The 144,179-nt window shown below is 38.8% G+C and overlaps 1 protein-coding gene across 2 annotated transcripts; it reads right to left on the reverse strand.

The window, feature by feature from the left end:
- Positions 1–27,848: 27,848 nt before the first annotated feature.
- adcy8 (adenylate cyclase 8 (brain)) lies at positions 27,849–118,087 on the reverse strand. 2 transcript variants are annotated; one of them, XM_066687438.1, is made up of 18 exons: positions 115,923–118,087; positions 99,018–99,167; positions 93,073–93,203; positions 91,500–91,611; positions 88,942–89,069; positions 86,755–86,913; positions 82,454–82,724; positions 64,749–64,946; positions 63,033–63,133; positions 62,316–62,517; positions 58,177–58,266; positions 57,078–57,250; positions 54,454–54,535; positions 43,449–43,607; positions 39,560–39,706; positions 29,776–29,868; positions 29,127–29,241; positions 27,849–28,468 (listed from the first exon to the last, which is right to left on the reverse strand). In XM_066687438.1, the coding sequence occupies exons 1-18, from the start codon at positions 116,793–116,795 to the stop codon at positions 27,981–27,983; spliced, it is 3,672 nt and encodes a 1,223-aa protein (XP_066543535.1). In that variant the 5' UTR covers positions 116,796–118,087; the 3' UTR covers positions 27,849–27,980. The 2 variants fall into 2 exon arrangements, with proteins under 2 accessions (XP_066543535.1, XP_066543543.1); XM_066687446.1 differs by lacking the exon at positions 64,749–64,946.
- Between the last annotated feature and the right edge of the window lie 26,092 nt (positions 118,088–144,179).

The raw sequence follows: 144,179 nt of genomic DNA on the forward strand, positions 1-144,179 counted from the left end.
GATAACATGGGTTATTGCATTGATAAATAAGATTTAAATACCAGCTTTATCCATGCCCTACAGTTTACATCAGGAAATGCATGTAATGTTGCCCTCTGGTGGTGAAGACCAAGGAAGAATACTGTAATACAAAGAGCATGCTAACATGTATCTGAATGTTGATTGTGGCATCACATTCCAAACTACTCTTTTACACAGCCACTTCCCTCAAGTATTGTTTCAGAATATTATAGATGGTTTAAAGAGTTGCTTAAATGGCTATTGCTTTGTCATAGACTAATAGCTCACAATTTCCCATTAGTCAAAGGAAGGTTACTAATCAATAACTAAATTAATCTGATTTAAAAGATGTGTGCTTTCAGGATCCTCTTCATACTGCTCTGTTTTACCAGTCCCTGATACTGATCAATTGGAAAAGGAAGACATATTTTAGAAGAAGATATTAAAAATCTCATTATGTAAATTTTGACCCAGTTACCGTAGTTTATTGTCACCAGCAATTTCCATCATTGCTGGCTGAATGTTGGTAAGAGGACGTGTTTCTCAAAGAAGCATTCATGCTGTCAACTGTAACAGGAAAGCTGGCCTAAATGAAAATAGCAAATGGACTGCCTCCTAACAGTGAGAAAATGACACTCCAGTTATATATAGATGAATGTGTTTATTCGCTTGGATTATGGCTCTTATATTTATAACTGCTTAAATGTTGGGGATTTCCCAACCTCCACAAACACACACACACCAATTGCAATTTTCAGAATACAACTGTGTTGTGTGTTACAAACAAAGCACTTTCTTAATGGGTATTAATGGGCATTACGATCGCAAGCTGTTAAAATGCTCAAAAAGAGTATTAGATCAATTAAGGTGCTATGACTTAATGAAGGAAATTAATAGTGCAGAATCGCATGATAGTTTGTTATGTAACACTACAGACAGAACATAGCAAATCTGAAATGGTGATAAATCATTCAGGAACTGGAATAATCAATTATTTATCTAAACTGGGATCTAGAGTGGTGAGGTACTGCTCCAAAAGCTCAAGGGTCCATATTCTTACTTTTTCTGAACAGGTATCAATACTCTTAACATCTACAATCATTGATCTTTATTGTCTCTATTCACCAGACATGGTGTTATGACACCATTGCACAGAAACTCAACAACTTGACACAGGTTTAAAACTGTAGACCACAGGTATTTTGTTTTAGAGAAGGTAAACATTCATACTTCCTTTACTCACCTATAAAGGTGTCAGTCAGGGATTGTCACAACACCAAAAAGCATTGCCCCCGAAAACATAACATTTTAAAAAGTGTACAATAATCAAGTGTACTGTCACTGAAGAATAACACCCTCAGTGTAAAGCCTGTCTACCTGCGTTTTTATTTAATTATTTTGTATTATTTACTGGAAATTATTTCCACGACACATTTTCAAAGCACAATTTTTCCAAATCAAGATTTAATGTACAACCCCTTACCCATAAACCAAATCGGTTAGATTTACAATCAAAGTAATATTTTCCTACATTGGCCTAGTCCAAATTAAAATATGAACCAACCCACAAATCTCATAGCACAAACTCATCAAACCCAATCACTGTTTTATCAATTGTCAGGAGCCACTTTCTTCTACTACTATATAAAAAGGGTGTTTGGTTTGGTTTAATCTAGGCCATTGTCTCTTGATGGATTTGTGCCTTAGTACATTTAATTACAGAACAACAGGAGCACTGAATCTGAATTTGGAAAGTGGCAGTACGGCAAGTTGAAGCAGACCTCTGCCACGCGCACTCTTGAGACAATGTGTAAATGTGCTAATGTCTGACGGACACAGGTGAGAGTTCAGCAGACTCTTCCCTAAATTCCCCAGCTCCACTCACCATGTTTATTGCAGACAGACTGATCTTAGCGTGTTGTGAACTTTCCAAAATTATTATTGTTATTTCTTCAGTTAAATTTGGCACTTGCCTTTATCCAAGGCTTCTTACAGGCTTACAGGAGTACAATATAAAAATATATACATACAAATGCTTATGTAAAGATACAGGAAAGTTGAGAAGAGAAGTGCAGAGCATAATGAATAAAGTGTAAACTGCCCATGAACAAAAATGATAGCCATGAAGGGAATGACATCAGTCTATATAGGCATAGGAGTGCAATATATATACAATTTAAAAAATATATAGACTGATCTTTTACTGTATTATGGTCATGGCTCCAACAGCTAAACCTGAACATAATATATATGTGTATGATACAATGTGCGCAATATAATAAAGCACAAGACATTAAGCACACACATAGGCTAAAAAATGTTTTTAGCCGGTTAATTGAAAAAAAAAAACTCTCACTCTCTCAATTCACGGTGTGAACGTAACAGTCCTCAGTCAGTAGGTCAGTGTGTGTCTGTTACAGTTTCACTGCAACAGGAATTAGTTGCAATATAAATATATGCCAGAAGGGCCAAGCTAGCCCTAACATGGTTTAATACTGCCACTGCTGCATGACATCATTCAAGACCTGGCTGTTTTAGGCAATGTATTAACTACATTTTCACAGAAATTGCTGTTTTGCACTTGCTTTGCCTTTTATTAGTTGATTTGACCACTTAATACCCCTTATTTTTTCTCTATTGGCCATTTAGGTTTAATGCTTTTAATTAAAATTTTACATTTTGATCATTCTTAGTTTATTATTTAGCATTTTACACTATTTTCTCTCAATTTGTTAATTTCTGGAAGAATACATAGTGCTGTGATGTGTTATGTGAAAAGGAATCATTCAAATAATCAAATACCAATGATTTGCCTTGCTTGATTACCAATGGGCAGTTCTATGGCCACAGATCTTTATGCATCAGTGTTACAGCTGCACAAACCACAAACCTGCACATTGATTCCCAGGTAGCCTTTCACAGACCCATCCCCGATGACCTGTTGGAGCTTCAGAGCTGGTTGCTTAGCAACAGGAGGCAACTGAAATAGCAGTGGTGCTTATATAAATTGAAGTACAGTAGAGAAATCTAGGACGCTGGTCTCTAGGGAAAAGAGATACAGATGCTGGCAGCTATAAGATTTTTCAATTGCAAATTTATCTCTAGGTTTCTTCAATAATATCAAAACCAAAAACACAATCACTCATACACATGCACACCTACGCACTCACACCCAGTTACATATGTGTGTTGCATATGTTTAGTGTGTTAATATAAATGTACATGTGTGTGTCTGCTGGAGGCTGTGTAGTAAATATATATGTCCTATATGTATGACATCTACACCATTCCATAGATGTATGACAAGGTAATAATAATCCGGGTTATACATTTTTCATCAGTTCAAGAGAGGATGATTTAAATGTAGACTTGTGAGTCTTGAATGTTGCACGCATTTTCAAAAACTCATCAAAATAACCAGCAGTTAAAAATAAACTCAAGGCGATTACAGTTTGCGGTATGCACCAACTAAAAATAAAAAAAGGTGATGCATTATGTTAGTTTAAAACCTTGGCTTTATCATTAGCCACATTCTTCTTTGCATACATTATATGGATTGTTAGTAGTACAATCTGGGATGCTTTGAAGTGGCGCATTTTCCAGTCTTTTAGATGCAAATGACACACACAAAAAACAGTAATCTCAAATGAAACACTCCACAGAGACAGTGGTAAATCCTGTGCTTGACTTTATGGTCAGTACTTGAGATGCTGCAAAATGTAATTAAACGAGTGTTGTTCCTGTCCTTTAAATTCTTCCTTGTCATTTACCTGCTTCAGATTAACCACTGAGATTATTAATTAACATGTTAATCTGAGATTTCAGTCAACAAAAAAAGGATAAAGAAAATGGAAAACTTAAAAAAAAAAAAAAAGCAAGTGTAATCAGGAAGCACATCAGTGTCAGGTTTCTTTAGTACATTTTGCTTTGCTGTATGTCTCTCATTTGCTTCCCTGTGTACAGTTCCTGGCAATACCTTTCTTTTTTTACATGTCAGTTTGCATGGGAAATAGAAAAGTAAGCAAGGCAACACCAAATTAATTAGGTAATGGGTAAGCCTATGTGATGAAGTTAAATAACAGGAAAATGTGCAAATATTCAGAGTAGATTACATTAAGATAACCCTGTATCAGGTTTTAAAACAATATGCTACTGAAACACTCTGAAATTCTTAAATGTATATTCTTAAACAGCCAAAAACTATTTCAGATTTCTTGAAATAAATGGTATACATAGTATAGCATAACTAAACAGAGAAAATTGGAATGTAAAATATTAACACATTTCAGCCTTTCCATGTTATAATGTTATGTCCTGTACAGGAAACAAAAAATGTTTCTGGAAAAGATTGCATATCCTACCTCCTTGCGCAGACAATCACACGTCATCAGCGCGGGAACCTTGACGCTGTGCAGAGCAAGCGCGAGAATGGAAGGCGAGCCGCAGCTACTATTTTTAAAAACATAATAACCGTAAATAAGTTGTTTGTTGCGATCTATTCCACCTTGTGGGCCTTGCTAAGCCCTCTGCCAAACACCAGACACTCCACGGGGGAACTTGCGGCAATAGATGGCTTCTTAGTGGAGGTCCTACGTCATGGCTTGTGTGCCACAAGCCGCTCCTTGGCCACACTGTTGGCGGCATGGTGCCAGGTCTGGCTATCCCAGGTCCAGACATGTCCTGAATGCAGATAGGACACGTTTCATCAATGCACCTCACTTGCCCAGGTACACCTTTAGCCAAGTGGTGGAGGCCATACATGATCATTCCATGCAGGCCAGGGAGCAATGTAGTCTACCCAGGCACTCACCCCTTGGCACCTCCCCTGACTCAAATGCCCCACGCCTGGGCATGGCAACTCCCGGGCAACCTGCACAACTGTTTGATGCCCCATACTTTCCCGCTCAGGGCAGCCCCACGCTTACGCCGGCACAACCATGGCCAGTCCGCTGCCAGGACATGTTGCAGATCAGGCCCACATTGTGCCATGTTTCACGCAGAAATGTCAGCCCTGCTCCTGGAGCAAAGTTCCCCCATTGCCACAGTATGAGGGTTTTTACTTTTCTTACTTCCTGGTGCTCAAGAAATCTGGTGCGGTTTCTGAACGAGACACCTGAACCACCACATTAAGGTGCTGCACTTCAAGATGCTCAACCAGCACACCATCTCCCAGGCCATTCGGCCCAGTGATCGGTACACTATGTTGAAAATGAAGGACACTTACTTTCACATCCACATCGCTCCATCGGAAGTTTCTCCTCTTTGCCTTCGAGGGCAAAGTGTTTGAGTATTGTGTTCTTCTTTACGGCCTGTCACTTGCCCCTCACACTTTCTCCAAGTGCATTGACATGGAGTCCTGTGTGGACCCCTGGGGGTCTGTGTCTTGATCTATCTAGATGATTGGATGGATTTGCACACAATCCAGGGAACAGATCATGGCCCATACAGACACCGTATAGGACACCTGGCCTCTGTTATTGTGTTTGTTGGTTAGCAGCGGGGCAGCACAGTGGCGTGGTGGTTAGCGCTGCTACCTCACAGCTCCAGGGGTCCCGAGTTCAATTCTTGGCTCAGGGTGTCGGTCTGTGTGGAGTTTGCATGTTCTCCCTGTGTCTGTGTGGGTTTCCTCTGGGCACTCTGGTTTCCTCCCACCATCCAAAGATATGCTGGTTAGATTAATTGGCCACACTAAATTGGTGTGTGTGTGTGTGTGTGTGAGTGCCCAGCAATGGACTGGTGTCCCATCCTGGGTGTATTCCTGCCTTGCACCCCACACTTGCTAGGATCAGCTCTGTTGTCCCCCACAACCCACATGGATAAGTGGTTTTGAAGATGGACAGTTACAATTGTACCAGTCTAAAAGCCTCTATTGTACCTCTAGGCTATTGACCTCAGATGTCATCATTGTGAACCACTCCCCCTGACCTGACTAAATTGTTTTTACATGCAGTTGAGTAAGGCTTTGCCCCGACTCCTGCTCTATTTGATTTGTGGTGTGTCAGTCCCTGTTGATTCCCTGCTGCCTCTATATATTTTTTCTTGACTTAGGCTGTGTTCTTATCCCTTAGTGGGCTGTGGCCTCAGGGCTGGCTTCCCTACCTGTACGCAGTTGGCCTCCCTCATGACAGCTTGGATATATACAGCTCTGGAAAAAATTAAGTGACCACTCCAAGTTCAGAAATCAATATTAAGTGGTCTCTTAATTTTTTCCAGTTGTAGTACCCCATCCCCCTTTGGGTAATATTCTTCGCTTGAAAGATATGGATAGATTGTGAATACAACAACGGTTCTCTGATAAAGAGAATACTAGGCAAAGACTGCAAATTCAATTTTGAGTCTTGGGTCCGGCAAAAATTTGCTGATTTTCGCTGTACTAAAAGAAGTCAGAGAGGGGGTCTGCCTGAGTGACAATGCACAGCAGCCTATAGGTGGCTTTGTTAGACAATGCGTTCATTAGTTTCCATAGTAATGACAATAGCCCATCCTTCTTTGGGTAGTATTCTCTTTCACAGATAACCGTGGTTGCATTCATAACCCTTCATTATATGTGCATTTAAGTGTACATATAACCAAACCATACACTACATAATGCATACCATTCAATTAAAAAAAAAATGCTCCCATGACTAAGATGGAAAAGCAAAAACAGCAATGTGAAAAAAATGGCTTTGTATAACAAGCAGTTACTCTACCTAGAATATTCATTTGTACACACAAATACATTTTGTTGTCTTTCCTGGTAAGTCAAGGACCCACAAGCTTACAGAGTTGCAACCATTATTGGGTGAGGGGAGGCCATAGGGGTTTTATATGGTCTAATGTGTGTATTGTGGTCTTGTGTTACATACTTTAGAAGACATTAGCAACAGTCCCTAATGATTCCTCACTGCTACACCTCAAGGTAGAGAGAAGGCCTTATCAAAATATTTGTTTTATTCCTCTTTTCCAAGCATTCTTTTTATAAAAAATAAAACTGCTCTAATTACAGTTGAAGTTCAGTTATATGTATGCTTTGTGTGTGTGTATATATATATATATATATATATATATATATATATATATATATATATATATATATATATATATATATATATGTGTGTGTGTGTGTGTGTGTGTTTTTTAGATTTAGATTATTTTGTTCCAAATCTAAAGCTCTCTAGTGACACTAAATCTTGTAGAGTTTACCTTTAGGCATATTTGTTCATGTCAGTTTGCTTCAGCAGACAGGCTTTTTAGCAGACATTACATATTATGCCATGGGGTTAAAACTCTCCCCATGTTAATAAGCTATATTTATGATTTCTGTTTCATAAAACAAAGGAAGGAATGAATACACATATTTATTATACATGTGAACCTGTGCTGTAGGGAAAGATCAGTCATTGTAATTTTTTTTCGTTTAATAGTTCCTTGGAGATCGTCTTACTTTGTCTTATGTGTATGTAATTATGTTAATCCAAGAGGAATAATGCTTCTATTATAATGTTTTACTTTTTACTTTTGTACAGAAAGGACCAAATGCATGGTTTTATTATTGTCATCAGTGCACTGGTAACATATTCCATGGAAACTGAACATTCTGATGGCATATGTGTGGGATCACATATATCTATATCTATCTATATCTATATCTATATATATATATATATATATATATATATATATATATATATATATATCTATATATATATATATATATATATATATATATATAGTCTATGATGCTTTCTAAACATATCATGATTTATACTGTGCTTTATCTCCTTTATCAATAGTGATGCATCATATGCACCTATAGAACAAAGTGACCGATTGAAACACATAGAATTACAGCCTGGAGTTGGGCTAGACAATACATATGCAAGTAAGCAATCACAGAGAGGGGTCTATTGGCTGACACAGTTGAGGTTTTAAGTAAGGGTTGTCTCCAAAGCAATGCGTCAGCTCCTGCACTTTCATTACTAATTGGACTTTTGTTAAACAATCAATTGGCATACAAGATGACTCACTTGACATTTTCTACTCCCTCCTTGGACGCCCCCCCCCTCCTTTTTTTTTATCCGAGACCTCCACACTTCACTCTGCATCCTGCACCCCCCACCCCTTCCTCATTTTGGACTGTTAGTCTCCTTGGCAACAGCCTCTTTTCCACAATGTGGCTTCCCAGTTGACCACAGTGAGCAACACCCCAAGTAAATGGAGACTGGCATTCAACTGTAAGGGAACACATGAAACAACATTGCCAATGGGTTGCTGTAATGTACAGAAGGGCTGACAGAACTACTTTAATAGTGCATTCAGCCCTGCACCTATCAGTGAATCAGTTCAGTGAGTCAGAGGTATTTTACAAGAAACAATGCTATTATTATTATTATTATTATTATTATTATTATTATTATTATTATTATTATTATTATTATTATTATTATGTATTATTCCTGGAGAAGCTCTTAAATTAACGATTAGTTGTCAACCTGAACGGTATTTTTGTCAAAATAACTTAATGCAGGATCACCCCCTCCCCCAACCCCCTTCGCCGTATATTTTTCATGATACTGTTTGCTAAATGAAACCCTCTAATAAAGCAGACTACTATTGGTTCATTACAAAAACAGCTGTATAGCGATTATACCGGCTCAAGTCATGGCCACGGAAAGAAGGAAATGCTAAACCCACCTTCAATAAACTGTATAGATCCCGCTGAAGGATTATTATTATTATTATTATTATTATTATTATTATTATTATTATTATTATTATTATTATTATTATGCAAATAATAATAATAATAATAATAATAATAATAATAATAATATACAAGTTCCAAAAGCTTCCTCACCCTCCATTAAATTCCCTCCAATTTCATATTTATAATAGTGATGTTTACAAAAACATTTAAATCAGCAGCAATATCAAAAATAAGATAAACGTTAAGATAAGGACACAGTCTTCACACTACATTTTAACCAAAGGCACGCACTTGTACCACGATTCTGCCTACAATGTCATTTTCACATTGGGTTGAATACATTTCTTCGTCTCTTTGGCATATTCACGTCCTCTTCTTGCTTAATTTTAGCCCTCAGTCGTTAGGAATGTGTCCCAGTGAAGAGACCCGTCCGTCTCTCCTCGTCCATCCTCTGACGCACACAGCAGCCATCCAGAAAGCGGGAGGGTGTTGCCATGGAAACACATGCTAGTTGCGAGGGAAACTAGCGGGCAATGTGGTCATACCTTCAATTCAACTATTACGATGCTGTTGAGTGATGCTTCGATATAAAATAATTAAAAATAATTAAGAAATGGTGATTATACAGCATCCACTGCATATCCAAAAATGAGGTGAGGCGTCACCACAAACTCCTCCCCCGCCCCAAAAAAAAATAGCTGCTCATTTTTATTATAGAATCTATCCATATAGAAAGAAATAATACAGGCCTATCCAATCGGCTTCAAAAAAACAGCTGATTTCACCAATAAATATTATCACACTTGATTTCATGTAGCCCATATGAAATCAAGTCAAACGACTTGATGGGGCTTGGAAATCACAGCATAATTACACTGTAGACCAACTAAAATCCCATCACCAACCCCAGCCACCAAATCGGTCCCGTTAATGACTTTTTTTCTTAGTGTAACTGTGTACTAATTGGAAACTTTGCAGAGCAGTGCTGGTCTGTAATGGGCAGACAACACTTCAAACTAAAATGAAACTTGCCAATTCAGAATTCTGTGTCAGTTCAGGACAGGCAGGGATAACACTTGCACCCATTCAACACAATGTGAAAAGAGGATGAATAAAGACATTGGCCCTCTGTTTTAATTGGCCCAAAATCAGATAGTATGGAGTGATTCTCTCTCTCTCTCTCTCTCTCTCTCTCTCTCTCTCTCTCTCTCTCTCTCTCTCTCTCTCTCTCTCTCTCTCTCTCTCTGTTTAATGGGATTTTGTCTGGCAAGATAGATTAAAAATGCTGAACATGGGGGTCTATGCAGCTCATCAATCAAAAATGGACCCTTCAAGACAGCTTCAAGCTCACAACACTAACCCTCCCGCAGGTCCCAGACAAGGCAACAGTAGTTGCTAACAGTTTGAACTGAAATATGTGCATTTTAGTCATTTAAACTTGGCTGAATTTTGTTTTAGTTTACCTTGACATGATCAGAATAGCAAGCTATTTGATATATCTGTGTTTGATGAGACTTTTGTGCATGATTCAGTTATTGTTGTGTTTATCTCATGTTCTATTATTTGAAACTTTTTTGACTCTTTTATTATCGGATATGATTACATAATGCAGACCAATAAGGGTCTTAAAAAGAAAAAAATACTTTTTAAATATATATTTTTTTTACATAGAATGTTTATAATGGTTTATTTCATTTTCATAGCAAGCACTATTTTTACCATACTAGTTATATTTCAGTTAAACTTGCTTTTTAAATTTGATGATAGTATTGGTTTTAATGTCTTGTTTTGTTTCATTTTATTAGGATACAAAAAGGTGTTAGCATTACACTTAGGTGGTATCCATAGAATAACTTAATAGCAAGTTCAGGTGTGCAAGAGTGTCAGTATTAGGTTTAATATGATTTACCATTTTGAGGGTTGGTAAAAGATTAGGTGTAACCAAGTCAAATGATGGCAACCCTAACCCCAACAGAAGTTCCTAGATAACACTAATTCTAAACAGACGAATCCAAAACTCTTCTGAACACTTTGTAATTGGAATACACCTTTGAATTGCCTTCTGAACAGTAGTTGTATTGATCAGAACACACAGTGCTCCTGAAATTCAATACCCAAGTAAAACGAAAAAAGCAAAACAAAAATAAAGATGCAGTCATGTGCAACCTAGAACGAGCCCATACTAAAGCAGCACATGCACATTTAGAGAAAGATTAAATGAAAGGTTTATTTTAAAAACTCAAGATTTGAGAGAACTTAAAGGAGTGCAACGTATGCAAAGGCAGACCCCATGCAAAGTGTAAGAAAATTTCACACATGCAATTGTTAAGAGTTCAGCATGCACAGACTTAAAAAGAGCAGAGCAAATGCAGTTTGAAAGATACAGAAATCGTGAGAACCTTAAACACTGCAGTCAGGGCATTGTAAACCATGGAATAGTGTACGAGACCCAGAGCTGGTTAGGTTGAATTGTGCAGACACAGCATACACTATACACATGGCTGTAGTCAAACGTACTCACACTCTTCATTAGAGACAATGTTATTCTGTCATTTAATCAGTCAAATGCATATTGTGCAGAACAATATACTGATCAATTATATTTTTTGAAATGAGTGTTCTTGAACACTGATTCAGCCCCAGAAAAAAAAAGTTGAACATTTAAGATGGGGATTGTAAATTAAAAATAAACAAACAAATACATTTAAGCAACAGCAGAAAGACAACAGTTCCTTTCTTAGATATTTAGTTAATGACCTAGGTACCCAAACTATATTGCATTCCATAGCACATTTATATAGGTAGATTTCACATATATAGTATTAGTGTAAAGATGTGAAGTCACATCTCCATTGACAAGCTCAGCTGGCTTTCTTCCTGTCAGAAATCTCACCAGGACTTGATGAGTTGGTTTCAGTATGTGCCGTGGAAGTTCATATGGAGTAACTAGAATGAAAGAATGATATATGGAGGGTTTTATTTTACAGCTAATACTAATTTTAGTGTATGTAACAGATTATATATATACCCATTTCCTTAACACCTTGACCTTGTTTGTTTTCTGTTAATCATTTAATTTATATCTTTATACCCTGTAGTTTAGTTGGCATGACCATAGAACTGGCTGTGAAGGGGCTAAACTGTACCTTCTTTGTTGTTCGCTTGGCCAATTATATTCCTGAACATGTGACATATAATTTATGGGTTAAATGGGTTAAATGATTCTAACATAAACAAGCATACCATAAAACATGTTAATTGCAGTTGCACTATGTTGCGCTTCTTTTTAACAAGCCTTAACTTGTTGCCATTCTTGTTTATGGTATAATCCATATTGGATTTAAACTGAAACAAGAAATCTTATTTATTTAAATTTGCCTTCTGCCTAGGTTTTGCTAGAGTAGATGACATTTATGTCAAATCTATCTGTGCTTATAACAACACACATCTGCACATCTCTGAGAATGATACAACATGTGCCTTCAGGTTTATATTCCACCCTTACACTAAATTGCTAAAGCTAATTAAACCATTTGATCGATTAGATCTTATTTAAATGTTTTCAATCACTTTTAAAATGTTGGCCAGGATTAACAATTAAAATTAACCCTGTCCTAAGTGCTGGCTGCTATAGTAAGTAGTATAGTAAGATGTAGGACCTGATATCTCCCTTGCCAGTTTAGTTTATCTAAATGTCACCACAGTTTTATGTCAGGAAAATCCTGGTTTCTAATGTTCTGAGGCTCTCTTGTACGATCCTAACAAACCCATAACCACAATCTAATATTAATTAAAATATATTCAAAACTATGACTAACAATACACAATAAAAACATGATTGTTCATTATATTCAGTATGATCATTTTATATACAAACTTATTTTGGAAGGGGTCTAATATCTTCCATAGCCATCTGGTTCATGTGTTATAATTGTATACATCTAGAAAACCACATAAATTCACTCCGATAAAGGCATTGGCTAAGTGAATAACTACACCACTTGATCTTGACCTACTGCAGTTACAGAACAAAAGATAAAAAACAAAGAAAGTAAGTTATGCTGCTTTGTGTTTTCCTTGCATTACATTTTTATCATACACAAATGTCAGTATGATCAGGGTTTTATATTTCTTTGTCAGCATCTGCTTTAGCTTGGCTGGTCAGAGAAGGAGCAGCCATCTACAGAACATGCCAATTTATCAGAACCAACTCACTTCAATTTCAAATTTAAACCGCTTGCTCTGTGTTATGGAAACAGGACCAGCTTTTTGTACACCTATATAGTCTTTTTATGGTCATGTTTCATTACAGTTTTAAATTGTATTATGGTCTGCATGCATCCTTCTGCTGTGGTACAGAATTAAAAAAAAAAAAAATCTCCTTGGGTAGAATTCTGAGGTTAGCTTACTATGCCATCTAGTGGCAACACATTATCTGGAGTATTACACATAAATACATGTTTAAATATCCAAGCAACCATCAATTAATAGCCATGTATTCATGAAAAACTTCTGATTTTGACTCTGAATCCCTACATGTTGTATTTGTATTTGTCAACACTCTTCTTGTTATTACCTTGCAGCCAACCACACAAAACAAAACTACTCTAGGAACCCCTTTTAATATCCTGCTATTTCTTCTGGGAATGCTAATTGACTGACTGTTCTACCAATGATTTACAAGTTGCCATAGACAGACACAGGACAGTATAGGTGAGAGGCAGCCATCTTGTTGTTTTCCTAATTTCAGACAGTCTTAGCATTCCTGATCTTGTTTTAACTGCCTTAATTGAAGTTAATCTTGTCTGTAGTTTGCCTTAATTCATGTCAATTCAGTACAGCTGCTGAGTTGGTGAAAGTAAATAGGTTCAAGGAAAGGTGATTTAGTCTAGGACTAGCAGGATTTCAGTTAAGTGTGTTGTGCCAGGTGGATCCAGTTAGAGACAGTTAGGTGTGAATTGGGGGCAGGTAGACAAAAGGGTATTTAAAGCTGCTGTTGAGGAAGCACTGCGTTCTTTGTCAGTGACCAAACAAAGTCAAGCAGTTGACCAGGGGACAGAAACCAAATGCCCTCCCCACCATAAACCGAAAAAACCTTCCAAAATTTAGAAGAATGTGGCCACTGCAGTGTCATGTTTGCAGAATGATTGCCTTCCTGGATTAACTCTTCCAAGAAGATCTCATTTGTGAATGTTGTCTGCATGTTGAAATCCTACAGATCAAGGTACATGATCTTGAGGCTCAGCTTGTTGATCTGCGCTGTATTAGTGATATGGAAGAATCTGTCAATCAGCCCATGAGAGAGATGGTGTGCATGCCAAAACCTAGGAGATTTGAGACCTCAGAGCAGGACAGTGTACAGAACTGCTGGGTTACAGTAGGTTGTAACCGCAGAAAAGGCTTGCACAACCCCTAGAGACATCCCAAGAGCTAGAAATGCCCAATAGGTTCCAACTGCTGGACACCGAGTTAGCTGGGGGGAATCCACTGGTCATGGTCCACATTGGAACCACTGACATGGGAAAGGAAGGGCAGGGCTTATAAAGGAGGAAGTGAAACATAAAGGGCAAAAATGGAAGTATCTTGGAAAATGAAGATGTGGCAAATGTTCTAAATGAGTATGTTACAGAGGTTTTTACAAAAGAAAAAATGGATAACATGCCACAGGTTAACAATCAGTCTAGTAAAACCCTAAGAGAGATCAGGATCAATGAGGAGGAGGTACTAAAGGGACTAGCAGAATTAAAAACAAACAAATCACTTGGGCCAGATGGTATATTTCCAACAGTACTTAAAGAAATTAGGGGAATTATTTATAGACTGCTAACTAAAATATTCCAAATGACACTTCGAACAGGGGATGTGCCAACTGACTAGAAGACAGCAAATGTCATACCTATCCACAAGAAAGGGGACAAAACTGAGCCATGAAATTACAGACCAATCAGTCTCACCTGCATCACTTGTAAAATGTTGGAAAAAAATGATTAGACAGAAAATAGAGGAGCATCCTCAGGTCCTTGTACTGAACTGTATTTTTGCACTTTGTATTGCGCTTATTTTTTGTAAGTCGGCACTGGATAAAGGCGTCTGCCAATTAATAATAATAATCATCATCATCATCATCATCTTAATGAAAATAATATTCTTGGTGATAGTCAACATGGGTTTAGTTGAGGCAGATCATGTCTTACTAATTTATTAGAATTTTTGTAACATGCAACTGCAGCTGTAGATCACGTGAAAGCAGGGGTGGATCTACACATTTTCACCTGGGGTGGCAAGGGGGTGGCAGGAGGTAGTTGTAGGGTAGAATGGAGGCGTGAAAAAAACCCCACACAAACCAAATAAAATTCACTTTGGTGGCTTCTGAATGGAGGTTAACCAAAAACAGATCAGCCAGCCTAAATGTAAATTAGTATACATACTGGAAAATAGATTTGCCACATATAGCTGGACTGGATTGATGCCTCATGCAGCTACAATATCTGCTGGAGGATGGGTGATGTGCACTAAAGGACACACAAGTATGTCTGATTGTGATTAAATAAGATTAAAAAAATACTACCTGGATGTTGTTCATTTGCCTATTTTTATTTTTTTGGAGAAAAAAACCCCGCAGTATAATACAGTTAATCTGAAATAGAACGATGTGTTGAATGCATGTAAAAGTAGCATACATTACCTTTTTAAACTCATTAAATCACAGAGATTTCATATACATGAAAATGTTTACATACAGGAGCCTGTTTTCTTCAAACATTAGATGAAGTAAGCCAATTAAGGTCTAATTACTAGTAAAGCAACACTTTGCTGTACATAAATCAGTCAACTAAGGCAGATATCTAACCCTAATGGCTATCTAGACCACAAACAACAAACATATCATGTGGTTCAACTGCACTTGGGGCAGGCATTTCAATCTCTCTCTGTCTCCCTTCACTTTCCACCTCTGGGTTCCTGTCTTTCTCTCTGGCGGTCTCACTTTCTTCATCCCTCTCTGTATCCCTGTCTTGATCACTGCCTGTCTCTGAATCTCTTTCTTCTCTGGGTCTGCTGACTCCATCTCCAAGTCTCTTCTCTTTATTTCTGTATCTCAGTTCACCATCTCTCTCCTGTCTCTTGCTCTGCTCTCCTTCTTTCTCCAACTCTCCCTCCTTCTGCCCCCTACACTTTGTTAGGGAAAGGAAAAACCTGAAAATGTCCCCACTTTTAAATTTCATTTTATTTTTTTCCCTACAGTATTCAAGATGCAAAAAATATATTTAGGTCAATCTATGTCATATATGTTTACAGCATGATTAATCATTAATATGTTGCTTTATTCTGAAATAATCATAAAAGAAAAATGTAGCTAGCAGTGTGAAAACTCCTTGATGAATAATATAGAAAAATGTATGAAAAAAAATACAATAACTAAAGGAAACATTATTGTCAAAATAATGGATTTAGTAATTCATTTTAAATACTTAACAAGTTACCATTTACAACCAAGAAAATTAAAAAGAACCACAGCTTGTATCTCCCATGGATGTATAATAAGAGCGCTGGTACTATTAGCTTAACTGGCACTAGCATACGAGTAGCATTATTAGACAGAAAATAGAGGAGCATCTTCATGAACACCATATTCTTGGTGATAATCAACATGGGTTTAGACGAGGCAGATCTTAAATTGTCTTAAAATTGGAAGCTGTAGGTATTCAGGGTAATGTAAATAGATGGATTATGAACTGGTTTGTGTATAGGAAACAGAGGGTGTTAGTGGAGTTCCACAGGGATCAGTACTAATGATCTGGACTCTGGGAAAGTTAGCAAACGTTTCAAATTTGCAGATGATACTAAAATAGGTGACTCAGCAGATACAATCTCAACAACACAGGTTATTCAAAGGGACTTAGATAATATTCAATTGGGGGCTGACACCTGGCAGATGAAATTCAATGTGGACAAGTGCAAGGTATTACATGCAGGTAACCAAAATGTCCACTATAATTACACTATGGGAGGAATAGAACTAGAGTCTATGTGGACTCCTCACTTTCTCCATCCAAACAATGTGGGGAAGCAATAAAAAAGGCAAACAGAATGTTAGGGTATATTGTCAAATGTGTAGGGAAGTAATGTTAGAGTAATGTTAAGACTGTACAATGCACTAGTTAGAGCTCATCTGGATACTGTGTACAGTTCTGGGCTCCACACTTCAAGAAAGATATCACTGCTCTAGAGGCAGTTCAGAGGAGAGCAGCCAGACTTATTCCAGGTCTGAAGGGAATGTCCTACTGAGAGACTGAGGAACTGAACCTTTTCACCCTGGAACAGAGGAGACTATGTGGAGACTTGATTCAAGTCTTCAACATCATGAAAGGCATAGATCACATCAAACCAGAGGAGCTTTTCCAGATCTGCAGGGACACACAGACCTGTGGACACAAATGGAAATTGGGCTTCAAGGCATTCAAGATGGAAAACAGGAGACACTTCTTCACACAGAGAGTTGTTACAATCTGGAACAAACTCCCCAGTGTTGTGGTTGATGCTGAACATTTTGGAACATTTAAAAATAGACTGGATAGGATCCTTGGATCACTTAGTTATACACATCAATATTCTTTATATAGTTGTTTGTAGCCTGAATTACATAACAAATAAATGCAATTCATAACAATGCATTACAACCAATCAAAACAAAACAAACTAGTAAAAATGTTAATAGCAAATTTCAAAAACAAATACACACAGACACACACATCCATCTATCTATCTATAATTACAAAATTAGTTACCATAATTAGATATATTTAGTTACATTTGCGGAGTGAAACAATCATGAAGATTTTCATTTAAATTAATTGATTTATTTATTACTTTTCATAACCTTGCTATTTTTAATACTTTTAAATTCCATTTAATGTTAATTACAATCAAACAAATACATAAATGCATAAAGCAAGTATTACTAAAAGTTTGTGAAGTTATGAAACTTTACAGACATTGTCACCTTGGTTACTTTGTGTGTTCATGCACCAGTCTTTTTTCATTCAATTTAATTAACAGTTTCTTGTTCTCTGATTGCTTGATTGATAAAGGAAAAAAAATTACATTAAGGAATATATTGATAAGAAGAATATTAAATAATAATAATAATGAAAAAAATGGATTGGATAACAAGCAGCTACAGAATAAAACACATACCAAAGCCCATAAACCAGTCTATTAGTGTTTCACCCATTCAGAGGCAAATATATTTCCATTTTGGGGGTGTTACAGAATTGAAAACATTCATTTTAACTGTGTCTAATGCAAAGATTCTCACCGGATTCTTAGCTCAATAAGCAGGCTGCGAACACAGCCACAGTCCTGGCCTGTAAATTATAGATAAGCATATTTCAGTACTCTCTCAGTAACACACTGACCCCACACCTCACTGCACTGGGGAGGAAGTTTATGAGGGCCAGACAGAGACCAGTTGACCGGGTGGTGAAGAAGATGACCAGGTGGCTCTGTGTCTGAGGATGGTGTGTGAGAGACACATTGCCTGCAGACTCTCAGTGTGTAATAGTCGAATAGTTTTGGTATTCTCAGACTCCTCTATATTGTAAATATAAATACGTACAAAAGATGGCAGCAGAGGCAAAAAAGCAAACAAATCAAACAGTGTCTTTGGAATGCTACACACATAGCATAAGAAAAACCCTTCATGGTTCATTTAATGGACACAAAAATAAAGACTATTTCAGCTGCATTTGGAATTACATTTCTGTAACAAAGTATACTGATATTGTTGGCAGTGGAATGCAGACACTCCATTTACCCAGTCTCTCTTGCTCACTGGCTGAGTCAGGCTATGCCCACAAAGTCATTTCTGCTTCTACAATTTAAAGAAAATGTGGAGATTGCAATGCACTGACCTTTATATTTATATCTTTAACTGGTGACTTAAACCCAACTATCAAAGGGCAATACTGAGGTTTATTTCCCCCAGGCATCTGTTCTGTAGAATGATTTACCTTCATGATGTGTTGCCACACAAACTATTATATCTAGGTGATCTATTGTTTCGGTTAAGTGAGTTTGTCTGTCTATCTGTCTGTCTGTCTGTTGCATTTTGCATGTGGGGAGTTGGGCAGATCATTTGGGGATCTGAATAAGAGAGTGGGAAATTGTGGGGGCTTGTATGGTCAAAGGTTTGGAGAGGGCATAACTGTGGTAAGGTGATAAGCTGGGGTGCCCTGGTGGCAGTGGGCAGATTCAACTCAGATTTGGAGCTGAATGTGAGAGAGTGACTGTTAGGAGTGCTGTTAGATCTACTTTTCCCTGCCAATAAAGCTGTTGCTTTAAACCCAACTCTTATTTCTTGTTTAAAAGCGAAATTGAATCTCTTAGCAAATAATTGAAAATGCTAATATATATATATATATATATATATATATATATATACACATACAGACAGGTGACAAATTAAAGGAAAAACCAACATAAAGTGTCTCATTAAGGTGTTGAGCCACCACGAGCCGCCAGAACAGCTTCAGTGCTCTTGGCACAGATTCTACGAGTCTCTGGACTCTACTGGAGTGATGGAACACCATTCTTCCAAAAAGATATTCCCTCATTTGGTGTTTTGATGATGGTGGTGAAGAGCGCTGTCTAACACGTCTGTCCAAAATCTACCATAGGTGTTCATTTGGGTTGAGATCTGGTGAATGCGAAGGCCATAGCATTCCAATCATTTTCATACTCATCAAACCATTCAGTGACCCCTCGTGCCCTGTGGATGGGGGCATTGTCATCCTGGAAGAGACAACTCCCATCAGGATAGAAATGTTTCATCATAGGATAAAGGTGATCACTCAGAATAATATATATATATATATATATATATATATATATATATATATATATATATACACTCACCTAAAGGATTATTAGGAACACCATACTAATACTGTGTTTGACCCCCTTTCGCCTTCAGAACTGCCTTAATTCTATGTGGCATTGATTCAACAAGGTGCTGAAAGCATTCTTTAGAAATGTTGGCCCATATTGATAGGATAGCATCTTGCAGTTGATGGAGATTTGTGGGATGCACATCCAGGGCACGAAGCTCCCGTTCCACCACATCCCAAAGATGCTCTATTGGGTTGAGATCTGGTGACTGTGGGGGCCAGTTTAGTACAGTGAACTCATTGTCATGTTCAAGAAACCAATTTGAAATGATTCGACCTTTGTGACATGGTGCATTATCCTGCTGGAAGTAGCCATCAGAGGATGGGTACATGGTGGTCATAAAGGGATGGACATGGTCAGAAACAATGCTCAGGTAGGCCGTGGCATTTAAACGATGCCCAATTGGCACTAAGGGGCCTAAAGTGTGCCAAGAAAACATCCCCCACACCATTACAGCACCACCACCAGCCTGCACAGTGGTAACAAGGCATGATGGATCCATGTTCTCATTCTCATCGCATTTTCACCCACAGGACTGCCGCATACTGGATGTTTTTCCCTTTTCACACCATTCTTTGTAAACCCTAGAAATGGTTGTGCGTGAAAATCCCAGTAACTGAGTAGATTGTGAAATACTCAGAGCGGCCCGTCTGGCACCAACAACCATGCCACGCTCAAAATTGCTTAAATCACCTTTCTTTCCCATTCAGACATTCAGTTTGGAGTTCAGGAGATTGTCTTGACCAGGACCACACCCCTAAATGCATTGAAGCAACTGCCTTGTGATTGGTTGGTTAGATAATTGCATTAATGAGAAATTGAACAGGTGTTCCTAATAATCCTTTAGGTCGTTTGATCGTTTGAGCGTGGCATGGTTGTTGGTGCCAGACGGGCCGGTCTGAGTATTTCACAATCTGCTCAGTTACTGGGATTTTCACGCACAACCATTTCTAGGGTTTACAAAGAATGGTGTGAAAAGGGAAAAACATCCAGTATGCGGCAGTCCTGTGGGCAAAAATGTCTTGTTGATGCTAGAGGTCAGAGGAGAATGGGCCGACTGATTCAAGTTGATAGAAGAGCAACTTTGACTGAAATAACCACTCGTTACAACCGAGGTATGCAGCAAAGCATTTGTGAAGCCACAACACGTACAACCTTGAGGCGGATGGGCTACAACAGCAGAAGACCCCACCGGGTACCACTCATCTCCACTACAAATAGGAAAAAGAGGCTACAATTTGCACAAGCTCACCAAAATTGGACAGTTGAAGACTGGAAAAATGTTGCCTGGTCTGATGAGTCTCGATTTCTGTTGAGACATTCAGATGGTAGAGTCAGAATTTGGCGTAAACAGAATGAGAACATGGATCCATCATGCCTTGTTACCACTGTGCAGGCTGGTGGTGGTGGTGTAATGGTGTGGGGGATGTTTTCTTGGCACACTTTAGACCCCTTAGTGCCAACTGGGCATTGTTTAAATGCCACAGCCTACCTGAGCATTGTTTCTGACCATGTCCATCCCTTTATGACCACCATGTACCCATCCTCTGATGGCTACTTCCAGCAGGATAATGCACCATGTCACAAAGGTGGAATCATTTCAAATTGGTTTCTTGAACATGACAATGAGTTCACTGTACTAAACTGGCCCCCACAGTCACCAGATCTCAACCCAATAGAGCATCTTTGGGATGTGGTGGAACGGGAGCTTCGTGCCCTGGATGTGCATCCCACAAATCTCCATCAACTGCAAGATGCTATCCTATCAATATGGGCCAACATTTCTAAAGAATGCTTTCAGCACCTTGTTGAATCAATGCCACGTAGAATTAAGGCAGTTCTGAAGGCGAAAGGGGGTCAAACACAGTATTAGTATGGTGTTCCTAATAATCCTTTAGGTGAGTGTATATATATATATATATATATATATATACAGTGTTTCACTTTTTCCACATTGTGTTATGTTACAGCCATATTCCAAAATGGATTAAATTAATTATTTTCCTCAACATTCTACAAACAATACCCCATAATGACAACGTGAAAGAGGTTTGTTTGAAATCTTTGCAAATTTAATAAAAATAAAAAACAGAAAAGCACATGTACATAAGTATTCACAGCCTTTGCCATGACACTCAAAATTGAGCTCAGGTGCATCCTGCTTCCACTGATCATCCTTGAAATGTTTGGAGTCCACCTGTGGTAAATTAAGTTGAGTGGATATGATTTGGAAAGGCGTAAATGGATGAAGTTTGGAACCACCAGGACTCTACCTAGAGCTGGCCACCTGGCCAAACTGAGCGATCAGGGGAGAAGGACCTTAGTCAGGGAGGTGACCAAGAACCCGATGGTCACTCTGACAGAGCTCCAGCGTGTCTCTGTGGAGAGAGGAGAACCTTCTAGAAGAACAGCCATCTCTACAGCACTCCACCAATCAGGCCTGTATGGTAGAGTGACCAGACAGAAGCCACTCCTCAGTAAAAGGCACATGACAACCCACCTGGAGTTTGCCAAAAGGCACCTGAAGGACTCTCACACCATGAGAAACAAAGATTGAACTCTTTGGCCTGAATGGCAAGTGTCATGTCTGGAGGAAACGGCTCATCACCTGGCCAATACCATCCCTACAGTGAAGCATGGTGGTGGCAGCATCATGCTCTGGGAATGTTTTTGAGCGGCAGGAACTGGGAGACTAGTCAGGATCGAGGGAAAGATGAATGCAGCAATGTACAGAGACATCCTTGGGGCTAAGGTTTATCTTCCAACAGGACAACGACCCTAAGCACACAGCCAAGATAACAAAGGAGTGGCTACAGGACAACTCTGTGAATGTCCGTGAGTGGCCCAGCCAGAGCCCAGACTTGAACCCGATTGAACATCTCTGGAGAGATCTGAAAATGGCTGTGCACCGACACTCCCCATCCAACCTGATGGAGCTTGAGAGGTCCTGCAAAGAGGAATGGGAGAAACTGCCCAAAAATAGGAGTGCCAAGCTTGTAGCATCATACTCAAAAAGACTTGAGGCTGTAATTGGTGCCAAAGTTGCTTCAAGTATTGAGCAAAGGCAGTGAATACTTATGTACATGGGCTTTGTTTGTTTTTATGTTTAATAAATTTGCAAAGATTTCAAACAAACTTCCTTCACATTGTCATTATGCGGTATTGTTTGTAGAATTTTGAGGAAAATAATGAATTTAATCCATTTTGGAATAAGGCTGTAATATAACAAAATGTGGAAAAAGTGAAGCGCTGTGAATACTTACCGGATGCACTGTGTGTGTGTGTGTGTGTGTGTGTGTGTGTGTATATATATATATATATATATATATATACCGATCAGCCATAACATTATGACCACCTGCCTAATATTGTGTAGGTCCCCCTTTTGACGCCAAAACAGCCCTGACCCTTCGAGGCATGGACTCCACTAGACCTCTGAAGGTGTGCTGTGGTATCTGGCACCAAGACGTTAGCAGCAGATCCTTTTAGTCCTGTAAGTTGCGAGGTGGGGCCTCCATGGATCGGACTTGTTTGTCCAGCACATCCCACAGATGCTCGATTGGCTTGAGATCTGGGGAATTTGGAGGCCAAGGCAACACCTTGACCTTGTGATTCTTCAGACCAGGCCACCTTCTTCCATTGCTCCGTGGTCCAGTTCTGATGCTCACGTGCCCATTGAAGGCGCTTTCGGCAGTGGACAGGGGTCAGCATGGGCACCCTGACTGGTCTGCAGCTATGCAGTTCCATACGCAACAAACTGCGATGCACTGTGTGTTCTGACACCTTTTTATGAGAACCAGCATTCATTTTTTCTGCAATTTGAGCTACAGTAGCTCGTCTGTTGGATCGGACCACACAGGTCAGCCTTCGCTCCCCACGTGCATCAATGAGCCTTGGCCGCCCATGACCCTGTTGCCGGTTCACCGCTTTTCCTTCCTTGGACCACTATTGATAGGTACTGACCACTGCAGACCGGGAACACCCCACAAGAGCTGCAGTTTTGGAGATGCTCTGACCCAGTCGTCTTGCCATCAAAATTTGGCCCTTGTCAAAGTTGATCAGATCCTTACGCTTGCCCATTTTTCCTGCTTCTAACACATCAACTTTGAGGACAAAATGTTCACTTGCTGCCTAATATATCCCACCCACTGACAGATGCCATGATAACGAGATTATAAGTGTTATCCACTTCACCTGTCAGTGGTCATAATGTTATGGTTGATCAGTGTATATATATATATATATATATATATATATATATATATATATATACATAGGGTCCCAGGTCTCTTCAGACTTCAGCAGGTTTTCTTCCAGGATTTCTCTGTACTTTGTTGCATCCATTTTGCCCTCTATCTTTACAAGGTTTCCAGGCCCTGATCCAGAGAAGCATCTCCATAGCATGATGCTATCACCACCATGCTTCACAGTAGGCATGGTGTTCTCAGGATGATGTGCAGTGTTAGGCTTGCGCCAAACATAGCGCTTAGCATTGAGGCCAAAAAGCTCTATTTTGGTCTCATCAGACCATAGAATCTTCCTCCATTTGGACTCAGAGTATCCCACATGCCTTCTGGCAAACTCTAGCTGAGATTTGATTTGAGTTTTTCTCTCTCTCATAAAGGCCACTTTTGTGTGGCACCCAGGCTATTGTTGCAGTATGCACAGGGTCTCCCAGCTCAGTCGTGGAAGACTATAACTCCTTTAGAGTTGCCATTGGCCTCTTGGTAGCCTCCCTGACTAGTACACTACAGCTGACTAGTGATTAAATCCATATCAGGTTTCATGTTGTAACACAGTGAAATGTGGAAAAGTCTAAGGGGGTGAATACTTTTGAGAGCCACTGTAATAATAAATATAATACAAATAATATCCATGCACTATAAATAACCACCTTATCCAGTACAGGATTATGTCCGTGTTGACCAGACTTTATTCCTTTTCCATTCTGTGAGTGGTTCTGCTGTTCATTTGCAAGATACAGGTCAGGATTGGTGGCAAAATAATAGAGACTCATTCCCATTGACAGCTATGACATCTATACATAATTTAGTTGATATACTTCAGCTTTTCAACAGGAAGTGTTTGTCCTCTGCACCTGTGAAACTCAGCGGTTTCACTGGGACTTTCCTTTCACTTCTGTTTCTCTGTATTTTTTAAGGTCAAAGGTGACCATAGGCACAATTACAGGTGTGGTGATTATTTTTTAATGGAATGGGGAAAAAGTTTGTGAGTTTGGGCTTCAATCTGGTTTTACAGGTTGATCAAAATCAAGACAGTTGAGTTGTCTGTTTCACTTACAGGTCAGATGAAACTGACGATACACAAAAATGCTTTACATTACTGTGATCTTTGAATGTTAAGAGTCCAGATCAGGCCTTTTTAAATGTCAAATCAAAGTGATAATATTGAGATGCGAAAATGCCATATCCTAACCCACCTGATGTTGTGATGTCTTGGAGTAAAAATAATTAAAAATGCCATGTTCTTCAAAGGTGATTGTTGACAGTTTGGATGGAAAACTGATCCAACAGTGTTGTGTCAGTGCAATTAAGAAATAAATAATTCAAAATAAAAATTGGTTGTGCAAGTGACAGATCACATTTATCAGATAAAATCATGGAAATCGAAACTCATGAGATACATAATAGTTTGGATAATAATCAGATTTTGGTTCAGGCTTACTTCTGTACTACATCCAACACATGGAAAGCTTTGACGTTCGGCTGTGTGTAATTCTGAGTCTCCCACTCTCCCTCTTGCATCAGTTTGTTTTCCAGCTGCAATATAGAACAGAAATGGCAGAAGTAATAGACACTTGCCTATGTTTTTCATCACTTCATGTTTCCCAGGTCACGTTATAATTGCTTTGACAAACATTTAAAGCTGCTATTTTGGAAAGTCGGTTCAAGTCTATCTTTCTCCAGATTTATGCTTTAATTTAATTGTTTGAAGTATTTGGAAGTGGTGGGGAGAGGAGAGTCCAATGGAAAATTGCATAGGTTACAGAATCTATTCTTATTTGTCACATTGTGAGTCTGTCAGAGGATGATTGTAATGCACTACACAGGTAAACGGCAAACAAATGAATAAAGCTGTTGCAGCAAAAGCAATATATAGACTTGCCAGGCAGTGCACCAGGCGTGCATGTGATTAATTAAGCTCAGGAACGTGCCGGATAGCTGAGTAAGCAAGAAGCGCATCTGATCGGTCACTCTATCAAGAGGCATTGTTTTTGCACCAGTAGGCAATACAGTCCAAAATGGTCAAAAATCATAACAATAATAAAACTACAACTATTTATGCTGCTGGTACTACTACTACTACTACTACTACTACTACTACTACTACTACTAATAATAATAATAATAATAATAATAATAATAATAAGTATTATTATTATTATTATTATTATAATAATTATAATAATTATAAAAAAGTATACATATCTGCAATAACCCCAGTAAGAACTCACTCCCTCTTAATTTTACTACTAACTGTGCCAGGAAAGGAGACAAGCCATTGGGTCTTGTACACCCCGAGATGTTGTTTTTTCTTCAGTGGAGATTTTAGTTTTTCTCTTCTCTTATCCTGCTTGAGGATTAGAATGACTCTTACTGTAAATGTGACCTTATGACTGCCTTTGTTGTATCTTAAATGTGTGACAGCACGGGGATCCAATTCATTGCAAAGGGCACAATACCACACATAAAATTGAGAGATATAAGACTGATTGATTGATAGATAATAATAAAAAAATATGCTGTTTGCCTTTTTTATTGATGGAATTTGTATTGTTGCTGTACTGTTATTTTTCAAAAGGAAAAAGTGAGAGTTTATGAATGTATGGGTGTTGATAGATGCTTAACCTATCTTTGCAAGAAGTAGGGTGTTTAACATAATATATATAAACAAAAAGTACTTATAATGTCTCTTCATTGGTATTATTTGTCTGTTAATTATTTGTTGCATAATTTGGAAACATTATGCAGGCTTTATTTTATCATTTTATGCATTACTTAAACTAGATTTTGGGATTCCCATTTCAGTTATTACCTTGTCCTTGCTGAATTACTGACCCTGCTGTAGACAAAAACAGATGGTTGTTGCTCATGAATCATCCATAAACATGAAGGAATATAATAAGAATCATACTATTAGATGAATATTAAAAACAAAACAAAAAACACAGATGTCCCTCTTCCTTTGAAGATTTTACAAGGAAGTCTGAGGGATGAAGACATCTCAGACAACAGTGTGGTGCCACTACATTTTTCAAGTGAGAAGAGTATAATTTCAATCATTCAATCATTAATATATTCAGGACAGGCCTGATTCTACCAATGTGGGGAAAAGGACTTTTACCTAAAGCACTGGTGAGGAACCTTAATCTTGCAGAGCTGCAGTCAGTCCTGCCACTGTTGTACATCTCTTCACATCCCCACCTGCTCTGTTCACAGCCTGGAAACAATGCTTGCTTGGTTCAATTTAACAAATGAATGGTACAAGGAAGTAATTTAAAGCTGAGGCAGAACAGAAGCCAGAAAATAATGCAGCCCCTCCTGGGCTAGGGTTCCTCATCACTTTTCTTAAAGGGTGTTTTGACTGTAACTGAGGAAAGTTTCCCATGTGGGCATTCAGCCTGCAAAGTGGTGTAACAAATCCTGTAACCTATCCAGAGCTGGCACCCATAGTCATTGGGCTCAGTGACAAATGGCCCCTATTATTACTTTCTGGGATTACAGCAGTGATTTTGTTTTGCTGTGGGTGCTGTGATTACCAGCCCTTGGTACCCCTCTGACACCAGCATAGGCCTAGCTGTTCTTCAATCATTACGTAAATACTGGAGATACTTGTATTTTGGACCTAGGCTGAACTGATTCCTACATGATGATATATTCCTTACTGTTGGCCCATAACTCAACCCTTATTTAACAATGCATTACTAGTATACTGGTATGTATTGCTTGCAGATCAGTAATTTACTGTTCATGTATGCTTCATTGGAATATGTAGTTGTATCTGTTAGAGAAAATGAAATATCCTGCTTATAAATGCTTCAATCTTTCTGTAAAACTGATCTGACTTCCCCTCCTCCAGGTTTACCTGATTCTAGCAAAATTATATGGTGTACAATCTTATGAATGATATAAGGAACCCATAGAGCTGAACAGCACAAACAGGTGAATACCAGCAGGGCACAATAAAACAGTTATAAAAAAATTAAACCCCTTTATTTGTTTTGTTTTATCATTTTTATATATAAAAGAAATACAAAAAGAAAGAAGACATTGACACAAAAAAACTAAACAAAAGACAAAGCCAAACCAAAAACTATTTATATTTATGGCAATTCAGTTTTGTCCACAGCCTCCACCTGGGTGACAGTTTCAGGGCCTCCAGAAGTGAGCAAAGTCCTCCTGTTGTAGTGTCCCTTCATGATTCCCGAATTGTTATTGTCGTTAAGGATCTGCTTCTGCTTCTGCCTGTTCAGAGACTGGACCAGACCCAGGACCACAGCTGCCAGCGAGTACTGGCCTGTGAGTTTCCTGGGCTGCAGGATCAGTGGGTTCGGCTGCACTCTACCCACCAGGAAGTAGGTTTTGATTTTTCCCTCCTGTTCGCTTATGCCCTTGACGTAAATCTCGCCACGGTACTCGAAGGCAAAGCCACGCTCCTTCAGGATAAGGTAGGTTTCTTCAGGCACTTGGATTTTGCCACTGATGCCCGTGCTGTCCATGCGGCTCGCCAGATTCACCGTCTTGCCCCAGATGTCATACTGTGGCTTCTTGGCACCGATGACCCCGGCCACAACGGAGCCGTGGGCTATTCCTGGGACAAAGGAAAGAGGAGAAAGGGAGAGGGGTGAGGGTTTGTGTTTTGGCCAGTTGCAACTTAATTCAAATTGTAATTATAATCACTATTATTTGTAGTTTGGTTCTAGTGGGGGGGGGGGAGATTCGATTGGAATCAGGCCTTTAGATTCACAATTGTTAACTCACTGCAGTTCAAACAACTCCAACCTCGCAAGCAGAAGACTACTCCCCATATGTTAACCTGGGATCCTATTCTACATATCCAAAATAAATACTACTCTTAATGTTCATTTCACGTTAATGCTGACAGTTTTTATCTGTCAGTTTTAAAAGTAAAAATTTACCACTTTTGTTTGTAATTTGTCTATCCACCTAAATACTAATTTATTTTATATGTGAACTCATTTATGGATAATTTGTGGATACATTTCGGGCAATACCTGAGGAAACCAGACAACCATGTTTAGAAAGGTCTACTAGAAAGCAACAAGGAAGGAAGTCTGTATGTAACCTCCTGACGATGATAGTGTAAATACAAACCTGTTTTTAAAATTAAAAGTCTGGTGTTGACACAGGCGTGCATGTTTTAGCTTTTATCACTCTTTTATTATTTAGCAAATTATTACTTAGCTGCTGCACATTGGCGATTCTGTCACAGCTAGGAAGAAGCCTACCTATCCTCAGCTCAAAATTGTTGAAGGAGTGCTTGTTGATCTCTTGGATGCTCTCATTCAGGGCTATAGTAAAGTCTGCCAGTGCGCAGAGATGGCCCCATTTGTCCTCACATTGCTGAGAAAGAAAGGAAGAATTATATTTTCGCTGATTCATATTCTTACTGTATCTACCAGAAAAAAGACAATTGTGAAATACTAATTCAAATAAAACTATTACAGTTATTTAATAGGGAGGGAGAAATGTTTGTGATCTCCTCTGTAAAATCTTGTATAATTTCTCCCTCACCCACATCAAATCTTTTAAAATTTAGTTTTTTTATGTTCAAATCAACTTTTGAAAAAAAAAAAAAACTGTTGTATGTCTCCCTGTTTGACTACAGCAACAAAGACTACCCCACATAGAGGCACACATGACTATAAATTGCAGGAATACTTGACAGTTGCAGCAATCCTTTAACAAGCAGAGAATCAGAACTTCTGTTTTTTTTTCAATCAAAATTACAGAAGATTTCATATGTATTGTGGATCCAAACTTTCAAAAAATATATTACTACCATCTAACAGCACACACAAGGTTGGTTACAGAATCTGGAAAGAAATGAGAAAATTCCTGTTGTTATCTGTAGAAGACAGGTAGTGTCTCTGTTACCTGTTTTTCAGGGGATAGTCCCGACACAGTCATATAGGTGCTCCCAATAGTTTTTATTTTCTCAATGTCTTGGAATCGATCCTCACCAAGCAACTAAGGAGGAAAAAACAGACCAGGGGAGGTCACGATCAGTTTAGTCTTTTGAAGAAGACACTGCAACTGAAATTCTACTATCCCAGATAGATTGCTGTGGATGGAATCCACTAATTTCACCTTAAAAAACATGACTTCAAGTGAGAGGAAGGTACACCAGAGACTTGTGCAATCTACAGATGTAAAACCAACAAAGTGTTTCAGTGTTGGGCCACCATGAGACACCAGATCAGCTTCAATGCACCTTGGCATAGATTCTACGAGTCTCTGGAACTGTACTGGAGGGATGGAACACCATTCTTCCAAAAGATATTCCCTCATTTGGTGTTTTGATGATGGTGGTGAAGAGCACTGTCTAACGCGTCGGTCCAAAATCTACCATAGGTGTTCAATTGGGTTGAGATCTGGTGACTGCGAAGGCCATAGCATATGATTCACATAATTTTCATACTCAAACCATTGACCTCTTGTGGCCTGTGGATGGGGGCACTGTCATCCTGGAAGAAACCACTCCCATCAGGATAGAAATGTTTCACCATAGGATAAAGATGATCACTCAGAATAACTTTGTAATGATTTACAGTGACTCTTCCATCTACTAAGGGGACAAATGGACCCAAACCATGCCAGGAAAATGCCCCCCACAGCATAACAGAACGGATCCAATCACTGTAGGGGTCAAGGCCTGTACCATTCCCTTGGTGTTACCACACATGCACTCGCCCACTTGTCGAGAACACTAGCCAGTTGAGCGTCTTTGTGACTGAAGCTCCTGCCTTTCGTGCCCCAATAATGCCCCCTCTTTCAAAGTCACTTAGATCCTTTCCTCTTGCCATCTTGATCCAACATCAAGGTCAACTGGGTCTGCTCTGCATTTGTATACATGCCACAGAGCATGATAGGATGTTAATTGCTTAATTGTATCATGCAGTATACCTGTTTGGAAGCATCTGCATTCGTTATGTTCCTCCACTTATTTATTCAGGTTTTTCCATGAATTTGAACCCATCTGTACGTATGCTATAATGGACAAAGGCCTGAATCCTAAATAAATGATTGACTGTTTACCAGATTCAGCAACTAATCAGTTTAAGAGTAATAATTGTTATACTGTAATTACATAAATAGTTTTTGCTTAGGTAACTAGCTTGGAAGTTGCACAGTATTTTTTTTTAAATTTTGGGTGGAGACATTCCCTGTTTATCATTGAACTGTTTTTAATCTAAACAGGACATACACTGCTGTTCCTATGATTTAGTCATGGGACTAAATGCACCATCCCATTAAGGCGGAATGTGGCGACTGAGCCGGTTATGATCCAGAGTCTCAAATTATTAGGTTTACAGACATAAGCTCTAGACCAAATCAAAACTTTGACCTGCTTGCCAAATCACAAACTACAAGCTTGTACCCTATCACGATTTATATGATTTCCAGAGACATTGCATTCTACTATTAATAATAATCATACGAAAAAAAGTAGAATACAAGTTTGTAATTTGTAATTTGATTTGATCTAGGAAAGTGTTTGCCCAACTCTGTTCCTGGTCGACCCTCTGCTGGAATCCTGCTCAGTTGTCATGATTTATCGATATTGTATCTCCACCTGAGCTGAAAACATTGACAAAGTGGAAATAAGACACTCATTGCATCAATTAAGGGTTCCAAAAAGAACAAACTTGAAACGAAAGCTACTAGATACAGCATTCCTTCGGGTCCAGGGTTGTGAACCAGTCATCTAAATTTTGCTTGAGCTTTCCAGAACTCTCAAACAGATGTTAATTTAAGAATGTCTTCATGTTTCAGACTTGACAAGATTGTATCAATTGCTTGGAGATACTATGAATTCCAAGCCTTTTGTTTTGTTTTTCCAAACTTAAAAAAAAAAAAAAAAAAAATATATATATATATATATATATATATATATATATATATATACACTCACCTAAAGGATTATTAGGAACACCTGTTCAATTTCTCATTAATGCAATTATCTAACCAACCAATCACATGGCAGTTGCTTCAATGCATTTAGGGGTGTGGTCCTGGTCAAGACAATCTCCTGAACTCCAAACTGAATGTCTGAATGGGAAAGAAAGGTGATTTAAGCAATTTTGAGCGTGGCATGGTTGTTGGTGCCAGACGGGCCGGTCTGAGTATTTCACAATCTGCTCAGTTACTGGGATTTTCACGCACAACCATTTCTAGGGTTTACAAAGAATGGTGTGTAAAGGGAAAAACATCCAGTATGCGGCAGTCCTGTGGGCGAAAATGCCTTGTTGATGCTAGAGGTCAGAGGAGAATGGGCCGACTGATTCAAGCTGATAGAAGAGCAACTTTGACTGAAATAACCACTCGTTACAACCGAGGTATGCAGCAAAGCATTTGTGAAGCCACAACATGTACAACCTTGAGGCGGATGGGCTACAACAGCAGAAGACCCCACCGGGTACCACTCATCTCCACTACAAATAGGAAAAAGAGGCTACAATTTGCACAAGCTCACCAAAATTGGACAGTTGAAGACTGGAAAAATGTTGCCTGGTCTGATGAGTCTCGATTTATGTTGAGACATTCAGATGGTAGAGTCAGAATTTGGTGTAAACAGAATGAGAACATGGATCCATCATGCCTTGTTACCACTGTGCAGGCTGGTGGTGGTGGTGTAATGGTGTGGGGGATGTTTTCTTGGCACACTTTAGGCCCCTTAATGCCAATTGGGCATCGTTTAAATGCCACGGCCTACCTGAGCATTGTTTCTGACCATGTTCATCCCTTTATGACCACCATGTACCCATCCTCTGATGGCTACTTCCAGCAGGATAATGCACCATGTCACAAAGGTCGAATCATTTCAAATTGGTTTCTTGAACATGACAATGAGTTCACTGTACTAAACTGGCCCCCACAGTCACCAGATCTCAACCCAATAGAGCATCTTTGGGATGTGGTGGAACGGGAGCTTCGTGCCCTGGATGTGCATCCCACAAATCTCCATCAACTGCAAGATGCTATCCTATCAATATGGGCCAACATTTCTAAAGAATGCTTTCAGCACCTTGTTGAATCAATGCCACGTAGAATTAAGGCAGTTCTGAAGGCGAAAGGGGGTCAAACACAGTATTAGTATGGCGTTCCTAATAATCCTTTAGGTGAGTGTATATCAAAAGTTGCAAAAGTGCAAAAGTTTTAGGCAGGTGTGAAAAAATGCTGTAAAGTAAGAATGCTTTCAAAAATAGACATGTTAATAGATTATATTTATCAATTAACAAAATGCAAAGTGAGTGAACAGAAGAAAAATCTAAATCAAATCCATATTTGGTGTGACCACCCTTTGCCTTCAAAACAGCATCAATTCTTCTAGGTACACTTGCACAAAGTCAGGGATTTTGTAGGCATATAGTCAGGTGTATGATTAAACAATTATACCAAACAGCTAGGTTGAAACACAATCATTAACTGAAACAGAAACAGCTGTGTAGGAGGAATAAAACTGGGTGAGGAACAGCCAAACTCAGCTAACAAGGTGAGGTTGCTGAAGACAGTTTACTATCAAAAGTCATACACCATGGCAAGACTGAACACAGCAACAAGACACAAGGTAGTTATACTGCATCAGCAAGGTCTCTCCCAGGCAGAAATTTCAAGGCAGACAGGGGTTTCCAGATGTGCTGTGCAAGCTCTTTTGAAGAAGCACAAAGAAACGGGCAACGTTAAGGACCGTAGATGCAGTGGTCGGCCAAGGAAACTTACTGCAGCAGATGAAAGACGCCTCATGCTTACTTCCCTTTGCAATCGGAAGATGTCCAGCAGTGCCATCAGCTCAGAACTGGCAGAAAACAGTGGGACCCTGGTACACCCATCTACTGTCCGGTGAAGTCTGTTCAGAAGTGGCCTTCATGGAAGACTTGTGGCCAAAAAGCCATACCTCCGACGGGGCAACAAGGCCAAGCGACTCAACTATGCATGAAAACACAAGAACTGGGGTGCAGAAAAATGGCAACAGGTGCTCTGGACTGAAAATTTGAAATATTTGGCTGTAGCAGAAGGCAGTTTGTTCACCTAAGGGCTGGAGAGCGGTACATGAATGAGTGTCTGCAGGCAACAGTGAAGCATGGTGGAAGTTACTTGCAAGTTTTGGGCTGCATTTCTGCAAATGGAGTTGGGGATTTGGTCAGACTTAATGGTCTCCTCAATGCTGAGAAGTATAGGTAGATACTTATCCATCATGCAATACCATCAGGGAGGCATCTGATTGGCCCCAAATTTATTCTGCAGCGTGACAATGACCACAAACATACAGCAAAAGTCATTAAGAACTATCTTCAGCGTGAAGAAGAACAAGGAGTCCTGGAAGTGATGGTATGGCCCCCACAGAGCCCTGATCTCAACATCATCGAGTCTGGCTGGGATTACATGAAGAGAGAGAAGCAACTGAGGCTGCCTAAATTCACAGAAGAACTGTGGTAAGTTCTCCAAGATATTTGGGCCAACCTACCTGCCGAGTTCCTTCATAAACTGTGTGCAAGTGTACCTAGAAGAATTGATGCTGTTTTGAAGGCAAAGTGTTGTCTATTCTATTATCATGTCTATTTTAGAAAGCATTCTTACTTTACACAATTTTTTCACACCTGCCTAAAACTTTTGCACAGTAGTGTATATATTGGATTAAACAGATATTTAGATTACTTACTTACTATTATTAGAACCCACAAACTATAAATGTTAAATGAGTCTGTATTTAGATGGGGATGCAGCTGTGGGGGTTATTATTTGGGTTCTGCCATTGGAGAAAGGGATCATACCCTTGAATATAATGTCTTTTTGTCCCAGGGGATATGGAGGCTGTATCAGCTCTGCACCATTCCAGCTGTGATATGGTGCTGAACCACCCACAGCCAATTGATTTACACATAAATCTTTTGACAGGTTATGTGCTAAGATAGCAGAGCATATCTAAGGCAAAGTATCACCACCTCCTTTTTTAAAGCACTGTTTCTTATCTTTCATGGGGCGAGGAAATCATTTTTTTTATCGAACAAGCGACAAGAGAAGATTAAGGTTTTGTTAGGCAGAAGGAAGCTCCCTCCATAAATCATCACATTCTGAGTTTAACAGCCGCGGAGGGCTTATGGTTTGACATTCAAAAGGTTTTGTCGAGATGTTGTACTTCTGCACCTTCTGCACCTTAGCACATTACCTGTCAAATGATTTTAGTGTGAGCCTAGGCTACTTGTCTTGCCCTGGTTCATTCTGAATTAATAGCAGCACTGAATACCAGCTAACATAAGCAACAAGCCAACTAAAGCATTCTTTAGTGGCAGCACCTACCCCAATATGTTAATTTGGACATTGATGGCAATAGTTGGAATGTTTGTGAACAAAAAGGTTAGTTTGATTCCTCTAAAATAAGAAAACTAATTAAAATGTTGTGGACATTTCAAAAACAATACCAATAAATATAAATAGATAATCACATGAATACAAATAAAGTAAATAAAGAATAAGAATATAAACAAATAGATATCATATAATGTATTTATTTATTATTTATTTATAATGTCTCTCTTTCTGAAACAAAAATGCTTTTCATTACCATTATGTTTGAATATGTGCATCCATTTCTTGTTTAAAGTTTACATCAAATCCTGGGCAAAACAAAATAATATATATTACAAAATACAGGGAAATGGTCTAAATACTAATATCTAGAGTACCATGTATTTTACCAAAGATAAATCAGATATAGCATATATTGTTTTAATTTGTTTTGTTTGAGAAGATTATGTGTCTGAATTCAACATCCCAATGCAAAATGTATCTACAATTTGAATCAAATAACCACCAACAGAAAATTAAATGAAAATGTGATTTGTGCTTTGGTGGTAGATGGAACAGACACAATCTGTGAGAAAGAAGGATCAGACCTCAACAGACACACACACATTGAAAAGGGAACTTGTTTTTGTTATGTTACAGCCTTATTCCAAAATGGAACCATCAGGACTCTTCCTAGAGCTGGCCACCCAGCCAAACTGAGCGATCGGGGGAGAAGGGCCTTAGTCAGGGAGGTGACCAAGAACCCGATGGTCACTCTGACAGAGCTCCAGCGTGTCTCTGTGGAGAGAGGAGAACCTTCCAGAAGAATAACCATCTCTGCAGCACTCGACCAATCAGGCCTGTATGGTAGAGTGGCCAGACGGAAGCCACTCCTCAGTAAAAGGCACCTGAAGGAATCTCAGACCATGAGAAACAAAATTCTCTGGTCTGATGAAACAAAGATTGAACTCATGTCTGGAGGAAACCAGGCACCGCTCATCACCTGGCCAATACCATTCCTACAGTGAAACATGGTGGTGGCAGCATCATGCTGTGGGGATGTTTTTCAGCGGCAGGAACTGGGAGACTAGTCAGGTTCGAGAGAAAGATGAATGCAGCAATGTACAGAGACATCCTTGATGAAAACCTGCTCCAGAGCGCTCTGGACCTCAGACTGGGGCGAAGGTTCATCTTCCAACAGGACAACGACCCTAAGCACACAGCCAAGATAACAAAGGAGTGGCTACAGGACAACTCTGTGAATGTCCTTGAGTGGCCCAGCCAGAGCCCAGACTTGAACCCGATTGAACATCTCTGGAGAGATCTGAAAATGGCTGTGCACCGACACTCCCCATCCAACCTGATGGAGCTTGAGAGGTCCTGCAAAGAGGAATGGGAGAAACTGCCCAAAAATAGGAGTGCCAAGCTTGTAGCATCATCCTCAAAAAGACTTGAGGCTGTAATTGGTGCCAAAGGTGCTTCAACAAAGTATTGAATAAAGGCAGTGAATACTTATGTACATGGGCTTTGTTTGTTTTTTATTTTTAATACATTTGCAAAGATTTCAAACAAACTTCCTTCACGTTGTCATTATGGGGTATTGTTTGTAGATTTTTGAGGAAAATAATGAATTTAATCAATTTTGGAATAAGGCTGTAACATAACAAAATGTGGAAAAAATGAAGTGCTGTGAATACTTTCCAGATGCACTGTATGTTGTTTTATACCTGAAACATAATAATGGAAGAAAAACGGAACTTAACCCTGGTTTACCCAAGGAAACCATTAATTTTATTGTTTTTTTGTATCTTGTGTTTCCTTAGTTTCTCAGGTTTTCCTGTCCAGCAGTGGGGAAGAATCAACCAGCTCTGACAATGCCCAGCTTGAGAGAGTGACCCTACTGCTAGGTACCCAAGCTTTAGTCTTTGGCTTGCCTTGTCACTTTTTTGTGTTTTTCTTGTACTTACTACTTTGCACCCTAGTCAAAATGTATGCCCTAACCAGTGGTGAGTACTTTTTTATGGTGTAAACTTCTATGGCAAACTTTCAAATTGTATCTTTTGAAATAAAATAATTTTAACTAAGCACCTTTTGTCTGCTTAAGGCCTCAATACTTGGAAACCTTTGCAAATCATATCGAACTGTCTTTAGGTTCTGGTGCCTGCTCACTAGGTGGTTACATTTGCACTTTGCAAAACAAATACATATAATAACCATCCTCTTAATTTCAACACACTTAATGTAGAAATGTGTATGAAGTCATGTCGGAAGCAGTTGTGTCATGAGCATTATGAATATTTCATTTTTTACCACAGTATGGCTGCGTCGTTGGCACGGCAGCTGGCATTTGTATCCTGGTTTTGAACAGACAACATTTAGTAGGTATATGATTATGCAATGAGTATTAGAATTAATTATAATATAGATAGATACATACATTTAATTCAATAGAAACATATAAGCCATTTTCATAAAGGGGTCAGACAGATCAACAAACAGACAAATAATAATAGATAGTAAATATGAATTTTACAGACCTTTGTTTGCACAGCACAGTATTCATATGCACTGCATTTCAAGTGGTCCCTACAGATGATTAAATTTTATCTTAAAATGTGGATCTGTCATGCACATATATTTTCCAGTGTTCCTGACGGAAATGAAAACAAGCACAATCATTTTTCTGTATCCGGATTAATGTCACTGTTTACCATAGATATCAGTATATATAGGGTTCCCCTGTATTTTGTAATGTGAATAATTCTGTTTGTCAAGGATTTGCCATCAACGTTCATTATAAAATGGATGCATATGTTCAAACATAATGGTAATTAAAAGCACTTTTATGTCAGAAAAAATGATTGATTAGACATTTAAAAAAATGAGGAACAGACTGATCAAATACACCCTTTAGCCTTCTATAATCTTAGCTGTGTGAGGATATGTTGTATGTTGTAAGTCGCCCTGGATAAAGGCGTCTGCCAAGAAAAAAATATAAAAAAAATAAAATTAATAATAATAATAATAATAATAATAATAATAATAATAATAATAATATGCATCGAACAAACCTTTCCTGATTTAGAACACCACTTCTTTATTTTAAGGACAGTGAAACACAGATCTGATTTGTAATGTTGTTAGCAAGACCCAACATTTGTTTTTAAGTAAGACATTTGAGCATTGCAATGTGAGCTTTCAGAAAAATAACACATCTGTACCACAGTAACTCATCTCCAAAGCAGAAAACAACCATCTGCACAACCATTTTTCATTTTTTTCCATAGTTCCATTTTTGTTGTTGTGTGTGCTCTTTGTTATTCTGTTATTTAATTGTATCTTCTGTTGACAATATTACCTGCCATGGTAGTAAAAGGTGAAAAAGATTTTTCTGACCTGATTGCCAGGTTCTCTAGAAAGGGGAATGATTAAAGTGCTACACAATGCTGAAAAAAACACCAAAGAAAATCAAGAGCCATAGTCAGTGCGACACTAGTATACATCCCTGATTCACTTCCTCTCCTTTCATATTTGAGAAGTGTTTCTTGTTGCTGCATTTCAGCTTTTCAGTGAAATGTTAATTCGATTCCTTTGTACACTCTTTGGCAGTGAGCCCTGAGAAATCTTTTCAGAAGTGTTTTCATTTTCATTTTAATTTCAAAAGATAATCTAAGCAGCATCTACATCTGAGAATCCCACAGAACACACATAATTGGACATGGAAAGGACATTAATGCAAAAACAAGGAAAATACTGGAGATTTACTGTAGACTGTAAGAGGATGCGTCTAAAAACTGGGCTGTGTCCAGAATTTGCATTCCCCTAGCACACCATTCCAATAGCTTCCATTTCCCACAACAATTAGACAAATAAAAACACAAGTAAATTAAACTTTTGTGATTTAAACAATGCATTCTGAAAACAAACAAACAACAAAACAAACACAAACAATATCAGTAACACCTGGTGCATTCATATAATTCTACACTGAGTAAAAAATTACTGTTTTGTTAATATTATGACCAATAATTTAATTTAACTGTAATCAAAGCTTTCCAATAGACCCTCTCACTTACATTACTTGACTGACTGTCACTTTCTACTTTTTAACTTCTTTGTTTTAAACTGGGATGCATCCCCTCTCTACCTGCCACCACAGCAATATGGCAAAGTGTCAGTGTTTTGGCACACAGGTGTCTCTGCTTCCTTTTGCCTGACTAAGGACCAGGCTTGGGTTAGAAAGTATTTGCAAATACTCTCTAAGTACATTACACATTTGAAGTATCTACATAAATCTAGAAATTTCTCCATTGGCTGCTGCTCACAATATGGACAAGTCGGTGTTAGCTTTCCAAATAAGCATTAACCCCACCTCATCAAAATCAGCGATGATCTCGTTGAGGAGACGAAGGCACTCCACTCCCTGGTTGTTCATCTCGGTCTGGGAGTAGAAGTCAGCAAAGCCTGGTATCGAGGCAAACATCACTCCCACGGCCTCATATGACTGGGAGTACAACTCCTGCAAAGCAGAGGTAGAGGAGAGGAATGGTTTACATGGACATTTAGCAACAGTGCATGGGAAGCATACAGGTTTACCCCGCTATGAATGACTATACACAGATTCTTTATACCACAAAATGATTATATTAATTTTAAATTGGAAAAACATGAAGTGAAACACAACACTTGCTTGTTTAAAAAAATGTTCAGTTATGTTCAGAAATTTAAAAACAAAATGTGTCAAATCCATGGTGAGACAAGAATCAAACATAGCGAATGCTCCTTAACTGCAGTCAGACTAACTCCCCTTCCCCTTGAATAAAGTGCAATGGTAGATCAGTTTAGCTTAATTATTTTAGTTCTGAAACAGAAAGAGGAAAATTATAAAAAGGAACAAATAATAATTATATTGGGCCCAAGACAGGCCGGAAGTGAATGTCTAAGGGAGAATCTAAAATGAAGCAAATGCATTAGTCAAGAGCTTGGAACTTTGGCAGATTAAAATTAAAATTCCAATAAATATAGTTAGTATTATAATATATAATAATTTTGATTATTGTTAGAATAACTAACACATTTTCTAATGAATAGCACATTTATATTAGTATTTAACAAATTTGTATGTTTATGAAGCCTGGATTTTAATGAAGCATGAATTGTTCTGAACCAAATCTTCTGAGCTATACCTGTACAAATATATACACAGCAAACTGACACTTTGTTATATATATTGTTAAGGATATCATGTTAAAATAAATGAATGTCTGAACCTTGACATTGATTAAGGCACATTACCGCAAATACTTCTTAAATGTAGCCATTACTTCTAAGCTGCTCAAAGAGAAAACACTCTTTTGTTATTCTTCAGGAAGTGAAGGAGTGTTGTAAATGAAAAAATAAAGTGCACTTGGCAAAACCATTTGACCAAAATACATAAATAAATTAATAAAAATGCAACATTGTGCATTTTTAAGCTAATTTAGACTTAGAAATTCATATCTAGGCCTATAGGGCCAGATATTCAAACAGATACACAAACATATATATATATATATATATATATATATATATATATATATATATATATGTTCTATGGCTCTATAATAAGTGAATGCACTCATGGTTACATATGCTCATATGGAGAACGTATAGGGGGGCAAATTGTGTCTGTGTGAGTCCGGTACACCCTGCATTATATTCGCCTATGCCGGGGTTGCTGTTGCTGTTGAACAGTGCAGCATTACTGTTCAAAAAACTTCTGGTGCAGCACACATACAACCATATAAAAAAACACATATAAAAAAAGACAGCCTTCCCACAACCATTTATAAAACAGAGCCAGCCCCACACTTCACATTATTGACTGTGCACTAGAATGTCGCAGTCCGGGAGCTGTCCCCTGAAATAGTGCTGTGGATGGAGTTAACATCATCCTTTTCAACACGTTATTTTGGGCGTTGCAAACCTGATTTTTGCGCAGTGCACAGCTACAAATATAGCAAGAATCATGCATAATTTCAGCCACTCCCCCATTGCATACATTTAAAGGGTGCAGAATGGATTGCACAGCACAAAACAGGGTTTTGAATATGGCAAATAATGCGCAGTTTAGCGTGATAGCCATTTGCGACGTGCATACCCCTACAAATATCAGGCCCATAGTCTTTAGTTGTTTTTCACCAAGATTTCGTTTTTTTTCTTATATAAAACTTTGAAGAAAGTGAAACATCACTAAAAATAAACACTTAAACTGTCTACAGGGATTCTGAAATAAATTTTGTGACACATGTAGGTGACAAAAAGGTGTACAATCGATTCTGGACAGTAAATAATAAAATAAAATCAATAATTAAAAACATATATATTTTCACCCTATGGAAGTGACATTGTTTGCCAGATGTCAGATATTCTTTGGGAGCTTTTAAATGTCCTTCCCTTTTGAAAGACAACAAATAATTGATTGACAGGCACCTGAATGCACTGACCAAATGGATGTCCTTATGATAGAAAATAAAATGTCTCCAGGGAATCCTTTCCATTTCATAAACAGTTCACTGTTCATGTCTTATTAGAACACTATTTTCGGCAATGCAGACAGTTTAAAGCCTTTGCCTTTTGTAGTCTGGCACATCTGTAACCGGAGAAGGCCGAAAGCCTTCTGAGCAAATGGCGCAGCGCAGCGCACACTGGGTCATTCCACGAGGAAATTAAGAACCATCAAGAAGCAAGACAAAATAAATATCTGTTTAATAATGAAACAAATAATTAACGTCAATAGAAGCCGGCACTCATGCATTTTTAATCAGCCCTGTTAATTTGGAAACAGGAATGTGCATTAATCAATCTCTCCTCTCATCTCTTATTCATCATGTTCATTCAGTTAGAGACTGCAAGGAGCATTCTTAAAGACTGGTAGTTTCCTAGTCAGGCAATGCACAACAACAGAGCCCCAGGAGTGCCAAAGCTTGTGAACACTTTTCTACCCTTCCAGCTCCTCTGAGATTCAACTTGTGCTTCAGCAGCTGACATTCCATTTTAATGAAAAATTCTCAAATTCTCAAAACCCACATTAGTTATTAATAGTAACTCTCTGTTGCAAAAGAGCTGCCACAGTAAAACGTATATCTAAAACGCACGCCACAGATTTCATATCACATCCATAGTGCCCCAGCCTTTCACTTTGCTCTGTTCTCTGCCAGGTTTTGGAAGAGCAAAACTAAAATTATGGGCCTTCCACCTTCTTTATCACACTCTGCACATCAGTGTGAATTCCACCCAACAGGAGACACAAATGGCTGAATCTTTTTTGCTGCAGCAAATAAATAAATAAAAACAGTGCTACCCTGCAAACTTTACACACATTAACCTAAACCATATCTGTTACTGAAAAGGACTACACAAGTTTGTGTGGTGTTTGTACAGGGAAGAAGCAGACACAGGAGACACAGAATGAGGAAAAGTGTGCTGAAATGCTGTGGTGAAAACAACCCATATTAATACTACCAAATTGAATAGAGAGTCAGTGACAGAGATAGATAGAGAGAGAGAGAGAGAGAGAGAGAGAGAGAGAGAGAGAGAGAGAGAGAGAGAGTAGAAACCATTAACAGTTCCCTTTCTCACTGACTGGAATATATGCACAGAGAAATCATCTGACAAGAAGATCTGATCATCAGCTCTACCTGTTTATGCATCCAAAAGCATTCCATTATTATGCAAGTTTTAGAAGCACTTAAGAAGCATTGCAATTAGTTGTCACTTTATGTGAAAACATATAAGGAATTATATGTTTTTACATAAAGTGACAACTAATTGCAATGCTTCTCAAGTGTGCAAATTAAAACTTGCATGGAAGCAACATAATAAGAATGGAGGTATTCAATCCGGGGGGGGGGGGGGGGTCCTGTTATCCTGTCCTGCATCTATTAAAAAGCAGAGGGAAGTGCTAATTTAGCATTTGAAATTAATTAAAACACCATTAGGGTGATCTCAGACAATATTTCACATGTCCCAGTGCATCTCATGTTACAACAAGTGTCTGCTGATGGGGTGAAACAATCAAGAGATGTTCAGAATGAATATGCTATACTGACGACCTCCTAGGTGGACAGGTAGTGCTGGGAGCTGGGACAGGCAGATGGCTGGTGGATTTTACACACTTCCCCCTATAGGGTGGGTCTGGAGTCTGGCTACGTAATAATATAGTGCTTACATAGGAATCCAATCATACCATTCTGTAAATACTGTCTTGAATACAAACAAACCTCGTTATCTCTGTCTTTCTCCAGGAAGTGTCGGGCAACATGGCTTGGCAGGATGTTCCTCAGCATGTTCTCGTTGTGTTCCCTCAGCTCCTTCATCTCATTGATCTCCTCTTTTGCTTGAACGCGCCACAGGAAGTCCAGGCGGGCTGTGTATTCCAACTACATGAGAAAAAACATGATTCAAAACAAATAAAACAAGAGTTACATAATAGTTTAAAGTAGGGGCTAAGAAACAAGATTAGAATTCTGTGTTGTAGAAAACCACTGATGTTTATTGGCATAATAATATTTAAATTCCATTCTATTTTTGGATGACAAAGTAAAAATTTAATTTCCCATGTAAGTGTTTTTTCAGATGAATAATTATTTAATTTTGTAGTGAATGGCTTTCTGTAGTTCTACTGGGTTCATTACTTTTACCACAGAGATTTCACTATGACTTTAATAAATTAAAATAATCTTTCTTTAGCCTACTGTACATTTCCAATCTGCCCACTTTAATCCTCTTTAACATTTACTACAGAAGCAAATTGTGGATACATAGGAAGAAAAGCTAAATTATGACATTTGACTCATAAAAACAGGAAACTTAAATATAAAAAAAACAAAATAAACTTAATTTTTTATGAGTTCATTAAACATCACTAATAGTTATGTATGATTCTAACCAAATGATGTGTCTAAAGTATCATTGTAGATATTTTAGAGTTTTTTTTATAGAATATTCTTCACTTCACTGATGTCTATGACTACAACAGGTACAAGGGGATACAGACAAGGGGCTAGACCAAATCAAATATTTGACCTACCCATAAATAGCAAATAACAAACTTGTAACCTATCATGGTATAATTTATTGTCACATCAAACCCCAATAAGGTAAAATTGTAATTGTTATTTGCAAATTGTGTGTAGATCAAAGGTTTAGCGTTGGTCTAGGTCTAAAGTTAGGGTATATCCATCTGATCAACATCAGAGCTCAGAGGAAGTGTGGGAGGTATTCATGAGTCACTTCTGTGGTATTCATACATGAATCGGGCCAATTCATGTACAGTGGTACTCATTATTCTGTTTCTGTATAACTCCAGAGTTTTCGATTTCTCGTATTGAATACAGGTAGCACAATGTCTAATACTTCAGATTTATGTTGTCAAAGTCATCGCCTATGCCTTTTCAAGCTAACATTTACACATTTGAATACCCACAATAAAATCATTTAAATGTGCTAAACATTACAAAATGCCCTTATGGCTCAGAAAATAAAACAATACATTACCCATGTCTCATTTTCCCATGATATTCTCTTCAGTTGTCATGAATTGTTAATATGAGTTAATTATGCCATAAAAATGGTCTTTCATTTAATTAGGTACTGAGGTCATAAAAACAAAGTATTCAATTTTTAAGAGTTAAATATGTTATGATTTTGATTTTGTTTTTGTTTGTTTTTTCCATAATTTATAGATTGTAACATTAACAAAGAAAACATATTGCTTTTAATGTTGACATTTAATTATAATACATTGCCAACCTTGGACTCTCTGGCACTGCTCTTGCCTGATTCTCCTCCAAACTCAGTGGCCGCACCTGTGAGGTGACATGGTGTGGTTCTTTGTCCACACCTCAAACTATCTTAACAAGTGTATGTGAGGAGCTGTTCTCTCTCTACAACTACTCTCTGGGTCTCCTCATCACATCTTATGGGTTCTCCTACCACTTCTATGCAGATGATGTCCTGTTCTTCCTGTCTTTTCCCTCATTTGACCCTCAAATCCCCTCTCACATCTGGTCCTGTCTCTTTGCAATCTCCTACTGGATCACATCATTGCAAGCTTAAACCTTTCCAAATCAGATTTTTCCTTCCTCCTCTTCACCCTCTTCTGATCTCTCAATTTCAATTCCCCTGGAATCTATCACACTCTCCCCCTATCATTCTGCTCCCAGCACATTTCTACTCTGACATGCACTTTCCAATTCTTCCTAAGCAACATATGGAGAATCCAACAGTTCTTCACAAACTATTTCACTCAGCTCCTCATCCAGACCCTGGTTCTCTCCCACCTGGATTACTGTCACTCCCTCCTGGCTGGCCTGCCTTCATGTGTTAGAGGTCCACTGCTGTTCTTCCAGAACTTGGCTGCTTGGCTGGTGTTCCCTCTGCCTCCATTTGCACATGCTACTACTCCACTTCCTCCACTAGCTTCCCATGATCAGGCGGCACTTAGCTACCAACAGATATCTCCTTACACTCCCTGCAGACCACACCATTCTTCCAGTGCCAGAAGACTTGCAACCTAATCTCCTGGTCAGCTTATCATTATTCCTTTTATGTACTCCCTTAATTAATTATTCTCTCATGCTCCTGATTACTTATGTGTTTTTAGCACTTGGACATTTAAAATAATAATAAAGAATAAGAAGAATGTCATGAATTGCTTCAGACACAATTGAAAGATTACAGAAGTGTCGATTGCATAATACTTAAAAACAAACTCATTCCAATCTTTGAAGCTAAAGTAAGGTTTTAATTAAAGTTCTCATTTTCCAATTATAAAACTGAAAAAGGTTAAGGGTACATCAGCATTAAATTAATGATATGTCTTTTCTTTAATTACTAGGGTTTCAGTATTTCATTCAAAGCTAATTTTACATTGGGTCCTGTGTTTACTGAAGTTAAAGTGGAATTGCAATTAGAAGCACCACACAATTCTTAAGCAGTAATTTTGAAAGCAGAATGGATACAGGATTGATTTTTACAGGTGTCACAATAAACCTCTCCATGTTGCTGAGCTGTCTGTTTCCAGTGGTGTATTCTGTTCGATGATTTGTTTATATTCTTGTTAAATGTTAAACTGGTAGTGGTTGCTTCTCTAGACTTGCTTTGCAGATGTGTCGTGATGTGTCGTGAGATTCACATAACTCCTAGATGCCAACACAAAATGGGGGCTTTGGATGTTATCCAAAACCTGCTTGAACAGAGAGAAACTTTCACTAGTGGCACCCTATCCAGGAACTCCCATACTGAAGCTCACTCAAACTCCTGTGCTGGCTTTGATCTTAAGTCTTAAAGCTAGGATAAATGGCTTGATTTTCAATATGGTGGTATTTCACATCCCATCATGCTCCCTTGGTTCAAACACTACCGACATGAGCACAGCTTTCACAGATGGAAGTGCTCCTTTCATGTTCCCTACATGCTTTGTCTCATATTCTTGTTTACAGAAGAGTCTCTACCATCTGGATCTCTGAACTGTGGAGATAAATAACACCAAATTAAAACCAAAATAAAACCGACTAACAATCTGTTAATTTCATGATGATCGTGTAAATCTCCTTTCTGAAATGATAACGTGTCTGTCTTTTTTTGGTCTTTCATATTCTTATTCTTCTTTTAAAGTCTTTTTAAGATTTCCAGGCAGGTAATGAGCCAATTTTGACATCCAGCGTATATATATATATATATATATATATATATACATATACTATAAATATTGATGTGTGACATTCACACACACATTAATATTTGTATGACGCCTCTGGACCGCAATTTTCAAATTATGTGGTTTTGTCCACTGTAGGACATTCACCATTTTGTTCTTGAGCAACTCCAATGTTGCTTTGGCCTTGGTGCTTGGGATCATTGTCCAGCTGAAAGATAAATATATATACAGTGCCTTGCAAAAGTATTCTAACGTCTGACAAATTCTCTCATATTACTGAATTACAAATGGTACATTGAAATTTAATTCTATTTGATATTTTATTTAAAACACTGAAACTCAAGATCAATGATTGTGCAATAACAGCTTTAAGTATTTTGGGGTAGGTATGTACCTGCTTTGCACACAGTGATTTTGCCCCTGTAAGAGTATACTGTAAGAGTATATATATTGTGGCAGTGTGAGAGGCAAGGCTGGGGTCAGGGCGGGTCTTTCAGTGGAGGAGACTATAAAACATCTCTTCTAGGACTCCAAACCCCAGAAGCCAGCAGGGCTCCTGATGGCCATAGCCCCGCCCACCACTTCCCCTATAAAAGGAAGAAGGAAGCGAACCAGTGTGTGCATGCTTGGCTGGGGTGCACAGCAGGGCGAGAAGACAACGGAGAGAAGCGTGAGCGTGAGCGTGAGCGTGAGCGTGAGCGTGAGCGTGAGCGTGAGCGTGAGCGTGAGCGTGGAAGAGCAGGAGAAAAAAGGGTAAAGCTCACAGTTGACAGATTCACTGGTTTATGAGCCTTTTTCTGGACCTGGACCATTCTCCCTCTTGAACCCCGGACTATCTGACAACCCCCCACCGGTAACGAACTTCTATTACGGACTGTGACTACGAACCTGCCTTATCCCTTTATGCTTTATGCTCTACCGACCCGGGCATTTACTGTTATTGTTAGTGTTTGTTTTGTAGTTGGGGATTGTTGACGTTTAGTTAATGCTCGGACAGAGCTAGGTTTTGTTTTGCTTTTTGACACTGTGCCTGCCATTAAGGGAAGCAATAAAACGACAGCAAGCCTGTTTTGTACACTCTGCCTGCCTCCCTACTGTGTGTTTCAAGATCAGACCCCGCCTACATACAGCCCTTTCTTGTGACGGGCCCCCCAACCCGTTACAATATATATATTGTAAGGCTGTAAGGGGAATGATCTTGGATGGGTGGTACTATAGGTGGAAATGGCACCATCTACCGGCAGACGAGAGGCCATCAGGAGCGAAGTGCAGAAGACGCTGGATATGAGAGTCATAGAAGAGTCCCACAGTGCCTGGTCGAGCCCGATCGTACTCGTTCCCAAGCCTGACGGTTCCATCCGCTTCTGACTTTCGGAAGTTGAATGAGATCTCTGACTTCGATGCGTATCCCATGCCTAGGGTTGACGAGCTTATCGACCGGTTGGGGAAGGCACGGTTCATCACCACCCTGGACTTGACCAAGGGGTATTGGCCCACTCACTCCCGCTGCCAGAGAGAAGACTGCTTTCTCAACCCCGGACGGTCTCTTCCAGTACCGCATGCTGCCCTTCGGACTTCATGGCGCACCTGCAACGTTCCAGCGTTTAATGGACCGAGTTCTGAGGGACCACCATCGGTATGCCGCCGCCTACCTCGACGACGTTGTCATCCACAGTGAGGATTGGGAAACGCACTTGCCAAAGGTACAAGTTGTGTTTAATTCCCTTAGGAGAGCTGGACTGACGGCCAACCCAGCCAAATGCAAATTGGCATTCAACGAGGCAGACTATCTGGGGTTCACAATCGGTCGGGGCCTGATTAAGCCTCAGGAGAAGAAAGTGGCAGCAATTAAAGACTGGCCCAGACCTGTGAATAAGAAACAGGTGAGAGCATTTCTGGGGTTAGTCAGTTACTATCGCCGTTTTATACCCAATTTCGCTACGATAGCGACTCCTCTCACAGAAATGACAAGGAACAAACAACCGCAGATGGTGCAGTGGACCACGGCTGCCGACGGGGCTTTCAAGGAACTGAAGAAAGTGCTGTGTTCCCAACCGATCCTGGTGACCCCTGACTTCAACGCACCCATGCTCGTACACACGGATGCCTCCGAAACGGGTTTGGGCGCCATCCTTTCACAAACCACGGAAGGTGAGGAACACCCGGTTCTCTACCTTAGCAGGAAACTCCTACCCAGAGAGCAGAAGTACTCCACTGTGGAAAAGGAGTGCCTGGCTATTAAATGGGCACTCGAGACCCTGAAGTATTACCTCCTGGGCCGACAGTTCACCTTGGTTACTGACCATGCTCCACTTACATGGATGGCACAAAATGAGGAGAAAAATGCCTGAGTGACGAGATGGTTCCTGAGCTTACAGCCTTTTAAGTTTACTGTCATCCACAGGTCCGGTTCCAGACACGGGAATGCAGACGCCCTATCGAGGGTCCACACTCTCTGGGCTTCCATTGCTCCCGGCCCCACCTCAGAGCTGGAAGGGAGGGTGTGTAAGGCTGTAAGGGGAATGATCTTAGATGGGAGGTACTATAGGTGGAAATGGCACCATCTACCGGCAGTTTGAGGTACTGCGTCCCTACATGGAGAAGATCCCAGCCCCACAGCAGGTGCAGGTGATTGGAGTCCACCACACCTGGTGCTCGTTAACCTAACTCAACTTCCTACATAAGGGGATGGGTTTCCTTTGTTTGACAGGGAGTACAACAGTGAGGAAAGGAGGTAGTTGGAAATAAGGAACCTGAACCTGAACCTGAACCTGAACCTGAACCTGAACCTGAACGGGCCAAAGACCAAGAGCCTTCCTTCTTCCTATTTGTTTTGTTTCTTTTGTTTCCTAACCCGGTAAGCCTCTCAGAGGTCCGGAGCTAGTTAAGGCCGACGCCCAGAAAGAGGTTAGCCAGACCCGAGCACGGAGTATAGTTTTTTTTTTTTTTCCTTTTTTTTTTTATTCTTTACAAGACCCTGTCTCGCAAACCAACTGCCGTTAATAAAATAACGGAACACTCAGTTTTTCAACCCATCTGTGGCTTCCTGGTTTGTCTGTGCACTAACCTTGACCCCGTGTCAACACGTCCTAACCCCCAGCCGTTTGACTATATATATATATATACACTCACCTAAAGGATTATTAGGAACACCATACTAATACTGTGTTTGACCCCCTTTCGCCTTCAGAACTGCCTTAATTCTACGTGGCATTGATTCAACAAGGTGCTGAAAGCATTCTTTACAAATGTTGGCCCATATTGATAGGATAGCATCTTGCAGTTGATGGAGATTTGTGGGATGCACATCCAGGGCACGAAGCTCCCGTTCCACCACATCCCAAAGATGCTCTATTGGGTTGAGATCTGGTGACTGTGGGGGCTAGTTTAGTACAGTGAACTCATTGTCATGTTCAAGAAACCAATTTGAAATGATTCGACCTTTGTGACATGGTGCATTATCCTGCTGGAAGTAGCCATCAGAGGATGGGTACATGGAGGTCATAAAGGGATGGACATTGTCAGAAACAATGCTCAGGTAGGCCGTGGCATTTAAATGATGCCCAATTGGCACTAAGGGGCCTAAAGTGTGCCAAGAAAACATCCCCCACACCATTACACCACCACCACCAGCCTGCACAGTGGTAACAAGGCATGATGGATCCATGTTCTCATTCTGTTTACGCCAAATTCTGACTCTACCATCTGAATGTCTCAACAGAAATCGAGACTCATCAGACCAGGCAACATTTTTCCAGTCTTGAACTGTCCAATTTTGGTGAGCTTGTGCAAATTGTAGCCTCTTTTTCCTATTTGTAGTGGAGATGAGTGGTACCCGGTGGGGTCTTCTGCTGTTGTAGCCCATCCGCCTCAAGGTTCTACGTGTTGTGGCTTCACAAATGCTTTGCTGCATACCTCGGTTGTAACGAGTGGTTATTTCAGTCAAAGTTGCTCTTCTATCAGCTTGAATCAGTCGGCCCATTCTCCTCTGACCTCTAGCATCAACAAGGCATTTTCGCCCACAGGACTGCCGCATACTGGATGTTTTTCCCCTTTCACACCATTCTTTGTAAACCCTAGAAATGGTTGTGCGTGAAAATCCCAGTAACTGAGCAGATTGTGAAATACTCAGACCCGCCCGTCTGGCACCAACAACCATGCCACGCTCAAAATTGCTTCAATCACCTTTCTTTCCCATTCAGACATTCAGTTTGGAGTTCAGGAGATTGTCTTGACCAGGACCACACCCCTAAATGCATTGAAGCAACTGCCATGTGATTGGTTGGTTAGATAATTGCATTAATGAGAAATTGAACAGGTGTTCCTAATAATCCTTTAGGTGAGTGTATATATATATATATATATATATATATATATATATATATATATATAAGAGCTGCAGTTTTGGAGATGCTCTGACCCAGTCGTCTAGCCATCACAATCTGGCCCTTGTCAAAGTCGCTCAGATCCTTATGCTTGCCCATTTTTCCTGCTTCTAACACATCAACTTTGAGGACAAAATGTTCACTTCCTGCCTAATATATCCCACCCACTAACGAGATTATCAGTGTTATTCACTTCACCTGTCAGTGGTCATAATGTTATGGCTGATCGGTGTATATACACACACACACACATATATACATACCTTTCTGTATTTTTCCAGCAGTTAATTAAAACTCTGACTAACCTTTTCATTTGTTTCCATGGAATCAAAAGACATCTCAATTACATACAATGGTGGATGATGTGTTAGAGAAGAGAAAACATGTTGTTCTCTCCTCACAGATGTGTTCCAGTACAAACCAACAGCTTGCTTAACTGTGATCTGCTGAGGTGCGAAAGAAGGTACACTCTCATGGACCTCTGCAGATCTGAGCTCATCTCCGGCTCAAGACATGAAATGGGTGTAGTGGTCTAAATGTAACTCCTTTTGGTATTAAACCAACACTTAGCAGATTTACAGGCCATGGACTGTAGGTGAACCCTGAGGGACAGAGAAATGGTCAACAAATTCGAGACACTCATCTATCTTCCATGCCTTGTGACTTGTGACTTCTTCCAAATACTAGCCTTACAGGGTTAGGCACTCTGTCCAACAGCCTGTTCATGCTCTGACGTTTGCTGTTCTAACAATCTTTTAAACTTGGCTTGGTATCTACAGTGCAGAGTCCAGCTTTTCTCCCCACCAACTTTAAAGAACGGATATTTAATGCAGGAAGTACACTCACAGCTCACTACCAAATTCCTCCTGCTTAACAAATGAACTGACAACACAATGTTTTTAGGAACTAAGAGAACAAGTGAATATCAGTTGAGCGAATTCCCATGAAACAGACAATGTGAACTCCATTAGCTAAATCTAGTGTGCAGGATATCTGGCACGTTCCATTTCAATGAAATACAATGAACAAGGAAGGTAGGAGAACAACAGCCACAACAAAAAATCACTATCATACGCACATTATATAGTTCGGCATAATCTAACAAATCCTTCCTGGGTGCTAAAGGGGGCAATCTTTGAGCAGCTGATGGCATTTATGCTGCAATTATAATTTCTCCTCTATCTGGTACAATATATATGCAAGCACTAAATTAAAATAAAAGGTTAATATGTCACAGCCACTCACAGGTTTGAATTAATGAGCCACCTTTACATTCCATCCCCGTCCGTCCATCATTATCATCTTTTGCATCACAAATGAAGGTACTTAAAATATATTTTCTTATCTTGAATACATAACTATATATTACCAGTACTTCACTCCACTCACTTAGATTTAGTAAAAGCAGAACATATTTTTTTTTACTATTGATTCCATGGTCACATTACTGATAAATATTATAATCCTTCGAAGTGCTGAGGATAATGGATACAGTTTCTTGCTTGTTGACCATGATGTTTCATGAATTATTTCACACAACACACAATTCATTGTTGGATGCTATACTTGACTGTGGAGTCTTTCGCATACATGCATCTGCCAATCAAAAGCACCCCCCAAAAAAGTACAAATTCTGGCGACAGATTGCGATGTTGAAATTGGCAAAGTGAAGTACTTTGACACTGATCCAAAATGTTCATGTTGCACAGTGACAAAGATTGCAGCTGTAAAAATTAAATTGAAGGTTTCAAACCTTTTTATAAGGCTTTTGGAGGCGGGTTGGGGAGAGGTTGTGGGAAAGACTGCCATATGGTATTTTCTGCTGGATCAGTGAGCCTTAAGGCGTCATATCTGTTCACACTGATAATGACTGAGATGCTTACAAACAGCAATTAACCACACATTTAAATGTGAATTACAAAACAAATACATTTTTCAACCATGTATCCCCTTTCAATTTAAACTATCCTCATGTTGTTGTTTGCTCATCTTTATTATCAGTGAATCTCAACATGGTATACTAGACCTTTGGGTGGGGACGGGGGACTGGATTGTGGGGGGGTACTGGATTAAGCGCAATCTATTGTACAAAAAAAAACCCGATCAAACTTGTGTACTGGCAAAAGACCAAATCCATACAACATTGAGTATGCTGATAAAGCTGGGCTTGATTCAATGAAATGACAGAATTAAAAACTAGGTAGAATAGTATTTAACCACAAGCGCACAATCTCATTAATATGTGTGGACCTTGCATACTGACACACAATGAGGGAAAGATTAAGTGGCTGTGCTGTATGAGACAAATTCCATATTTTTAATCTCCTATGAAAACAAACTATGATTAATTGGAATGAAGAATTATATTGGTTATCCCACTGTGCATACCAAGCTTATGTTTGATCCACTTGTTGGCTTTAATACCCTGTTTGGAAATGCAGATTAAATGTCTACTCACTAAAGTAGACGATTAATACATTTGTGGTGGTGAAATACCTCAGCAACGTCAAGTTGTAGTGCTAGAGCAAACACATTAGAGAATATTTATCTCGATAGGAATCACAGAAATGATACAAGTGACACAGCCATCAGTGTGCAGGTATTCTTTTCTTTTCCAAGCAGCACATTTTAAAGTAACTGCCACTTTACAGTAGTCACAAATAACTGCCCTCAAAACTGTTCTGAAGGTAAATTTGCTACAACCAAAAGAAAAAAAGTGTTGTGTTTTTGCCTCTCTTTTTTTCCTTTTCAGTTAATGAATCAGATCATTAACTTGGTGAAGCTTCTATGCAACAATGAAGCCAGGCAAGATTGTTTTCACTCCAAACAGTTTAAACAGACTTGTTTATGTTTTTATAGCAACTCTCTCCAAAACACACAAACAAACAAGCAAGTAAACAACAAAAAAAGATACATAAATCAATACCTTCCTCTAGATCACTCTGTAGCTGAGATATAAGTATTGATGTATGTGTTTATTATTTGGGGGCAGAGGGGAGGGATTTTTAATGCTTTATATCAATACGTTATGTCTTTTTTTATTATTTGTTAAACCTACATACTGTGAAGATTAATTTTTTACCTTTGCAGATTACCTCCAGTCCCACTGACTGACTGACACATCCAAGGACAGGATGCTGATGAGAGGAGAAAACATTGATGAACACCTTTATATCTCACCTGTTGCCCATGATAGAACACAGCCAGCAGGAACATGGCCATCAGAAGAAGAGATGTCTCCTTGGTCCCCAGGAAGTCTTTGCTGAAATCCAAACACAAAATAATTCAATAGCAGATGGCAGATCAATGGCAGATCATATATAAATAAAGCAATTCAAGTTTAGTTGTATATGTATTTATTTGATCAAAAACTGTTTTTCTCTATATATGTATTTATTTTTCATATATGTTTTGAACATCATATTTTCTTGGCAAACTAGTCCTGCACAGTATTAGGGAAAATGGACATTAACACAGAAGGGCATGGGGAAAATAAATAAATACATACATACATGAATAAATGAATTAATATATTCTACACCTAGGCACAATACAAGAGGTTCTATCTCCAATACAGGAGATCTATCTGAGCCAGGGCAATTGTGGTGACTTCAGGAGTCAAAGGCTAACCCCACACTGGAACAGCGAGGGTGCAGTGATTGGGGAGAGAGGATCACGGGATCTAAAACTAGGGGTGCCCCGGTCCCCAGCAGCAGGAGTAAAAGGAAATATATTACTCACTTAGGGACTTATTAAGGCAGAGATAAATAAATAAAATAAAAGTATATTTTTTTAACAGGCAACTGCTCTTCAACTGCAATTAAGTCAACCCATTCTCTCTTACAGACTCAATGAAAACTTATGAAAACAAAATAAAATCACAGATATTGTAGAGATGCATCGAACAGTTATCTGTGTCAAATGATACATGCTTATGATGGTTATGCATGGTACTGGCTTTTGTAAACCCCCTGAAATCAAGTGTTGAGTGTAATGGTGCCTTAGACTATCTATTAGGTATTGCATAATCCTGCAACTGTACCTCACACTAACTGACATGAACAAATCTCCACTTCATAATTTTTTTCAGATGTAACTGCATGGTATCATCCTCAATTGTGATTGGAACCTGTAACTTAGGTTTTCCAAATTAGATTGGAAAGAAAACCATGAACTGTGAATGTACTCTCGAATATTGAACAAGTTCCTAGTTGTACTCTTGACTTGTGTCAATCACAATAACGGTTTCACGAGTGTTATTCACACGCACGCACGCACGCACGCACACACACTCAGCAATGGATGTTGTGAGAATGTTAGAAATTGCACAGAATTCGTCAGACAGTCCTGAGTGTCTGGAGTGTGACAGCCAGAATGTCACACTGTAATGGATGACGAGAGAGTGTGACCACAGGATCCAGGCATTGTGAAATAAAGGTGATGCCTGCAGTGTTAGTAAAACTTTTTCTAAAAAGAAATCAGCCATAATAGAAAGAGCTTGAAAATTGCTTGATTTGTGCAGAATTTGCCAAGTGTGATTGATGTGTTTTCAGACTTCTTGATTTCCCCAAACCTTTTTATTTTTGATCCTCAGGATTAAATATATAGGTAGAATTGGGTTTACAGAGCTAGTCCTTTGGTGACTTTGAATTAAATGCCAGTTCTATATCAGGCTCTATGGGTTCTTATGGAGTAAATTCAAATATATACATTAAAAGGCATACAGAGAATCTGACTCCTCTTTTATCCTCTTCTATTTAATTGAATTGACATGTATCTCAGTTAGTGGCTTTTTCAATGTTACTTGTGTAATTCAGATGCAGTATGGACTTTATTTTTATAACTATTGTTACATGATTGGGTTTCAAGATAGGACACATTTTGGTCTGGGCAGTTCAGTTTATATTCAATTCAGTTTCATGGGCCTCACAGCCCAGATAATGCTAAAACAAAGTACAGCAGGACTCGATTAAAAATAAAAATGATTCTGGAGGAAGTCAAGAATAAAAATGAAAAACAAGGTTAATCACTCCTTCAGGGCTTTACAGGAAACCATAATTCATTTTGCATACTCGTAATAAAAACCAAACAAACAGAAATGTGGAGCGGTAAAACTTTGACTTTTTAAAGCTCTTTGTCATAAATATCTCATGTCTATTCATCAAAACGTTATTGCTATTCTGTGTAGGTAATCAATGCTTCTTTCCAATCACAGACTATAGCCAGTTTCTGCTGAACCTTGCAACTCTGACATCATTAGGTAGGGGACTTTCTTCTGCAGCTAACTCATGACTGAGTACCCTCTTTTAAAACCATTGGTGCTGATATTTATATGACACTATTGACACCTTTAATGTGTTTATTGGGGTGTTTGTTGATTTAAAAATAATCATACAATCAAATACAGGGAAATTAATAGTTTGATGTGCACAAATATACACGTGCAAGAGTGGAGAAGGGAAATGGCATGAGTAGTGGTGAAGATTTTACACTGCCTTGTTCAGGTTGACTTTTTGTTCCAGCCCGGCTCCGAATAACATGATTAGTTTGATTAACTGATTAACTGGATTAATTAAATGCATCTCTCTGAGCTACAGATTATGTTACAGGTTGTATGCCTTTTAAGCCATTAACTGTAAAGGACCTCTAAACAGCATTACATATGTCTAATGAAAAACAAAATAGAAAAAAAACTTAATTAAGTAACTGAGAGAGCTCAAGATAGAGCAAATAACCAGAAGGCACTGCGGTCCTCCAGTAACTGGGGTTGAGAGCCCTGACAGAGGGCAGCTATGGTAACTCACTCTTCATTGTGGTGGAAGCTGTCATAGCGCACAAAGAGGGAGGTATAGATGGCCTCAGTGAGCAGAGAGTAGATGGCAATCATGATGAGGAGAATGACCAGCTTCAGGACTGAGTTGAGGCGCAGAAACACAGCGCAGGTCACCATTGCCAGCACCCCCGTGAATACAAAATACTGCAGGATAGAGAGAGGGAGACACAAAGGGAGACATGACATGAACATATGATGCATTGCTGCATATGGATAGCGTAATTCACTAGGCAACATTACTAATGATAGTCTTGCCAATAATCAATCATGCCACCTCTGAATGGAATGGAACTGAATTGAAATGAACTGAGAAAGAGACTGAATGCTGCTAGACGGCTTTTTTCTTTTTGTGAAAGCTTCTGCAAGCTGAAAGCGGATGTCAGCTACTACAACAGTCTCAGGCACCCCATTTCACACTTTAAATGAGAAAACAGCTGGGGTTGATTGATTTCTTGGTCATGAAGAGCATGAATCCTCAAAGAAAGCATGAAGCCGCACCACAAACGCATATTTAACTCTTAAAGCACCATTGTTAAAGTCTATTGATATGCTTTGCAGCAAAATCAAGCAACTTGCATTGGCTGAAATTGTGTTAAATATTACGCTTTGTGTTTCTCTCTGCCTATCACTCATGAACCAAAGATGGCATTATATAAATGACACGTGTACACGTGTCTGTTGTATCCTAGCACATGAGTCAAAGATTATTGACCAGTATCTTGCTAGGCAGCGTTTTTGGGTAACACTTGATTAGGGGTTGAAAATGTCACTTATAATGACTCATAAAAAAATCCATTAGCACAGACTTTAGACATTAATAAAATATGAACATCTGGGAACAGTGTACCATTTGTATATAACATGCTGTTAATCATAACCAGCTGTCAATTAGTATTTGGTAAATAATACTCTATTAAAAAAAAATATATGAACATGTTCCAAATTATAAAGTCATTTGTAAACCCCTAATCTAAGATTTTACAACTTTTTAAAGCGGTAATTATTGTCGGATGTTCAGCAGTTATCATAGATTGTACAAACAAATATAATAATACAATAAAACGTATTACCTCTGGGTAGAAGCAAATATCTGGCAATGAGGAAGAGGCATTAAACGTCTGATTCCGGAAGGACGTCGACTTGTCGAAATCACACCACAGCTGCACATGTGAAAAAGTATGGAGAGTTAACAATAAGCAGCGGGATCGGTGAGGTCGAAATAATAAGCGCAAACATAAAATTTCACTGGCTTGATACAAATTCAGTCTCTGCCTGGCAAACTGAGACAGTCAACAGGATTATTATAACAAAAGTGTTTTTGGATCATCTGCCCATCAGCTTCTCCAAATACCAGCTGCCTCTTATAATCTATGTCTCTAGTAAAAATATTCTATTACTGCTATTGACTTTTTCAATATAGCAACTGGAGAGTTGGGATTGATCTGATATTCCTTTTTTGTACACCAACATCATTATTTGCATATTTGTGTAGCTTATTTATATATTTAAATATTGTAATGAGGCAAATAAAAATTATTGAAAATGGGTATTTTGTAGTGAATACTTTAACAGCAAAACTATACCTTGCTTTAAAATAATATATGGTTCTATATAGTATTATATTTTGTATTGTTTGTGTATTATTTTTTTAAATTATTCCTGGTCAAGAGAAGTCATTAACTGGAATTGCAATGTATTGTACTTTTATTTCTTTTATAAAAGCTACCTCACCTAAATATTTATAAATAAATATAAATCATATTATCTGGGAATATGTTTTATTATACTGGTTTTCCATGTACTAAAGGCATAGTCATTATATGTACTGATGCAGGAGACAAGAACATATCCAACTGACACTGAAGGCAACTGGATATATCTGGTATATGGTATCTTTGTCTCTCACAGACACAAAAAACAAATGAACAACAAACTGTTCCGTGTGAAATAAAAGGCAGTACAAAATATACACAATGGCTTCAAACTGCTATAGAAGTAGCGTGATGTTTAGAGGCCATATCTCCTACCACGCATTGATCTTAACACTCTTGATCGCAGCACACTTTCACAACTGTGACATTTTCCTTTTTCATGCAGTACATGTACAATAGACCTCAGCATGTGCAAACTAATTAGTCTCTCAATACAATGGCCTTGTTGCTTGTCTCTCCTCAGTAGATCTTCTTTTTCATGTGTGCGATGAGAGTGAAAATAAACAAATACATAAAAGAGTGCTCACAATACGACGTCCTCAATGCACACAATGTGTCTGTGCAATAAGAAGGCACTTATGCCTGGGGGAGTGCATTCTCAGAGCTTCTAATGAAGGTTATCCGCATTAGCGTCTTGATCCCTTCAGCCTGATGACAGGTCTAACATTTTCAGTCTAAGCATGTAAATTAGTATAATTGGCCATCATCTGGGTTAAAACTGGATCTATACTCGCTGTTGATGAACAGTGGATCTTAGTAAATCTATTAATTTTAGGCCTTGGATTTGAAAGTTAGAATGTTATGTTTAAGTTTGTTGCTTTGTTTTTTGTGCCTCTGGCTTGTTTATTTAATGTGCAGTGTGGGAATTTAACCAGTCTGTTGATGCAGGTTTGCTATTGTTTAACATATCAGCTGTGTATAGGTAAAATGTAGAACAACCAGAATAAATTCACAATAAAGTTTAGGGAAATCAAGTGAAATTCGGGTAAAGCATGGAGAGGTATACCTAAATAAACCATGATGCAAACCAAGAAAAGCGAGGGCAAGACAAAGTTCATGCATTTCAGGGTAAACTAAAAACTGACCAAGCAAATTCATTATCTATCAATACAAAATAAAGCTTTGTTCAAAACAACTATGACCCTAAATTGAGAGCACCTGATTTTATCCTCAGATCAGATCTGCCTTTAACCCAGTAAATGACTGTCCTAGTCTACATAGGGGCTAGTGAGTCGTCATTCATTGTCCTTCAGTCTTTCCTTTCTCCAAATTGGTTCAAGCTTCTGAAAAAGCAATTCCACAACTAACATATTTCATTCTGGTAACATTGTGTGTGGTTGTTGATTGGTTGTATTTTAGTTCTGACCAATATGATGCAAGAATGATGCATTTCAAAATCATATTACCCTGATCACACTGTGTTGTTAATGTTCTCTGATTGTTGCTTGTTTATTTCATAGGTTAATCTCTGGACCTTTAATGTATATCAAGTGCAACTGTATTATTTTGCATGCATGTATATACAGCTCTGGACCACTGCTAAATTATCAGTTTCTCTGGTTTTACTATTTATAGACATGTGTTTGGGTAAAATTAACATTTTTGTTTTATTCTATAAACTACTGACAACATTTCTTCCAAATTCCAAATAAACATATTGCCACTTAGAGCATTTAATTGCAGAAAATGACAACTGGTTAACATAAAAAAAAAGATACAGTGTAGTCAGACCTTAAATAATGCAAAGAAAATAAGTTCATATTCATTTATAAACAACACAATACTAATGTTTTAATGTTCAGAAATCAATATTTGGTGGAATAACCCTGATTTTCAATCACAGCTTTCATGTGTCTTGGCACCAGTCTTTCACATTGATATTGGGTGACTTTATGCCAATCCTGGTGCAAAAATGCAAGCAGCTCAGCTTTGTTTGATGGCTTGTGACCATCCATCTTCCTCTTGATCAAATTCCAGAGGTTTTCAATGGGGTTCAGGTCTAGAGATTGGGCTTGCCATGACAGGGTCTTGATCTGGTGGTCCTCCATCCACACCTTGATTGACCTGGCTGTGTGGCATGGATCATGTTCTGCTGAAAATTTGACTCATCAGAGAAGATGACCTTACTCCAGTCCTCTACGGTCCAATCCTTATGGTCTTTTGCAAATCTCAGCCTGGCTCTTCCTTGCTTCTCATTGATGAAGGGCTGTCCTCGCCATGCACTTCACACCAGCTGCCATTTGCCATTCTTTTTGTAGGTCACTTGATGTCATCCTACGGTTGTTGAGTGACATTCCAATGAGTTGGCAGTCTGTAGCTTTGTTGTCCCCAATGTCTGCTGCTTGACCTTGTTCTTATGAACCACCGTCTTTGAAATTTTAAGGATGGAAGCAACCCGACGCTCACTGTATCCCTCTGCCAGTAATGCCAGAATTGAACCCTTCTTTTCCTCACTCAAAACTTTCATTTTTAACTCTTTTGGCATGGTCAATAGTTCTTTTTTGATTCCAATTACTTTTGAGGTACTACTAGCACTGTTTGTGCCATCCAGCTGGTCCTATTATAAGAGATTAGTGATGACCAAAGCAGTGGTTTTGATACTTTTCCTCGTTAAATATGATTTGGTTCAGGTGATCACCTAATCAGTACCTCATTCAGTAGAATGAGGTGTGCCTGTGTTGGAATTCAACAGACACTGGAATGGAATGGCTGTCATACATGTAGAGATGCTGATTTAAGAAACAATTGCAGTGGTCTCTTAATTTTTTCCAGAGCTGTGTATTTGATTCAAGGTCAACTGTGTGTATTTTGTATTTGTTAATATCAAATGTCATTTTATAACATTGTTTTCAACATTTTTAAACGTCTACAATTTGTGTCACCACAACATCATATTGTTCCGTGTATTGCAATGTCACCACATTATTTGGTTAGCAGTTTCTGGAGCAACATCCCCATCAGGAATTATAGAAGCACCCCCTGGCATGCAAACACCATTTACAGAACCATTTTGAATTTCAGAGGAACTCAGATTGTATTATTTTATTGTATAGTCACAAAAAAGGAAGAGGAACAAAAAAACTAAAAGGAAGATATATCCTCATCATTATTATTAATTAATCTAAATTTCAGGAAAAGTACAATGCCAACTCTTGCATGCTACCTACACTTAAGGAACACTCCAGAAACTAACCACAGTCTCAGGATTCACTGCTATGCATCCCTCCTCTGACCCAAACATAGCCATTGCATCAGTTTGACTCACTCCACCTAGGATTATAGGATTAGTAGTCCCGATGGACTTGTATACCTGTCCAGGTCATCGTTCCCCTTAGTTAGGAAAGTCTAGGCCACAATAAACTCTATTGACCTTCTTCTATTGATTTTCTTCTACAGACGTTCATTTTGGGGATGTACGAGCTCCGAATTATCATTATTTAATTAAAGGGCATTTGTAAATGGAAAGGTGTGTGGAGTTGGTATGGCTCGCCACTCACAATATTAATCATGGCTGCCAGGAAGTTGATCAGGATGGAGGCGAAGATGATGACGTTCCGTGCCAGGTAGGTCTCGTTGATCCAGCAGCAGGCCTTGCGGAGGACAAGGGGCAGACACTTGTAGTCCTCTGCCGTGGTGACAAGGACCAGGGCTGAATGGAGCATAATGAGGATGGAGAACTGGATCACCATGGTCACCATCCTGTCAGGAAAAGTAGCACAGGGGTTTGTTAAGTGAGGGGAGGAAGAGGAAGCCCAGCATTGTGAACCCCATTTTCCATCTCCAGGACTCCCACCACCCCCAACTTTCTCTCTTAAACCCCCATGCACTCACAATAAATGATATTGCGTTTGGATGCCAGTGTCAACAAATACATGGGATAGATGTAGTCGCATCTTTGTTCATGGTGTATAACTGTGCACATGCTTGTTTAGCTTATGCAATGCTTTTGTAATCGTGGTGATTTCTAACTGGTAGGTCTGGTTACTTTATTTGTAGGTAGGCTTTATTAAATGGAAGTCATGGATTACAAAAAAGTAAATGGTAAACTGTGTGCACAAATTCATCCAATGGTTTATTTTGTTTTAAATCTAAGTTGCATCAGGAGCTCTGTTCATCCACTGCATTATTCTAAAAAAAAAACACAAATTTAAAACTCTATGGACCCCATGCATGCCCATGCACACTTTTCCCCCCTCTCCTTGTTTTCTCTTTACCTGGATGAAGGGAGTAAACTCTGGATGGCTGTGATGAATATGAGAACTATAAACGCACAGACCAGGTTGGACTTGAACACTTCGTCCCTCATCTGAGAGTACTGCAAGGGGGTGGGGGGGAGGTGGGGGTTGGGTAAAATTCAAAACAAGAAACAAGAAAAATAAACAACCAGAATGCACCTTGCTCTGAACATCCTACAGTGCTTTGCAATGATCATGCTACTTCTACAAGCAAAAGGACAGAGAGCAAAGTGGCTGATCGAGGCTGAGTAAGAAAACAGTTACAAGTAATACAATCAGAATTATACAGAGGGTTCATTTGTATATAGCAGAATTAGTTGTTTTTTTTCGTACTTATTTTGGAAATAGAAGCCTCCATTTTGCCCTGCTCTCTGCCACTTTTTAAAAAGGGTGCTGGGAAATTAGCAAGAGGATGCCTAGTATATTTTCACAGCTAATGCCAAAAAAAGGAAGACCAACATCAACTAAGTGGATATTTAGCAAGAAATTTAAAATGAAAGAGGGTGGATAAAAATGGTTAAACAATATGAAGGAAACTGAGAGAAAAGGTCTGTGATATTAAACTCAAATGCTAAGGATACATAAAAAGCGGGATTACTCATGTAAGAAACAAACAAAAAAAGGGAAATAAATTGCAAAGAAAAATAAAATAAATGAAAAAAGCTGAATAGTGTCAACTCTTTCAACAAGACTTGTACTGACAACAAGTCCACATCATACGTTTGGTCATGAGTAAACTAAAGGAATATCTAAGGCAAGAGGTTTACTATTCAACAGGTCAATTGGGATTTGCTAAAGACTCATTCGTCTTGGTTTCAAATGGGACTAGTCAGCTTTTTCAACACTTTTCCTAACTCTTATAGGTTTTGCGAACATGAGGCCTAAACTACAGAAAGACCAGTCATTGCATTTTGAAAAATATAAATTAAAAAATTACATTTTTTGCAGTGAATTTCAAATCACGATTTCAACACCTTTGAGTTATTTTACATTCCATGGTATTAAACAAAGCCAAAAAATACATACTTTACACAATTTTGTATACAGTTTACACCCAGAACTCCCAATAAACCAAAACAAGCCATTAAGTGAACAAACACATGCATCTTTCATTCAAGCTGACAGAAAAATCGATTTTTGGTCAATTCTGGGTGTTAATGTTCCATCATAAAAGTGGAATCTTATCAGAAACTGAAGAATTGTTATTTTTGTTTTAGACTTCAATGTATATACAGTATTATTTAAAGAAACTATATTTTGCATTTTTCAAGTTTTTTGCAAGTTTACTTGGGGGCCAAAATCTAATTCTGGAGCTCTTTATTCAGATCCAGAATGCAGAATATTTGAAATAAACATGTGGTTGAACAAGAAATTCACCATGACCATATCTGATTTTAAAATATATTTAACTAATGAAATCGGTTTATAAATGAGTGTTTTGACATATGAATTTATTTGTGTAAATTAGAGCACCGTGAATACACACTAGTGCAATGAATGTCCTAACTTATTTGAATTCCTTTTAAAACTAAAAATGTATTCAGAAGGAAGATTACAATTTCGGAGAGTGTGTTTGAAGCGCCTTTAGCTTACTCATGATAAAAGTATGGTAGACCAAGATTTTTTTTTTTTTTTTAAGTATTTACTTATTTTTCTTTGTATCTTATACAGAAGATCTGTCTAAGACCCAGCTACCTTCTCTTCCAGGCTGGAGTCTTTAAACATCAGTGAGAAAGGCTTGATATGCTCTCTTCTCAATTTATCGCCACTCCGTAACACGATGGCGTTCTCTATTCGCTTGTTAATTTCCTCAGGACCAGACTGGACATGCAAAGCTTGTGCAAGATGGTTTGGAAGCAGATTTATTGAATTTCTCGTAAGGGCAGCCAGAGTCTAGGGGAAAGCACATGCAAATAGAATAAACCTGCTTGACCCCTTTCCAGGTAACAAATGCAATGTTCTAGATCAAAATAAATGGCTCATAGCATTTCATGCATTTTTACATACATTCATATAGGATCATTGAGACAGTCATGATGTTACAGGAAATAATACTTACTTAAACAATATATAATAATAATAATAATAATAATAATAATAATAATAATAATAATAATAATACTCATAATAATAATAATTATTATTATAATAAAGTTCAATTTGTAAACAAGCAAAATAGTAAAGGTTTCAAATACAACACTGGGAGAGTGCATTGTTTTTATCTGTGCTGTTCAGTTCTGATTTGCTATTCACAAACAAGCAAAAGAACTGTGAGTGTGTCTACACTGCATTCATTTAATTGTCAAAGTCTAATGAGAACTAACTAATAAGAATAATCAAGTCTAATAAGAACAAAAATCCATTTGTGGGGTTACAACACCAAGTTAAAAGTAAAAGCCTTCCTTGCAGAACTGCTGTCATGTTCTCTGTCCTGGACTTTCATGCCATGGTCTAGAGGTCAAAATAACAACACAGTCTGAAAAAGGCCTCCTCTCACGTGTTCTTAAGTTCTGTATTGTCTTTCTGAGGTTTTCTTTTACTGCTGCTACTAGCTGACATTACTAACTATCTCACAGAAATAGTCTATGAAAAAGACATCAAGATGAATGAGCAAACTTGACTTGGGGATCTAAATTAATTTCATTCTGGCTTAAAGGGTAAAACATATCAATACTACACTAAATACCTTGTCGTTATCTCATCCATCCTTCCATATTTAAAAACTGCTTCATCCAGCACAGGGTGAGCCACAGCCAAACCCACAGAACACAGGGCACAAGGCAGGGCACACCCTGGGTGGGATGCCAGTCCATCATGGGGCAGGACTACACCACACTCACACAATTACAGGGTGATTTAGAGGAAATCTTAGTGATTTAGAGGATGTGGGAGGAAACCAGAGCACTGACTATCGTGCTGCCATCTGGATTCCCAAATGATAAATTTTCCTTAGTTTTTTAATTCTTTAACAATTAATAAATGTAAACATCATATAATTCTGAGTCATTGAAACTTTATATTTTTCAAAATACTCACATGACCTTCTGACCATGGTTTTGATTTGAATATTTGTGTTTAGATTTCACACAGAAATTTAAATAATAATAACAGTAGTTCAAAGTATATATTGAAGGGCTGAAGGGCTATATAATTATGTGTCATGGTGCATTTTGTACTTCCAGGAAGAACAAGTATTCATAGTCTCTGAAAGTGCATGTTTAAATTAAATGGTTTAATATTTCCACATGGATCGCTATTTTCTGGGGGAACAATCAAATCATATTCAGTCATTTGTGAAGTAAGCAATGCACATTTCCCTATAATTACTTCTTAGGACTGTTTTCAGGGGGTATTGTTCGGATCTGGGAAAAGCTTGCTCTTGTTTTATGAACCTTTGGGATTTCTCACATTTTGGCTTTGGGAAAATCATCAAAGTTTCCTTTGCCTAGCTCTAGGCCCACTTGACAATTACAAATTACCAGCACAGTCACTAATGGTTGCTGCTTGTTGCTAGAGGCTTCTTCCTTCTGTCCACTGAAAACAAAAGTATTGGTTTGGGGATTTTTGTATTGGCTGGTAGGCTGAAAATGATTTATTCAGGATATTATTTTTAATATCTAATAGAGCTACCAAAGAGAACAAGGGTGGACCCTAAAGGACACATATAATGAAAGGGAATGTGCAAGCAGTATAGAACAAGGTGACAGGAAAAGGCGTTCAGTTTCATCTATCAGAAAACGTCAGGGCTACTTCAGAGATCTGGGAACAAGCTATGCAGATAATGTATGTAAAATTCTTTATAATTAGTACTCAGAAAAGGTCTCTTTACCCAATATAGACACACAAGGAGATAATATGAGTTATGGGAGGTCACTTTCATACCTCTGAACTCCATTGCAGATCTGCTGGAAGGAAGTTGTGATCAGTTTCACAAATGGTATCAGAGTAAGTGATTATTATAGACCTTCAGTGCTGACAAAATTAAAATATGCTGCCCTAAGCCAGGTCCAAGAATCAATTAAAATGTCAGAGAGGTGACAGTAATGGATGAACAGGGGGCTAATGCTGTCTTTCAGTGAGAAAATACAAATGCGGAAAATCACTGTGTGTCATTTGATTGCTAAACTGCGGCGAAAAAACTAATTTGGCAACTAGAACGTGACTGGAGTTGTTAAATGCATATAGTGTGAAATTCTCAGTCACTAGGGATGAAAGGTGGGAATGAAAAGCCTGTATATTGATTGGTAACATGTACTGGTATTTATGTTTTTTTTATTTTCAGGTACCTTTTCTTTTTTTAAAACACATTTGTAATTGATTGATGCCTGAGTTATGTCTGCCCTTCAACTGGCAATAAAGCGTTAGTGTTTTGGAACCACATGGTTAAAAAATCATCCTGCTGCACATTGCTTGTGTCTTGGACAGTGTAATGCATGTGTGTTCAGCTCTATTCAGTTTTTTGGAGTGGGATGTTAGAAAATAATATTTGCCGATTCTAAATTTAAATCAAATGCAAAAACAAGACCTGAACAAAACAAACACATACTACTTTTGCATTAAATATCACATATGGAAGTTCTGTGTATGTTTTTTACTTGACATTTTCTGTATTTTATTTTATATCATAGAAGAAGAAATGATAAAAGCCTAGAAAGTGAATAGTGTAGGAGACCATGCTATGGACTTTCATAGAGATTCTGCTCAATAGTATATAATTGATTATTAAGGCATTTTCTTGTTCTGAGTACTTCAAAGATTCATGCTCTCATCATGAAACATCAAATCTAGCTTCATATAACTGGTTAAAGTTTGCTCGTCTGAATTCTCCACTCCTTGTTTTTTATTCCTCTCTCTTTTATTTCTGATTCTATTATTTTCTCTTTTTAAGATGTTTCCAATCGGGTTGCTAAAATAAACCCTAGTGATATTGCCTGTTTGGTAATGGAGAACGGATGACCCATCAATGCCTTATTCTGAATTATTTCTTTGTGTGTTAATGCAGCAGTTCCAGTTGTAATGAATTCTAATCTGATACATTTTGTTATTTGAATCAGGTTATGTTATGTTAAAATGTTATATTGTCCGGAAGGAGGTTGGAGCTTATCTCATATCCCAAGGACTTTGTCCTGGCTTTTTCTGAGAAAAGCAAATTAATGGTGTTCACAGTGCTAAAGGTGACAGCTGTTTACCGGATAATCTGAGCAATAAATGTGCATACAGTTCTTGCTGAGCATGAATCATTCAGGCATAGTGTAAAAATGAAAAGTGCATGTTTTGTAAATAAAGATAATGGATAATGATAAAGTTACTAAGTGTCTACTAATAAGAAACCTTACTCCTGCCTTGAACCTGTCTAAACAGCATGTTGTTGTTCTGTGTCCTTTCTCTGATTTGATTCTTTAGTGATTGCTTGTTTGGCGAGTGACTGATGACATTAGAAGGGAAAATTCCTTTATGTATCCAAACAGAAGGCTCTGCTCAAGCTACCAGGCTGAATATGTAATTCAGCTGTCATACATGACACACTTAATTCGGATGTATCCCCCAATCGACAAAGGTGATGGAGATGAAAAGCTAATAATTTAAACCTTGCCTCATTATTAGACCTTTTCTCCATGTTCAAGCTCTAAAAAACAGCACTGATAACAACAGACATTGTACTTGCAAACTACCTGTTGGTCTTCTGCTTTGTTACAGTTCTTTATGAAATACTATATATACAGACAGGTGACAAATTAAAGGGAAAACCAAGATAAAGTGTCTCAGTAAGGTGTTGGGCCACCAAGAGCCGCCAGAACAGCTTCAATGCTCTTGGCATAGATTCTACGAGTCTCTGGAACTGTACTGGAGGGATGGAACACCATTCTCCCCAAAGATATTCCCTCATTTGGTGTTTTGATGATGGTGGTGGAGAGCGCTGTCTAATATGTCAGTCCAAAATTTCCCATTGGTGTTCAATTAGGTTGAGATTTGGTGACTGCGAAGGCCATAGCATGTGATTCACATCATCTTCATACTCATCAAACCATTCAGTGAGCCCTCATGCCCTGTGGATGGGGGCATTGTCATCCTGGAAGAGACCACTCCCATCAGGATAGAAATGTTTCACCATAGGATAAAGGTGATCACTCAGAATAACTTTGTAATGATTTGCAGGGACAAGTGGACCGAAACCATGCCAGGAAAATGCCCCACACAGCATAACAGAGCCTCCGGACCCCCTCACTGTAGGAGTCAAGCAGTCAGGCCTGTACCATTCTCTTGGTGTCACCACACTTACACTCGCCCACTTGTCGAGAACACTAGCCAGTTGAGCTGTCTTTGTAACTGAAGCTCCTACCATTCGTGTCCCAATAATGACCCCTCTTTCAAAGTCACTTAGATCCTTTCCTCTTGCCATCTTGATCCAAAATCGAGGTCTACTGGGCCTGCTCAGCATTTGTATACATGCCACAGAGCATGCTAGGATATTAACTGCTTAATTGTATCATGCAGTACACCTGTTTGGAGACGTCTGCATTCGTTATGTTCCTCCACTCATTTATTCAGGTTTTTCCTTTATTTTGCCCCCTGTCTGTAATATATATATATAAATACAGAAATACTGCAAAGTATTATCTATTATGTGCTCTTCTTCTAGGTCTTTTTTAATCTCTTTTCATTCAATAGCTCCATTGTTCATCTATGATCTTTTCTTTTTGCAATGTGCCCAATATATATATATAGCGTGAGCCCCTGCTGATTTTGTACGTTTGCCCACTGACAAAGAAATGATCAGTCTATAATTTTAATGGTATTTTAACAGTGAGAGACAGAATAACAACAAAATAATCTGGAAAAACGCATTTCAAAAAAGTTATAAATTGATTTGCATGTTAATGAGGGAAATAAGTATTTGATCCCCTATCAATCAGCAAGATTTCTGGCTCCCAGGTGTCTTTTATACAGTTAATGAGCTGAGATTAGGAGCACTCTCTTAAAGGGAGTGCTCCTAATCTCAGCTCGTTACCTGTATAAAAGACATCTGTCCACAGAAGCAATCAATCAATCAGATTCCAAACTCTCCACCATGACCAAAACCAAAGAGCTGTCCAAGGATGTCAGGGACAAGATTATAGACCTACACAAGGCTGGAATGGGCTACAAGACCATCGCAAAGCAGCTTGGTGAGAAGGTGACAACAGTTGGTGCGATTATTTGCAAATGGAAGAAACACAAAATAACTGTCAGTCTCCCTCGGTCTGGGGCTCCATGCAAGATCTCACCTCGTGGAGTTTCAATGATCATGAGAACGGTGAGGAATCAGCCCAGAGCTACACGGGAGGATCTTGTTAATGATCTCAAGGCAGCTGGGACCATAGTCACCAAGAAAACAATTGGTAACACAATTGGTAATTGGTATCTGTGGTTTTATCTTTTCCCTCCCCACTACAAACCCCAAGTATTTAGCCTCTCGTAGGCCCACAAAACATTTATCTGGATTTGCTGTGAGGGATGCCTGTCTCAGTGCCAGCGCCTCAACTTTTTGTAGGTGATCCTCCCACCCCTGTGAAAAAATGTCGTCAATGTAAGCAGCCGCGTAAGCCTCGTGTGGCTGCAACACCCGATCCATCAGGCGCTGGAATGTTGCAGGTGCGCCATGAAGACCGATAACTCTAGGGCATAACTCTATACTGGAACAGTCTTTTCTCTGCTCTCCTCACTCAAAGGGATTTGCCAGTACCCTTTCGTGAGGTCAAGAGTCATAATGTAATTGGCCTTCCCCAGACGCTCGATTCATTCGTCTACCCTGGGCATGGGGTACGCATCAAATTTGGAAATACTGTTTAATTTTTGGAAGTCGTTACAGAACCTCCAATTGCCATTTGGTTTTGCGACCATTACGATGGAGCTGTTCCAGGGACTCTTAGACTCTTCTATCACACCTAGTTTTAACATGTTCTCCAATTCCCTATGGACGTCTAACCTTTTTGCTTCAGGTATTCAATATGGCCTTATTCTGACGCGCTTCCCTGGGATGGTTATTATATCATGACAAATAACCAAGGTTCTCCCTGGGTTGTCTGAGAACACGTCCTGGTTGGACCTGACCATTTCGCGGACTTACTGAATTTGACCCTCATCCAGCTCTGGCCCTATATTTACCATATGTTCCTCTATCCCCATTTCCACCAGCGCACTCTCAGCCTCCCTGTCTACCAACGGCTTTAGGAGATTGACATGGTAAATTTGTTTGGTCTTTCTACGATTGGGTTGATGTACTTTATAATTAACCTCCCCGATCTGCTCAACGATTTCATACGGCCCCTGCCAATGGGCAAAGAGCTTACTCTCTGGGGTAGGTACTAAGACCATCACACGATTTCCTGAGCTGAATTTTCTAATCCGGGCAGTTTTGTTATATTGATATGCCTGGATCTCTTGTGCCCGTTCAAGGTGTTCACAAATGATTGGGGTGACCGTATCTATTCAGTCCTGTAACTGGAGAATATGTTCTCCTACATTACGCCCCCTTAGGCCCTGTTCCTCCCAGGTTTCCTTAGTGAGGTCCAGAATGCCCCGTGGGTGGTGTCCGTATAACAGTTCAAATGGGGAGAACCCTGTTGATGCCTGCGGAACCTCTCAAATGGCAAACATGAGAAAGGGCAGTAGCAGGTCCCAATCCCTGCCTTCTTTGTCTGCTACTTTCCTCAGCATGGATTTTAAGGTTTTATTGAATCTTTCGACAAGCCCGTCGGTCTGTGGGTGGTACACCGAGGTGTGTAACGCTCTGATGTGCAGAGTTTAGCACAAATCTTTCATAAGTTTGCTCATGAATGGGGTCCCTTGGTCGGTTAGGACCTCTTTTGGGATTCCCACCCGGGACATTACCTGGACTAGCTCCTTAACTTGAATTAGCTCCCGACTTGTTAAGCGGCCCTATGATATCCATGACGATGCGCTCAAATGGAATTTCTATGATAGGTAGTGGCTGCAGAGGTGCTCGTAGAGAGGGCCTCAGACTTGCAGTAGCGTTCTATGGCTTTCCGTATGCCTAACCAATAAAACCGCCTTAATATTCTTTGCAAGGTTTTCTCTACCCCTAGGTGGGCCCCAAACAGATGTGTGTGTGCCAGTCGTAGGACCGTATTTTGATATGCCCTAGGTACTAGGAGTTGTTCAACTGGAGTTCCCTCTATCTGTGTGCATCGGTAGAGCAGGTCATTTTTTATTATAAAATGTTCTAGAGGATTAACTAGTACATTTTCTACAACCTCCCCGTTTACCTCCGTCACTCGGGTCCTGATGTTAGCCAAGGTGGGGTCATTAGCCTGTTCAGTAACAAATCGGGTCCCCTCTGTTCTAAACGGTGGTGTCCAATCCTCCGTCCTGTCTACGGGATCAACAGAGGCAGGGGTGACATGTGTCTTCCCCAGGATTTCTGTTTCCGTACACTGTGTGGCCACTCCCTTCCCTTGTCGTTTCCCCAGTTCCCCTATTAAAGCTATATGTATGGGAGCCCCTCGCTGTTTGTCTACCCGTTTTTGCTTCTTCGTCTTCCGTAACTTCTCGGAAGGCGCTTCAAAGACCTCTAGGTCGGCAAATGGGAAACCTTCAGCTGGGCTCTCTGTGGGCTCTCCTTTCATTATTGAGCGTACCGCAGGGTTAGCCAATTTGTCTTTGTTTTGTACCAGGGTCTTAGAGCCTGGGAAGTCTCTACCCAGAATAACCTCATGGGGTAGCTTTGGCACTACCCCCACCCGGAGGGTCATAGACTCTGTACCAATGGTGAATTTCACCTTTGCCGTGGGATAATATTTAATGTCCGCATGAATACAGGTAATCCCGGTTTTAAGACTATAGTTCAATAAGGAGCGTCGCACAAAGTTGGGCGTCACCAGTGTTAACGTGCTCCCAGAGTCCATAAGGGCCTCAGCATTTTTCCCATTTACCACCACCTGCATCAAGTAGGGGTATTTATTTCCCCCCAATTTTCTTACAATAATACTGCCCACAAATGATTCCCCCAGACTACAATCCATGTCCTCAGGCTGTTTACAATACTTGGCTGTATGACCTATTTTGTTACATTTATAGCATCTAAAGATTGATGGTTCCCCACCCCTTGGACTAGGAACAAACTCTCTATACAGTCCCTTCACGGTGGGAGACAGCTCTTCACCCCCTTCCGGCGTCGCCGGTTTCTTACCCAACCGTGGCATTGGTCGTGCATGGTACTTTTGGGCCCGGACAGCTGAAGTTACTCCAGCTCTCACCAGAATTTCTGCCTTTAAATGTGTGTAGTCGTCTGCCAGCTCAGTGGCCAAGTCATAATACGCCTTTTGGGCGTCCCCTAGAAGGATAGGCGCCAGGATCCCGGCCCACTTCTCTGGGGCCCAGCCTGCCCTGGTGGCGGTTCGCTCAAAGGCCAGGAGGAATGCTTCCACGTCATCCTCCTTTGTCATCTTTTGGAGGACATGGGTGGACCTAATCGCGTTGGTGGGGGTCGCAGTAATGGCCATCTTCTCCAGCTGCTGTATGATGGCGGTTCGTTCTTCTCTGGCTTGCTTGAGTTGTTGTGCCTGTAACCGGTTAGTCTCCTGCTGTACCGTGGTGGCGTTCACTAGCGCAGTCACAAGGGCATTCAGGTCTGTCATCTCTACTGTGGGTTGATTGATTATCCTAATCACATTTGTATCCCACTCTAACACCATATGTTACAGACCGGTAAGTGGGTGAGTTAAGAATGAGCCGTCCAGACAGGGGCTTTGTGGAAAGGACTCTTCTGCCCAGGTAAGTTTAATGCAAACCAAAATGTAATACACACTCAATTGAACAAAACAAAACAATAAATGCCTAGCCTTGTCCAGGCCTACCTGACTTTCTTCCTTTCCCTCTCTATTACCACATCTGTTCAGGAACCCCACAAACACAGGGGAAGTCCTTTTGGGAAAACTATTTCTCCCCAACCACCAGCAGGTGGCAGGATGACAATTCCCAGGTTAGAATGTCCGTGAGGATCTTCAATTATTAGTGTCCTGCAATGGTGGACTATTCCCACAATCCCGGGTTCCCTAAACAGGTTTTTGTCTTTCCCCAAGCCACAGGGTATTTTATTATTATTAGTATTCAAGTGACTATTAGCAAGGGTTTGGCGATTATACTCACTTGCCAGTATACACTCTTACCAACTATACACATGGGCAGTTTGATGGTACATATCCTTCTGTGAAGTGTGCAGCTTGCCACAGGTTCTAGTAGCTCCTCTTAGGCTTTTCCCAGCTGGTGTCTGTCCCTGGCTGGAACCTCCCACCAACTGCCAAGATTCTCTCTGCCTGCTCCCTTATTACACAAGAGCCCCCGCCCCTTCCTGTCTCTACTGCAGGGGCTCCTGGGACATGTAGCTTTCTACCTTGGGCGGACATTCCTTAAAGGGACGGAGCCCCGTTTCATCACAATATACACTCACCTAAAGGATTATTAGGAACACCTGTTCAATTTCTCATTAATACTGAATGGGAAAGAAAGGTGATTTAAGCAATTTTGAGCATGGCATGGTTGTTGGTGCCAGACGGGCCGGTCTGAGTATTTCACAATCTGCTCAGTTACTGGGATTTTCACGCACAACCATTTCTAGGGTTTACAAAGAATGGTGTGAAAAGGGAAAAACATCCAGTATGCGGCAGTCCTGTGGGCGAAAATGCCTTGTTGATGCTAGAGGTCAGAGGAGAATGGGCCGACTGATTCAAGCTGATAGAAGAGCAACTTTGACTGAAATAACCACTCGTTACAACCGAGGTATGCAGCAAAGCATTTGTGAAGCCACAACACGTACAACCTTGAGGCGGATGGGCTACAACAGCAGAAGACCCCACCGGGTACCACTCATCTCCACTACAAATAGGAATAAGAGGCTACAATTTGCACAAGCTCACCAAAATTGGACAGTTGAAGACTGGAAAAATGTTGCCTGGTCTGATGAGTCTCGATTTCTGTTGAGACATTCAGATGGTAGAGTCAGAATTTGGCGTAAACAGAATGAGAACATGGATCCATCATGCCTTGTTACCACTGTGCAGGCTGGTGGTGGTGGTGTAATGGTGTGGGGGATGTTTTCTTGGCACGCTTTAGGCCCCTTAGTGCCAATTGGGCATCGTTTAAATGCCACGGCCTACCTAAGCATTGTTTCTGACCATGTCCATCCCTTTATGACCACCATGTACCCATCCTCTGATGGCTACTTCCAGCAGGATAATGCACCATGTCACAAAGGTCGAATCATTTCAAATTGGTTTCTTGAACATGACAATGAGTTCACTGTACTAAACTGGCCCCCACAGTCACCAGATCTCAACCCAATAGAGCATCTTTGGGATGTGGTGGAACGGGAGCTTTGTGCCCTGGATGTGCATCCCACAAATCTCCATCAACTACAAGATGCTATCCTATCAATATGGGCCAACATTTCTAAATAATGTTTTCAGCACCTTGTTGAATCAATGCCACGTAGAATTAAGGCAGTTCTGAAGGCGAAAGGGGGTCAAACACAGTATTAGTATGGTGTTCCTAATAATCCTTTAGGTGAGTGTATATATATAATTAAACTTACTAAAATCTAATATAACTTAATTAAAATCACAAGTTCTAGGTAGGGATTGTCTAACTCATCTCCTGGAAGGTCGGAATGTTTTTTGTGTCTTCTATTTTTTTGTTTCAACTGCTTTATTCACTCAATCACCAATCAATTATTCTGTTTTAAAAGGTTATTTAATGTTTTAGCTGATATATCTGACGAGTAAGGCCCAGCTCAGATATTTCCACCAAACTCACAGAAATGGCCTTGTGGTCAAGTAATGCTTTTCCAGCAAATATTTTCTTTTTATGTGTGTGTGTTGGGGGGGGGGGGGGGGGGTTGCAGTGACATACTTTCACAATTAAAAAAAATAATGCTGTACATTGTTGTTAATCTTCTCCATTAAATAAAAAAATAATAAAATAAAATAAACTGCTATAGGGTAAAGATTTGTACTTTGCAATTTGAGGGTAGGTCAAAGTTCCCTATATAAATATAAAATTTTTACCATTATATAACTAGCACCCACTGCAGTTTTGGAATTTCTGGATTTCGAGAGAGAGCCTCAAGAAAATATAGCAAGCTGTCTGTATGAATACATCTCTGAGACTTTTGTGTACAGCTTCTACTGAATTAATTTAACCTGACAGTACTTATTTTATTTACTTCATTTGCTTGTTGTCATTATTATTATTATTATTATTATTATTATTATTATTATTATTATTATTATTATTATTATTAAGTTTGCATTGTAGGGGAATGGATATGCATGGTATAAAATAAATCTTACATATCAGAAGAAATTCATCATGCTTTCAAAAGACCAATGGAAAGGAAGAAATTAGAAGTAAACTGGCTCACTGGGGGCTTATTGTGTAAAAAGCATGAATTAAATCAGCAATGAATTCCATTGAGGGGCTGAGGGGAAATGGGTTTAATTACCATCGCTCTTTTTCCTCCACCGTCATTTGCATTTAACCAATTACTCTGTGGGATTTATTTAACAGATGTTAAGCTGCTGGAATCTTTTTTGTATTTTTATTATATATTTTACTTTTTAATACTGAGATGAAATACTTGATTGCTATAAAGACAGTGGTCCTCAGTAGAGTTTTAATTGTTACAGACCACTGCTGAATTTATTGCGAAAACACTTAACTGGAGCTGTTGCCTCTATTTATTGCTATACATGTTTAATCCATATCCTGGATCATACTATGTGGAAAATGGGGAGAGGCATGATTTGTTTCTGTCAAATATGAACAAGGGAGGAAAACAACCCTTGTTTTACTGCCTTTCACATTAGTTGTTTTGATACTATTAGCCCACCCCAGCTACTCAAATCAGAGTTAATGGCTAAAGGAAAACAAAACAAACAAAAGCAAACAATAAACACAGTCAAGAAGGAAGATAATTGTCTGGCAGAGGGAACAAAAATGTGCCTTTATCCTACAGAAGCAGTGAAGGGATGTGTTCGATTTACATGTTTTCTAGACGTGTTCGGCACACAAAACAATGTACAGCATGTGGACTGTCTGCTAATTAAAACACTCATTGACATATTAAGATAATGCCTAAACTCATTCCCTGGTAAAATGGTTACTTTTCCGCTGTATTTCACATTACATATGATGGATTGGGGGAGATGTTTGATTCGGGAGCTCAGGACTTCATTATCACACAGTGTGTCTCAGCTCGTGTCACATTGCTAATATAAAGCTGTCACGGCACCACTTGAATTATGTTTATTTATATAAATTATATTGTATCATGTTTTTTTAATGTACCTTACAGTGCTGTCTGACCCTGTTTGGGTATGTTGATATCAGCCCACCTGCAACCTAAGACAATGAATCACACATCTTCAGAGTGCGTATCCCATAATATAATATAATAATAATAATAATAATAATAATAATAATAATAATAATAATAATAATTATTATTATTATTATTATTATTATTATTATTATTATTATTATTATTATTATACTTAAAAATATGGATTTTTTTGTTTGTTATATTTTGGGCATGAGCTAATCTGGAAATTGAATCCTCAACATCACAGCATAAACATTCTCCCTCTCCCTTTATATATATTTTAATGATTAAAATAATTTAAAGTGTCAATTTAAATTAAATGCTCAACATATGGTTAACATTATTGGCCCCAATGTCTGTCCATCTATTTAAAGTAAAGATTGCTGACGTGTGGCTGATAGTTTCCACTCCAATAAGACTGACGACATTTTAAGGCTATAGTTAATGTATTAGTTCACATGTATCTATTTACTACATTTATGTGTTTGTTTTTCTCTCCTAGTTCTCACTTTTAGCAAACTATAACAATAATTAAAATATACCCATGGCAGAGTGCACTCGTCTCTTCATAGAAACATGCATAACCTTTAATCCTGGAGATGTTAATGCACCTTGTCTGATGGTCTGGCAGCCAGACTGATTCAATGTTAATACTGCCTGACTCAGATGAAACACAACAATGAGGAATGCACATAGGGCAGTAACACTTTAAAGTAAGTGGGAATAGTTGGACTGTAGGTGCTTTCCAGTTATGCATGTTGTTGTGTTATTATCCTTGCAGCGTAATAATCTGACATCAATTAAACTGTTACACATTACCTACATTGGACATATATGTAACTACACTACAAGTAATTACTTTGTAATACCAAAAAAACATTGCCCACTTAATATAAATTGTTATCCATAATATAATCAGAATGTGTGGGCGAAAGAGAGAAATTGATCTTTGGGTAATGTGGAGAAACAGAGCTGTATTGTGAACAAGCTAAGGGAAATGCAAAGAAGTGTGCTTTACTCCATCTCTGCTTGAAAGGCAAAATAAAATAAATAATATGGTCAGATAGTGCTAATTAGTCTGGGCTGAGGCTCTCTGTTTTATTCAGTCATTAATGAATCTATGCAGATACCAAGCCCAGCTCGAGAAGAATGTATTGGTAAATGTCGCATCTGCATATAATGTTCTGTTTATACATGATTAATTACCCTGCTGTAGTTAATATGTATTTACTTTGTCAGAACAGTTAATGTGTTACCTACACAAGTATGACTTGCCAGGGAAACAGAAAAGGGAATTTCCTAACAATGACAGGCATGCTGCATTTGCAAATGCTGTAAATCTGTCAGTATTATGGCACTGTCATTGCTGTTATTGGAACTAAAGGCAAACATCCTTCACCCCAGGGCTTTAACTGAATCGTCTGGACTCCCCCCACCCTCTAATAAACCAGCCAACATATCAGTTCTGGAGAGTTCTGGACGCAGCATTGTTAGCAAAAAGACCTCTTGTAAGCATTACTCTACTCACAAGCAGGCCATAAGAGTTTAAGCCCAAAGACATTTCTAACATATTGTGACATATTACGGACACGTTCCAATCCCCCGGCTGACAAATGCCTTCAACACTGCAGAAGATACACCTGCTACCACTCTGACAGCACCCCAAGAGCTATACAATCAAGGCCTGTACAACAGTTCAACCAGTCGCAATAAAAACAACCCAATATGAAACCCCAACTCCATCTCCAAAGAAACTTCAGGCTACAGGGTTGACCCCTCCCATTCTGAATTCTGAGCTGTTTGTCTGAAGTGTTGGTTAAAGAGAGGAGATGCAGTATGTAAACAAAGTCCCTGCATTCCATGTTTAAAAGTATATCTGAGACCTGTTTTATTGTTGTCAGAGAAATAAACAAACAAACAAACACACAAACAAATTAATGCATGAATCAAAGCTTGGCTTCAAGTTATTATTTATGTCTTATTACAAAGTTTTATCCTATACCTATATCCCAACTAGGACAATACAACCAATCATCAGTGTACCCACGTTACTGCAATGTTACTTCACATTAAGAATACTGCAACAACCATCCCACACATAAAGGCAAGCTACTGGCCAGGCACGCAGAAGATTCAGTTTTCATGTGAAAGAATGTGTGAGCATGGTTCTTTTTGTCCACCGACAGACTGACAGGATTGATACTCAAATGCTTTGGAGTTTGTCCCAAAACAGCTAAGCAAATGAACCAGGCTGGACAGCAGATTAGTTTGTGCTGTTTGAAAATAGCAACTGTTCATTTTGTATTATTGGGATCTGCATTAGAGTCATTAGAGTTATTTCAACTCGGATAAAAAAGAAGATGTTTGTGTCATCCTTAAAAGACAAAAGCATATCATTTTGGAAGTTGACAACCATTAGGATTAGCCTTGTTATATCATCACACCGCTAATTAAATGGGAAATTTCTGAACACTCTGCAAAACTTTTCAAGTAAAAACTTGTGCCATCTCCTTTTTATCTCCTCTGCTAACACTAAACTGCATTCCACTTCAGCAGAAATACTTAAGCCATTAATTAACTATGTGCTTTGAGACCTTACTTTCAGTCTCTGTTGTAGTTCCTGCTTGTTAAGAAGGATCAGCTGAATGTATTTTTGCAAGAGTCACATCTGTGTTTTTTTAATAACCAATTAGGTCAATTTTAGATGTTCATAATGAGAAATAAACTGTGTGTTGTTCTATACAGTGAGGGAAAAAAGTATTTGATCCCCTGCTGATTTTGTACGTTTGCCCACTGACAAAGAAATGATCAGTCTATAATTTTAATGGTAGGTGTATTTTAACAGTGAGAGACAGAATAACAACAAAAAAATCCAGGAAAATGCATTTCAAAAAAGTTATAAACTGATTTGCATGTGAATGAGGGAAATAAGTATTTGATCCCCTATCAATCAGCAAGATTTCTGGCTCCCAGGTGTCTTTTATACAGGTAATGAGCTGAGATTAGCAGCACTCTCTTAAAGGGAGTGCTCCTAATCTCAGCTCGTTACCTGTATAAAAGACACCTGTCCAAAGAAGCAATCAATCAATCAGATTCCAAACTCTCCACCATGGCCAAGACCAAAGAGCTGTCCAAGGATGTCAGGGACAAGATTGTAGACCTACAAAAGGCTGGAATGGGCTACAAGACCATCTCCAAGCAGCTTGGTGAGAAGGTGACAACATTTGGTGCGATTATTCGCAAATGGAAGAAACACAAAATAATTGTCAGTCTCCCTCGGTCTGGGGCTCCATGCAAGATCTCACCTCGTGGAGTTTCAATGATCATGAGAACGGTGAGGAATCAGCCCAGAACTACACGGGAAGATCTTGTTAATGATCTAAAGGCAGCTGGGACCATAGTCACCATACAAGGTCCCCCTGCTCAAGAAAGCACATGTACAGGCCCGTCTGAAGTTTGCCAACATCTGAATGATTCAGAGGAGAACTGGGTGAAAGTGTTGTGGTCAGATGAGACCAAAATCGAGCTCTTTGGCATCAACTCAACTCGCTGTGTTTGGAGGAGGAGGAATGACCCCAAGAACACCATCCCCACCGTCAAACATGGAGGTGGAAACATTATGCTTTGGGGGTGTTTTTCTGCTAAGGGGACAGGACAACTGCACCGCATCAAAGGGACGATGGACGGGGCCATGTACTGTCAAATCTTGGGTGAGAACCTCCTTCCCTCAGCCAGGGCATTGAAAATGGTTTGTGGATGGGTATTCCAGCATGACAATGACCCAAAACACACAGCCAAGGCAACAAAGGAATGGCTCAAGAAGAAGCACATTAAGGTCCTGGAGTGGCCTAGCCAGTCTCCAGACCTTAATCCCATAGAAAATCTGTGGAGGGAGCTGAAGGTTCGAGTTGCCAAACGTCAGCCTTGAAACCTTAATGACTTGGAGAGGATCTGCAAAGAGGAGTGGGACAAAATCCCTCCTGAGATGTGTGCAAACCTGGTGACCAACTACAAGAAACGTCTGACGTCTGTGATTGCCAACAAGGGTTTTGCCACCAAGTACTAAGTCGAAGGGATCAAATACTTATTTCCCTCATTAACATGCAAATCAAGTTATAACTTTTTTGAAATGCGTTTTTCTGGATTTTTTTGTTGTTATTCTGTCTCTCACTGTTAAAATACACCAACCATTAAAATTATAGACTGATCATTTCTTTGTCAGTGGGCAAACGTACAAAATCAGCAGGGGATCAAATACTTTTTTTCCCCACTGTATGATGCAGCATGTAAGAGCTTTTATACTTCCCTTATATAGGAATATATGGTGTCTGATGCAATTTACATGAGTGTCAGGCTGTTGAGGGAACAGGTGGGTCTGCAAACTGAACCAATAACAGGAATCTGACACTTTCTCAGTTCCTTAAATTTTCCAGCTGCTGCAGCACAATGACTAGCTGTATTTTACGAAGGAGGTTGGGGTTTAGCTCCACTTGACAATGAAAACAAGAACTGCGAGTAGGAAATACATTTTACATTTCACTTTTGATTTTGGTATCTCTTACATGTGTTAGAAATGACATGCAATTTCAGAAAGCAAGTCCTCATTGTCTCCCAGAATCTAACATGTAATTCCCACCTTTCAAAAATGAGTACAAATCATGTTGTGCGAAGAGAAATTACCTACTGTGACACCAGTTGTATCCCCTTTAAGATTTAGCAGCAGATCCAAAAGCATGTCTTGTTGTCAAAACAACCCAGAACTTCAACAGGGTGTCATTTAGCAATACAACAATCGTCAGAATAAAATAAACAAAATTGCTTACAATCAATTTCAAGGCCCGTAAACAAACCAAGTTGGAAAAGAATGAACTAAGCAAACAGACAAATAGAAATAACAAACAGATCTCACATTGTAAATGTACACTGACACAAAGGGTCCCCCACCGTATCATTCAGGCATGCTCTAAGAAGGAGGAGAGAAAAGAAGGAGACAAAGGGCGAGAAGTAATATAAGGTCACTTACATTTTGTTTCCCCACTATGTTATCGAATGGAAGCTCGGGACTCCAGGAGCCCTCAGTGAAAGTGGCGCTGCTGTTTCTGCGGTCTGCCGAGCTGATGGACTCCTTCATGATATCCTCGGGCAGGGCGAGCAGGCTCTCATCGGGCTGCTTTATCAGATAGGTTTCGATATTGTGCTTTCGCAAGAATTCGTTCCTCTCCTTGCCATGACCCTCCTCCACCTCATAATCCCCATTAAGACAGTCCAATGCAGCCTTTGAAATATGGATTCTCCTGCAAAGGGAAACAAATACAATCTTAATATGTTTTAGGTGTACATCACATACATAAATAATATATCCACTTTTTGCCATTTGAAAACAGATACATGGTTTGGTTACATCAATCCAACATTGAAAATCACCTGACAATTTTGATTGTGACTTTTTTGCACATATATTAATTTCAGTTACCAAAGAACTAGTCTGTCATAAATGCTCAATCATGAAGATTTCCACAGAGGTAAATCTGTCAAAGCAGTATTGCAAAGGTAGCTTTTTCTTTACACTGTTCACATGACAGAAAAGTTTTTCCTCCATTTCTACAAAAATGTGTGATTCCTCACATTGCCTCATATTTTATTGACCAGAGAACCCAGCAAACACATTTTGTCTACAATCAAAGATGTAATGAAATTATGTAATTTGGTTGTATTTTTGTTTTGACCACCCTGACCATTTTGAGTTTGTTCATGTCCTCTGATGATTGCACATTTTATTGACCCATGTCAATAAATATCAAGCACAATTATTTTATTTTTGCATGCATTTATAAAATATACATACATCCATTTTCAACAACCACTTCATTCAGTACAGGATCACGGTAAGATGGAGCTTAATCTGGTAGGCACCATGGATGCCAGTCCTTTGCAGGGCATCAATATATTTTGTTTAATCTTTATTATATACTTTAAATGTGTTTTTCATTTTATATATTTTATTATTTGTAAATTATTTATTATTTATTTCTGTGGAATGCTGTTAAATAAATGTAATTTTACATCATTAGAGTATTTTTTTTTTTTAACATCCCCTGTAGTCATCTTGCTACAATGTCATATTGTTCTATGGTCACTGTATCACAATTTTGCCATGTTATTGGGTTAGCTGGAGCAGGCAATTTCAGTATTCTTTTTAGCTATTCGTCAAGGGAGCAGGAGAGGGGAATTGAGGTGTTTTATGGAGAGCATTGCAATTCTAAAATGTTATAACTTATAAGTTTATTATTTCGCTCATCTTTCTAATATCTAAATTGTTTTCTGTGTGTAATAACCTAAGCATCATTAACTGAAAGGATTAGTCAGTGAACTGTAAAAAATGTCCAACTAAATCTAGCCTGAATGTTTTGACGGACGGCATTGCTGCACAATTGTTTTAAGTGAGGGGTAAAAAAAAAAAAAAAATAACATGGGGATATCACGTGGCACAAATACACTACACCAGTTTGTGGTTTCAATTCTTCGTCTGCGTGATTAAATACGTTATTCAGATTAAAAAGAGGAAATATAATATGTAAAAAGTTTATTACTTTTACCTTTTGTCCGCAAGCACAGAGAATGGTTTAGATTAGAATATCTTTGTTCTTATTACACTCAACTTCAATAATAATAATAATAATGATAATAGGTAATGTGTATATTCCTAAAGTGATATTTAAGATCTGGAAAAGCTCCTCTTGTTTGATGTGGTCGATGCCTTTCATGATTTTGAAGACTTGGATCAACTCCCCACGTAGTCTCCTCTGCTCCAGGGTGAAAAGGTTCAGTTCCCTCAGTCTCTCAGTAGGACATTCCCTTCAGACCTGGAATAAATCTGGTTGCTCTCCTCTGAACTGCCTCTAGAGCAGAGATATCTTTCTTGAAGTGTGGAGCCCAAAACTGTACACAGTATTCCAGATGAGGTCTAACTAGTACATTGTACAGTCTTAACATTACTTCCCTTGTTTTAAAACCAATTAATCAAATAATATTTGTCTAATATGATAGGTTTTATATGAGCACATTAAGGAACAGAACTAAAATCAAAATTTCAACCCACCCACCAATCACACATTAAAAACACAGTATGTGATGGCAGGCTTGCATTAGGTAGAAGAAAGAAAACTCTGTCAAACAAAGACATTGGGTGGGTCAAATTTTGGATGTGGTCCAGGCCTTAATATAAAAGATGACAAGAAAATAGGAAATTAAGCACTGCATAAATAATTGCCATGTATTCTTCATGTCAAAATGTAATTGCTTTGAAAGATTGACATAATGTCTACATCCCGCTGCTTTGTTCTCAGGAAAACTGAACATTAACAGATTAACGTTTGTCATAAAAACATGAAAAATGCGGTTTGTGAAATGAAATACCCGCTGAATTATTGATTGAAACCGCTAAGAAAATGTTGTGCCATTTTATTTTTGACATATAAGTCAAGTAACACGCACTATTGTTTGTCCACATCAACTTCAACACTTTTGTGAGTGTGAAGGACAATAAAGCATGTTGCCGTCCACAGGCCAAAGCATTATTTTGAGTTGCTTATATTTAGAACCGGAGCTGGAGAGAAATCACACATATCATCTCAGGTTTTCTTTCACAGCTATGTTAAACAGTTGATTTTTTAACTCTTATGCTGTAGTGGAAAGCACATTTAAGTGGCATCAATTATTATTATGAACATTACCCAAATCCATGCATTATAAATAATATATAAACACAAAAATGACTAAGATCTATGGCTATTTAATTAACAAGGAAGCAAAATTATCTGAATGAAAACTATTGTCCTGGTTTGTACAGCACGTTTTTGCCACAGATGTGAAAACAGTTCATATCTACAAACAAAAACTATGAAAACTGACATGACGTAAGCTGAGCAATCATACAGCTGATGTAACAAAATAATAGCTCTGACAGAAAAAAACAAAGGTCAGTGATCCTAAGATTAAGGGTTTATGCTAGATACATATTTTGCTTGTCCTTTTTATTTAAACATAATCCTGAGTAAAAGTATTTTCAAAAATACAAAAAAAAGAAAAAATGTTGGTAGTGATCCAATATACAGATTTGACTGAAATCCATGAATGTTCCTGTTTTCGAAGGATTGTGCAGAGGATCATAATTGTATTTTTTATTTTTGGTGTTTGTGTCATCCCTATAGCTGAAAGATTAACATGTCATTGTTTTTTTTTTTTACTTTGAACTACTGCAACCATTAACATTTGCACTGAATTAAAAACATCACAGTTAACAATGAATACATGCTTTTAATTTCACATCCACTTGACAAACAAAATTATAATAAGAGAAAAAAGGCCTAGAAGAAGACTACATAAAAGATGGGAAGTTAAATTAAGAAGCTTTGCTGGCGTCACCTGACAAACAGACGCTGTATATCTAAACAAGTGGAAACATCTTGGGGAGGCCTTCATCCAACAGGGATAGGCTGCTGCTGTTGTTATATACATCATATACTGTGTGTCACATCCTGTAATTTGTGAACATTTTGTAATGGCAGTGCAGCATGTCCCTTTGTGACTGCCCTTTAAAAATGCTGTACCTATTAAAATAATGTTTGTTCTATAATGAGCCTTTTTTCTTATATGGAGTAAATGTAATTGATCCATACTTCTAGAAAATATTAACTTTCCACCTTATTCATTCAGCCTCTGGATTTACATCACAAATGAAAACACATGTATTTATTAATAAATTATGTACTGTGATTACCCTACTTCATGAAGAGATAAAACAAATATTCTGTATGAAATACTGAGTGAGAAGCCAGTTGTTCTTAAGACAGAATACATATGCAGAGGTCCAGACACACACACAGTTGGGTCATTCTTCTAATAGGGTGCCTTTTGTGTCTCAGTGCCATATTTTGGATACAATAACTGATTATTAATTATTAAGTAATTAATTTATCATAAAGGTTTAAGTAATTCCTATTCACAATAACTTGTAAAGACAAACTAAATAGCATTTAAAGTAAACAAATCTGAAACAAATTTAAAGGAAAAATCAGCATTCTGCAAAGTCCTTTAAGAATATAACTCACTAAATCCTAATGTATTTTTAACATCTCACCATTATTACAAGATACAACTTAGTGCATTGTTTTTAAACTATAAATCTGTAGAATAAATGTATATTTATTAATATAAATTGAACTATTTAGTACTGTCCTGAATCCACTGAATCACCTTTAAAACCTTAAGAGCTTTTAGAAATCTATGCGTTACAAAAAGAAAGATGAGACGTTGATGGCTTACCCTGGAATACCTCCTGATTCCAGTTTGTTTGCGATGTCCACATCCCACGACCAGACATCAAACTGCCATTTCCGCAGACCCAGAACTCCACACAGCACCGACCCTGAGTGAATCCCAATCCTCATGTCAATATCGTGTTTTGTCCGAGATCTTACATATCTGTGTGAACAACAACACAAGACAAAATAAATTAGTTTGTTGTTGCTCACTGTGAATGTTTCTCCTGAATTCTTCAAAAACACATACGTCCGGTAAACTCAAAATGTTCTGTTCTTTTAATAAAACAAGGGAGGTTAAAAATAAAAATGTATCAAGTGTAGGTCGCCTTCCACAACATTATGAAAAATGCTCTTTCGATAGCAGACTGCTTTGATTTTCTGTGAAACCTAAAAAAAAACACGAACACTCACTATTAAGAATTATAAAAGTTTGTTGGTACCCCTCCACAAAAAACAAAGGCACAATTTCCTCTGAAATAACTTGAAACTAACAAAAGTAATTGGCATCTACCATTGCTTATTCCATATTTAATAGAAATCAGACTTTGCTTTTGATTTAGTTTTTCAACATAATATTGTAAATAATAAAACAAATGAAAATGGCATGGACAAAAATGAGGACCTAATATAATATTAACCTAATATTTTGTTGCACAATGGTCTTGTAGCCTTTACCTTTACCATGCTTGTCTATTATTTTCTTTCTGATCTCCTCAGACAACTCTCTCCTTTGCTTTCTCTGGTCCATGTTCAGTGTGGTGCACACAATGATACCAAACAGCACAGTGACTACTTTCCTCCATTTAAATAGGCTGAATGACTGATTACAAGATTGGAGAAGTGTGATACTAATTAAAGAAACTAATTAGTTTGGAATAGCACTATAATCCAATTATTTATTATCTTTTTTAAGGGGTACCAACAAACGTGTCCAGGCCATTTTAGAATATCTTTGTAGAATGAGCAATAATTCATCTCTTTTCACAGCTTCTTTGCTTTATTACATACCAAAGGCATACAAGTATACATGATGAAATAGCTTTTCATCACTTTTCAGGAGGAATGAAGCATTATTTCAATTAACAATAAGAGTACCAACAAATTAGAGCACATTTGTATATGATTATCTGCATAAAGACATTTTGACATTGATACTAGGTCACCTGACTAACCAAGAGCTTCCGTTTGATATAACTTTGAGTCTATACCCCTGTTATGTTCATCTGTCTTTCTGTCTGTTTGTCTCTCTCTCTTTCAGTGGGAAGTGTTACTCTCAGCTTTTAAGGTTTGTGGGTCTCAAATCGCAGCGGGAGGTCTGAATGTGGAGCTTCCGAGCAATTAAACCAGGAAAGTCATAAATCGTTCAGAGGGAAAAAGAGACTAATGGGAAGTGGCCGATGGCTCTCTGCCCACTATCAGGTTTCTAAATGGCTCAGCACAAGCAGGGGGTTTCTGTATTAAAGTAGTCCCATTGTCCACTTAAAAATGTTTAACCCATGGGCAAGCAGACTATAAAACCAACAATACGGTTTCATGGTCAGTGAGAGAACACCTCTTATGTGTGCATCTGTTGATTTTATTTTATTCTAATGGATTTTTCATGCGTCACCCTAAATCAGCCTGTCAAAATGATTATGTTTTATTTATACAGTTAGCAGTTGCAGCACTATTAGCTTCACTACAGACGTCAACAGGCAAGAATATATATATATATATATATATATATATATATATATATATATATATATATATATTAAGAATAGAGATGTCATCTCTAGCATCACAGATTCTGTTGAGGAGTTTGGGGGGGTTGGGGGGGTCAGGCCAGATAGGGTATGAGGGGCAGCTGCATAAAACCGTTTCCACATTGAATCACTTTAGTACTTAATGAATGTCACTTCCTAGACTTGGAAGAGCTTTCAAACATCCCCATGTCAGGGGATACATCTTTTTGTGCAGTGCAGTGTAGCAGCTTGGTGGCTCATTTGGGGGACTGTGCATGATTAGGTGTTGCACAGTATGCCTGAGATGGGCAGTTTGAATCTGAGCGAGGTCTGAAAACACATATTAACTAATTTGTTGTGATTCTTTTTGCAACACCTTATGCTTTATCTCAGCTAAAAACTGAAGCTGAAAGCTGGACACTGAACTAAAAGTATTTTGAGGCAATTGCCCCTCAGGTATGTACCTGATAGTTTTGATCATGCTAAGTCCCATCTCCACACAGCAGTGAGCATGGTCATGCCTGGGCTCAGGTAATCCAGACACGCAATAATAGCAATCCCCAAGGATCTTTATCCTTAAGCAGTGGTGCTCCTATGAGAGGAGAGAGAGAGAGAGAGAGAGAGAGAGAGAGGGGGGGGGATAATGTGGGCTTGCAGTGATAAAATTGAATAGTATTTTGGAGGGGTGTGGGTTCAGCCTTGGTAAGATGTTGTTGTACCCTTACATGAAGTCACTTTTTCCAGATAAAACAGCATCTGTATAAATGGGCACCCATGTATGAAAATTTGGATAAAAGCCTCAGCCAAATAAAGTTTACTATAACAGAGAGTTAGGAGAATTGATTTAATATGAGGTTACACTTTCTAGTAATATCGTAACAGTTACAAATGGCATTCACAATATACTGTTAACATCTATAGCTTTCCAACACATTCATAAAGATACTGAAGTACAACTAGTCTTACAGATGTGGTCACCACATGATATTAAATGGTCATTTACAGCTCTCAAAGCATTACCAGGTTTCCTTTTGAACAACAAAGATTAAAGACTACAGATGATCTTTTCCAAGCCTCTGACATAATCTGCAGGTGCTTTGATATAGCAAATACAAACAGATGCATATTGTACCTTTCAAACAATCCTTTATTTCATGGCTTACAGATGACATCTAAAAATGGCTTATGAGACGAATAAATTAGGTTTAATTTCGCATGCATAAAAAATTATGTGTAACTCCCAAGAATACGCTTTAAAGTGCACCGCGGCAATATTCGTGATTCAATTTCCCGAGCTGTGAAGTAAGTTTTTAATTTTCATTGATAAAGGACATATGGCCTTTTCATGTCTTCATTAATGTATGGACAAACAGAATAAAAACAAAGACTAAATCAATAATATCCACAATGCAACAGAACAGAACACAAAATAAATTGCCAAAGTGATGGTCAAATATACATTGCTGTTAAAATGCTTCAATGTTGAAATTATATAAAACCCCCAATGACCAGTTATGACCAGTCATGTTATACTACAGCAGATATTCTCCCACACTACTGCATTAAGGAAAATGCAGAGTTATGTTCTATATTTTTTATTTAAAATAATCTGATGACAGAATAGCAAGCCCCATTAGTTTCTATCACATAAAGGATAATTCACCTGTAATATTGGTGGTATAATTTTAAAGTGGTCTTTTCTTGTTTCCAGTGAGCTGGTTTGAATAAATGAATAATAAGTAATACAAAAGTTTGCTTCTACAGCAGGTTCTATTAGAGATTTAAAGAGATAGCCCTACAGACACATATGATTCAAACTCATGACGTAAGGTTTGCTCAAACGTAGATCCCAAGGGTTCAGTCCTACCCACTATATTAGGAAATGCATATGCGTGCTATATGAAATACTTGTATTGTTTTGTGAAGATTTCATGGTCCATTAAGTCAGGACTAGTTTCCATTAGAAGTCATTTTCTTATTCTGACAGTGAAAAAACAGGCAAAATGGGCTCAGCCACTGTGTGTTTATGGAACCAAGCTGGAGTTTGTATAAGGTCTTTAATCAATACTTGAGACAGTATTTTTACTGTTATTACAGCAGAGCTAACACTGTCTTTCCCGTGTCCTGTAATTAAGTAGGTTCAATGCATTTCACATTACTGCCTATAATTCATGATTGTGCTTACTGGGCAATTAAACATTTACCAACAGGCACAAATGGAGGTAATTATGAAATACCTGCAGGGAAGTGTTTTATGCTATTCTGGTTTCAGATTATAGTTTGTAAATTTGGCTTTAAAACCTTTTAATGGTTCGCTAGGTATTTGAAGTACAGCAACACCAACAAAATCAACAACTGTTATTACATGACTAAGCACATCGCATTTATGACTATGATTTTCCACTTATCAAGTCCAAACCATTACATTCAAATACATATTTGTCATAGATCATTATCTTACCATATTTTATGGAAATTTTGTTTTATTTACGTGTTGGTCTTTTCCTCAAATTGGAGCACCCTTTTAAAAACACATACTGATTTTTGTCCAGCAAGTACTGTTGGGTAATCCTGTCAACTGAGGGTTGATGATAAATCCCAAGGAAAGAGGCAAAGTATGAGCCACACTGGATTGATTTTGACCACAACTCTTATTATTACTTGTATTAATTTCCGCATTTCTTTATGCCTCAATTTAGATGTGGCAATTGCTTAATAACCTTGATTCTGATGACCCCACACTGACCTCCCCAAACTAGAAGCATAAATGCCTATCCACAATCTCTAAAAAATACTGTATGTCCAATCCAGACCAGGCTTTTGTAATCTCTATCAATAACAATCAATACTTGAACAAAGGAAGAATATCAAATTATATGTGATGTAAAAATATACAATTTTAAGGGGAAAGAAACAAACATAAAACAATAAACAATCCCTAACCCTGATATACCACTACACTGCTAATAGAAGAGGAGAAGCTTTCAGGATACATTAAAAAGGCTAATTACATTTCACTTACATGCGCAAGACGATCAAATCTGGCAAACAGTTCATTTAACATCCTGACCAGCTCCTGAGCTGACAAGGTTGTAGACAGGTTGGTGAAACCTTTCACGTCTGCAAAAAGAATGCTGAATAAAATATGGAAATAGCACATTAATATTTTATTCAACTAAAACAGCTACAGCCATCTAAAATAGAGATGTGTGTGTATATATATATATATATATATATATATATATATATATATATATTATTTTAGCACTGTTGATGAATACTAAAAAATATGTTTTATTGTTTCAGACAGACAGCTGAAGGTTGTGGCACATAGCCCAGAAAATGGCAAGACAGCAACATAAAATTCAAGCTGCAGGCAGGCATTTTGTAAAAAATATCTTTACATGCTTCTGATTCAAATACTTTTCCCAAATTCCTGCCGCTGTTGCATTTTTTCACTGTCACCTGTTGTTAAGTCAGCAATGTGCCACAACCTTTACAAAACACCAATCCAACAAAATTGATTTTGTGACAGTACAAACTCAGTACTTTCTAAAATAGGAAATAGAGAGATTGTACATTAATCTATCTATATACTGTATATATATATATATAGATATAGATATACAGATCTATATAAATATAGATATGCGTGTGTGTGTAGTTTGTGTATAAACTCCTACAATCTGTACTTATACTAATATCTGTGACTAACCTGAAATGCAAAGCATACACAGTTAAGATGGACAATGTATAATCTTACAATTCTGTATGTTATTTTTCTGAACTTCACTGCATCCATTATAATTTGATCAGTATAAAAAGATCATATTGTTATGTATACTACTTATAACATATCATATCTGAGTAATGAAGAATCACTCTATTGTAAAGAACATATTTAATTTAGACATGTTGTTCTTTTTTAATTTCTATTCATGTTCATTTAAAATTGGTACTTTCAATGCAATCTGGCTTCATCAGTCACCTAGGACAACTGGAAGACATTCCCATGTAACCTGCAAGGCAGCTGCTGTCAGGCTGATAACTTCTTTTCACCCTGTGACTCACACTGTGAATGGGAACAGCAGAACTTAGCAGGTGGACAAAAAATCCCACTAAACCACCAAAACTCACAAACACCCTAACACAAGAAGGTGTTGCTAGTTTGTGGCAGGTCGACAATTCTAGCTGCCAACTCTATTCCACCCGTTTCTTGCAGCATTCTGACAATTTTCTATTACTGGTGACTCCTTTTGGCGCAGTTGAGCCTTAAATAACCACCCCCATACACTGAATCGTGGCTTTGACAAGATGACCCAGTCACTGTCGAACCCCCACAAGTTCTCAATTTTAGCCCTTAAGAACCTTGTGTGGTGGATGTCATAATCATTTAACTTTCTTGTCAATAATATATTATCCCAATTCACCAGGGCTCTCTTTGTGACAAACATGTCACACTAGTTTTCTAAGCACAAACTTCTCGTTTTGAAACTGTCAGGAAGTCGGCCAAACTTCAGATAGATCATGCGATGAGGACTGCGTGTCATGGAGACCCAGGGGGCTGTCTGTGTTTCTCATGACGTTGGCGTTACCTGACATTCTCGTAGCGGTGGATGTAAATCTTGTGGAATTGATGCTGAAGGTGCTCGTCCTCCACATTGGTCATGTCATTTATCATCTCCAGAACCACGAACCGCGGTAACACGGACAGAACCAGACGCTCCTGTGAGGGAAAAATAAACAGTCCTTTATCTACAGGCAGCAAAGCCAACAGCTCACTACAGTGTGCAAAGGGTACCATACCTCACAGAACAACACCTGTCTCACCAACTACTCCACAAAGATCCTCATCCAGGCTCTGTTACTTTCCCGTCTAGATTAATGCCACTACCTCCTAGTACCTACTTTCCTGCGTCTGCCACTAGCCCACTGCAGTTCATCCAAAAGTATACTACCTGCCTGGTGAGCTCTCTGCTCTAATTTGCGCTACCACACTGCTCTGCTCTTTCCTCTGGCTCTGGATTTCAAGAATCTGGCTCTTGCATACCATTGTCTTGACCAGACGGCACCCAGCTATTTCCAGATGCTCATCTCTTCCTGCACTAGAAGAATGGTTCTACTCTCTTTGTTATTCCCCATCCTCCAGAGGGATATCTGATATCCCTAATATCAGTAATCTGCCCCCAATGCACACAAATGTTGGAGCTAATGCACTGTATTTTGTACCCCATTGTTTATTTGATGCTGTATATTATACTTAATTACAATGTAATATGTAATGTTTTGTGAAACGTATTTGTTGGCCTCAGTAAGGGCATCTGGTAAGAAATTCTGAATAATACAAATAATAAAAACACAATAGCAGGAATAATGAGGTTTGAGAACGTTATCTTTCAGAGGTTTCTATGAAGAATGTGGGATCTCTCCTCTCAAACAGCTTTTAAGGCAACTCCTTTCATGTATTGAATTGTGTAATGAAATTTCAGGAGTAGACATCCCAAATTGTCGTCACTCCCTTCCATTCAATAAAGTACAAATACCCTGTCACACACACAAACACATGTACACAAACATACCCCCCAAGCGTCCATTACTTGTAACTTCAAGTTATTTGCTCAATGATTTCTAATTCCACTGCTGTTTGCATTTCTGTAATAAAAACTCAGCCCGGAAACAACTTTTTAACTGTGAAGCTGTACTGATGCTTTTAAACTTGTCATCTGTTTACTCAAGGCCTTAACACCCTTCCTCTTGGATGAGGTAACTGACTGCATTAGTGCAATTTGTGACTACTATTTGTGACTGTCACTACTTTAGTGACACCTTCACCCACAAACTAATAACACATTTACACTTAAATGTAGCGAGGCCCTTAGAAGGGTTGTCTGTATTGACAGCAGCACTATTTATTATTATTTATTTCTTAGCAGACACCTTATCCATCAGCATTTGTTTCCAGCGGGAGAAACTTAACTGCTTCAGCAGAAAGTTCAGCGAAGTGTACATCCCTTAGTCCCTGAAACAGGCTGGAGCAAGGTGAGCAAGCTTCCCACTCTCGGTGAGCACATAGAAACATGATCTCCAAACCAAGTCTCTTAGTAAATAAATACATACTACTACTACCACCACTACAGCTTCTAATAATAATAACTGTATGATGTTCACCAACGTAAAAAATAAAAATAAATGACACACAAAAATAGCCTTCTCCCTCTGAACCTTAAATGCTTTCCTGAACCTTAAGAGTGCTTATAATTCTCAGCACTGGAAATGTATTTGCCAAATCGGTTGGTGTAATAGAATTGCAATACTGTCTCCACTCAACCTGATAAAAAGCCCTCTACATGAAATAATTCGCCAGTATCTCCCGAGAGCTCTCCCTGGGGAGGGAAAGAGGAGAGCGAAAGTGTCCTTCTGGTCTTCCCACAAGGGCATTTCTAATTTGCCTCGTTAGAGAACTCCCTCCTCATCCAGAGTGCCATTACAGTTTCATCACGTGGAGCAAAAACCTGCAAGGAACAATGGAATTGAGCAGAAGTTTAGGTGGCCGTCAACCTTTTTTCAACCTTTCAGCCTTTTTCATTCTTTACTTTAGAGACGTAAACCATAACAAGGATGTGCTTCAGATTTATTTACATCTTTGTTTTAATCACAAAAGAATAATTTATTTTTTCTTAGACAAAACAACGAAAAGAAATGACAGATGCTAAACCTTGATAGCAAAGTGAACAACTAATTGGCAATGGAAATAGCCTGATTTGCTTCCTGTTATTATTTTTTTTTTTATGTAACTATGAAAACACATGTTACTCACACACACATAGACACAACAGAGTAGATTAAGCAGCCCTAGATTACAAAATACCACAGTAATTAATAGGAGGGGGCAACATATTTTTATATCTATATTTTTAACAATTTCAGTGCATCAACTCACTCGGAATGCAAATAAAGCAATAATAATTATATTGCACAGAAGGAAAAAGAAAAAAGTAACTAGTCTGAGCAACTGGGGTGTTGGATTAAGATTTTAACAGCTCTTAAACATTAGAGGTTCTTCCCTACACTGACACGTGTAACTCATACACCCATTCCAACTCAATCAAAGAAACCTTCTGTGGCACACACTCACACAAGCAATTCCTTAATTTTTCTGCTTTTACTTCAATTCAAACATGTATGTTATGTGACAGCTGTAAGTCGGTAAAGTAATGCGCTGATAGGTAAGTGAATTAATTAATTAATACATAACTAATTATTAAGAAATTCATAGAAACAATAGGAGAAATCCATACAAGAAAGCATAGTTCACAGCATCAGGCACCAATGCTGTCTGTACACATAGGGCTTTCTGCAGCACATAGTCAACCAAGCCTCTGACACAGAAGGACAACCAAATAACCCCCAAAAAACAGGAAAACAACAAACACAAACCAGGAAGAATTATCCGAATTATCTTAAATCACCATCCCTTTCCTTCTGTCACACTGGCCTCACCTAATTTTTCCTTCGCTCATGTCTTAGGACCTTTCCAATAATGAAGGAAACGGTGTGCCTGTCAGACTCTGGATAGGTATCCTCTTCTGTGAAATGGTTTCTTTGGTCAGACATCCACCAATTTCATTTTCAAAGAGGACATGTTACCTTGAAAGCACACTGATATTAATATGCACCTGATGCTCTTGTTAATTCACATGTAAAATAGTACACACACTATACCAATACCTTATTGAGGGTATTTTCTTGGAAATGACTACTCTTGCATCTCATCTCCATTTCATATTTGAATGCAGCATTTTATTTGGTCAAACTGGCTAAGCACATAATCTGAGCAGAATGGCTGTTTCACATACTAGCTTTAAGGCAGAATTATGCATAATTCTTGGTTTGCTCTTTTTATTCAAAATTGTTCTTGAAGAGCAAAGTGAAAAACAGCAGCTCAGAATGCAAATTCACTGACAGGAGGGAGAAAAATGTCAGCTGTATCAAAAAGCCGAATGTACCTTTACATTGTTTTCTTGCTCTTCCCTGTCAGAAAATGAAATCTAAAGCCCTGAGTATTTAAACAAACCGAATACTACAGACTGAAACACACACTTTCACAAATTATATGATTCTCCAATCTATGTAGTTATTACTCTACTTAGACTGGTCAAGATTTTAACATTTGACACAATCAGTATTATATGGATGCATCTGCAGAATCACACTAAAAACACATATTAAACTATCTGCTTCAATTAGCCACAGAGATGGAGAGCATTTTCATCTCGCATACCATCTGTGAAAAGTCTGCATTGAGCACTGCTCATTATAAAAGTTTTGATTTGTTCTTCATCAAATCTCATAGTATTGGTAGCAGGAAATATTCTGCATTACAGCTTTGAAATTTCATTTCTCACAGCTGTACTAAGAATTGAACATTGAAATGAATTTTGACATTCACAACAGCAGGATTATCTTGCTCTTTGTGCTTCGAAAATAATTAATGTCTCCAATGGATTTGCTGTGCAGATTTTGCTGCACCACGCTTGGTGTGATAATGTGCTGTTTGATACCTCTGCAGCCTGCAGAAAATTCCACTCCACTAAGGGAGTGTTTTGTCCCCTTGGAATAGATGTATTCCATTACTTTATAAATGTTGTTCACACATGTATATGTATAATGTGCCTCCATTGTATCACCTCTCCTTTAGATTTAGATTTAAGTTTTCATTAACACGATCTATGCTGCCCTGTAGACATCCTATCAATCAACCTTGAAATACAAAAGCTAATGTCCAACACACATTCACAGACACACACACACACACAAACCCACAATGAACAACATGATGTATATTGTATTCTCCCCATTTTGCGTTGAATATCAGCTGTATCACTGGTTCCCTTTCACTAGATGGGGAAGGGGAGTGGATTTGCTTCGCTGTACTAAATCTAACTGCAGAGATAAATCCGTTTGAAACAAGATGTTTCTGCTTTTTATATACAATTTGCAAGCAGTCGAAATCTCAAATTGAGGGAAAATAAAATATTAACAAAAACCATTCTGGTTATTGCAAAAAATATTACATTGATGATTAAATGATAAAATAATGTTTATTTAGTGTGTACTTTTAAAATGTTTATTCTCCCTTGATCTTATCTTTGTACAGTGCAAATTAGGGGTGGGCGAAATTAACTTAATATCACAATATTTTCCACTGTCTGGACGATAATGATATGATATCACGATATACTATATATATATATATATATATATATATATATATATATATATATATATATATATATATATATAATATTTGATGAGCCCTTCAAATAATAATAATAAGTGACAAAAGATTGCTTTTACCCATATAAAACCTGAAAAGGTGAGGCATTGGACATAGTATGCCAGTCTGTTTTCAGCATTACACCAGTCATTACAATGTAATATTTTCAAAGCTTCACACCATGTTTAAATGCAGTGTGACAAGCAGATTTTTGTCATTCTGTACAGAATCTGTGAAGATTCTGTGCGAGTGACACCGGCATAGTGATGCATTCTGGGAATGGTCAAGATCATACAAATTCACATTCCTACCAACCACCCGACAACCTTTTTTGACACAATAATTGGCTAATTTTGATACTGGGATACAGTATTTTGCAGTTGTTGCTCGACCACTGCATTAACATATACTTTGATGCATGTTGCGATATTATTATGTACATATTACTGTTAGTTTTTATGAAAGTATTCAGGTGTGTATAACAAAACACATTAATGGGGAAATAAAACAAAATAACAAAGACAATAAAATAAACATTAAAATAAGAAAATAAGCCAATCGATAACTTTGCCCAAGTCATAAACAATTAAAATGCGCAAGTATTGTTTTGTGTTATATTTTACATAAGCTTATTATTTTATGTAAATTTCCACCCGGCAAAATATTTACACAACCCTTCACAGAACAAGTATCTAGTTTATGAATGTTAATTTATGTGTGTGTGTTTACTGCGGGGGATGCAGGGACGGAATGCAGGAAAAGTGAGAAATGCAAAAGTATTTGATATCTCTTTCTTCTTATCGCTCGTTCTTTCACCAGTTTTCCACCTAATCTAAAATGTCACAAGCCATGTGTTGATTTACCTCCTTTCACTGGAAAGAGGTTTTGTTTTGGCTGGGTGAATTTGAAGATGCGAATTGGGAACAAGTGATACATTTTCACCTTTCACATTCACAGAAGCGATAGGTGTTTTGATTTGGTCTAGCCCCTAGTGCAGAGCCTCCCAACCCTGGTTAGATTTTGTTCCAACCAAGATCTCAGTTCCTTAATTGATCTAATAATTGGCCTTATCAGAGCATATTCCAATTTTTAAACCATTGGATATGTCAAATTAAATATTAAAGTATATAAGGCATCCCCATTTGCAGCTGAAGAAAAGAAAAAAAAAGAAAAAAACAGCAGGACAGTGGGTCTCCAGGACCAGTGTTGGGAAACACTGCCTAGTGTGAGAGTTCACGTGATCTTGCTGTAACATTCCCCTACCTGTCTCTGATTCTCAGTCTCCAGTCTCAGCCTGGCCTCTATGCATCTTCTGGTCTCCAGGAAGGCCTGTCGTTGAGCCCTGTCAGACAGGTAACTGATGAACATTCCCGCAGTGTTCATGCACAGGAACAAGATGGCCTGAGCCACCAGCTGTGAACAGAGAGAGATCAGTCAGGGAGCAGAACCGAGAGAGGTCTGTCAAAGAGAGATTGAACACACCAGTTGCGCACAGGGGTATCATTTCAACAAATGTTGAGCAAGGGGCAAACTAGGCATGTAGGGGCTCCTAATGCCACATTAACAACATGTTTAACATATAATAATAAAACAATCAAACACAGAAAGGCAATTCTGTGGTGACTATTAAAATTGATGTTCAGTTACTTATTATATTTTGTTAATGTATCACAGTTACTAAAGAGATCTTTCTCAAGATCCAGGTATGAAATAAGAAAAGCTTGAGAACCATTCATCCAAAAAGCTTCTAAAGTCTCAGACTTTGCATTCAACAGGATAGAGTCTGACACATCTTGCCCTTGGTGCTTTTCAAATCTGGAAGCATCCAAAGACCGGAGCCCATGGCTGATTACTTTGGTTTTAAGGCATGCTGGGAGTGACACAGCCAGCAGCTGTGCTCCTTGTTCCTGCAGGCTCAGTGATGAGTTCATTTTACTGATCTTACCTCCATAATGAAATATGAAATGTGGTCCTTAATTATGACTAGATTACCCCCATGTGCTTGTGTTCACAGTGATGTTCATATGTAAGGGATAAGGACTTTTTTTTCTCCCTTCATCTGCTTCACATGGTAATTTCAGGCATCCCACTGCACATCCAATACATTGTATTATTTTAATTAGCAAATGAAGAGTAATCTATTTTACTTTCTTGCAACATTTACAGGTAGAACTCAGGATTTAGGCATCACAGATTCGGTAAGGTGTGGGAAGAGGACTGAAAGTAACATGTTTCCTTTGAATAGGTTTTAATATAAAGAGTCTCCATACTGATAATACATGATTGCAAACACATAATTCAAGGTAGTTGGTTTGTTAGTAAGGATAATGTGTATTATGTTGTGCTTAAGTGTTGAAATGATCTTTTAACTTAGATGAGCACTGTAGCAGTGTTTCAAAGAGACTAGGCAAAGCAAAGATCCAAAAGCACACACAGTACTGTTTCTATGCCTGCCTGGTGTAACTGTCTACAGATCAGAATTAATTCAGCATCTCAGCAAGTACTGCATTTCCTAAAATATGTTGCAAGCAGGTGCAATGAGAGGCAATGCTGTATACCTGCCGTGTATCTTTTTTTTCCTCTTCTTCTTCAATATCCTGGGAACTGGAGAGTCTACAGAGACCAGTCTTGCAGATGGAAAGAAAAAAGCAACAAGCTCAGACATGCTTGTGCACCTGTCTCCTCACTTCCTGCCGTGCCTGTGCAGAGCTCTTGCAAAACAGCACATACAGTAAACACATGGAGACTGTGAAGGACTGGCAATGCATACCCAGTTACAGTATATCTATGTATATGCAATCTTGCCCAGCTGTTTATTGAGCTTGTTTAATGAGCCCCATTGTGCAGGGGGAGTTTGCACATACAGTTTTCTTTCTCTCTGCAGTAACTTGACTGTAGACTGAGCATTTGAATATACTAATAATTTTCTTTTATGGAGCAGAGTATTGCTTGTCTCTCTAATACTGTCTATATATGTATTCCTCATAGAATGCAATTTACATTTGTATTCCCTCTCCATGATTGTGACACTCTGTCTGGAACTATTTTTATTATTATGATTATTGTATGTGGTGTGTTTTTGTGCAAAGCATGGTCAAGGACAGCTTATGCCTAGCTAGGATAAACTCAGGATTTGTGCTTTCATTACAGCATTTTATAAAGTGTGTGTGGATATCCTAGGATTCACTGGTGATATTTTCAACACTGAGGAAAGCATGAGAGCTTATCCAGATTGGAAGCAAATTGAAAACAAAAAAAACAAAAAAAACTGAAGGTCTCAGAATATGCAAGATTTCCTGCAATGACATATAAGTCCATATAACCCCATGTAGAGTAACCAGAATACCATTCTCTGCACAAAGATATCCAGCGATTATTTACACTTACAAGGAGCATGTTTTGTGCTTGTAAGAGCGTGATGTCTTAGAAATGGCTTCTGGCAAAAACCATAATCTAACCCCACTAATAAAATGCTCCATAATCTTTGACATTACAGGCTTTGAAAATGTCAAATCGAAAAAGGGTGAAGCTCCTTTATACAAATACCAGTGGTGAAACAAATGACTTTGAGGTCTGCTATTTTATGGATGGTATCCATTCATGTATAAATAGATTGTGTGCTTAATTATTGAACACATCTTGCCTTACTTTTGTATAGCAATAGCTGCTCAAACATCTCACAGGCCCTGATGCGAACTTAAACGGTTCGTCTGCCATAAATATTTTAACTAAAACGCCCAAGATCACTTACTCCCTTTGTTAGGGATTAACTCATATTTCCTCACGTAAATGTCAAGACATCAATGACAAAGAGACTGTGATGCTTAAAATCTAATATTCCTAAATATTGATCTTTACAGAAATATAATATAATATGAATTTTATCTTTTCAGTGTTCAATCTCCCTATCACAACTTGCTTTTTAAATCCTTAGACATGTCTGAGAAAATTGTTTAATTGGAGGTCAAGAATGCAGAGTGAGAAAACTGACACATTAGAAGCTAAATCAGACAAAGTGCAATATTAAAGTGCCAGTGAAAATAGGATCAGCAGGGGAGGGAGGTGATTGATGTTTTGGGTTAACTCTTGTTAATGGTTAAATAGAATGGTGCTCATCACATATTTTCCTGAGATTAACCAAGAAAGAGATTTGGCTGAAAAATTGGTTAAGATCTGAAAAGTAAACATGAAAATGTTTTCGATCTAAACAATGTAATTTAATAGACTGGACTAGAATAGAACAGAATAGAAAATGAATGGGGCCAGGGAGGGAAAATATTTTTTTTTTTTCTAAAGGTAAACTGTGGTAGATTTAACTCATTATGAAGGCTAATAAAGGCAACCCAAATCTTACACTCTGCTCAGATAGCTGGGAATCAGAGGTCATCAGTGCAAATTAAGTGCAGCCAATTACAAGACTGAGAACAGGGTGTGCTTCTGTTCTGTGCTTGAGTGGCTGTGGGGGCACAAAACAAACAGCCAAGTCATGGTGTGTGCATTGAGTCACTGGGCTATTCAGTAAGATCGTGGAGGGGACTGTTGAGTCACTAAGCCACTAGCAACCAGAAGAGCAACACTGCACAACCTGCATTCCCTTCATATGAACCTTCTCTTTTGTTCCTAAAGGGGAACCGGTTGGTTACTACATGTATGTATGTATGTATGTATGTATCTTTACATTGTTCGCTATAGTGTAAAAGTAAGATGCATTGCATTTGTCCAGGTTGATTCAACCATACAAGCAATTTTTAAAAATGTTAAATTTAAAGCTTACCTAATAATTATATTTGGGTGAAATACATGCAACTGTAATTCAAATGTATTTACTATATCTGCATTCCTTGAAAAGAGTAATTTTACCATTTGCGAGCAAAGCAATTAATTAATCCATATATCTTTCATCAGATGGGGATGGAAAAGGGTGTTTTGTAAACTTGTTGCGAATTCCAATCCAAGAGGAATGGAAAAACATGTAAATGTACAAAACTATAGATTCTTAATTGAAAGATATATGTAGAATCATAGATTTGGCATGTCCTCTAGTGAATGCTTGCAGTTTTACAGTAGATCCCATAGCGACTATGCATGGTCTGCATGTGATTCATTAATCTGTGCCATTTATCCATAATGGCATTTCTGTGCCCATTAGTACAAGTCACCCAGTATATGTGATCAAATATAGTTTTTTTCCCCCCATGGTTTTGTTTGCTGACACACCGATGTGGAGGTCAGCTAATCCAGATCTTTTTAGATTTTTAATTTTTTCAATTATTTAACGGTTACAAATTCGACAAATACATACACAGACTACCTTTTACTATGAGACAAACATCGAAATTGTGCCTTATGTCTGTTTAAAGGGCAGATACTGGGATGTGCCAGCTGAAAATATTTGTCAGCCCCAATTTCAGTACCTCATGCTTCATAACTCTATAATTAGGAAATTGTTGGGTCTATTTTATCTTTTTTTTTATTTTACAGTCAGGGAACTAAATATATATAATTAATCTGTATCATACCATTATCACTTCTATGTGGATTACTTTATTAAGTCAACTTCCACAAAACTGTTGCGGACATATTTTACTGAATAGTATGGGCAGTCATAGCGGGTATCACCCCGAAGAATCATTAGCTTTCTTTTGGATTTTATATAATCTGTCAGTGCAAGCTGTTTGTGCATCCAGACCTTTGCCGCTGTTCCGTAGGGATATTTAGTCTGGTGCCTAAAAAAGTGGAGGATGAAATACATGCCAACTTTATGTTTGAAAACATTATGTGTCTTGGAAGAGATGGCTCCAACAAGTACGAAGCTGACAACCATATATTGCCACCTGGTAAGGAACCAATCATTGGATGACTTGTCCATACTTTAGACTGTCTTATCAAGCAAATAAAAATCATTGTTCTATTTAACTTAAAATGTAAAAAAATTGAAGCCTATATGCTGAGCATGAATTATAATTTACTCACAGTTCTTATAGCACTGCTTTACTTCAATGTATGTGCCCCTTGATTCAATGACCTTATATTTATAGACTTTAAGACTAAAGCTTTAAGCTGAATATGTTTTTTTTTCATCTCAAAATCAAAAGCACAATGTGTGTTACAACAACATTAGAGAGAGCTGCTTATGTGCCACTTGGGGTCTCCAAAAAAGTAAAATGGGTATTGCTTTCCTGTTTGCCTTGTTTTCAGATTTATGTTTTAGGTCAGTGTTTTCACATATGCCATATCCACTTTTAGATTTTTTCCCATTATACTACAGGAAACATATAAACAAAACATTCTGTTAAAATACAAACAAATTAATGTCTTAAGAACCTACAGAAGTGAATGTGGACAAAACTTATTGCAGTGGAAAATGTTTGTGTGAATTGGTTTGCCTTAAAAGGGCACCAAATCCATGTGCTTCTCTTTAATCCCATGTGTACTCTTCACTGTTGTGTTGTTTGCCAAGTGTTTGGTATCTCATGAAAGCTGAGACTCTCACTACGCATTCTGAAATCATAGCCAATGATGACATATTCTGGAACCAGACAGTCTACTGATCAAAACAAGACCATCCATGTTTTGGTAGAAACAACACACACCCGTAGAGCTCAAAATGTCAAGATGGAAAACTCTGTTTACAGTGTACTAATACAATATGATGTGCGCATTGTAGGAATACAGTGTAACTTCTATGCACAGGAGCTTAAATTTCAATAGAAACTGGAAAAATGGGGGTGTTCTAAAACTTCTGACCAGTAGTGTACATATGGAATCTGCATATATATCTATATATAGAGAGAGGGAGAGAGAAACAGAGAGAGATACCATCAACAAGCAGTAATTATGATAATTATGATCACTGCAGATTGCAAATTTATACCTCTCTTTGCTCAGTCTCCACTACATATTAGTTTCCTCTGTTGTTGGAGAGGAACCAATATTTTTTTTCCACAACTGTGGGCACAGCAACACCTCATGTTTTCTAATCTATATTTACTATCGACAGTGATTCTCTTCAGCCTTTGACACTGTCAATCATTCCATTCTCCTCCCTTGATGACCTAGGAATCTCTGGTACTGCTCTTGCCTGGTTCTTCTCCTGCCTCAAAAGCCACATCTACCAGGTGACATGGCGTGCATCTTCATCCACACCACAACCTCTCCTAACAGGTGTGCCCCAAGGCTCTTTCCTGGACCCCCTCCTTGTTCTCTGTCTACACTCACTCTCTAGGCCCCCTCATCTTCCTCTTCTGATGCCCTCCTCCCTTCTCACATTTCTTCCTGTGTCTCTGGTACCTCCTCCTGGATGCACATGCATCATCTCAAGTTTAACATTTCCAACACTTTCCCTCCTCCCTCATCTGATCTCTCCATTTTAATTCCACTGGAATCTCCCACACTCTCTTCCTCTTCTTCCACTAAAAATTTGGGAGTCACCCTTGACCCCACTCTATCCTACTCCCAGCACATCTCCACTCTAATATGCACTTACCAATTAACATATGCAGAATCTGAACCTTCCTCACAAACTACTCTACTCAGCTGCTCGTCCAGACCCTGGACTACAGCAACTCCCTCCTGGCTGGCCCGCCTGCAACTGCTACGCACCTGCTCTGGCTCATCCAGAACTCGGCTGCTTTCCTGGTATTTTCTCCCTGCATCAATTCGCACATGTTACTCCACTACTCCACTCCCTTTTCACTGCCTTCCAATCTCGGCTCGCATCCAGTTCAAGACTTTGATTCTTACCAACCGTTGTCTCGATCAGACTGTTCAGAGCTACCTGCAGACTCTCATCTCTCCTTACACTCCCTCCAGACCTCTCCAGTCCTTCTGAGCCAGAAGACTCACATTTCCCTCTCTCCGCTCCCCTTCCTCCAGAACTCAGTCCTTTTCAACCTTTGCCCCTAAGTGGTTGAATGACCTTCCCACCGCGGTTAGGACTGCAGGAGCCTAAATTCCTGGTCTGCTGTGCACTCTTGCTATTATGCACTTTATTTAACTATGCTTCATTACTCTCCTGTGTACATATGTATTGTTTGCACTTCTACTGTTTCTCTGTGACTTCTCCTATGCCCTCCCCCTCCCTTTAGCACATACCTAGTACTTAAATATATTATGTCTGCACTTGTTATCTCATTGTGCTAGGATGTCTGCTTATTATATTGCACTTTTGCAGAGCTTTAATATGTATTTTGTACTGATTGTATTACTGCACTTCTGTAATGCTTTGAAATGTTTCTTGTGTAAACTGTAAGTCAGCCTGGATAAGGGAGTCTGCCAATAAATACATACTAATCATCATCATCATCATCATCAATGAGTGACTTGGTTGATGGGGAAGACATATCCCCATGATTTTGTAATTGTCTGCTGTTTCTGCTTTGCAGGAAGTAATGACACGACACATCCTGAAACCCTAACAGAGCATAAATTCTGGCTTTTGATTTCAGACATTATCTGGTAAATTTTAAATTTGAAAGTTTTTAAAGTTGCTTTTATATTTTATAAAATTTTACTTATATACTATAGCAACACATGAAGACATACAACCAGAATTTTAGCAACTGTGCCAGATTCCCTTTAAACCATTACACCTGCATGTGTGACCATGAATCTGTTTTTAAGGTCACAAAGGAAATCAATATGAGGAATTTGCCTTTGATCCTAAACATCCAATCATTAAGAATTAGATACAGCAGTTTGTCTGTTCACTAATGTGTTGACCTTAATGTGTTAAGGTACTTTTGTCCAACACACTTTAACTCAAGGAGCACTTAAAATCTAGGTTGTGTTATGCAACAGGGCACATATTTGTGTGCCTTGTGGTGTATAGATCAGAGAGCCACAAGACATTTCCTGAATGTAGACAGACCTTTGCATATTGGCTTTTCTTATGGTCATCCATTGTAGCAGTGGGTTACATTTAAATTGCAGGCCAGTTCTAAGAATTAAACTGAGCTTTGCCAATACCTGAAGTAACCGGCAAAAATCACTCTGCATCAGGAACTCCTGGAGGAGGCTGGAAAATCATGTTTTTCCATCTTGGACTCTTGTACAGTGTACAATCATTCGGTGAGAAAACTGTTCTCTAAATATCTTCAGTGGGTGTCAAATGTTATTTTGTAATGCTCACCACACTGATTATTATTATTATTATTATTATTATTATTATTATTATTATTATTATTATTATTATTATTAACGCTTAGGAACCCAGTGTCACAGATATAGGTCTGGTTTGGGGTAATAAGCCTGTTGAACAATTGTGTCATACTTATGATTTACTATTATTATTACTATTATTAGTAGTAGTAATAGGAGGAAGAGCAGAAGTCACAATAGGAGTAGGAGTACTAGTCATCTTCCTCATCACAGTTTATCATCATCATAATACTGTATTTTACAGCATTAATTAAGCTTAAGGAATGATGTTTCATGTTTGATGTTTCAAATTTACAATGTTACCAGTCTGATATAAAAATCAGAAAATGGATATTGTTACTAACAAAGCAGATAAAAACATAGCATATTGCAACTGTTCTTTTGAAGTTCTGATACTTTTCACTGAATTTTCACAAATTAAGAGACCAGGAAGGCTCTGCAGACATTTTATGGAGCTCTAAAGTATGCATGAAAACAAACAGTGATACTTCTCTAGGGACTCCAAGCTCAAGCAAATACATTATACATAATGAACACCATTGAAGGCTTCCTATACAAAGGCACACCACCATAGAGTAGACATGTGTTGATATCCCTTCTAGACAATGTTTGCAGCAGCTGTCCCAGAAAGATATTGCAGTGCGCACCACATAAGGGGATAGCGAAGAATGAGATAACTGATGTGCAAGAACTATTGTCTAATCTGTAATTAAAAGACATATTATGAAAACTTAAAACATCCTGTATCTCAGGGAATATGAATCTTAGCTATATTTTAAAACATTTTTAAAATTGCTGTTCTGCTAATTACACAACAAAAATTACTGATGGACTGAAAATTGCTTTGAATATTATTCAAGACAATGACAATAACACATCCCCTAATTTACATTTGATAACCTTGGGAGAAAGAGCAGTTCCAGTGATGACATCTCTTAACCTTTGGGTGTGCAATTAAACTTAATGAAGGAGAAGAACATTTGTTTAGTTTCTAAAATACGTTTCATTCTTAAGGCTCCACTGGAAATCATAAAATAAAAGCACGTAAAAGTAATCTGCAAAATGTGTAAAACTGTACAGTATATATATCGATGATGCATGTTGATAGAGCAGCTGGCCACAACATTGCTGGTGGTTTTTATACATTGTAAAACATGTTTTTAGAAGGACTATTGAGGAAAAGTATAAGACCATAAAACAAAAACACACCTGTGACGCGGGACCATGAGGATACCATGTGTGCGCTCCTCGCTGGTTTGGATATCCAATCAGATCACAGCTAAGTGCATTCTAAATCAGGTGCGTAATCTAATTAAAAAACTACTCCTGGTAACAAGCCTGTGTGATACAAAGAGGCTATGAATAGGACAGCCGGGGTAATCCATTCTCAAATAACAATCACTTTAAACACCAGGTCAGATTCAGAGGCCTAAATTAAACAGATCCTTTCTATATAGGTGGTAATGACATCCGGTCCAACTGGCTTTCACTTCCTCGGCACTGATGGGAAATGGGTTAAGCAGTCTAATCCCATTACACAACACTTTCGGAATGGCCCAGTCTGACAGTTGAACTTGTCCATTTCTCTGGTTGCCCACTTGGGACAGCAAAAGCTATTCATCAACTGTAGTATTTAGGTCCCACGCCTAATGCTAACATACATACATACATACATACATACATACATACATACTAATCTATTTTTAGCCCCCCCTCCCCCCAATAATTAATAACAATGGATGAATTAACTTGAATTTATTTCATATTTGCTGTTGTGTACTCTATGAAGAAAGAGAAAATATCCCAATAGGCTTATGCTGCTACACGTGTTTCCATCCATTTGGAGTGTTTTGCTGAATCACTTAATTTTTTCTCTACCTTTTCTGCTCACTGTCAGAGTGAATCTAGGGCCAGGCTTCTCTTAACTGGGCAGAAAGTGAAGCCAAAAATGGAAATGATGTGTTTCACTCTATGCAAAAAATTCAGGACATCTCTTATGCATGTTTACCATGACTAATGTACCATACGATATTTGTACTTTAAAAATAGTTTAACAATGCTTTCCTGTGGTTTTAACATGCCATCAACATGCTTTACTACACTACCATACATATTCCATGGTCTACTAAAGTAAAAATGCTTTAGGAATATGTATCATGGTATACCGTAGTATTCCCATGGTTCTGTATAGTAAAGCTCAGTGAAGGTGTGATACAACCATAAGAAACCATTGTAAAATGCACACATCGTATGGTAAATTTTAAATGTAGTAATCTGGCAAAAGGGCTATGGCAGTGCAATGGACAGATCAACTCTGAAACAGTTTGCTTCCTGAGTCCACTCCAGTGCAATGGCACAATAGTTTGGCTTTTTCAGTCTTCACCTGTAATGCATGTCACCAAGTTGCCACACATTGTGGCAAAACAGCACATTTTCTATGGAGAAAAAAGGGTCACATGCAGAGAGGAATGAAAAACAAGAAACTTCTGAAAAGGATTCTACCAGGTAAATACTAACTGTACAACTATTATTATTATTATTATTATTATTATTATTATTATTATTATTATTATTATTATAGTAGACACACAGGGTGTCTGGTTCCTATGTCCATATATATGGTGGCTTTCATACTCATCGAACACAGGCAATTATTTGATAAGCACCAAAATGTAGACTTAGGAAATTAATGTACTATTCCACACCCTCAGTGCAGTTAAAGAGGAGCCTAAAAGTCTTAAAAGAATTAAGTCGATATAAAAATTGTTCAGCTATTACTAAAGGGCCTTTGTAGAGAAATAAAGATCCCATCATGTGTTCAGAACAAGAAATAGAAGTGAGTATTAAGCAAAGGCGTAGACAAGGCCAGCTAAAGGCAAATCACACACCAGATTTGGTAAGAGAGAGATAATAAGAGAAAATAAGAGACGTATATAATTAAACAAGGCACACTACAGAATAGCTACATAAAGGAAATCCCTGTGCTGACAGGGCTGTCTGAATCCCAAACAGCACGGTATACCCAGCTGGTTTATCGTTTTGCATTTTATTTTATTTTAATAGAAAAACATATTACTGCCCAGACTAGAGAATTCAGAAGTAGTCTGCCAGAAAATCAATCAATAAATTAATGTAATCCAGAGATGGACAGAAAGCTGGCCATATATTTTCCACACAAGAAAAATGCAGCTTCCCAAGATGAATGATACGATTAAGGAATGTACTGCAAGCTTGGCTGGCTCCAGATCCACACCCACTTCACAATAAGAGCCTAGGAGATCTCACATTTTTATTACAGAACACTCCCTGGATTTAAGCTATTCACAAGAGAGCTACCCTATTTAAGACACAGAAATGCATTTCTACCTAATTCTTTCATGCACTTTTAATGTGTATACTTCACTGTAACCCAGAAAACATGTCTATTAAAGAACCCTTACCACATTATATTTGTCAGTTTCCCCTATGGTCTTTCGCATGCATCTACTCTGTTTTGCTATTGTTCCCCATGGTTTGTATCCTGGTTATATACCTCACCATTTTCTACCAATATTTTCATTTTGCAGAGTTTATATGGGAGTCTCATCTTAGTCTTTCTTTCTTTCTCTTTCAATCTGTAACTTACTTATTTACTTGCATGTAGTATAGACTTTTATAAAAAGATTGATTGTAAATGATCTGACCCTATTTTGAGATTCAGGACCTAGGTAGCAGCTACAAGACATTTGAAGACATTTACCCAGGAGCACCAATGTAGCGAATGAAACCATTTGGGGGGATCTAAACACAACAGCTGTCGGTATTCTCTGCTGATGTTTCAGCTGAGATATGATTTATCATGATAATTAACTTCTTGGCATTGTTAGTCTGCCTAGCAGATGCACTCAGCACTCTACAAAGGCAAATAATTAGTCATAAAGAACAGACAGATATAAGACAATAAATAACAGTAAAATGTTCAGGCCTATTGTATATATCTAAAAAAATCTATTGTGTTGCAGGCTCTGGCTTCACTCTGTGCTTTTCCTAACAAAAACAAGATCCCAAACTTCTCAAACAATTCCATTGCATTGTATATGTGTAAAAAGCAGCGTATGTGGCATTTGTATTTTGTTTGTAGTAGTTTTCTTGTGAAGTACAGTATATGTTCTTTCCATATATTGCTTTTACAACAAAATATGTTTGATATACTGTAAACATATCTGTTTATCATAATTGTATGTACATGGATGGATTATATATCTTTAATCTAAACTACCACAATTCCTAAAATCACTTTTTTTTTTTTATAGTTTATAATTAAGATACATACTACACTTCCAGATCCAGTCAATCATATTAGCAGCCTGTAAAATTACCAAATAATGGTGGGTGTCAAACAACATGCATGTATGCTCTCTCTGTTCGTTCGAATGTATCATGTTCTAACATCTTTGATAACAGAACAATGAATTAATCACGAGATTGTCTTGCCTTTGTCAAGTCAAAAGGCAATCTGCAGTGATCACTTTGATCGCAGTACATTCCGACATTTACATCAGCTGACCATTCCACTCTTACGCAGGTTTGTATGAATTGGCTAATGTACAGTATTAATGTGTGTTACAGTGTGAGTTTGCTATGTAAATAGTAACTCTTATTCCAATACAATCTGTTCACAGTAGTTTGTTTAGTCTTTTGCAATTGCACAGGTCATTAATAAACACTGTCCCAAGAATTCAGTCTGAGTGTGCACCACTTACAAAAAAGGACAAAACAAAATTGGTATGGTCATAATTATTGCTTATCACATTTTGTCCAAACTGAAATGAAAACATTCACTTTGGGTAGATACACAAACAGAAGCAAGACAAGCAATAACTTGTCAAAAAATACAGTATCCATTATATAATATACAGACAAAATCTACCAGAAGTGAATGTTAATTTCAGTTTGTACAAAACATGAAAAGCAAAAATCGAATAAATGTAGAAGCTTGCTGGTGTCAAATTCCCTCATCCTTTCAATGCAATAATAAACAATAATAACTGTCAAAATGAAGAAATATATTTACACACTGTAAAAAGTAAGGAATTATAAATTAAAATGTATGTTATCTTGAGCTAGAAAAGTCCAGACATCAGTACTGGGCTAGGACACTATTTGTTTAAATCTACAAAGTTTTCGTCATATCATTTAAAATAATGTATGGGGCTGATGCTTCCAAATTGACAATGCCAATTATCCTACTATTGCCAATGGTACGCTTGGTACAATTATCACAACAAACATACAGTCTTTCACTGAAAGACTTACAAAGGTGGAGAGAGCCATTAGGATGAAAACAATACAATATGTCTATACATAGATGTGGGAAAATGCACATCAGTATCCATTCAGTAGAGTTTAAGAGCATTTTACTGTTTTTGTATCTGTTTCACGTGGCTTTTAGTTATCATAGAGTCATTTTCATAATGAATTGGATAAAGCAGTTATGCCCCCCCTTAATGTACTTTCTTTCATGAATTAATGAAAAATGGAAATCTCACAATGTATCATCCAATAGTCATGTGTGAATTTCAAATGAACATGCCGTGCAAGGAATGTAAAATAGCACAATGTTCTGGTGCATGTAATCCTGTGATTCTTTTACCATGTGGATATTTCACATATATCCACCTCTAGTACTAGTAATGGTAATAAAACTGGGTTCGTTTAACTGAAATTAAGTGTGATAATGGGAATACACAATTCGCATAGAGTCAGAAACAGTCTTGTGTACTGCCGAGACTTGATATTACAGAAATAAAAAGATGTATTAAGAGAACTATAAATAGATTGGGATATAAGCAGACACTGTTATGTCAGATCTTCCAAGTGTCAGCATCTATTTGAAGATGTATCCAACACAACTGATGGTTTGAATTATGTAAATTATACTGTAATGATATACTCGCCTACTGTGCTACAGGCAATTGCATAAAAACTACAGTGCTGTAAGTGGATGAAGGTTTGAAGGTAAGATAGAACTACATATTGGAAACAGATTAGAAAGAGTGTTTTGATTTTTGCATTTCATTACTTACAGGGAAGATAGTGAGTTGATTATGCCACTTAGTGTTCATGAGTGCAGAATATTCTAGATCAATTGTCACCTTTTAATCTTACAGATGGATTAGAAATTGCTCTAAGAGGGTGAGGTAACATGAACTAAAATCATCCAAAACTCACAAACGATTCTGGTTTAACTGAGGACCAACACACATTGTAATAACATCCTTCCATCTCGCATGTTGCATGTCGCATGTCGCAACATTAAATCATACTTTTACCTTTCAATAAATCTGATCATTCCATTGACATATTTAGTTAATGTATACATGCATGTATGTATGTATGTATGTATGTATGTATGTATGTATGTATGTATGTATTAGGAACAAAGCAACAATTTGTTTGTGCAGGCTCATGTCAATCCATGCTGTCTGACAGGAGAAATGAATGATATGAAAAAGAAATGAATAAATAAATGAGTTCTTAACATGTCATCACTGCAAGTATTTAAGTCTGTCACCATCCTGCAGGATCTCATTTTGTGACTATCTGCTTGTGATGGACTTCTGGAATTTAGCAGTGTGTCAGTGATTTGTGGCGAGAAGGGTTTAATTCGCATGCACCCATTGACATTCATCATAATTCCAGCCCACGCATCTGTCCTACACCCTTTTCAGGAGGGTCTCAAAGGTTCTGCTTGGCCTGCTAATGTATCATCAAACAGGGGAGTGGCGTATTGTGTATGAACTGCATGACTTATCGTGGACAGATACATCTACACAGTATATAACACAATGTATTGCACCCAGCCTGCCGACGCTGCTAATAGACTATATCAGAGGCCAGAGTCATGCAGAGATAATCTACATCCATCTACTGACAGCTACACACATTCATCAGATCTGATTTTGAGATGGTACAGACCGCCTGCCATATCTCATGCATGACTATCCATATGCTTGCAGAGACCCTGCTGTGTCCTTGAACTCCACTGTGGGGGTCATGTTGTATGGGAGTGGAAGGATGTGAGAAGTGCATGAGTAGAGCCAGGTAAACCAAGAAGCATTGACATGAGCCCGAGCTGTATGGTACCTCAATACGGATATGTGGGCCGTCGCAAAACCTCAACTGAGGTGTGCAGTGACTACACAGGTGTGTCTGTGGGTTTATCAACTGTATATAGGGCATTGAACACAGAACGATTTGAATGGTAGGGCAGTTGACCTCAAGCAAATGTTCACAAGTGTGGAAATGCAAAAAGACTGCTGCACTGTTGACGGTGGGTTGCAGTATAGTGGGGGTGCCTGTTGGCAAGTGAGGAGTCTTTGTGGAGAGTTTGATCCAAAATGTATTGTGCTGATTGGTCACTGTGGAGGATGTGGACATGTTTCTTATGGTTTTCACGGGGGCTTTTAGTATTTGTGAAGAGGAACCATTACCTCCAGTATGTACTATGACATTTTGGACATTTTGGCATTTTGGTCAGTTGCTTGCATTGAGTACCTTTTACAGCTGGGACCTGTGACATCTACCTACACCATGTCACAAGCCTGTAAGTCCAACACTGCACCACAGAGACTTCAGCATTGACAACAACGAATATCCTGCTCAGAATCCTGTTCCAATTATAAATACCATGCTGAAAAATATGTATTCATCTCTATAAATCATGCCGTGCTCTTTAATTATATGCTGTGGTAGTCACCTGAAAAAAACATAGTATAACACTAGGTAACAATATAGTATAACAGTAGATACCATGTATTGTCATTATCGAATTAAATTAAACACACATTGTAATAATAATAATAATAATAATAATAATAATAAACAATGAATACAAAAATGCAGAACTCATATTGATACAAAAACAGATGCATTAAAAAAAAGGCAGATGTTTTTTTCGTAGAAGTAACCGACTGCCTTTGTTTGTTTTTAAGCATGATAAAAATACCAGTGAACAGGTAGCGCTTTTGATTAGCTTCGAGTTGCAGTTGGTGCCCCTGCGGGAAGAACAACCAAACGCATTGCATGCCAACAGCACTTGGTTTTCCACTGCTGGAAAGCGCACCGCTAGAGGGAGCTACGCGATTATCAAGGAAACTGCAAAACTGCTTTTCAGCACCTTCTCCGTGGAGAGCTCTTTCGCTCACTCTTGCACCGCTTGGAGCTCCAAATATAATTTCAATCATTTTCAAAAAGAAAATCATGCATGCGTTTCCAACTCCAGGCAGAAAGGAAACGAAACAACACCGGGCATGAGAAAAAATATAAATCGTGCGAAATCATTCCCCGCCCGTGGGGTAACTACAATGCAATGTTGGTGCTGGTAATCTTCGGTATTCATTGAAAATATTGATGCTGCTCAATAATAATAATAATAATAATAATAATAATAATAATAATAATAATAATATACAAGTAACAGTCACTCTTTTAACATAAATACATTATAAACAATAATTGGGTCTATACAGTTAATAGAATGGTGATATTTGATCAACATTATTATTATTATTATTATTTGGTTTACTCATTGGATAAGAATAAAGTAGTGCAATGTTCTGTTATACGTGGACTAAGCGCTGATACGAAATATCTGATATTTATAAACGAGGGCACAGAGGACTGGAAGCATATTGTACGTAGTTTATTGAGTTCCTTTATTTAACTATTGGATATATGCACCCAACTTCAGAAATATGCTGTGAAATTGTGGAATAGAATACAGCGGGACGTTATTTTGTGTGAAGACTTTTTTGGTACTCAATTCCATGCAGAATTGGAGAGACTTCGGTTCGGTCTTCGCCCGATCTCTTTATCTAAGTTATCTATTTCACAGCACAATACACCATCATCATCATCATCATTATTATTCTATGACGTCGATGATATGTACATATTTGAATTCTTCATAAACCGCAAAACGGTCTGCAGATAGATATGGATGAAATCACTGCATACAGGGGAGCTTACCTGGTTTGTAGTAACTGATGCATTTTTTGGAGGGATGACCAGCTGCACAACGATATGAAGTGCTGAGGTGACCAATCCAGCTAGTATAGCCCACGTCAGAGGCAATGGAAGCATACTGTAAGTAGCAAACAGGGTGAAAAGTACATAGCCTATACCGTCTCCAAGTAGTCCATAGCCGAGCCCCGCTGCCAAGATCTGAGTGGCCATGGCGACCCAAGTTACCACGCCGCTGTATTGCAAATAGCTGTGGGAGGTCGTGTCTTTTCTAACCACTACTAAGGCACAGATCACCACCTCGATGCCCGTAAAAAAGCCCAATAGTATGCCTTTGATAGGGTCCATCGGGGCAGAAGCCAACGTCAGGTGAAGGACCAAAAGTGTCAATTTGGTGAGCACGTCCAGGATGTTCATAACCACGACGGATTTGCGCCGCTGCCCTAAAAAGTAGCGCTGGTAGAGACGCTCCAAGTCGCGCGATTTGAAAGAGTTTCTCAGGGTTGGGAAGATGACCCCCCTGTAAGTGTACCCCCAGTTCAGAAAGAAATCGGAATTGCTGGGGGCGCAGTCTATCTGTAGGAATCCCAGATCACTGCTAGCCCTTTCCGGGAACACTTTGGTCCCCCCATTGTTGTGCCTCTCGCCAATGGAAGTCTTGCCGGCCGATTGTTTCCTCAAGCCGTGGCTATAGGACTCGTCGGAAGTCCCAGTTTTCGCACTGCTTTGCTCGTGGATGAAGCGCTGCTCGGTGATATGTCTCACTGCGTTTTGCCACAGGAGTCGTTTGGGTCTGGCGTTGCTGTTGCTTGTCGGGGTTTTGTTAATGGTGTAGAGTTCGTCGCTCGCACTGGAACAGCGCACTTCTGACAATTCCATTGTTTTCCGAGTCTTTATTGGATTTTCCTCACGTTTGTCTTACTTTTATAAGTGCGGTATTGTGCGTGTCATTTGTTTGCTATCCATTTTACCCCAAACCAAGGACAGACTTATCCTTGGCTACGTGGCTGGCTGAATTTCATAACACCGGCCTCGCATTGGGGTCATAACCTTAAGAACAGTCTCTTCCACAAATGTCGCTCTAAAATGTGTCGAAGAACAGAATCTCTTGTGGGGAAACGTGCGCGTCCCATGTTAGAAGATAGAGTTAGTTACACAGCCGGGGTCTGTAATCCACAAGGGCAGATTTAACAATGTAAGCACAAATCTTTCAAAACAAATGTGATCCAAGCTAATGCACACTCTTCTTAAAACACATTCAGAATCGAGTTTGAACTTGAGCTGTGAGTACAATTATCCCGCGAAAAAGAGCACATTTATTGCATTGCAGAATAAGGTGGATACAAAACAAGTTCATTAATGTTAACAAGGTCTTTGTTATTATTATTATTATTATTATTATTATTATTATTATTATTATTATTATTATTATTATTGATGTATTCCGTATAGGTGCGCAGAAAGACGCGGCTGTCTTCAGGGTGGCTACTGCAAAAGTCTTCCCATGACTAATAATCTGGAGCAGGCAGTTCACACAAAAGCAGTTGCTGCACAGAAAGCACGGCTTCTCGCTGTCAACGCAGCCAACCTCACATTTTGGAAAACCCGTCAGTGTTTCCCCAGTCTGGAGAGCAGGCAGGAGAAACCAACCTCATCCGACTTGGCAAGTCTTCGCAATTCAGGGGCACAATCGTCCACTTGACCAGGGCACGGTTATCTTCGCTGCATCCTGTCATTACAAAGACGAAAAAAAAAAAAGGTTTGACTTTGATCAATCAAACTTGTGGTTTTCCACCCAAAGTACACTGCTTCTGGCTAAAATGCGCCCTCCGCCTCATTGTAGCTGAACGATTGGATTTAACACCTGGTGGATGTGCAGATATGGAGCCAGACGGAGAAGCTCCATCACGACCCAGGACAGTGATAAACAGGCAGCTCACAGCGTGCCCCCTCCCCTTGCCAAAAGATTCAGTCCAGTGGGAAATGAAGAAAACCCAAAGTAGATCCGACCAACGGTAGCCACCTAGAATTGAATGCCTTTCTCGCCCGGCCGTGAGGTTTTTTGTCGCAGTCTTTATACACAACGAGTCCGGGGGTGCCGCGTTTCCTCTTCTGGCTAGAATTAGTGTTGATAGCATTAGGGCTGAGTACACAGTGGATTAGGAGAGTAAAGTCCTGGTCACAGGAGGTAGGGCTAACGGTGTCAGCTGGGTCTATGTGACGTCATCCAATCACTCTTTCAAAAAAAAGGAAGAGAAAAACAGCGCATTCCTTTTGTTTCACTTTATATCGCCGCAATAGACAGCAAGGAGGAGAGCGTAGTGCAGAATTACAGCCGAACTGTCCATAGGATTCTGGATTCTGAAAACAACAAAACATGCAGGATAAAAAAACACACACATCAACAACAAAAACTTCGGTTGTAAAAGATAAATGTGGATATGTATTCGTTCGTGGCATGCGGTAGAAGATGTGTCCCTCTCCGCGATGGAGAAATCATTATTGAATGAGCAAACGGGTAGTAGTTTACGCAGCCTGCTGCTTTCCTTATAAATGAGTTGCATGTCCGCAGTAAGTTTCCACATGTTGTAGAAATCATCACGTTGTCACACAGTTCTCTTACAGCAGTTCCTATTGTCACCGCAGTTTATTGTTTAAATGTTTGATAATAATAATATTAATAATAATTACTTAATAATTAATTTACTTTATCAAAATGTTACTACATTATAAGGGACTCAGGTGAAATCATTATGATTATTATTATTAGGCTATTATTCGAATTTGTATGCTGTTACTCCTGCATTGAGATTTATGTCATAGCACACCCAGGCACCTTTAGAAAAACAAAATACTTTTAAAATAAATAAATAGGTAGAAACCTTGCATATAGAAATATATTGCCTCATTTGAGAAATTGGAGATTTATACCGTATAAATACTGTAAAACTTCCATCACTCGCCGGGTCTAAAATAGCCGGTCTAGTCGCCGGATTGATTTGCATAATCATGTAAACAAAAGTCGGTGTCTAAAAAACGCCGGGTTACGCATCTTTCTTGTTTTCAGTAAATATATATACCTTATATTAATTTAAAAAATCACCATCATGTGTGTTTTTATTAGTTTATTTCTCACTTTAACTATATATATATATATATATATATATATATATATATATATATATATATATATATATGTACACACATACACTCACCTAAAGGATTATTAGGAACACCTGTTCAATTTCTCATTAATGCAATTATCTAACCAACCAATCACATGGCAGTTGCTTCAATGCATTTAGGGGTGTGGTCCTGGTCAAGACAATCTCCTGAACTCCAAACTGAATGTCTGAATGGGAAAGAAAGGTGATTTAAGCAATTTTGAGCGTGGCATGGTTGTTGGTGCCAGACGGGCCGGTCTGAGTATTTCACAATCTGCTCAGTTACTGGGATTTTCACGCACAACCATTTCTAGGGTTTACAAAGAATGGTGTGAAAAGGGAAAAACATCCAGTATGCGGAAGTCCTGTGGGCGAAAATGCCTTGTTGATGCTAGAGGTCAGAGGAGAATGGGCCGACTGATTCAAGCTGATAGAAGAGCAACTTTGACTGAAATAACCACTCGTTACAACCGAGGTATGCAGCAAAGAATTTGTGAAGCCACAACACGTACAACCTTGAGGCGGATGGGCTACAACAGCAGAAGACCCCACCGGGTACCACTCATCTCCACTACAAATAGGAAAAAGAGGCTACAATTTGCACAAGCTCACCAAAATTGGACAGTTGAAGACTGGAAAAATGTTGCCTGGTCTGATGAGTCTCGATTTCTGTTGAGACATTCAGATGGTAGAGTCAGAATTTGGCGTAAACAGAATGAGAACATGGATCCATCATGCCTTGTTACCACTGTGCAGGCTGGTGGTGGTGGTGTAATGGTGTGGGGGATGTTTTCTTGGCACACTTTAGGCCCCTTAGTGCCAATTGGGCATCGTTTAAATGCCACGGCCTACCTGAGCATTGTTTCTGACCATGTCCATCCCTTTATGACCACCATGTACCCATCCTCTGATGGCTACTTCCAGCAGGATAATGCACCATGTCACAAAGGTCGAATCATTTCAAATTGGTTTCTTGAACATGACAATGAGTTCACTGTACTAAACTGGCCCCCACAGTCACCAGATCTCAACCCAATAGAGCATCTTTGGGATGTGGTGGAACGGGAGCTTCGTGCCCTGGATGTGCATCCCACAAATCTCCATCAACTGCAAGATGCTATCCTATCAATAAGGGCCAACATTTCTAAAGAATGCTTTCAGCACCTTGTTGAATCAATGCCACGTAGAATGAAGGCAGTTCTGAAGGCAAAAGGGGGTCAAACACAGTATTAGTATGGTGTTCCTAATAATCCTTTAGGTGAGTGTATAGAGCTGTATATTTGTATTGCTGTTAATTGTAGTGATTAAACTCACTGTCAATTGCGACATAATCAATGCATTAATGAAGTATAATGTTGATGATTTGGTTTAAAGCGCATTTCCACAGTTTTGTTAAAGTGTTTTTTGTTTCACAGTGTATCGAATCTTAGACTGCTAATAGAATTACCGGTATCTTGTTTTCAATCCAGTGTGTAGTTCACCACACATTGAATGTGATTTGTTTGCATCTCTGGAAAATAATAATAATAATTCATAATAATAATAATACTAATACTACTACTACTACTACTACTAATAATAATAATAATAATAATAATAATAATAATAATAATAATAAGCCTTGCCTATTCGCCTACACTGCAAATTAGAATGTTCGAATTTAACACCATGAGTGTTCAATTCAACACTTTTGAAGTTTATATGTGGGAACCACCACAAAATGTTAAATCAACACTTTTAAAAGTGTTGAAATTCTAACATCATCTAAGAGTACATTTTTTAACACTTTCAGTGTTCAGCATTTCCCCAAAACTAGGTAGAATCAAAAATGTACTCTGTACCAGTGATAGCAACACTACACAGCAAAAAAATCATTAGCAAATGTAACACTGTAGGTGTTAAAATCAATCCTTTTAAAGAAGAGGCCTACATGCACGACCATCCAAAAACATTTTAAATTAACACTCATGCATTGTTGGGCTCCCAACACTTCTAGCAATCCTTTATGTATATATACACACATGTAAAAACATAGTCATTTAATTGGTTTTACAATTAACTTTTAAGTAAGTAAATAAATACGCAGAGCCAGCAAAGCAAGCAAACGAATCATGCATATACCAGTAATGCTCACAAGCACCACCACTAGCAGAGAAATAGAGGAGACATTTTTTTTTTTTTTGGTAGGTGTTGACTCAAAGATATGACTTCTTTTTAGGGTAGTAAAACCAGACAACACAAATATAAATATATTGTCGGGTAAAGACACATTTTACTCTCAAACAATAATTTATTTACAATAGTTAACATGTATACAATAAGTAAGATAAACAAACAAACATTAAAACAACAATTATTCTGGAAACTTCCACAATGCATTGTGGGAGTTACGTTATTTGGATTTACACCAGTGCAGTTATAATTCAACACTCTTAATTTTGACACCCAGTATTAACACTGACTCTCAACATGGATTAACTCTCAGAGTTTTAATTTCACCTAAAGCATGCTGAAACAACACTGATTTTTAACACTATATTTTAACACTGTAATTTTAACACTATAGATTTTGCTGTGTACTTCTACAATGAAGCAATGTTTCCAGAATCTTCTTAACCTGCATGAGTCTGTGATGTCTTTTTTATTTATTAATGTTTAATACAATCGCCGGTCTCCAGTTGATGCCGGGGCTTCTTGCAGTTATTTGGAATTAACGTTTAATTGAAGTTTTACGGTAGGCCTATTTTGTAAAACAGGACAGTTTTTATTATTTGCAAAAAATATTAAGATTACATTTCAACATAATTTTCCAACACTGTATTTACTTGTTTTTATTAGAGGTTAACTATATAGTCTTAAGAATATTGTTTCTGCTTATAAAAAAAAACCAAACAAGAAAACATGTTGGCTAAATGCTGATTATTCCCATATCAGCAAACACAAAGTGTACAAAATGTTTAAAACACTGCAGATAATTAAAAAGCTGGTTAAATAATATCACCATGTATACATGTTACATTAAGGCCCACTATTTAAACCATTTTCCTTATAATAAATGCATGTTTTGTTTAAATCTCTGGAGGTATGTATGTGTGTGTGTGGGGTGGTAAATACAATCTGAAAGAAGTAACAAAAACACTACATCCTATGATGATATTTGCTGTTTGGATATAGCTGATGTAATATGCATATAATCAGAAAAAAAACGAGACAAAGTCAGTCAGTTTCTGCATTTATTTTCCTTCCTCTTTGTGTGTGTGTAACCTAGCTATCTTGATGTCTATTAAAAGCTGAATGAATACCCTCAGGGTGCAAAACCTAGGTATTGCTTGGTTGTAACACAGTGGATGCACTGATTCATTGAGTGAAAATATTGCCCAGCTGATATGAGGAGCATGACAGAAGCTTCATGATTCTCAAGTAAATTGTTCAAGCTAGATAGGCTAAGAGACTCACATCTCCTATAGCAAGCTTGTTATAATGTATATGGAAAAGCTGATTGTGTGTAGATGTCTTTGTGTTTACTGTCCTGTCTTGCTGTTGCAGAGAAATGAAAACACTATTATTGTCACTGTCTTGGTTGATGGACCACCAGCATTTGTTGTGAATGGATCCTGTTGTGGTTGGTACTGTTTCCATTGTTGATGTTGCAGGTCCCTTCTGTTTTTACTGGAACTGCCATTTCCTGTGCTCTCAACCTATAGCGCATATTTGAAAGGCAGTGCTATACATGCAGTTATCTATGCAGGTGTGTATATTAATGCAAAACGTGGACAGACTGCAGTCCAATGCTGTATGGGAAATGCCATGTGTGCCTTGCTAAATGCTGGCAGGCACTCCCCTAATGTTCTGTCTCCTGTTGTGTGTTGGTGGTTACACTTAGCCTGGGAAAAGATGGGAAACAAATTCATTCACCGTGATCGGAGCTTGAGATAACCTTGACACGCTCTGCTTCTCTTACTGAACGCACAACATGCAGCCTATGTGCTTGCTGAGGTGCGAGGTGTGTGTTTGACATGGTGCCGAGCTCCCTCATTCGCTGACTGGATTGATTGAAAAAGGCACACCACTCTGCTGTGTGTGCAGAGACTCTCTGCTTGGGGTCAGTGAACCACACAGCAGCCTTTGAGTGAGGACGCTAGCCTGACTGTTCTTTCCTCTTTGGCTGTGCATGGAAAACATACATCACACTCTGAGCACTTAGGGTACTTTTATACCATCCAGGTCCTGGAGATTCCCCTTTGCAAGTTCAACGTGATCAAATTCGCTTTGGGATTTTTGCAATTTTAACATGGTTAAACTGTGGCTGTAGTTCAGCAATAGTTTCCTATGGGTTCAACTTCACTGTGCTTTACTGCAATTGGCCATGAAAAAATCATGGCCCGTTATGGTAATCATGCATTAAAAATATGAATTATGATATTGTTATAATCATCATCATCATAAGGAATATCTTAAATCTATGAAACATGGCAAAACTCCATTGAGGTGAATTGACTTACCCAGGAGAATGTATGAATAGCTCTTGACTGTCTTGTTCCTGTAAATGGCTGGGCTGTCAGCAGTTATACTGCTAGCTCCCCATGCTGGCAAGGAATTATTTCAATAACAAATCAATATCCTTTGACAGACAAGGCTGGCTGCTGTAATGAATCAAACCCTCTGAGCTCTCCCCCCATCCACCCCTTCAAACAGGAGATGGATAATTTGACTTTTTTATTTTAGTGTATGTTCTTTCCAGCCAATGCCTTCTATAATGACCAAATTAACATCTCCATGCACACAACCTTTATAGATGACCACTGCAGACATTTTTAGGGCCCAACGGTGTTGCTTAGACAAGAAGAAAAACATAGGAAAATGGAGGTAGTATGTGTGTTTTCTTCTAAAATACAGGAAAATATGAGAAAATGTTTTTACTCTCCAGGAGGAGAGATGTGTCACCCAGTCTGCTGAAAATGCAATTAAAATTGTCTATATTTGGACAGCAATGGTAGTGTCTGTGTTTGCCCCCCTGCATAATTACAGCAATTATCAGTTTTAAATTTAACACATTTTAATGAGAGCAAAAAAAGCTTCCTCTTTCAAAAGGCATAAATGCCAGGCAGTGTTTTATGTCATGTTAAAAAGGCCATAATATAAGCCACAGTAAATCCAACATGTTTTAACAGGTTGCTGTGCTGTGCTTGATTACACCTTTGAGTATACAATGACTTTCAAAAGTTTAATTTTAACTTAACTGATGACATTGTTGAAATGCAAGACTTTACTGTAATGGTGTATTACAGTTAATATTGATTTTAAAAAAGCATGGCAGCTGCTAGCAATGCTAAATTACTTATTCTCTACGTATCTCGCTTCTTTTCTAAGTGGATTGTGGTTTCCTCCCATTTCCACCCAGTGCAAAGACATGCAGTTCAGGTTAATTGGTCACTCAAAAGTGCCCGTTGTGAGTGTGTGTCCGCGGTGCCCGTAGGGGTTCGTCCGAGTGGTCTGGACCGCTGCGCACTGCTCTTACAGCAAACTGAATGCGCTGGCATTTGTTTTAGTTTTATTGACACAACTCATAAAAACTATCCAAACTACAATTATAATAACCATACACATTAATTTAGCATATTTTATGTGTGCCTATTCGTAAATACACTCATTCTACATAATAAACACATTACAAATGAGGTAACCCCTCAGAACAGCTTTAAACCTCCTTCATAAAAAGGTGATGTGTAGCGGACTGAACGCAACACTGTAGCGGTGAAGACACACAATGAAAGTGGTTTGAATCCCGTGTAGGGCATCGGTTAAATGCGTATTTATTGTTATTACTGTAATACTTATGCTTTTCCTGTTATTATTATTCCATACAGTAGTGGGGTTAAGTCTGTTAACCATTGAGTATAGTTATGGCCCGATATACGGCCCATTATGTCGTGATCACAAGTTAACTGGAGGTAATTTATCTCGTGATCACAACAAAACAACTCGTTATGTCGTGATCACGGGGCTTTTTTTTTTCATGTCCTCAACGAGCCACCGTAGTCATGTGTGAAATTGAGACAGATTAAATTAATTTTTAAACCTTTTAAAAACAGAAAATAAATGATTCTTTAAATACATAAATAATATATGTATATATACAGTGCCTATAGGAAGTATTCAACCCCCTTAGACTTTTTCACATGTTGTGTTACAACTTGAATTTGTAATACATTTAAATGGGATTTTATTTCCCCTTTGGTTTACACAACCTACTCAATACTTTGAAGAGGCTAGATATTTTGTATTGTGAAACAACAGTTAATTAAAAAAAACTGAAATGTCTTGGTTAGAGAAGTATTCACTCCCCTGTGTCAGTTCTTCTTACAGGTGTCTTTTCTAGAAAGTCTCTAACATGTTTTCACACCTGGATGGTGCAATATTCACTCAATTCAAAATTATGCTTTGTCAAGTTGGATGGGGATCGTTGGTGGACAGCAATCTTCAGATCTTGCCACAGATTCTTAATCAGATTCAACCAGGCTCTGACTGGGCCACTCCAGGACATTCGTTTTCTTGTTTTTAAGTCACTCCAGTGTCACTTTGGCGGTATACTTTTGGTCATTGTCCTGCTTTATGGTAAATCTCTATCTCAATCTTAGGTCTTTTTCAGACTGAAGGAGGTTTTCAAGGATTTGCCTATATTTGGCTCCTTGCATTTTGCCCTCTACCATGACAAACTTCCCAGTCCCTACCAATGCAAAGCATCCCCACAGCATGATGCTACCACCACCATGCACCACAGTAGATATTGTGTTACCTGGGTTATTGTGTGGGTTTGTTCCAGACATAATGCTTTGCCTTTAGGCCAACTAGTTCAGACCACAGACTCATGTGCCGCATCTTTTTGCAAATTCCAAGCAGGATCTTATATATGATTTTTTTCAGAAATGTCTCTTCCTTGCCATTCTTCATTACAGGTCAGATTTGTGGAGTACCTGAGCTAGTGTTGATACATGGACAGTTTCTCCCATCTCAGCCAAGGTCTTTCGGAGTTGTTATTGGCCTCTTGGTGGCTTCTTTGACCAATGCCCTTTTTACCTGACTCCTCAGTTTGGGAAGACATCCTGCTCTAAACAGATTCTGGGTGGTGCCGTATACCTTCCATTTCTTCATAATCGACTTGACTGCGCTCCAAGGGATATTCAATGCCTTTGAAATCCTTTTACACCCCTCCCCTGATCTTTGCTTTTCCACAACTTTATCCCAGAGTTGTTTTGAAGGTAGTATCTGAGTTTTAAATGCACAACGGTGGGACCTTACAGAGACAGGTATATTTAGACCCATTAATGAGAAGTGAGAGTTGGACTGGAACAAAATCCAAACAACACTGTGTTGTGGCCCCAAGAAACTGGGCTGCCCCCCCTTGAAAAAAGAGTGTAAAACTCCTTACAGTCAACTTTATTCTGAAAGTAAAAATGAAATATACATTTTGTTACATAAACATATTAATACAATAGCATCATAATCAGATAATATGCAAAGCTACAGCATAACCACGAAATGAAGGGAGATTTGTAGTTTGACAATTTTATCATTTACTAAACCCCTTTGCCAATGACAGTATCAATTTAAGCTTATTCTAACATAAGTAGACTTGCATGTTTTCACATTATTACATTACCAGAAATAAAATTAAGTTTTAGTCCAGCTTTGTTAATAAGGAGGGGGAAACTAAAATTAATACTTATTAATCAATAACATATTCAAGAGTCTGTTGAACACTGATCCAGCCCTACATAGAATGCTCCAATTCAGGGAATGCAATTAAGACAAGATGTGCAAACTTTGCCAGTCTTTGAATATGTATTATGCACCCCGCCTCCCTATTTACATTTACTCTATACATGAACCTCCAATATGGAAAATATTCTAGATGTAGACTGTATTTACAGCAGCTGATGCAGGCAGGGCACTCTTCAATTAACTAACATAAACTTACAGACTCCAAGTCAGTTTCCTATTCTTACCCAGTGTGTTTGTATACAATCACCTTTCTGCCATGCTTAGACTTCCTAGATTCCCAGATCAGAATCGCTTCTATTTCATACCAGTCTCCAAACTGGCTTGTTTGGATGGTTACTGTTCATTAAGTTTTATATCTGAATCGTGACTCAGTACGTTGTGTGTTCGGCGGCAGGATTAGTATAATATGTGACATAAAATGTTGAAATGCAGGCTGACAGTTAATAACAATCAGCAATCCAATCCAAGGTACCCCTAGAAACCATGCCATAGCGGCCACTGGGGGCAGAGCTTGAAGACCTTGACTGTCCATGGTGGGTGTTTCTGAGATCCTGCCGACGGTGTCACAATTCACCAGAGATTGTACAGGGAAACTAAACTCAAAATTACTACTCTCAAACTGCCTTTATTAATACAGGGTGATACATACACTTAAACACGTAACTAATGCAAGATAATAAAAGTCACAAACGGTCCCTAATGCTAAAAGCCAACCAAAATCTAATAATAACAATATATTGCAATATAGGCCTACTGTAATGAACTTTAAAATATGCAATTTATTGTCATTTTTGTATATTACAGCATATATAAAATATTCTCCCAATGTACTGTACCTTTTGAAAATGTGTCATAATTAGAGCCCTATGTTTTGCGAGATTTGCAATAGCAATTACATGGACAGATCACGCAAAACACAAGGCCCTATATTGATATTACTATATTACAACCTTTCTCCACCTTGCTCCATGAAACGCATTTCAATTCTAAATTGGTTGTTCGTGGATCAAAAGCTGTCTTGTTTTTCTGCACTGTCACTGTGCACTGATCAATACAGCTATCAACGGCTTTCAGACAGGAGACGGCTGCCCGCGAATGGCAAAATATTAATACAATGAAGAAGCACTAATTGACAAGCACTTTAGACCTACATTTGTGATGTTTCTACAGACGAGAAAGCATGCATAATTTTTAATTTACTTTCTCATATATTTTTCCACAGTTTTATTTATTTATTTATCAATGTATTTATTTATTTTACCAATGAGATAGTTGCAATAATTATAAAAATACTTCTTCATAGATTAGACTTGTATCTATCTATCTATCTATCTATCTATCTATCTATCTATCTAGGATTTGGACAACTTTTATCTCATGTGGTGTGTTAATAAAGTGTTGTGTGAAGTACAGGGGGTGAATTAGTGATGTATATATGATGCATTGATGTTTTTATTTTCCATTTTTTCTTGTCTTGTTGTTGATCAAGTGATTTTGTGTATAAGATTATACTGTGTTTTTTAAATATTTTCTTGTTGGGGGGATGTTAGGGTTTTGAGGGTCTTGAAGTGTTTATGGGTTGAATATGATAACTGTTATTATTTCTTGGATCTGTTTATCCATTTACACCGATCAGCCATAACATTATGACCACCTGCCTAATATTGTGTAGGTCACCCTTTTGCCGCCAAAACAGCCCTGACCTGTCGAGACATGGACTCCACTAGACCTCTGAAGGTGTGCTGTGGTATCTGGCACCAAGATGTTAGCAGCAGATCCTTTAAGTGCTGTAAGGTGCGAGGTGGGGCCTCCATAGATCGGACTTATTTGTCCAGCACATCCCACAGATGCTCGATTGGATTGAGATCTGGGGAATTTGGAGGCCAAGTCAACACCTTGAACGCGTGATTCATCAGACCAGGCTACCTTCTTCCATTGCTCCATGGTCCAGTTCTGATGCTCACGTGCCCATTGTAGGTTTTTTGTGGCAATGGACAGGGGTCAACATGGGCACCCTGACTGGTCTGCGGCTACGCAGCCCCATATGCAACAAACTGCGATGCACTGTGTGTTCTGACACCTTTCTATGAGAACCAGCATTCACTTTTTCAGCAATTTGAGCTACAGTAGCTCGTCTGTTGGATCGGACCACATGGGCCAGCCTTCGCTCCCCACCTACATCAATGAGCCTTGGCTGCCATGACCCTGTCGCCGGTTCACCACTTTTCCTTCCTTGGACCACTTTTGATAGGTACTGACCACTGCAGACCGGGAACACCCCACAAAAGCTTGCAGTTTTAGAGATGCTCTGACCCAGTCGTCTAACCATCACAATTTGGCCCTTGTCAAAGTCATTAGTTGCATTATTTTTATCGACCTCAAGATGCAAGAGATATCAATATTTACTTATCTTGGTTGAGAAACAGTAACTGAGAGCACTGTACAAACTGAAGAACATTTTGAATATTTTGGGTCTTTATAGTTGATCCTGTCTTCAAAAAACACAATCGGAGCCCTAGCTACTGGACCAACTCGTATGATAAGAGGTGATATGGGGGTTTATTTAAATACACCCAATAAGTCCAAGTTAATTTTAAATTGAAGTACTAATTAATAATTATAATAAAAGGATAATGGCTCCCTGGCTTGTGTGCTGGGGTTTTAAATCCATCAGCAACTCTTGCAGCTTCCTGAATTATAAAGTGCAGAGGTGAGATGCACGTTTGTATGAAAAGCCTAACCTAACCTGATGATACATGAAGCACTACCCAGACATTATACATTGGAGAGATGAATGTATATCTATGCTGTAAATGTGTTTAAATATGATGGTTTTAAAATGTATGTATGATTGCAAAGGTAAAAATCATTAAACGATACCTGACAAATGAGACTAAGGAGGCTGCTTTTTCGTTACATGCAAAAACCTTTTTGGTGAAGCACATTTTATGTAGATCTCATTAACTGTGTGGTTCAGATGAGGACTAGGGTTAGGGTTGGGCTAGGATGAGAGATAGAGTTCCCAGTAAACCTAGGCTTCCATCAGGTTCAGGGTTGAGTTGCTACAGCTAGCTAACCCAGTGTTCTCAAGATAACAGCCAACCTGTACTGATGTGAAACATTGCAGATTTCTTAGCCACATACACTGCTAAGCTCTCTTTTTTAAAAAAAATAAGACACTGTAAGACACTCAAAAAGGTTTTAAAGGACATTTTATGACAGCATCATAACTTTCAATTAATAAAACAAACAAACAAACAAAGTTTATTATTATTTATTATTTTATTTCTGGATATGCAACCTGCCCATTCAATGCTACATGATGTCCTCCAATGAATCGATTGTTGGTCTCCGTTTTCCTTACCCAACCTGATAATGCACATACTCAAATTGAAATATTATCCAACAAACTCCACTTTAGAATAAAAAAAGGAATGCCCCCATATAAATGCAGAGAAAACAAAACTTCTAAAATAGTTAAGTCTGTCTGAATACAATGTTCACAAAAATAATTACAACAAAAGGATCAGATGTAGGTTTAATGTTTTATTCTGGAACTAATACATAAATGCAGTACAAATCATAACAAAGGCATGTAGGAGATGATTTAACATTTGGTCACTGGTTTAATGCAGTATTTCCTCCTGCAGCTGATATTATTGCTGTAACAGTAACACACAAGTTGCACAAGAACTGCTGCTTCGCTAAAAAAGTAAGGAAAGACGAAGCTGACCTTTGTGTGGTTATTAATTACCTCACATCTGGTGACATAATATGTTGTAGTGTAAACCAACTTCCTGGAGGGGACTGCCCAATAACAGCTATGCTTAGACAAACTTGAACCTGTTGCCCTGAATACTAATTGTACATATTAGCATGTTGTTGTATAGTCTCTTCAAGGACAACTATTGCAGTTTCACAACTGTGTGAGTCGCATGTGCAAATCGAGGGACGGGGGAAGAGATTGTGTTTTCTCTTTATTTATCCTAAGATAGATCTACCATAGGTTGCACAACCCCACTATACACAGATTCATTTTCCACGAAGGAAAATAAATAAACAAACCAAGTCGCCTTCATTAAATTATTATATGACATTTATACTTTATTGAAATCACATCATAATGATGTGAATTAACTGACTAATCTATCTATCTATATGTGGGGCCTATAAATAGTTTAATGAAATGAAAGGATGCTGATCTGTTAAGATACAGGCAGAATGCTACAATGGACAAATTGTTTTCAATTCATCCTTACAGTTATTGTTTTATTAGTACTTTTGATTGACCTAGGACTTTAAACTGGAATTTGGCTTGTTTATCTGGTATCAATATCAGATTAAATAATAATTGCTGAATAAATTCCTGTTATCTAGTGACCCCCACACATGAAAACCCACAGCGGTCAAGTTCTCTGAAAACGAGACCGTGTTGATGCACAAGTTACCACAATACTTTACTAATACAAATTCAGATTAGCGTTGAGCTTGATCTGTATGAATTAACTTTGAGACTGTTTCATTTTATATAATATATAGGTTTATTAAAAATGTAAATAGAGATCATGTATTTGCACAGATAGAACGGAGAAAAGCAAGGTGGATAATATTTCAAGTGAGAGTGAGAGGAGATCTATCCAATACTCAAGTTTACTCGGGGCACAAAACAGGTAAAATAACAAACAAGTATTATGATTATGCTACCCGTTCCTACAATTTAGATCTCATACACAACTAAGTTTTATGAAATTGTGATTTACCTAATTCTTGACTAGTACACAAAATATACTACCTGTATGGTTTATGCAGACGTTCGATAGCGGGGAGGGCTGGCAGACTGCTTCGCCTTGAGGACGGTTGCAAAGCGTTCAGGTTTTTGGTGGAGGAGTTCTGGTTCCATTCAGTCTTCCTGGATTTGGTCTCCTTGGTTTCTTTTCCCAGGTTGTTCCACTCCATTCCACTCCACTCCACTCCAAATTGTTAGATTTTAACTGTCTGATTTTATATATTTTAGACAAAAACATTTTCCTTCCAAACTTCTGATTGGTCAGGTTAGGGGTAATAAAACTGAAATTTGAATCAAAGCAGTCTTTGCTATTCCTCTCCCTTGTTTCCTACAGAATGTGTATTGGGGGTGTGATGGCTTTGAGGAATGTGAAAATGGTTCAGATGTTACTTAGAGTCTCTAACTCTCTATTTTGTCAAGTTTTAGTTCTATCAACTACATTTTCAAGTCCCTCAAAGCATGACCTTACAGCTGATACCAAACAAGCCTGGTGTTCTTTTTCGGTGATGTTATGAGTTTTCTTGGCATTCCAGGGGGGCTGGTCTGATGTGCCATGTCAGTGGAGGATCAATTAGGATGTGTGAATAATTCCCTTACCAAATGTTAAGTTTGCATTTTATGTGAAATATAAATGGTCCAATGGTTGTTTTAGCTAATGATTTTTATTTTAAGATTAAACATGGCTTATTCATGTTTTGCCTCTGAGGTAGAATTACTTAAGTGACATTAAGTTTTAACTCATCTTTTATTGTTTGTTATCAAACTGGGGAAGAACTGGTGTAACACTTCTGTTAGCAGCATGTAGTTTGTATTTGGGTTTGTTGCCCTAGTCTATGGAATATATAAAATATATAAAGTGCCTTGAATGTCTGTGTTTCACAAAATAAATCTTCAATTGGAATGTGGTGCTGGTCTCTGTGGAGACGGGCATGGCAGCCCATATGTCAGTTGAGGGGGCTCCAGCATGGACGTGTCATCTGTTGTACTTTGGTGAGCACAGGCCTGTTGTAAAACACAGAACTTCAAAGCTATCTCCTTTACCACAATCCTAAATTCTTCATTTTCCTTTTCCTTCAAAGTCCTTTACCACAATCCTACATTTCCCAGTTAGGAAGGTATATGATTTTGTTTATATATTTGCCAAAATAAGGTTGTATGATTTACAGGCCCCACTATATCTGAGCTTTATTATTACATAGATACAAGTCTGATCTGTTCAAATGTTTAGTATCTTACAATAATATATTCTCACTTTGCTTTTTTATTAAACATGTTGCCGGTTGGATCACAGTTTTTGAGCTTCATCCAATTAATTTTATTTTAAGCTATCTGTTATAACGTTTGCTTCACACATTCTGAGACAGGAGTTAACAAGAATCAAAAAACAACAACTGTGAATAGCATCGTTGTTAAATGTAGCACCTGCCACAATAAGAGGCTTCACTGGTCAAAAATCATTTTCCCTGAATTTTAAATTCCTGGCTGATAGAAGACTAAACAGGATGTGTCCTGTAAATAAATAAAATACATAATATAATAAATACATACATAAATACATTTCCTGTGCAGCAAAATGCTTACATTGACTGCAAAATCACCCTTTTGCAAACAAGGTCAACCTTGAAACGAGATGTTGTCATCTTGTGTAATGGCCTATATTGATTGAAATATTAGACAGGCCTGCCAGATGCCTTTCATGCATTTTAGACTAACAAACCAGGAAAAACACACACATTTTTTTCCTGCCTTGTTTTCTTTTCAGCAACTCAAGCCGAGTTAGAAACAATTAGAGATTATTATAGAAAAGCCTTCAGCAGCTCCGTCTCCCACAGAATGCCCCGGCCAGTTACAAGAATACATTTGCACATCTTGATTTGGAGGTATGTACTCTGACGAACATGTAAATGCCATCCACAAAACAAGCTTTAGAGTGATTACATTTATTTTTATTTTGTGAGTAAAAGAAAAAAAAGTGGTTGTATTAGCGCAAAATTATCCTGACAGGTTGTCATTAATTCATATGCTTTAAGCCAGTGGGTTGCAACCCTGATCATGGCAGCCCACTCTCCTGCTGGTTTTTGTTCCAACAGAACTCTGAATTGCCTAATTGAAATGTTAATTGAACTAATAATTTGCTTCATTTGAGTTTTTTAATGGTTTACCTTATAAAAAGTTTGAGAATTCAAGTGGCTTTTCAAGTGAATTTTTCCCCAACTGTTTCAAATAATTCAAAATAATTTATTCAGCTAACGGTTCAATTAAGTAATTGAGAACATAGCTGGAACAAAAGCAGGCAGGACAGTGAGTCCCCAAAGCTGAGAACCACTGCTTAAAACTAATTTAACTTTCTGTAGCCTGGAAAGTGCTAGCGGCGGATGTTTGAAGAAAATATCACAGGAATATTTTTTTTTGCCCTATTATTATCCTGTTAATACTTTATGTGTTGTCACCCTGTCTTGATCTTGATCTTGATGTACCTTGTTACCACTAGATATATAATCTGCAATATTGGAGACCTGGAGTCAACCTTCCCTTCCCTCTGCTACTCATAACCCATCACCGCATAACTCCTGACACACACCTGCCGCTTCTTCCTGAGTAACATTACTAACATAACTATTATAAAATGTTTAATAATGCTACTATTCCAATATAAGAATTTGAACTGTAATTTGTGAAATGCTCTTGTTTATTTTGAGCCATGCTCTTGTTTATTGTTAATTGCTTCAACTAGGAAAATATTATCTGTATTATCTACACTCACCTAAAGGATTATTAGGAACACCATACTAATACTGTGTTTGACCCCTTTCGCCTTCAGAACTGCCTTAATTCTACGTGGCATTGATTCAACAAGGTGCTGAAAGCATTCTTTAGAAATGTTGGCCCATATTGATAGGATAGCATCTTGCAGTTGATGGAGATTTGTGGGATGCACATCCAGGGCACGAAGCTCCCGTTCCACCACATCCCAAAGATGCTCTATTGGGTTGAGATCTGGTGACTGTGGGGGCCAGTTTAGTACAGTGAACTCATTGTCATGTTCAAGAAGCCAATTTGAAATGATTCGACCTTTGTGACATGGTGCATTATCCTGCTGGAAGCAGCCATCAGAGGATGGGTACATGGTGGTCATAAAGGAATGGACATGGTCAGAAACAATGCTCAGGTAGGCCCTGGCATTTAAACGATGCCCAATTGGCACTAAGGGGCCTAAAGTGTGCCAAGAAAACATCCCCCACACCATTACACCACCACCACCAGCCTGCACAGTGGTAACAAGGCATGATGGATCCATGTTCTCATTCTGTTTACGCCAAATTCTGACTCTACCATCTGAATGTCTCAACAGAAATCGAGACTCATCAGACCAGGCAACATTTTTCCAGTCTTCAACTGTCCAATTTTGGTGAGCTTGTGCAAATTGTAGCCTCTTTTTCCTATTTGTAGTGGAGATGAGTGGTACCCGGTGGGGTCTTCTGCTGTTGTAGCCCATCCGCCTCAAGGTTGTACGTGTTGTGGCTTCACAAATGCTTTGCTGCATACCTCGGTTGTAACGAGTGGTTATTTCAGTCAAAGTTGCTCTTCTATCAGCTTGAATCAGTCGGCCCATTCTCCTCTGACCTCTAGCATCAACAAGGCATTTTGGCCCACAGGACTGCCGCATACTGGATGTTTTTCCCTTTTCACACCATTCTTTGTAAACCCTAGAAATGGTTGTGCGTGAAAATCCCAGTAACTGAGCAGATTGTGAAATACTCAGACCGGCCCGTCTGGCACCAACAACCATGCCACGCTCAAAATTGCTTAAATCACCTTTCTTTCCCATTCAGACATTCAGTTTGGAGTTCAGGAGATTGTCTTGACCAGGACCACACCCCTAAATGCATTGAAGCAACTGCCATGTGATTGGTTGGTTAGATAATTGCATTAATGAGAAATTGAACAGGTGTTCCTAATAATCCTTTAGGTGAGTGTATATTATCTATGCAATTTTTTTTTGTGTGACAACTGAAAGTCACACTGCATAGGGGTGACAGCTAAAATTAATTACATAAATGAATAAATATAGTATGTGCTAGAAAAGAATTGTGAGAAAGGAAGGGTTAATTGATTCTTGTGTGTTAATTTGCATACCAATGTAGTGTCATGCTACCAAAGTCCAAATGGAATAATTCAAGGAAAGGCTCTGTGATGTTAAAAATTAATTCAAGTAGAAAATTAATAAAAGTTTAACCTTTTTTTTTTAAGAGAGATTTAAAATTTCTTAACTCCGATAAGCATGAATGTCACTGTGAGGACAGCAAAATGGTCTGGTGAGAAGCCCAAGTTGTAGGGATTGTCTGCATCACTACAATAGCATGTTTTAAGATTGCATTCATGTCGCCATCTTGTTCAACTGTTTGAATGATGGAGTCTCTAAATTGTGTTAATATCTATGTTCATGAAATTAATGAATTTCAACATAATTAAAAACATTTTTTTTGCAAAACTGAAACACAACACTTGCATTGCATAGATAGATGGAATACAGTGGCTGGCAAAAGTATTTACCCCCTTGGACTTTTCCACATTTCATTGTGTTACAACATGACATCAGAATGGATTTAATCAGGGGTTTTTGCCACAGATCAACACATAACATGTCCATGATTTCAAAGTGAAAAATATAATCTGCATATTGTTTTTAATTAATTGCAAATACAAAACAGAAAATAATCGAATGCATAAGTAATCACCCCCTTTGCTATGACACACCTGATTGAGCTGTGGTGATTGTCTTTAGAAGCCTCGTAATTAGTTGAATGGAGTCCACCTCTGTGCAATTAAAGTGTGTCACATGATTTCAAGTTAAATACACCTGTCTCTAGGAAGTCCCACAGTTGGTTAGTACAATTCCTAACAAAAAATACATAATGAAGACGAAGGAACATTCAAAGCAAATCCGGACTAAGGTTCTTCAAAAGCACCAATCAGGGGTAGGATATAAGTACATTTCCAAGGCATTGAATATCCCCTGGAGCACAGTAAAGTCCATTATTAGGAAATGGAGAGAATAAAATACTGTTATATTAGGTTAAGTATTTTACAAATCAATAATAAAAACATTCAACATTTTTATACTTATGATTAAAAATTTTAAAATCAATTCCTAAAATCACTTAAAAAAAATTAAAATCTTAATGTGATTAACAAAATACATTAACTCAAATAAACATGTGCAATAAATCAAATAAACTTGTGAATAAGCGGCCCCCGTCGCTCTGCAGAAGCCGTCCAGCAGTTCCTCAACCCTGGCCACGGACGGTGCGTCCGTGCAGACCACGGCCACGTCGTCCATATAGGCCAGGGCTTTCAGTTGCCTGCATGAACGGCTCCAGACAGAGGACGTACAGCAGGGCCGACAGGGGACAACCCTGTCGGACCCCCGACCTGACCGGAAATGGTTCGGTCAGGTGGCGGTTCACGAGGACCCTGCTGCTTAGGCCGCTGTAGATGATCTTCACCCACTTCCTCAGGCCAAGAGCGAGACCCATCCTCTCCATGACGAGCTGCAGGTATTCGTGGCCCACTCTGTCGAAGGCTTTCTCCTGGTCCAGGCTGATTAGGAAGGAAGGGGAAGCCCTCTCTCGTTCAAGTAGGCCACGACATCCCTGAGCAGCATGGCGTTGTCGGCCGCCGATCTCCCCCAGGCACCGCAGACCTGGTCGGGACCCACGACTTAAGGGAGTGGCCGCTGCAGCCGGAGTGTCAGTGCTTTGGCCAGTATCTTGTAGTCGGTGCACAGGAGGCTGACCGGCCGCCAGTTCCTCAGATCCTTTGGATCTCCCTTCTTATGAAGAAGAGAGAGGATACTCCTCTTCATAGAAGGGGCCCAAGACCTGAGCCAGATCTTCCTTAAGCACCTCCCAAAAGATCTTATAGAATTCAGTTGGGATCCCATCGGGACCCAGTGTGCTTCCAGAATTAAGACTCTTTATCACCTGGGAGAGTTCAGTGGTGGTGATCTCTGGATCCTCCTCTGCCTCCTCATCCCCCTCGTTGGAGAGAATAATACTGTTTTATTTGGTGTAGTATTTTACATTTTCATTAAAATAAAACAATTCAATTTTTTAATACTTATGATTAAAATCTTTAAAAATCAATTCTTAAAATCACTTAACATTTTTAAAATATTTGTGATTTTAACAAAAAACAAAACAATTAACTTCAAAATAAACGTGCCCAAAACAACAAAACAAATGTGATTAAAGCAATAACTGCTCACCAACATAAAAGTCAAATACATTGAAAGTAACTGAAAATGCATTGGACAAAATAAAGAAACAATTAAAAAGGTAAAAATAAAAAACAAACAAAAAAGGTCCAATGCATTTAAAATTAAATCCAAAACGGTCAATGTATTTGACAAAAGAATATAACAAAACTAAACCAAAAAAAACCCTAAACAATTAGTGGTTTAAAAACAACTAAATCTTTAAAAACAATTAAGATTCTTTTTTAAAATCGTTTTAAAAACAATCATCCATAAAATATTTAAAAGATCTTGGACTCGGGCTCCAGCAGGGGGAACTGACCGTCCCCGGAGGTGGGTCCCATCATGGGATCCTGAGCTCCCCCAGATCTTGTATGTGCCAGTTCTTATAGGCTTCCTCCTTGCCCCTCTGATGGACCTCCAGATTGACATAGTCCCTTACGAACACCATGCCCCTCCGCGCGATGACAATCGGGTCCAGCTCCTGCTTGTTGAATAGACATATGTTCCGTCCCTCCCACAGTGCCTGCTTCACTGCGCAGACGACACGCCACCAGCACCTCAGGGTAGATGATGATAATCCCCTGGCCGGACCGTACAGGATCTGCTGGGCGGTCGCCCGCGTAGGAACGGCAAACCTGTGGAGGAACGGAGAAAACAGGAGCCAGACCCTGTGGGCGGAGGGGCACTCACTAAAGATGTGAGCCTCCGTCTCCTTCCCCAGGCAACCCTTATAGGGGCAGGTGTCATAAGGAGCTATGCCCCTTCTGTGCATGAACACTCGGGTGGGGAGACACCGACTCACAGCCATCCAGGAGACATCTTTCTGCGTATTCGTGAGGCAAACGTGCGTAGCGTTAGCCCAGATAAACCGGCAGGTTTCGGGAGGGAAATCTTCTATCCGGCTGGTCTCCTGGGTAGATCTCATCTGGCTACAGATGGTCGTATAATCCCAGGAGGCCAGCACGACTTTATGGAGGCCTACTTCGAGCGCAAAGGCTCGGAGCGCCCTGTAGAACGGCGGGGGATCCCACGAGTGCGGCCTGGTGTTATCCATGGCGCAGAGGCCGAATGGTCTCAGGCTGCTGGCAACATAAAAGCGGTTCATGAAACTCACCTTCTTGCCAGCAGCCTGGATGTTCTTGACCACATAGGCCAGCCCCTGCGCCTTTATCAGCCACACAACGTCCGGGACCCCCGTTGGAGAGAATAATACTGTTTATTAGGTTGAGTATTTTACATTTCTTAAAATAAAACAATTCCAATTTTAATACTTATGATTAAAATCATTTAAAATATCAATCATTAAAATCACTTAAAAAATTTTAAAATCTTTGTGATTTTAACTAAAACAATTAACTTTAAAATAAACGTGCTCAAATCAACAAAACAAATGTGATAAAAGCAAAAAATTGCACACCAACAAAAGAGTCAAATACATTGAAAATAACTGAAAATGCATTGAACAAATTAAAAAAACAATTAAAAAGGAAAAAATAAAAAACAAACAAAAAAAGTCCAATGCATTTTAAATTAAACCCAAAACGGTCAATGTATTTGACAACAAAATATAACAAAATTATACCAAAAAAACCTGAACAATGTGATTTAAAAACAACTAAATCTTTAAAAACAATTAAGATTCGTTATTTAAAATCTTTTTAAAACAGTCATCCGTAAAATCTTTAAAAGATCTTGGACTCAGGCTCCAGCAGGGGGAACTAACCGTCCCCGGAGGTGGGTCCCATCATGGGATCCTGAGCTCCCCCAGATCTTGTATGCGCCAGTTCTTATAGGCTTCCTCCTTGCCCCTCTGATGGACCTCCAGATTGACGTAGTCTTTTACAAACACCATGCCCCTCCGCACGATGACGATCGGGTCCAGCTCCTGCTTATTGAACAAACAGATGTTCCGTCCCTCCCACAGTGCCTGCTTCACTGCGCAGACGACACGCCACCAGCACCTCAAGGTAGATGAAGAGATTCCCTTGGCTGGACCGTATAGGATCTGCTGGGCGGTCGCCCGCGCAGGAACGGCGAACCTGTGGAGGAACGGAGAAAACAGGAGCCAGACCCTGTGGGCGGAGGGGCACTCACTAAAGATGTGAGCCTCCGTCTCCTTCCCCAGGCAACCCTTATAGGGGCAGGTGTCATAAGGAGCTATGCCCCTTCTGTGCATGAACACTCGGGTGGGGAGACACCGACTCACAGCCATCCAGGAGACATCTTTCTGCGTGTTCGTGAGGCAAACGTGCGTAGCGTTAGCCCAGATAAACCGGCAGGTTTCGGGAGGGAAATCTTCTATCCGGCTGGTCTCCTGGGTAGATCTCATCTGACTACAGATGGTCTTGTAATCCCAGGAGGCCAGCACGACTTTATGGAGGCCTACTTCGAGCGCAAAGGCTCGGAGCGCCCTGTAGAACGGCGGGGGGTCCCACGAGTGCGGCCTGGTGTTATCCATGGCGCAGAGGCCGAATGGTCTCAGGCTGCTGGCAAAGTAAAAGCGGTTCATGAAACTCACCTTCTTGCCAGCAGCCTGGATGTTCTTGACCACATAGGCCAGCCCCTGCGCCTTTATCAGCCGCACAACGTCCGGGACCCCCCTGCCTCCATCCGGGGTACCCTTCACCATCTGCACTCTTTTCAGCCTCTCCATTTTGCTCCCCCAGACAAACCGAAATATAATTCGGGTCACTAGTTTTGCGATAACCTTGTCTGGGGGGAAGATCATTCCTACGTAGAGGAGTATCGGGAAGAGGATGGCCTTTACGACCAGCACCTTACCAGCCATCGTCAAGGTCCTTGTGCTCCAGCCGTGGATCTTCCTTTGGACCTTTGCTATGGCCTCCTCCCAGCTCCGGGTGCCCGTGTTGGTCCCGTCGATCGTGATCCCCAGAACCTTGATAGACGGCTTCACAGGGAACACGGTCGGCGGGCCCCGGCCGACAGGCCATGCCCTGGAGAGGTAGACCTCGCTCTTGGCCTTGTTCACAGCGGCCCCCGTCGCCCTGCAGAAGCCGTCCAGCAGTTCCTCGACCCTGGCCACGGACGGAGCGTCCGTGCAGACCACGGCCACGTCGTCCATATAGGCCAGGGCCTTCAGTTGCTCTCCGCCGGAACCCGGGAGATGGAAACCTGTCACCCGGACGTCCCGGCGGATCGCCTGCATGAACGGCTCCAAGCAGAGGACGTACAGCAGGGCCGACAGGGGACAACCCTGCCGGACCCCCGACCTGACCGGAAATGGTTCGGTCAGGTGGCGGTTCACAAGGACCCTGCTGCTTAGGCCGCTGTAGATGATCTTGACCCACTTCCTCAGGCCAAGAGCGAGACTGCAGGTATTCGTGGCCCACTCTGTCGAAGGCTTTCTCCTGGTCCAAGCTGATTAGGACCAGGGGAAGCCCTCTCTCGTTCGAGTAGGCCACGACATCCCTGAGCAGCATGGCGTTGTCGGCCGCCGATCTCCCCCGGGCACCACAGACCTGGTCGGGACCCACGACTTGAGGGAGTGGCCGCTGCAGCCGGAGCGTCAGTGCTTTGGCCAGTATCTTGTAGTCGGTGCACAGGAGGCTGACTGGCCGCCAGTTCCTCAGATCTTTCGGGTCTCCCTTCTTGTGAAGAAGGGAGAGGATACAACTGTGAATCTGCCTAGATCAGGCCGTCCTCAAAAACTGAGTATCCGGGCAAGAAGGGCACTAGTCAGTGAGGCCACCAAGAGGCCTATGGTAACTCTAAAGGAGTTACAGTCTTCAATGGCTGAGCTGGGAGACACTGTGCAGACTGTAACAATAGCCCGGGTGCTTCACAAAAGTGGCCTTTATGGGAGAGTGGCAAAACTAAAGCCATATATAGAAGATGACCACATAGAAGATGGGAAGATTAAATCATACATTTTACAGGCGTGACATGGAAAAGAGAAGCTGTAGACGCAAGTGGAAACATCTTGGGGAGGCCTGTATCCAGAAGTGGATCAATATGGGCTGATAACCTAATCCACAACAATAAACTGGGCAGATCCTGAGAGTCCGGCAAGTCATGTGATCCCAAGCAATGATTCATCCCCCAGGGCTTCTGGGAGATGCAGTGCCCTTCATGGTGGCCATTTTGAGACACCCATAGTACTGGACCACAATATACATAAAGTTCTTCCTATTTAAGGTTATAGCTAACAGGAATACAGAAATTGGCTTCCCTGATTCCCACCAAATATCACAGTTTTTTTTATTGCATTACTATTAAAAATGCATTCTATTAGGTGATACACTAATGTCATTTAATTAGGGATGCAATGCAATTATGCAAATATTTATATATTAAATAACTTGCATGCATTTACACATAACTCCTTCTCTAACTACAGCATTAACATAAACAAACAGCACAATGTTTCCTTTCTCATTATTAATAAAGAAATGGCAATCAATCACACTCTTTTAATTTCAACCCCCAGCAGTGATTTCTACATGTTACTGTACTTCTGTTAAGAGGAACAACAAATGCTGCTTGTCAGAGGCAATATTCAGCCTTTTGAAGATATAGGTATATAATAAGCATATGGCTGGAGGCTAAGCTTATTGGGTTTTCGGCTGCATATCGCAGTGCATAAAAATAACTGGGGTGTGAAATGGAATTAACAGGGAATTTGTGCTGTTGCTGCAATCAAAATAAATTGGATTGCGGATAAGACAGCCAAACCCTTTCTGAAGATTCATATATGAGTCATCTATTCTTATCAAGCCAACATACATTGTTCCCACACTCCCACCCTTACCCCATTCTCTGCTTTCCTTAAAATCTACCCTAACATAAATCCTTTATCTAATAACTATGAAATATCTGTTAGCTTTTTAAAAATACCCCTTTACCCACCCTCCACTATCTCTTTATACACACACATATACATATAGATTCACTGCTGCAGATGCATGTGTTTTGGTAGAACCAGTTGCAGATGCTCTATGGCTGCCTTTACAGATACTGAAAGAGGTTGAAGAAATTTAATTGGGCATGTAAGAGGGTTCCGTTTCTGTTTTATCTATACAGCAGGTTACAGATGCACACAGACAGTATAACTACCTGAAGAAACGTTGCCAAAAATAATCAATTGAAATGGCAGCATATGTCTGTTGAGTATATATGCAGCCACTAAGCACATTCACTAGCAATTAAAAAGAAAGTGCAAACCAGGAAATCCTATCAAAATACAAGTAAGAAAGGGAAATCCCAACAAACAATGGGTGTTGGAAGAAATGCTTCAACTCGCTCTGGGGAGGTAACCAACTGTTACATTTTCTGTAGCAAACTGATGATAATCATTTCCACAAGCCAATGGGTTTGACGTGTAGTTTTCCTTCCTCTGTAAAATTCCCAGGTGGCCCTGTGATTTCTGACTAGACTTATGTAGGAAAACACCATAAGTAGATTTTTCCTGTTAAGCAACCAGACATGAGGGCAGGCTGAAACAGTCACTCTCTAGAAATCCCAGTCACACGGCAGCTAGTGGTATTGTCCACAGGTTGCAGGGCCTACAGTCACACATACAATTTCCAGTTCCGCTATTTTGTATTGTGTTAGGAAGCTCAAGCTCACAAACCTGATTGACATGCAAGGCACTTCATTTATATGAATGCTGCTCAAATTAGCTGCGTTGGGGAGAGAAATACAACAGAAAACAACAGCAGCATTCTACCTGCATTGCAAGATGTAAATCAAAAGACACAACTCCCCATCTCCAAGTGAAACCTCATCTTGTTTGTTTGTTTGTTTGCCTGGTCCGTGGCTTCGATGTTAAACCGTTTTTCTCATGCACATTAAGGAGTCCCCTAGAGAACAACCTCACAATTATCCCTGACTCTTAAATGCCTGTCACATTAATTACGGCACTTCTTCACATTAGCCAGATGCCCACATCCTCGTCTTCCATAATGATCCTAATTGCAGCTATCATCTTGGCAGGGGAGAGATATCTGCACGATGTGGTTAACCCCCTTTATCTGAGGATACCTTTGTGTGGTGTAGACACGGGGGCCTCTGACAAGATAGGTCAACAGCTGGACAGATTGGAGTCGGATGACATCTAATCTCATAACATGCCATGGGACAATAATCCTGCTGCTCTATTCACAAGCATGTGTAGTCTCTGTCTTCACCTGGGCTGTTGTTTCGTTTCTCAATAAAAAAAAACCTGTTTTGTGATTATGAGGTAATGTGAAAGAGAATGCAAACATTCTGTATGAGTATAACTTCTTAATAATGAATGGCTTTGTTCTCTAGAC

The sequence above is a fragment of the Amia ocellicauda genome, chromosome 2 (assembly GCF_036373705.1).
Source record: "Amia ocellicauda isolate fAmiCal2 chromosome 2, fAmiCal2.hap1, whole genome shotgun sequence".
NCBI classification, from domain to species: domain Eukaryota; kingdom Metazoa; phylum Chordata; class Actinopteri; order Amiiformes; family Amiidae; genus Amia; species Amia ocellicauda.

What these genes read in the sequence shown, in the direction of transcription:
- adcy8 (XM_066687438.1), bottom strand. Translation starts at nt 116,795, where the DNA reads ATGGAATTGTCAGAAGTGCGCTGTTCCAGTGCGAGCGACGAACTCTAC. An exon ending in AGAAAGACAGAGATAACGAG is followed by an intron (nt 39,707 to 43,448) that starts GTTTGTTTGTAT and finishes TCTGCTTTGCAG; the next exon opens with GAGTTGTACTCCCAGTCATA. An exon ending in CAATTTTGAGCTGAGGATAG is followed by an intron (nt 28,469 to 29,126) that starts GTAGGCTTCTTC and finishes CCTTTGTCCCAG; the next exon opens with GAATAGCCCACGGCTCCGTT.